The sequence below is a fragment of the Eptesicus fuscus genome, chromosome 14 (genome assembly GCF_027574615.1).
Source record: "Eptesicus fuscus isolate TK198812 chromosome 14, DD_ASM_mEF_20220401, whole genome shotgun sequence".
NCBI classification, from domain to species: Eukaryota; Metazoa; Chordata; class Mammalia; order Chiroptera; family Vespertilionidae; genus Eptesicus; species Eptesicus fuscus.
This window is the reverse complement of record NC_072486.1, coordinates 50,399,130-50,543,308: the sequence shown is the minus strand read 5'-3', so window position 1 is coordinate 50,543,308 and position 144,179 is coordinate 50,399,130. Positions and strand designations below refer to the sequence as shown.

The window sequence follows — 144,179 nt, the reverse complement described above, 5'->3', positions numbered from 1 at the left end:
GATATTTTAATGTTTTTGTTGTCAAGAATGGATTTAGTTATAACCCTCTAAGTAATATTTAGTTTTAGGAGGTAATCAAACACAGGTAAGTTTATATTGTGAGTTATTTCTCTCATTCTGTATGTGGTGTTCAAGCCTCAGTTAAGCTTTCACTTTTCTGATTTGAGTCTATTACATATGTGTGTAGTTCAAGTTAGACTAATACTTATTCAAGTTGTGTATAAAATTAGGGGATATTTCCTTCTCTCTTTCCTGCTCTCAGTGGTTTTCCCTGATTTCACTAACAAGAATGATGGAATTTCTATTGGAGTATTAGCTGACTGGGCTGAACTCTCTATAACTGTGACCTGCCCTTGTGGAAAAGTCATACAAAATTCATCCCCGTGCACGTTGGTTCTCCAATTTCTGATTCCCATGAAAAATTTGATTACTTTTCAGAGCCTTTGGTAGTTTATTTTGGATTTAATCTAGAATTTATACATGAAATCCGGAGAGGAATGAACCATTCCACTACAGAAAAAACAAAACTCTGTCTTATCTCCTTAATATCTGACATAGCTGTAGTTTTATCTCCCATTGAACTAGAGATTTTATATATTTATGCTTTTTTTCCAAAATGAATCTTGCAAGGTATATTCTACTTTAGTAATTGTTTAAGAAAGCTAAGTTTACTTTATTTCTCAATTAAAATTTTATTTTCTATTTCTTTAATTCCTGATCTTATATTTATTATTCCCCCCTCTATTCTTTTTCACTTTTCCCTAAATTAAAAAAAAAAATCAGAAGTTAGCTAATGATTTTTAAGCTTGGCTTATGTTAAAATATAAGCACTTAAAGTATAAATTTCTCTATTTAAAAATTATTGAGATATAATTTACACACAATAATGGCAAATATTTAATGTGTACAATTTGAAATGTTTGGACATATAAATACTGATAATACTATCACCACAATTAGAGCTATAGTTATATCCAACACATCTCAGAGTTTCCTCCTGTCCTCCTCTTCTCCTTTGTTTTTTAGTAAGGACACAAAAGAAAGAAAATTGCTGCACAAGCTTACTTATATGTGGAGTCTAAGAAGTTAAATTCATAGAAGCAGAGTAGGAAGGTAGTTGCTGGGTAGGGAGATGAAAGAAATGGAGAGATGTTGGTCAAAGGGTAAAAAATTGCATTTATATAGAATGAATAAGTTCTAGAAATATAATGTACAGCATGATGACTATGGTTAATAATAGTGTACTGTACACTGGAAATTAGCTAAGAGAGTAGATCTGAGGTGCTCTCACCACACACATGTATGTAACCATATGAGAGATGGATATGTTAATTGGCTGACTATAGTAATCATTTCACTGTGCATGTGTCTATCAGAACATCATGTTGTATACCTTAACACATCTAATTTAAAAAATGAATAATGGAGAAAAAATCCCTTTCTTGCATTCATATTGAGGGATGTTTTTAATACCATAGACCACAACTAAGCCTTGACCCCATACAGGGGTAGGATTGAGAAAAGAGTAAATATTTTTCTGATACTACCTCTCTGTCCACTTTTGTTCAAAGAGCAGGGTGAAACCAAATGTCTGGGAGAACAGACTTTCTAAACTCTGAGCCAGCTGCTTGAAATGTTATCCTCAATAATACACTGGGAAGAGCCTCTTCTGCTTCATGTAGCTGCTGTGCCCCAGTCAGCTGGGCTCCCTGCCAACATTAGCTTGACTTAAATGAACAGGTTAGCCTTGGCACCTGAGAATCTCATTGAACATATGTGCAGTTGGCAAGGCAAGTTACTTACTAAATAAATAATACCTAGAGATGGAAAGTTTGTGGTAACCACAGAATTAAGCAATAAGTAGAGAATAAAACTACCAGGATTCACTGAAACATATAAATGCATATTATATGTATATCTATATATCTGTAGCAGTATCTACATATATTTGTGAGTAAGAAAGAAGAAACCATTTTTCTCTTTTCCTCTTGGAAGCAAGGAAAGTGGCCGAGATATATGCATTCACCTCTAATCTGAATGAAAGATGTGAATATGTTTTCAGGGATAAAGCATATTTTATCTCAAAGAGCAGTACCTTATCATTCATACATTTATACTTGATAAAATGAATCTAACTTTCAGTTAAAATTCAGTGTAAGTGGTAGAAATTTTAGAATTGATGATCATCATAGTTTTCTGCAAATTGTAAATCTTTCCTTGGAGTTGGCCTGCTATTTCTGGCCATTGCAGTCACCTTCTTTTCTTCCCTACTTTAAAAAAACACACACAAAAAACAAACAAACAAAAAAACTAGGAAAAGGTTTGTGGAGACATATCTGACTCAAATACTTGTCCTAAAACTATGTCTATTGGACAGACATTCTCTATTATGAGCATATCTTGTAAAAGGTCACATTATACGACATAGATCAATCTCCCATATGCAAAAACATCCATGATGAAGAATGTGAATATCTTTAAAAGTCCTGATTGTATAAAACCATTGTTTTATTTATTGACAGTTCACGTTATCACTGACAATTTTGGCGATCGTCTGAGTGATGAGAAACTTCATTTCTTTTGCCATCTCAACACAGAACTAAGCACATAATAGATGTTCAATATAATATTGAATTAGAAATATTCTTATAAGAAAATACTTGTTTTCATTAATGATGAGTATATAAAATTCAGCCACATAAATTGTGTAAGTGCCCATACTCTGCGTTCCGAAAGCAAAACCCACTACAGTTCCCCGTCTTCCTTATATTCAGAGGTACCATGTGGTATAGTTCTGTCCAAGAACACACAAATAGAAGATGTTTGAGTGAAATTTGCAGGGAAATTTTTTTCTGGTTAAAGGTGTGAATATGACTAGAAGCTAAGCCATCATCTTGTGATTGTGATGAAAAGGCTGAATAATCAGAGTAGCCAGGCTCGTTCCTTGAGCTGCTGAACCAAAGTGACAGACCCCTAACTCCTGACAGTCTGAAATGTGAGAAAAATAAACCTTATATTCTAAACCAACTAGTAGGTTTTTTTTTTTCTTGCTTGTAGTGTAATGTATTTTTGATTGCTAACAGTGACATATGGAGTAGACAAAAGTTGCCAATTCAATGAAATACAACTGAAAATATATTAATAAGGGAAGAGATTTTAAACTAAGCAGCATCTTATAAAGACCAAAAAGAGAATAACTAAATACATTTTTTAAGAACAGAAGGAATTAAAAGGATAATGAAATCGATATCCCTGGCTCTTTGGGTTTCTAAGCTTTAACTTTCTTGGCTTTAGGTACATCAACTGCAAAATGAAAATATTTCTATTAAATGACCTCTATATGAATATGAATATGAATAAAAAGCATCAGAAATATCTACAAATAGTGTTTAAAGTTTTAAAAAAGCAAATTACTTGACACTTGCGAACAGTATCAAAAATAAGAAAAGTTTATTATGAAAGAGTTTATAGCCTTTTAATGCATTAAGATAAATGAAGAAAGGGCAGGCTGCATAGTATTTATGGGTATATTTTATTTATTTAACCCAAGTATAGATAGTGCTTAACGAAAGCTCAGAGCTATTGATAAAAAAAATGGAAAAGTAATCAATTCTCTTTCCTCCACCAAAGAAAGTGATTTTCAAAAAAGTTTAAATTCTACATCAATAAAAAGTAATCAAATAGTAAGACCACAGAAAATATACTGATTGTATTTAAATACTTTTAATTATTCCTTTTTCTAAGCATAGGCATATATATATATATATATATATATATATATATATTCCAAGATTTTAATTATATAGGAGTCATCCAAGATTTTAATTATATAGGAGTTCATCCAAGATTTTATATATATAGGAGTCATCCAAGATTTTAATCATGTGTTCTAAAAAATGCTGGCAAATGGAAATATTGTTTTAATACTGGAAATACTTAAAATTACAACTCAAATTGGAAAGCCTATCAAACTCAATTTGGAAAATTCAAATTAGGAAAGCTTGAGGTCAATAACAACCAAAATTGCATAATCAGTTATGCTGTAAATGCTATGAAAGCAGATGGAAATGAAGATGTGCAGATTAGGAATCACCATGTGCTTGCTCAGAACAAGTAATGTCAAACTCACCTACTTATTTTTATAATGATAAAAATTCGAATAGATTGGTAAATTAGTATTAATTCATAAATTTTTCTAAAGATTTATTGAGGGCATACTGTGTGAGAACATAATGCTAGTTTTGGAAAATAATATCACTAATTTTGCCTTGAATATTAGACTATGCTGTAATCATAATTACATGCAGAAAAGGTCCAAATACTGTGAGAGCAATTGCTGAAGAAGTAATACAGTACTTCAAAGGAAGGGCAGGTTAAATTTGACTGGGGAGATTATGGAAGGCTATATTGTATGTGGTCAGTAGTACAGAGAACTGAATTTTGAAGAAAAGGACCTATCACCATCTACTACTGCTACTGCTACCACCATCTACTGCTGCTCTTGGTATCAGGCGCACTGACCTCTTGTCCCCCACCCATAAATATCATGTCTGAGGCATGTGATGTGTGCTCTTGAAATGGCATGGTGAGCTGAATGTCAGTCCTGTTACCTGCTAAGGATTCCTGGATGAGCTTATGAAAAGCCCACATGAGACAGTGTTAGTCAACTTCAAAGACTAGGATGCCTCCAATGTTCTGAGAAATAGCAGACTTGGGGTGGGAGGAAGCCTACCCAGAACAGAATTCCTTGCTTTTTATGAACAGCTTTGAAGACAGTCTCTCAGGAAAGGGTAGGATCTATTGCAGAGAAGACTGAGTTCCTGATGAAATTAAAATGTGTAAAGTCTGGCAGGGGATTCCTAAACACGTGCTCCTTATTTAAAGACGATCACATAACTTAATTCAAATGGCCCAAAGAGGCAGGACAATTCCCCGCTGACTGAGTCAACCCACTGCCAGAATATTCCATGTGTTTGTTCAATGGAAGCCACAGGGGTGGCCAGAGGTCATGGCCCATGTAACTCTCCCCCCATCCCATCTCAGTGAGGAAGAGTTTTAAAACTGACAGAACCCTTAGTAGGTCACCCCAGGAAGGTCTCCCCTTCTCCATTGGAAGGCTGTATGGTGGGTGGGTCAAGTTTGATTTTTATGTGGAGAAAGAAAGTGTGATTATACTAACTGTGTCACTGTCCCTTAAATTTAGACTGGCACTTTCACAAGCACTTCACAAGAAGACTGCTAAAGTGAATTTGCATAATTCTGAGCCCAGCCAGATCCCACCTTGCTCTCTTACAATCACAGCTTCTCCTGCATTCTTCAAGTTTGATATATTTGTATAAGCATTCTGTTAAAAATACTATCTAATTTCCATCCTGGTTTTTGCTATAACTAATGAGTTATTTAGAAACATGCTTGTTAATTTATAAATACACTAGTGGCCCGGTGCATGAAATTAATTTATAAATACGCTAGTGGCCCGGTGCATGGGGGTGTGTCCCTCAGCCCGGCCTGCACCCTCTCCAATCTGGGACCACTTGAAGGATGTCCTACTGCCAGTTTAGAGGGATCGGGCCTAAACCAGCAGTCGGACATCGCTCTCGCAATCTGGGACTGCTGGCTCCTAACCGCTCACCTGCCTGCCTGCCTGATTGCCCCTAACCACTCTGCCTGCTGGCCTGCTTGCCTCCAACTTCCCTCCGCCGCCAGCCTGCTTGCCCCCAAATGCCCCCCCTACCAGCCTGATCACCCCCAACTGCCCCCCGTGCCAGCGTACTGACCCCTAAATGCCCCCCCCGTAGCCTGCTTGCCCACACTGCCCCCCCCCCTGCTGGCCTGATCGTCCCTACCTGCCCTCCCCACTGGCTTGCTTGCCCCAAATTGCCCCCCTGCTGTCCTGATCACCCCCAACTGACCCCCACTGATGGCCTGCTTGCCCCCAACTGACTCCCCTGCTGGTCTGCCCCCCCTGCCCCCGCCAGCCTGATCACCCCCAATGGGTCCCCCACCAGCCTGATCACCCAAAACTGCCATCCCATCCTGGCCTGATCACCCACAACTGCTCTCCCCTCTTGGCCTCAAACCACCTCTACCTCGGCCCCACCACCATGGCTTTGTCCGAAAGAACATCCGGAAGGTCTCCTGAAAGGTCTCCCAGTCTAATTAGCATTTTACCCTTTTATTAGTATAGATAGAGGCCTGGTGCACAGGTGAGGGCCGGCTGATTTGCCCTGAAGGGTGTCCCAGATCAGGGTGGGGGTTCCCTTGGGATGTGGGGCAGCCTGGGTGAGGGGCTAATGGCTGTTTGCAGGCTGGCCACTCCCCATAGTGGGGTCTCTTATTCCATGGGGGCATGCCCAGCCTGGGTAAGGGGCTGAGGGCCATTTTCAGGCTGGCCACACCCCCTTCAGGGTGAGGGTCCCCACTGGGGTGCCTGGCCAACCTGGATGAGGGGCTGATGGCTGTTTGCAGGCTGGCCAACCCCCCCAGCAGGGACCCTCACCCCATGGGGGTGTGGCCAGCCTGGGTAAGGGGCTGAGGGCCGTTTTCAGGCTGGCCACACCCCCAGGTGACCCAGGCCCCCAGCCCCTCCTTGAGCAGAGGCCAGGGCAGGCTGGAAGCTTGGCTTCCTCCATCACTGGGGGCAACCCAAGCCTCCTGCTTGCTGCAGCTCCACGGCCACCGTGATCTTTGTTGGGTTAATTTTCATACTCACTCCTGATTGGCTTGTGGGCATAGCAGAGGTATGGTCAATTTGCATGTTTCTCTTTTATTAGTGTAGATGAATTCTGCAGTTATTTGTTGTTGATTTCTAACCTATTTCTCTGCAATCAGAGGACACTATGTCATTAAAATTCTTTGTTTAATATCCCATAATGTGTTGATTATGATTAATGTTCTTTCTGATTTGGAAAGAAACCACTTTTGGAAACTTATAAATAGATTACTATATATAATTTATTTGAATTTTGTCAGTCATGCTATTCAAATCTTTTATATCCTTACCGAAATTTTGTTTCATTGGAAAGTCTGTTGGTTTAATGATTTTTTCTCAATTTTTTGCTCATATTTGCCAAATCTTATTAGGTAGTGCAAATTTTGGACTATTTCCTTTTCCTGTTAATGAAAATTTATCTTTAGGAAGTGTCCACTTTATCTTCAGTAATGCCTTTTGCATTCCCTTCAGAATGACCTCACTGAGATTGGCTCATCCACGGTGGGCAGTGAGGAAATCCATGTTCCATCCATCTGATTCAATCTCACCCCTGCTCATGTTTCCCATGTATTCCTGCCTCATCTTACCAATATTTGCTGATCAAACTCTTGACAGTTCTCTTTCGGACTTCTAAAGGTATTTTGAAAAGAAAACTTTCTTACATAAAAAATCACATCATGAAGAGATTAACCACAGAACTTATATGCATATGAATAGCCCATGGACACAGACAAAAGTGTGGTTCAAGTCTGGGGTTGGATGGGGGCTGGGTGGAGTGGGGTAAAGAGAGGGAGAAGTGGGGGACATCTGTAATATTTTTTTGTCAACAATAAAAAAATCACATTATGTATTTTGTTTGTGAATGAAAACACTTTTAGTTGCCCCTTAATAGATCATTCTCCTTCAAATTATGTTTAAATGACTTTTTCTTTTTACACGTGGAAGAGGCAATCTTCTACCTATTCTTTCCAGATAACCATCTGTTTTGAATGAAAGTATTATCATATTAAGCATATGCCTTCCTAGAGGAATTAACTAAAACTGAAACTATGGACCAACCCACAATTTGAAACAGCAACAAACCATGTGTACTTGGTGAATTAAGTATGAAGCCCAGTTATTGCTTTTATACAATTAAATTATAAATAGAATCATTATCTAAAATGAAAAATAAAACTCAAAAAACTCCAATACTCCTGACGAGCATAAAATTGTGCAATTACAATATGGCATTAATTTCACCCGGGGTCAAGGCATCCTGAATTTATTAGATCTTGAATATACTATACACATCGTCTATTTTTTAAAAAATATTCTCTAATTCCATAAATTCTGGAATTTGAAACATATTTGTATATTTGTATAGCATTTCAGAGAACTTTTTACATTTTGAAGATATGTGAGCTGAGATACTTGAAATAGGCAATTGTATATCTTTAGCTTTATTTTATTTTCCTCACCATAAATATCAGGTGCAATAATTAAAGTAAGCCATGAAATGGGTGTACAAAATGGGTGGTCCCAAAAGTACAACCTCAGCCTCGAAAGAGAAAAAAAATCCTTGAAAAGCAAGGGCACGTGCTCTGCGATTATGCTCTGGGGCAGTGACACGTAGGCATGATGGGGATTACCAATTTGCTTGCTCTGGCAGGAAGGATGTGCCTATTAACAGAAACCAGCCGTTTGGAAAAAATGTTCTGCCCAAAGTAGTGAAAGGACGTCTTAATTTATTACTCCAAAAAACTTACAGAAACTATCAACTCTTTTCAATTAATAACATTCTTGTGAATTTAAGCAACACAGGGGAAATATTAAGAATAGTTCATTGAAAGATAAATATCACATGATCTCACTCATTTGTGAAATATAATGAACAACATAAATTGATGAACAAAAACAGATCCAGAGACAGAGAAGCATGGATCAGACCAACAAACCTCAGAGGGAAGATAAGGGAGGGTGGGGGTAAGGGAGAGAGATCAACCAAAGGATTTGTATGCATGCATATAAGCCTAACCCAATGGACACAGACACCAGGTGAGGGCATGAGTGGGGAGTGGGGTGGGGGGATATGGGGGGATAAGGGCATATATGTAATACCTTAATCAATAAAAAAAAGAATAGTTCATTGAAAGTAAATCAATCTCCGTGGTTTAATGACCCCTTGCTTTCACCCACCATACAATGTCTCTAGGTTTTAGAAGCTATTATTTTTAATCCAGGACTAAGAGGGAATTTAATCAACTTAGTGGTCTGTTTGTGCTTTCATTTCAGAGTGATCAACAGACTGGACAGGTCACTTAGAACCCTCACTTAGAGAAATGGAGCACCAAGGAGAGAAGAGAATTTCTGTTAACATTTACCAAGCAGCAAATCTCTATTTTCTTACTCTGACTTTTGTGCAAATATCTGGTCTCTTCCTAGATATGAGTGAAATTATGTTGCTACTTTTAAAAAAATTATGGTTTATGGAAATATTTAACAGGAAGGTGCAAAATGTAAAAAAAAAAAAATAGAGAAACATCTAATTGGAGTATGTAGGTTCCAGAATATAAAGGTTTAATTTGAAGCTTTGAATCTTTGTTTTCAGAGCAATATCTTTTAACTTCGGCATCTATTATAAGGTAAGGATTTTTACTGAGAATCTACTAATGGCCAGATGAACTAGTGACTGCTCTGTAGGATGTTCAATAAGATTGATTTCCTCTTGAAATTTGGTTGAGGCAAAAGAGTCAATGATTACAAACCTAAGTGATAAGCACTATGAAGATACTCAGAGAATTATAAAGGTACAGAGAAAAGGCACTAAAAAGAAGCACTGAGTAAGGCTTGGGCATGGTGTGTGCATTTGTGCATGTGCCTGTGCGTGTGCATGTGTGTGTGTGTGTGTGTTTTGTGTGTGTGTGTGTGTGTGTGTGTGTGTGTGTTTGTACACATGCACACTTCCACTGGAAGGAGACATTGAAATCAAGAAGTGAAATATTGATTGAACTTACTCAATTTGATCTGGTGGATAACACAGGGCAAGGCATTCCAGACAAAGGGAATGGCACGGGCAGAAGCTTTTGAGGAACTCAATAAATTGTGTTGCTCCTTCAAAGAGTGCAAAAGGACTGGGGGATAATAGAGACCAGGTGTGCAGAGGGTGAGTCAGGAGGGCTTTACCAGCAACACCAAGAAGTTTGTATTTTATCCTTTAAAAGGGGAAAACCTTGAGGCTTTTAAGTAAAAGAATGACATTAGCTTTTTAGGGTTAGAAAAGCTAACTCCTGCTCTCTCAGGAAGCCCCTCAGTTTAGGTCAGAGCACAGGTGAAGCTTTGAGCTCCTAAGAGCCTTGAGGTCAAGGACAAAACCATGAAACACTATTAAATATCCAGAACTGAGGACATTTTCTGGAACACTGGGTGAGTTTGGTAAATATTTCTGTTTGAATGGCTGAATAGATAAATGAGTAAAATACCTATGGTTATCTATAACCACCTCTCTTCTCTGGACTTATTATGGAGGTTGATATATTGCTTGACCTCCACTTACAATCTTTAATTTACAACATTTCTCAGCACTGTGCCTGAGTAAGCTCTCAAATGTCTCAACTGTTGGTTTTTATCAACACAAATTTGGTTTATTACAAGGAATACTTATTGAAATTCCACCATGCAGGTTATCGTGCCTGGTGCCAGTGACATAAAGACAACAATGTGAGGGCCTTTTCATGGAGCAGATTATACTCTCACCTTCTTCCTCTATAAGCATAGTTCTCCTAAATCTTATGTCTAACTTTTTCTAACTGAATGGAATCTTCATTTCATTGGGTAATTAGGAAACTAACATCTTTATTTAATATTTCATTGTATCAATTATCTAACCACTCAAGACGCTTGATGTTATTTTATTCTCAGAAATGTTTGCCAAATCTGTTTTAATTAAAGAAATATTTCCTTTAAGTTTACTTTATGAATGAATCAATTACTTAAAACTTGATCATGCTTTGCTATTCATAGCTCAGCACTGCACACTCAATATTAGTTCCATTATTTGTACCATATTAAAATTTTATTTTAACAGATGGCAATTGACAACTTTAAAATTGCAGAGAGAAAAGCCTATTTGTTTTTGCCATTTTAAAATACACAGACTTGGTTTGCTTTATGCATGAATAAGCTGAAGTTCTTCCATAATTTTAAGTTCTATTCTGGTAATTTTGGGTTTCTTTTCCACATACAATTTCTTAACTGCTCTGTAGACTCGTAAGTTTGAAAGTGACTGAGATCCTTATGACATAGTATTTTGGAGAAATTATTTGATACCTTTTTGATACAGTTTCCTCATGTTTATTGTATCAGCTACAATAAAAAATAGTGTTAAGTGCATAGATATGGAAATTGTGAAAAAAAAAACAAAAACACCCCACAATTAAATGTTAGAATAGAGGATTCCTTTTAGTTAATTGTTTTGACTTTTCCATTTTGGATGCTTGAGGTCAAACAGCATGTAAATTTGTAGTTTTACATGTAACTTAAAAAGTAAGATTTTTAGTGTATGACACTTAGAAAATTCAAAATTTCCACTTTCTAGACTGGTACAAAATTATCTTTATTTTAGAAATTTACATTTAATATGACTAGACTGTATATTGTAAGATTACTGCCACATCACTGTAAATTTTTGAATGTTGGATGCTTAAGTTTTGCCCATTTCATTATTTCTTTTCACATTCACTTTTTTTTTCAAGTAAGAGAAAAGAAAAGAAACATTTAAATCTGTAAGAAAATTACAGGGTGCATTCATCGTTCTCATTTTTCTGAGCCAATTTGAAGTGTTTTTCAGCTATGCCATCAGATAAGCATCAAATATATTTTATGAATTGAAAAAGAGACAGTTCAAAACTTTCTATGCTTTGATGATATCCAGAGATTTTTTTTTTCTTGGTGATAAATCCTGCCAGTTTTTCACATGAATACAAAGAGGACTAGAGCATTTAAGAGTCCGTGGTTCCCCAAGCTCTTGCTCTGAGCTAGTGCACAGGCATTTTCTTGCTAAAGCTGAGTCATTTGATGTCCCTAGAGAGGACTAGCAATATCTCAGGGCTGGAGAGGAGGAGCATCCCTTTTGCCAGGGTTAGACCCTGCTTCTCCAGGGAGTGCTTCCCTTTCCCCCTAACAATAGTAACAATAACAAAAGCAAGTAATTAACATGAACGAATGGCTCATTATGTACCACTCTCTGTGCTAACTGCTTTTCAAGCATCACTTCAATTACCTATGTGAAGTAGGTTTAATGTCCACATTGTAGAGATGAGGAAAATGTAGTTGACAGAAAGTAGGCAATTTACCAAAAGTCACTAAAGGAGTCAGTACAAAATGTGGTAGATTTAAACCCACAGCCCATGGCTTCAACCACGAGGCATCCACAGTTTCTCTCTGGTTCCAACCTGCCTGGAGGAACCCCTGTTTGAAGCAGTCACAGGCTTTCCATCCTGATATTCCTGGGGATCTATGTCCTCACTGCTTTCTGTTTCTCCCTATCACAATCTGCTTTCAGCGGATTCCATAATATAGTGATTAATGATCTCAATGTCAAAGACTGAGATGCCACACTTCTCTCAGAGGGAATCTGCACCTCTATTCTTGGCCATCATCGTCATCATCTCTCTGGAGGTCTCTGAGCTAATGTCATGGGAATTATTGGCAGAGGGTGGCATATTACCCCTACTTCACCAATTTTTAAGGTTTTGTATGCTTCTCAAAGCTCAGTCTGCATCACCTCTGTCCTAAATTTCTGATGCAATTCACCACCTGAGGGAGGAGAGCCACCATGGAGGGTCTCCAAGTGGTCTGTCACTGTTGCTCTGTGCATCTCTCAGGGTATTATAGCCAAAGAAATAAAAGAATGCTCTTAAAAACACTTTCCTCACCCGGAAATATTTGAACACTGGGCAAGTATTCTTAATTCGGGTGCATTAGGAAGCTCAACTGACAGGTAATGACATACCCCACCTCTCAAACAGTAGCCAGATAGCTTGCTAACATGTACTAATTCCCAGGCAGCTCCAGCCTTTAAATTGACCTCATTCATAGCCATTGCTCAATTCATCCAGGGGCTGCATGTATAACGTTCCTGTGTTTACTTGTCTGCTAACACTCCCCTTGTGGAAGCCAAACATTATAAGTCCTTTGTTTGATGCAGGAAAATAGAAAATCAGAAATATGATTCTTCCTTTAAAAAAATCAGCTTTAATTAAAAAGAACCTAGGCAATATCCTAGGGGTGGGGGAAATGTTGTATATTCAGTTTCTATATTATAATCCTTTCTGAGTGCATATAAGAAACTGAAATCTTGACCCAACTAAACTAGAAAAAAAAAGTATGGGTTGGATAACCACATTTGAAGTGAATTTTTCACACAAGCTTAAACTTGACTATATTCTGCTGTGGGATGGTGATGTGCTCTGTGATTGTGTTTACCTGCCAGTCAAGTAAGAGCACACCTGTTGTCACTTTCCTCAGTGGAAATGCAACATGTTAAATGTAAACCTGGGCATCTGTGTTGCAAGTCTGTGAAGACATTTCAGATAATTGAGGAAAGGCTTAGAACATGACAGTGGAGGAAGTTGTGCTGTTTACAATTTGCATTTTTTATGGTTAAAAAACAAAGACAGAATCAACTTAAGTAAACTTATTGGTGTGTTTTTTTCCATTATCACCCCACTTCAAAGCTAAGTTCCCTATTTTGAATACATACAAAAAGCTTAGAATTTCCAATATTTGAAAGCAGCCCAATTTTCTATCTCTTATCTGCAGATGTTTTAAAATAAACTTGAAATGCTTCTGACAGTTTCAAATTCAAATCATAACATACCAACTTTATTCATATTTTAACACATACCTCTGACCTCCCACAGTATTTCACATTGTAAAAAATGTATAAATTTCAATCCTCTCCAAAACCTAAGCTAAGTGTGTCTTCCCTCATGTATGTTGCTCAGTTATTCCATAGAACAAGCTATTGCCCACCACCCACAAGTAATCTTGGATTTGAGCACTTTGTTACAGTCTAACTTCATCGAGTGTGAAAGGGAGTATTTTACTTGTATATGGACCTCCTTGATACTTCTGAAGTCATGTTACCCAAGTAGTTAACTTCCAGTATTGTGAAGGAAATTATGATAGTGATGAAGCTCACATCCAAACACAACATTAAAACAATACAGTGGTGAAGGCCTGGGAAGGGCCAGTGTGGAGTGGAGTGGTTCAATGAGAAAAGCAAACAAACAAACAGGCATCTATAATACTTTCAACAATAAAGAATAAATAAAATTTAAAAAACCAGCATGCTTGTCAGCAATTATTATGTAACAGGCACTCTGCTAAGATTTTTTTTGCCTATTGTGTCATTGGAGTTACAAAAACCTATTGAAGAAATGTAATCTGATGGTATCATTAGCCAAATTATAAGGTCCTAAGAGTAGGAGGCATTTTTTTTTTCTGTTGTTGAGTTTCCCTTCTCCAGTGTCTGACAAGACTGTGCTCAATTAACATCTACTTAATTATTAGATGACTGCTGTCATCCCATGCTTTACTGATATGAAGACAGAGCAACTAAGAGGTTACCTAATATCCAGAGTCATAAGCCTGGAGCCAGGATATCTGATTTCAAAGCCCAGGCTTCTATTGTTATACTCTACTAGAGGCCTGGTGCACAAAATTCGTGCATGGGGAGGGGCTGTCTCTCAGCCCAGTCTGTACCCTCTCCAATCTGGGACCCCTCAAGGGATGTCCAACAGCCCGTTTAGGCCCGATCCCCTAAACAGGCAGTGGGACATCCCTCTCACAATCCAGGACTGCTGGCTCCCAACCGCTTGCTTGCCTGCCTGCCTGATTGCTCCAAACCGCTTCTGCCTGTCAGCCTGATCACCCCTCACCACTACCCTGCCAGCCTGATTGCCCCTAACTGCCCTCCCCTGCTGGCCTGGTCACCCCTAACTGCCCTCCCCTGCCGGCCTGGTCACCCCTAACTGCCCTCCCCTGCAGGCCTGATTGCCCCCAACTGCCCTCCCTTGCAGGCCTGGTCCCTCCCAACTGCCCTTCCCTGCAGGCCTGATTGCCCATAACTGCCCTCCCCTGTCACCCATCTTGTGTCCACATGCGGGTGACCATCTTTGACCACATGGGGGTGGCCATCTTGTGTGTTGGAGTGATGGTCAATTTGAATATTACCTCTTTATTATATAGGATTGCCTTGTGACACTAATGTGTAAATGTAATTCTGGTTCTATGTTAACAGCATATACAATCAGAGGAATGGAGACCCTTAGGTGTTTGCAATATAGAGACAGGAAATTGATCTCAAATATGGAGCTGACACAAAGTTTTCTTTTACACAGATAGTCTACACTCATTCTCACAGGACATAAAACACTAGATGGTGACAGTATTTAGTTAATAACCATGGCCTGAATTCATTGGGAAATGAACTGATTCAACCCATGTCAAGGGGATCTGACTATGCTGTTGCCAAAATTCTCTAAATCAAAGTGGTGGCTATTATTAATCATGTAAGATGTCTGCCATGGAAAGTTTAAAACTATTTGTAGAACAAATTTTCACAATGGCCTCTCCTATCCTGCCCACAGTCCTAAAGTGTATCAATAAGTATAACATTTTATTTCAGTGATTTAATTTGTTAGTTTTATATTCATCATCCACTTCCTTAGACTGCACTCTTCTTTGTGAGAATTCAAACTCCTAAAAGCCCCAGAGTTTCCCTCTGACATCCCTCTGGCACCTGTCCATCTTCTATCACAGAGTCAGTAACTCTGAAGTCTCCTGCCTTCTTGTTCTGATGAACACAAAAACATCCTGGGAAAAATGTTGTTTAAAAATTCTACTCAGCCATAAGAAAATGTGAAATACTGCCATTTGTGACAACATGGATGAATCTTGAAAATACCATGCTAAGGGAAATAAGTCAGAAAAGTCAAGACCCATATGACTTCACTCATATGTGGGATATAAAATTGAAATAACAAATGAACAAACAAACAAACATAAACTCATAGACACAACAACAGTATGGCTAGTGGTTACCAGGGGGAAGGGTGATAGTAAAGGTTCCAAATCCTACCTAATAATAGACAAATATGCAAATTGACTGTACCTTCGCTATGCCCACGATTGGCCAGGAGGTGCGGGGGGGCGGGACTCGGGGTGGCTGGGGTGGCCGATTGGGCTGGCAGGACGCTGAGCTCGCGTTGCCAGCGGCGGCTCGAGCTCAGCGTCTGCGCCATTGCTGTGAGGGGGCACAGAAGGGGCCTCTGGGGCAGTGAGCTCATGTCCCACCACGGACCATCAAAAGCGGGGGAGCTGGGTGCCTGTCCGCTCAGGCACCAGGCCTTTCAGAAGCCTTCACCGCGCCGAAGGCTTCTGAATGGCCTGGTGCACCAGCGGACAGGCACCCAGCTCCCCTGTGATCGAAAGCAAAAGCGTGGAAGCTGGGTGCCTGTCCACTCAGGCACCAGGCCTTTCAGAAGCCTCCGCCATGCTGGAGGCTTCTGAAAGGCCTGGTGCACCAGCGATCAAAAGCAAAAGCGTGGGAGCTGGGTGCCTATCTGCTCAGGCACCAGGCCTTTCAGAAGCCTTCGCTGCGACGGAGGCTTCTGAAAGGCCTTGTGCACCAGCGGACAGATACCCAGCTCCCCTGCGATCGAAAGCAAAAGTGTGGGAGCTGGGTGCCTGTCCGCTCAGGCACCAGGCCTTTAAGAAGCCTCCGCCGCGCCAGAGGCTTCTGAAAGGCCTGGTGCACCAGCGGACAGGCACCCAGCTCCCCTGTGATCGAAAGCGAAAGTGTGTAGGGGGCCCTACACGTGCATGATTCAATCATGCACTGGGCCTCTAGAACTAGTATATGCTGACAGAGAAGATTTGACTTTGGGTGGTAAATACACAATGTGATGTATTGTCGAATTGTACACTTGACATCTATATAAATTTTATTAACCAATGTTACCCCAATACATTTAATTTAAAAAGTTATGTGCCTTCGACTGAAATCCAAATTGATTCTGAACCCAACAACTTTTAAAACTGCTTCTCCATTTAGAATTCAGAATTAGTGTGAGATTCTTATCAGTGTGCATTAGGAATCCTGCCATGGTTATATTATGACTAAAATATACTTCATAAATTTGAGAAAGAATAAAATATTGTAAGTATACCTTTTTGTTTTAAATCCCACTCTTCTTAAAGAAGCACTAAATCCCCTAACTTGTAATGGAAGTTGTGAGAAGGTTGAAAAGTGGAAATATTCTCTTATGAGTTAACTAGCTCTCCTAAGACACCAAAAAAAGAGATTAAATGTCTTTGGAGGCTTTCTGTAAAACAAGAAAGACATTGTGTGTCTTGAATCTAGGTGCTGATGCTACTGTACTGAGTAGGATCCTTGGGGACTGAGAAGACATAACTGGCAGAGAAATACAGGCACCCAGTTTTCTGTTTCCAGCAATGCTCCAGAAAGCCCTGAGCAAATGTGCAATGTGAGAACCACAGGTCCTCTCTAGCATACTCATCCATAGGACTGCCATTTCCATGAACTCATGGGATAGCTTTTAAATAGTTTTCTCATGTAGGCTGAGCAGCGCATGCGTGAGTGAGTGAGTGAGTGAGTGTGTGTGTGTGTGTGTGTGTGTGTGTGTGTGTGTGTGTGTGTTCTCCTAGCATTTGGAATATTCATCTAATTCATCAAATCGATTGCTGGGTAGTGGACCTCAAATCAGCCTTGTATAAGTTTTGTTGTCTTGATTCATTTTGTCTAGGACCTAGTGAAATTAGGAGAAGCTAATTGTTAGGGTATCAGGCCTATAGAATTTAGCAAATTAATAGGGTGCAGTGGTGTATAGAAAGGTAACAGAAGCTTGAGGATTCCTAGAGGGGTGTGTGTGTGTGTGTGTGTGTGTGTGTGTGTGTGTGTTTATCACAACAACAGATTAAGATATAGAACATTCATTTTGAAGCATTTACTTTCTTTTATAAGTGAGCATTTTACAAAATGGTAGGCAAATTCCAAAAGCAGCTTATTGTTAGACTGAAGTGAGGAATAAATATAGATTAAATGAAAATCTTTGAGTACACAAATTATTTATTATAAACCGGAGAGTTTTTTTTTTAAATTACTCCTCTTCCTGGGATCTAAAACCATTTCAGATATCTCTGGCAAAATATAAAGTTTGTAGAGAATATGAGACATTTAAATTAACTTTCTTAGTGTTTATGGCCAAAATTCTTTATTATCCCCAACATCAGTTTTTTTCCATCTTTTAATAATACAAACTCTAAAGTTTTAGCTGGAAATATGGCTTACTGGCTAGGAATGGCCCCCAAGGACATGACCTTAGAAAGCACTAATGTGTATTCTCCTTTTTTATAGTATCTTAGCCTATAAAGTATTAGAGTACTATTTATATAGGGAATTATTATTTTATCTATTTTTGATTCTTAGCCTTTGATTCAGTTCAATCCAATTTTTAGGAAGAAAATAATAGACTTCTGCTTATAGCTAAAATGGAGTACTAGAGACTAGATTTACCCTCCCTCCAGAAATCACAAAGAAAACCAGACCCAATATGTAAACAGTGGACACTAGGTGATCCCTGAAAGATGAGAAATAAATGAGGTGACCCCTAGGACTGTCCCAGATGGTTGCTTGAGGCAAATTCCAGGTCTGAGTGTAGAAGGGATCCCAGGGATGGATGGGTCCCTATGTTGAGGAAACCTATCTAAGAGTCCAGAAAGATCAAGGAGGCTAGAGTTGGCAAGACAGATTACCAACGAGGAAACAGAGAGAAAGACCCTCAGATTTGCAGAAGCTCCCCCTTGAGTGTTCCAGATGAATATTATCGGTGTATTCTTATGAGGAAACTACCAAGGCTAAAGAAAGAACCCCCAAAAGGATTACAAGTAGTGCCCTACACTAATAGCCAAGAATAGTACCTGGTTCCATTAGCCAAAATAGAAAACCTTATGGTTCACAAGGTACTGAATAGAGGCTCAGAATCATCTTGCCAGTGGTAGGGTATTTTAAGCCATGACTATAAACATTGCTTTATTCCCACTAACAAATCTACAAAGCAATGCCCAAAAGATCAAACTGTTTCCAACCAAGGTACCTGTATCCCAGAGCAAAGTTCACAAATATTTATAGGAATAAAAAAATCTTCAGCACCCAACAAGGGAAAATTCATTCTGGCATTCAAATAGGCAGGGAAATATGAGTAAGGAGAAGAAGCCATCGAAATTGACCTAGATGTTAGAATTAGAAGAGAATGGCATAAAAACAGTTATTGTGCATGTGCTTCATATGTTGAAAAAGTTGAATAAGACAGAAAGGATATAAAAAAAGACCAAATATTTAGTCAGTTGCTGAATAAATTAATTGCTGGCCTGCCCAGAAGGCTAGAGACAGCAGGAATAAACCAGACTGAAGATTTATCTGGGTAACAGAGGCAGATTGTGTGAGGTAGAAAACAGAATTTCAAGGGAATGTAAATCAAGATCTTAAACTGGAACAGAGATTCTCAACTTGAGTTCATAAGACTCCTAGTAGACTGTTCTTGTATTCTCAGACCCTCAAGTTATCTACTTTATTTTTTATATGTATATCTCTTTATATACTTGTGATTTTTATGTAGATGACAATAAAAACAGTTGATAACATGCTCTAAATAATCTTAATAACTAAGATATAATCAGGCAATGGCATAAATCTTTGGTATCATTGGTTACATATGTGTCTGTAATTACTTTGTCCTCAAATAATTCTCTGAAGTAATAATTTTAACTGAAACATAGTGTTTCTTAACTGGGATCTAGATATACATGTGTTCTTCCATATGAATTTTGATTATCTTCAAGTTCTCTGGTTCTAAATTAGTGGTCTAAAATATATTGTCTGTGTTGAATGAATAAATAAATGAAAGAGTTATGGGGGAAATGCCACTTATGTGTTAGGAATATAACATTTTCAAAGTTCATAATTTTTTATGTTTGTGATGTTAACATAATTTTTTAGTTTTGCACAACTTCTTGAACATGTTCAAGGAAGAACAATTTCAGTTTCACAAATGGGATGGAGAAATTCAGAGAGAAACCACAAGAACACTTCGAATCTTGGTGTTTCAGTGTAGAGGAGGATTCTTCTAATTAGAGTTGCAAAATGACACTTTTCAGCTGCAGAATAAAAGCAGTTTTGATGCTCAAAGCATAAATGGGACAGAGCAAAGTATTTACTCTTAAAACAAAACAAAAAAACAGGGAGAAACCTGATGTAGGGTAGAGAGTTCAAAGACAATAATTGAATTTAGAGGAAGAAGATAGATAACATTTATCTTCTATCTCATTTCATATAATTTCTATTTATACTGGACAAATATAGTGAACGAGAGAATTTGTTGCCATTATTTAACAGTCTTTCATTTTAAGTGCAGCTAATATAATATCTGGATCACCTATACTAATAAAAGGGTAATATGCTAATTAGACCAGATAGACCAGACGTCATTCCTGACGTCCTTTCTGACAAAACCGGGGGCATGGCCGGCCTGCAAACCACCCATGGCCCCTTGCCCAGGTCGGCACTACCCCCCAGCAGGGACCCCCACCCAGATCTGGGGCCCCCTTCAGGGCAGGCCAGCTGGCCCCCACCCATGCACCAGGCCTCTATCCTATATAATAAAAAGGTAATATGCAAATTGACCCTAATGGCAGAATGACCAAAACAACCACTGGACCAGTCACTATGAGGCGCACTGACCACCTGTTGGTCCTTGTCCCCAGCTGGCAGGCTCTGATCGCCTGATGGCCACCTGCAGTGGGGGTGGGGCCAGTGAGCAGGAGTGAACAGCCAACTTCTTAGTCCCTTCCCCCAGCCGTCAGGCCTTGATCAATCAATGATGAATGGGGAACCAGGGGTGGGTGGTGGTAGGGGGTGGGGCCAGCTGCGGGTAGCTGGGGAAGACGGCGCTGAGCATAGCCCAGGCCTAGGGACCATACCTGCACATGAATTTCATGTGCTGGGCCTCTAGTCTATAATAATAAAAGCATAATATACTAATTAGACTGGATGTCCTTCCAGACATCCTTCCGGATGACCTTCCAGATGAAGCCAGGGAAGCCCAGCTCCCGGGTGACTGCTGGTGGCCGGAGGGAAGACCGGATCCCAGGTGCCAGGTGCCAGAGGAAGCCAGTGACGGCAGCTGAGGGAAGGAAGGCCTACTCTTGCATGCATTTCGTTCATCGGGCCTCTAGTATATTATAATTGGGGTCTTGGTTTTCTGTGTGTAGATACCTTCTCTTGACTGACTTGCCTGTTAGCCTATTAGTAAACTTTACTACTATGATTAAATTGCATGCCCAGGACTAGCAAGAAGGAGTCAGCATTTCTAGGCCTTATCTAGAAAACAAATTTATGAAGCCACAGTGAATGGCATAGAGCTCCAAATTAAGATGCCCATGAATAAAACAAAACAATAAAAAGATGCTTATGAATAGAGCATTTTATGTTCAATACAAAGAAAATGTTGAGTTTTAGTATGTGTGTGTTTCTTTTACAAAATAAGACTTTGGTACAGAAATTATTCATATTTGGAGAAATTACCCAAGATTATTATATCATTCAATTATTAAACTGCAGACAAAATAAGATGTTACAAATATTTACTTCTAATATTTTATTTTTATTTTTGCATCCAAATTAAGCTCATTTCTTAGGTTATATGGTTTTAGGAATTTCTGGCTATGTTTGTCTTTTAAAAAAATCTAAATCTAATATTCATTTTGGCTTCTTTGCTCAGTGCCTAGTAATTCTACAGAAGAACAGAAATGAACATTTTTATAGCTTTTCATATTTGCCACCTCTTATAATTTTGTCAATTGAAATCTTTAAAGTCTATAAATTTACATTTCACATCTGCACATCAAAGTGCTCATTTCATCATCCTGTTCCTTAGACAGGATTAGAATAGCCATGAAAATCATCATTGAGCAATAGCTTTAGGACAGATTTCTGCAGGATGAATAAATACCTCATGTCAAGAATGCTGCTGCAGGGCGAGAACGCCTCTATAGAGATGGCCCCAGACACCGGGGCCGTGAAGCGGGTTGTTTTTCCTTCTGTAAGCATTAACCCATGACTTTAATCTGATGAGTATTTTGGACAGATTATCTGTATACCTTGTGATTTGTATGCTATGATCTACCAACACACATACACTTGCCCTTAGATGGTAAAAATCATCCTTTGTCAATGAGTGAATCCCCTCATATAACCAAGCTGAGATCTCTCTCTTGCTCTCTTTTCTCATAGTAGCAGGTAAACAAGAATTCCCTTCCTCCTCAAGGGAAATCAAATGGGGAGATCCAATTATCCAATAGAAACCCAGAAATGTAGGTTGGAGGGAGGAGGTCACTTGCAGAAGAGAAGATATTTTCAGTTCTGAAAAAACTGGGACCAAAAAAGAAAGATTCTGAGATAGCCAGGGGAGGTAGGACAGTCCAGATGGGACTGAAAACAAACCAACCAACCAACCAACCAACAAAAAACAAGAACAAGGCTGGCCCTTCCATGGTGGCTGCCAAGCCAGATAGCCTGCTGGGCCACCCCCACTTACTGATGTAAATACTAACTTTGTTCTCACCTGTATTTCCTTCATTTCATCTCTCTGCTATCTTGGCTTCAGCTGAGCAGGTTTACTATCCTTTCTTCCATAATTCCCTGTATTCCTATAATCTTGTATACTACAATAACATTTTTTCTAGGTTACAATAAGGTGACTACTGTTTAAAAGAGGAGTAATCATTATATAGTACAGCTCTAATGAGTTTTTACCTTTTTGAAACAGTTTTATACCTATTAGTTATTAGCACATTTAAATTCTACAACAACCCAGGGACTATATTGGACAGTTATTAGAATTTTTACTTGATAAATACAAAAAATAAACATTGAAAATTATACTAAAACAGAACAGAGATAAGTGAAAATACAGCCGATAGCAAGTAAGTTTACCTAATAAGGCAAGGATATTAGATGTGTAAAAAAATAAAAAATATATGAAAAAAGAAATGTTTTCATGTAAGCTTCTTTGGTATATGGGTGGGGATATTCAAATTTCTAGAGAATTTCTGCTCATTGATTTTTCTATGCCTTTGAGCTGTGTTCTTTTATGTATTTTGTGTGGCTATGTTTGATCTTATATTCTCAAACAATAATGCAAGATTTCTGGAGGCACTGTCAGCTTGGGGTAGGGTTCTGAGGTGGTAAAAAAGTAGAAGGTATCTCACAAGTAAATTAATAACTTTAGTCTCATTTAGCCAATCAGAAAGTAACGATAAAAATTATAATGATTATGCATTTGAGTTATATTGCCCTGTATCATGCATTCATGTCTAACTGTGAATTTATTTTGGGAGACTGCTTCACACTGAATTATCTTACCCAAAAAATCATGCTTGGGGTTATACAATCATTTGTAATTCCTTTTAAATCTAATGATCTATGAATATCTAACATTGTTCTCAGAATTGTGGATTATGTTTGTAGAAAAGATAAGCAAGATGAAACTATATAATTTAAATAATTTTTAAAATTGAAATACAGTTTGGTACACTGTTAAATAATTAAATAAGGCCCCGATACTAACTTTTGAATAGAAATAACCACGGATATTTTATGTAGTCAACCTTAAATTATGAAATTGAATATTATGACATAATTATATATTTAATTATGCATTTAATTATATAAGTTATTTTGTATAATACATATATGTATAGTTCCTTCTCCTGTAATGCAAATTTGCTGCCTAAAGGTGGTGATAGAGGGGAGCTAATGTCCCAAATAAAAGTCAATAAATTAAGATTCACTATGCAAATATGTTTCTTTCAAATAACATCATTGAAAATTGATTTTATTCACTTAACAAATATCCATTGAATGATTAATATATTAATAACACTGTCTGTTTCTTTTTAATTTGCTAAAGGGAAGACTAAAGAAACACCAGGAGTGTTTACTATCCTTCTCAAGCATTTTGAAAATAATTTGGAAGAGAAAACTTATTTATTCCAAATAATTATTAATCAAAGTATAACACTATTTTGTCCCAATGTACAATATAAGCAAGAATTAAATTAGAGATTAATTACTGCTTGGAAAGCAATAGAATGTTGCTCTGGAAAAATGAAATGAGCTTCAACTGACTTGAAATAAATGGATGGATTGAGACTAGGGATTAAAAAAGCATCAATTTAAGTGTAGTGAGCATCATAAGCCAATGTTTATAGCCTATAAAGAGCTGGTACAGAAGATAATGGTACTAGAGTGAGAGGCGTGGAGATCTGTGTTGAGATGTGGTGGGAAATAATGGTAGGTAATGTAAGGCCCCATAATGGTCAGCCTTAAATAACAGAAAATTTGGACTGTATTTTCAGACAAAAGAGAGACACAGGCAGCTTTTGAGGAGTTGGAGTTAGTGTTTGAAGAAGATAAAACTGGAAGCAGAATAATATCTAGGTTGGGTGTGATAGAAAAGTTATTGTATTGTCAGAGAGATTTCCTTAGTTATAATTTTTACTTTAGAACTTACTAGCTACATGATGTTAGGTAGTTCACTTAACTTTTCTGGGCTTCAACAGAATCATCTATAATATCTGTATGAAAGTAGGTGGGAGTGTGTTTATTAGATAAATTTTTTCAGGTAATTTTTCCAGCTTAGCTGGACTAGAAAGACCAAATATAAAATTATACTATTTGTCTAAATGAGAGTTAATGAGTTGGGGAAATATGTGAACATACAGAAAATAAAAATACGTAAGGGTCAGAGAGGGCCTAGTTTTTGAGTGGTGTAATTGTTAAGTACCATGAATAATTTCCAGGTCCATCCATGCTGTTGCAAAAGGAAGTGAAATTAGCTAGTCAGAGAAGAACAAATACTGTATCATCTCACTTATATGTGGAATCTAATGAACAAAATAAACTGACAAACAAAATAGTAACAGAGGCACGGATACATGGACCAGACTGACGGCTGTCAGAGAGGAGCGGGGAAGGGGACTGGATGAAAGAAGGTGAAGGGATTAGCCAAATAACATATATGAATAACCCATGGACACAGACAGCAGTGTGGTGATAGCCTGAGAGAAAGTGGGGTGGGGATGGGTAGAGGTGAACAAAGGGGATGAAAATGGAAATGGAAAGAGACTTTGCTTGGGGCAAGAGGTGCACAATGCAGTGTGTACATGCTGTTTTATTGAGCTGTACACTTGATACCTGTATGGTTTTGTGAACCAATGTCATCCCAATAAATTTAATTAATAAAAAAAGGACCATGAATAGAATATGGTTATTTAATAGAGGTAAGGTGTGAAATGACGAGAGGAGAAATCCCTAACTCAAACATGCAATGACTATGATGTAATGTTAGAACATCTAATTCTATATTACCTAATGTGGATAAATAAATAATATTTATTAAGCCCCTAAACAATTCCAATAGAATATTTTTTCTATTTTCTCTACTTACTCTCATCCCAATATCCAATCTATTACCCAACTGTTTTACCTATTTTAGTTAATACTTGTGCTCATTAGTTCTCTCCACCCCACTTTGCCTCTAGCTTCCTGGATTACTGCTTTAGACTTTGTGATAGATTGGCAAGGAAACTAGGTATATCAAAGGGTTATAGTGGCAATATAAGAAAATTAAGCTAATTTTACGGAAGTTGTTTTTAATAGTTTTAAACAATTTATAGGAACCAGGGGCCTGTTAAGAGACTAGAGCCAGGCATTTTGCTATAGCATTCATGTACCTGTATGATTTACCTGCAACAGACTGGGAATGTGGTTTTACCAGTGATTAGATAAGGTAGTTTAAGAAATGGGAAGGAAAATTAATTTATGCAGCTATGTCACACAAAAATGGCTGATGAAATATAATCTTTGGACAAAGTTTGGAGAATTCGATTGTTAAGAAGCATGAATAATGGATGGGTGGACCTGCTGACCTTTCATCTATACCAGTGGTCGGCAAACTCATTCATCAACAGAGCCAAATATCAACAGTACAACGATTGAAATTTCTTTTGAGAGCCAAATTTTTTAAACTTAAACTTCTCCTAATGCTACTTCTTCAAAATAGACTCGCCCAGGCCGTGGTACTTTGTGGAAGAGCCACACTCAAGAGGCCAAAGAGCCGCATGTGGCTCGCGAGCCGCAGTTTGCCGACCATGGATCTATACCACTCATCCTTGAGAACCAAATTGTCATCATTATACTTATCAGTGAAGGGCAACCTGTGTGGGTGAACCCAAACTTAAACTTAGTTCGCCTCCCAAATACCAGCAGTGCTCACTTTTAGTCCACTCCATCTATATTAATTTTTAAAATGTAAATATGATTATGTCATTTCAATCCTATCTCTTTACATCATGAACCAAACCTGTTTGTCATCAAGATTAATTCCAGATGAGCATCTTTCCTATTATTATTGTTACTTCTCTAAGATTTTTTTTTTAGCATCTGAAAGTCAAAATAACCAGTTTCTATCTTTAGAAGAATATATTTCCAGTTTCTTTATATTCTAGGTTCTTCTGTAAACTGATTTTATCTTTTATATATGCTTCCTTGGAAAGGTGGTTTTTAAAAACTATGGGTAAATATTGAAATTGCTATATCCATCTTTCAGAAAATGTTACCTTGTTTTACATTATTGTAGACTGATATATAAACTACTTCCAGTAGTACTCTGAACTTACACTTTATGCATTATCTGAAAATCAAGAATTCTAAGCTATATTGGCACTGCTCAACAGCCAACAATTCTATTTCGTCAAGACTGGCAATTTGCACAGTAGTTTTTCTTCATTATTTGAATATTTTATTGCATTTGACATCACTCATTTACCAAACAATGAAGTGATAAATAGAAAAAGTGATAAGCTTAAGGTCTCATGAACTTAATAAAATTGAGACAAAGTTTGAAATAATAGGCCATGTAAAAAAAGGGTGAATTTTTAGCTTCTGCTGAGTACTCAGTTAATTGTGTGCTCAATTATAAGGGGAAAAAAATAAAATTAAAGAACAATGTACAAAATGCTAGGAGTAGGTTGCCAAGATTGAGTCTTGGAATTTTATTATAATTTTTAAATTATATGAGGCTAGATCTCTACTTACAAGACCTAGAATTTCCACTTTATTTTTACAATTTGAATTTTTGTAGAAAGAAATCATTAGCAGCAGAAAGCTGTCTCTACTGAGGCACTATTTTACCACATTAACGAATCAAACTTGTTTGGGGTTTTTGCAGTTAGGAAGGAATTAATACTCCTTTCAGATCACAGAAACAGTACAAGTTTTCTATCCTTACATATTAGAAATATACACTGAGTGGCCAGATTATTATGATCTCTGAATGCATAATAATCTAGCCACTCAGTGTATGTGTAAATACACACACACACACACACACACACATACACACACACACATACACATATATATATATATATATATATATATATATATATGTATGTATATATATATATGAGGCCTGGTGCATGAATTTGTGCATGGGTGGGGTACAGCCAGCCTGGCCAGGGGGAGGGGATATGGGCAGTTGGCTGGCCTGCCTGCTGGTCGAACTCCTGGTCAAGGGGACAATTTACATATTAGCCTTTTATTATATAGGATATACACTGAGTGGCCAATTATGCATTCAGAGATCATAATAATCTGGCGTCTCAGTGTATATATGTCTCTAGTATTCTGCAATATTCTGCTTTTAATTATTTGTTTGTTGGCATACTTATTTAACCTGCTAATGTGGAGAGTTGTTTTAAGTGAACTAAGTTCTGGTAACCAAAACATGTTCTATTACTGGAACACAGTTTATTAGATTTTTGTTATAAGGATGCCCTGTTGGTGCTCACTTAATTTTCCTGCATTAGAGCCATGGCTGGTCCCATTTGATCCAAGATAGACCAATTGTTCTTCCCTCCCTCAAATATTTTCATATAACTTGCTCATTTAAGGGAAACTGAAATGAGTCTTTTACTCTATGCTGAGTCTGGTTCACTTTTTGTACATTTGCCAGAAAAAAATATTTCTCAAATATTGTTTACAACATGCAAAAAAATGAAACTAGACCACCAACTTACACCATACACAAAAATAAACTCAAAATGGATAAAGGACTTAAACATAAGATGGGAAACCTTAAAAATATTAGAGGAATCCACAGGTAGCAAAATCTCAGACATATGCCGAAGCATTATCTTCACTGATACAGCTCCTAGGGAAATGGAAACTAAAGAGAAAACAAACAAATGGCACTATATCAAAATAAAAAGCTTCTGTACAGCAAAAGAAATCATCAACAAAATAACAAGAAAGCCCACTGCATGGGAGAACATATTTGCCAATATTATCACCAATAAGGGTTTAATCATCTCCAACAGTTATAGGTGACTCTTACAACTTAACAAAAGGAAGATAAACAACACTATCAAAAAATGGGCAACAGACCTAAATAGATACTTTTGAAGGAGGACATAAGGAAGTCCAGAGACATATGAAAACATGCTCAAAGTCCCTAATCATCTGAGAGATGCAAATCAAAACAACAAGGTGGTACCATCTCATACCTGTCAGAGTGCTATCATCAACAAATCAACAAATGACAAGTGCTGGCGAGGATGTGGAGAAAAAGGAACCCTAGTGCACTGCTGGTGGGAATGCAGACTGATGCAGCCACTGTGGAGAACAGTATGGAGTTTCCTCAAAAAACTAAAAATGGAACTCCCATTTGACCCAGTGATCCCACTTCTAGGAATATATCCCAAGATACTAGAAACACCAATCAGAAAGAATATATGCACCCCTATGTTCATAGCAGCACAATTTACCATAGCTAAGATTTGGAAACAGCCTGAGTGCCCATCAGCAGATGAATGGATTAAAAACCTATGGTACATCTACACAATGGAATACTACACTACGGTAAAAATGAAAGAACTTTTACCATTTGCAACAGCATGGATGGAACTGGAAAGCATTATGCTAAGTGAAATAAGCCAGTCAGAGAAAGATAAATATCACATGATCTCACTTATTTGTGGAATATAATGAACAACATAAATTGTTGAACAAACCCGATCCAGAGACAGAGAAGCATCGATCAGACCATCAAACCTCAGAGGGAAGGTAGGGGAGGGCTGGGGTAAGGGGATCAACCAAAGGACTTGTATGCATGCATATAAGCTTAACCATTGGACACAGACACCAGCGGGGTGAGGCAGGTTGGGCAATGGGGGGATAAGGACACATATATAATACCTTAATCAATAAAGAAAAAACATAAAAGTATGAAACATAAGAAAATATTGTTTATGTCATTACCTTAGTTTACTCAAAACATTCCCATCCATTCCAAGTCTTCAGATCTGGATATGAATGCATTATGTCAATTCCTCCCTCCACAATCTCTTCCTCACAAGTCTGGGTTCTCAATATTCTTTTCTTTTGAGTAATTAATGAAGTCAAATGCATCTTCTTGGCATATCCATATAATGGTCCTGTTAGTATTCAGAGGGAGGACAGTGAAGGAAAGGGGGGTTGAGAAAGGGACAGGTTAAGGCAAAAGTAGAAGAGAGATGAAAATAGAAGAAAAGGGGATTGAAAGGAGAGGAGAGGGCAGGCCTCTGCTATGACATGTGGTAGTTCTGTCTGAATTTGCAGCCACCCTCTCCTTAAGATGGAGACTGCCCCAGACTGCATACGCAACTTCATGGACTAGACACACACACACACACACACACACACACACACACACACACACACACACACCTTTAGCTATATAGGGAGCTTTTTCGCAGGCATGATTTTGGGTAGCTGCCCAGTTCATACATCCTGATATTCTTAGAAAGCATATTGATCCTTAGGGTGCTGATTCCCCTTCCCCCACATAGCGAGTTAATATTGCCTTCCTTGGAACCTATAAATACCTTCTTCTTTTTCCTTCTACATGTGCCTAGACCTTACAGGCTTGGGTCCCCAGCATTTACTCCTCCCTCTCAATGCAAAGCAAGGTGTCCCTTCTCACTGAGCTCTGTCAAAAAACAAACTTTCCTTACAGATGTGCAAATTGAGCATGGTGGTAAGGAGCTAAAGTAAGCCATACAAAATATTTATTTTTATAATACTGCTGTGGATCAGCTAGAAATAATCAGTGCCTTTTTCTCCTTATTTTAAACTCAGATGGCATCCCATTTTTTATAGTTAAGGAAAATATTAAAACAACATCCTTATATAAAAGATAAATTAGAAATCACAACACTCCTCTAAATCTGTATCATAGAGCTACAATTAATTGCATGATCATTTATAAAATTATAAAAGTGCCAAAATAAGTTTTAAAAAGGAAGGGACTAAGCAAAAACAAAATAAACCCCAAACAACAACCCATATGTGAACACCACATCCATCTGTTACTAGGGTTCAAGGTCTGGAGAAGGGGCTGTGCACAAAAGGATACACCAGACAAGAAATATAAATTTAGAAGGCATGGGGGAGCCTGGCGGATAACTTTCCTCTAGCAGAGAAGTTCTCTGAACCCCCAGACCCATTAGCTTTTATTTACTAAAATACACATTTTCCCTTTAGCAAAGCAAACAGGAATATCAAAGGTAAAGTCTGGTAAACAATAAAGGATTATCAGGTTCGGGCAGTGGTCGGCAAACCGTGGCTCACGAGCCACATGTGGCTCTTTGGCCCCTTGAGTGTGGCTCGGCATTAGAACCACTTCTTCAAAATAGACTCGCCCAGGCCGAAAACCGACTTCTACGCATGGGCCACGAAGTTTCAATCACACTGTACATGCGCGCCAACACGTGGTATTTTGTGGAAGAGCCACACTCAAGGGGCCAAAGAGCTGCATGTGGCTCTCGAGCCGCTGTTTGCCAACCACTGGGTTAGGGAATTGCCTTCAGCCATTTGGCCAAAAGCAGGGCAATATTATGCTGATTTTCAGGGGAGTGGGGAAGGGTAGAAGAGGATAGAGAGGGGGATAAATGGTGAGAGAAGAAGACTTGACTTTGGGTGGTGAACACACAATACAATATACAGTTGATATATTATAGAATTCTACACCTGAAACCTGTCTGTTTTTATTAACCAATGTCTCCCCAATAAATTCAATAGAATTATTTTTAAAAAGGAGACTGAGTTATCTTTATTGCAGAGAAAATACAGTGGTGTATATAATTATAATTCTTCATGCTTCCCTCCTGAATCTTAAGGACTGATTTCATCCAGAGGACAGACAGGGTCACTTAAGGGAGAACGCCAGTCCTGTGATGTCAGGCTCAGAGCGAGTTTCATCAGTCTCAAGTGAATGTTTTTTACTGTCAGAAGAGGAACTACTAATAACCCAAAAGATTTTCCTCTGATAGCTTGTGGAGCTTAAAAGTCTTGTCAGAGATATATTTCTAGTAAATCAGTAAGTCCATTCTTATGACATGATCCATTCTCACACAGGCATTTCCAGAAAAAAATTGTTTGCAGATATAATGACTACATCAGAGTGGTGCATATTAGCTCTTGCATCTTTCTACATATGTTTGTCTCCAACTGCAAAGTTGGAAAAGGACAATGAAATTATTCAGTCAATATGTCCTCATACAATCTATTTAAGCTTCTTAAGGGAATGCATTAAAAAGACAATTCAACAAATAGACTTTATCATAATACAAAACACATTTACTAAATGTTATTTTCCTTGTTCTTTTATTCAGGTACACGGTAAATGTGTATGGGTTTTCTGGAGGGTAATTTTAGGTATTTCAGCTTTCACGATGGGGAAAATACATAATATCTCCCGCTTTCAGAGAGAAGAAATAGTCTTCTGCTCCGTGACATACAAAAGAATTTTGACACTGATACAAAGAAAAAAGAAACACAAGTCAAAGGAGAAAATAATTAAGAGAAATGTGAGTACTGGTCTTTTGGGGGTGAGAGTAGATAAAATGTGGATGTCTATGATAGGACTCATAATATGTCTGTAGGGAATCTGAGAGTTTGGATAGCTTATATAATGGAAGCAGTGATCTGACAGATGAAGCAAAGCCAGTGTGGAACTCAATAAAAGAAAAACATAACTGGAAGAGAAAAGGTTGCTTTAGAACAGCTTAAAAATCTAACTCTAATTACAACATGTGATCTACAGAGATCTTCTCATGAATTTAAACTGAAATCACCTCTGTGTATACCCATCACTTAGTTATCCACACAAAGAAAACTGTGTATAGTTTGCCCAGAATGATATTTGCCTTACTCAGTTATTTCATTTTCTCCAAAGTCATACTTAAGAACTTGATCTATTATTCCATTAGAAATACTAGACCTAGGAGATGTTAGTGACCAAGTTTATGCCTGACTTGAACCTACCATTTTAAGCTTGTTTAAAATAGCCAAATGACTTTGCATGTCTGCTTCAGCTATGATAGTAGAGCCAACACCAAACTTATCCTCCTGCTTCCAACAACTATAAAAATGAACACAATGTATGAGCAAACTGTTTTCACTCATTGACCCTTAGGCATCCAAGGACTGTGGATCCTTGTAAAAGGAAACACCCAAGGTGAGTTTCCTATTGATGCATAACAAATTGTCAACAACGGAGAGGTTTAAAATGGTGCCCTGGTCAGTGTGGCTCAGTTTATTGGGCATAATCCCTTGTACCAAAATGTTGTCAGTTTGATTCCTGTTGAAGGCATATGCCCGGGGTTGCAGGTTTGAACCCCAGTAGGAGGCATGCAGGAGGCAGCCAACTGATGTTTCTCTCTTCCTCTCCCTTACTCGCTAAAAAAATCAATAAAATATCTTAAAAGCAACAACAACAAACCACCCATGGCTTGCAGTTCTGTAGATCAGAAGTCTGGCCTGGCTCATGGCATCACAAGGCTGAAATCAGGGTCAGTGAGGCTAAATTCTTATCAGGAGGCTCTGGAGGAAAAGCGGCTTCCAGGCTCATTCTTACTATTAGCAAGATTCAGTCCTTGCTGTTGTAACAAAGCTTCCAGTTACCTTGCTGGCTGTCAACCATGGATATGTCCCAACTCCTATAGGCCACCTGAATTACTTGCCTATGGCCCTCTTCATCTTCAAGTCATCAAATTCTTCCTGTGTTTTAAAACTCTGATCTCCCCTTTGAGAAAATTATCTGCTTTTAAGTCATGTGATTAGGCAGGCCACCTGGAACAATCTTGGCATCTTATGGTTAACCACGCCATATAATGTAAAAAAAGCACAGGTGTGAACCCTTCATACACACAGTCCTATACAGGTAGAGTGTATAGTGGGGTGGCCAACTTAGAATTCTGCCTCCCAGACACCCTTCGGTTCCTGAGCCCATATATTCTCCCTATCAAAGATACAGCACCACATAAAAGTAGTTGATTTATAATGTACACTGCATCCTGCAGAATAGTCCTTATTATTGCAATTTAGGGCATCCAAATGGACACTTCAGCTATACTTTTAACAGGCAGGTCCATTGCTCTTTCATGCTGGAAGCTTCTGGATGGTATAGAATGTAATATGGCTGAAACTGGTTTGGCTCAGTGGATAGAGCATCAGTCTGCAGACTGAAGGGTCCCAGGTTCGATTCTGGTCAAGGGCATGTACCTTGGTTGCGGGCACATCCCCAGTAGGGGGTGTGCAGGAGGCAGCTGATGGATGTTTCTCTCTCATCGATGTTTCTAACTCTATCTCTCTCCCTTCCTCTCTGTAAAAAATCAATAAAATATATTTTAAAAAAAGAAAAAAAAAGAATGTAATATGATAAGAAGAATCCCATGGTTTTATGTCCACTTGGCCCCCCTTTATATAACATAGGTTATAATTAGTGGGTCTTTGGACATGTCTGGAAGGAATCTTAGTGATGCTGCTGAGGTTCTGTGGGCAGAAAAAGAAAATAAACTCATATCTTCAAATATGTGTTCATTCCTGAGGTACGATATTCTATCAGGGACTCAGTTCAGTATGGTCTCTATTGCTGACAATTTGGACGTTGGATGGTGGAAGTAGCTAGTTCTTAGTATCCTTAATATGTGTCAACCCATGCTATTGGAACATGTGTAATCTCCATCTCTGCCCCTAGGGCTACTCTCATCACATGTCCCTTATAAGTGTCAGGGCTTGATTATCTGATGACAGAGGCTGACAGATGGCACTGGCTGAGTCATTTAGTCAATCTTATTAAATTAAAAAAAAATACTTATTTTTTATGACAGTTTATATGGAGTATTTCCCTCACCAATGTGTTTCAAGGCTACCCTGGAGGAGGTGTGCCCTAGATGATGCATCTGGTATTTTACCTGATTTTGAAACCATTATTTTACACATGAAAAGATGGAGGCATAGTGAGGTCCCATGTCCATGGTCAGACCAGAGGGGCACTAGCAGAGCTGAGATGAGAGCTGGAATCTCAAGTTCATCTTAACATTCAAGACTTTGAGGCCATCAACCTTGATGTGTCCACCTCATGTGTGGGAGGTCATTCTTTCCGAACCAGGGCTCTGACCTTGCCATGAAAGACTTACCTTATACTTGGGGACAATAACATCTAATTTCAGAGACAGTATAACAGAAGAAATTAACAAATTCAATTGTTCTTGTCTTTTCTAACCAAGTCCTATATAGTAAAAGCTTAATATGCTAAGTGTCCAACTGTTCGACCAGTCGCTGTGATGTGCACTGACCACCACGGGCAGATGCTCCAACCGGTAAATTAGCTTGCTGCTGAGGTCCAACCAATCGGGACTGGGTGAGACAGGCCAGACACGCCCTGGAGCCCACCCAAGGTCCCTTCCCGGCCCTGATCGTGCACTGGTGGGGTCCCTTGGCCTGGCCTTCACCCTCTTGCAATCTGGGACCTCTCAGGGGATGTCAGATAGCTGGTTTCAGCCTGATCACCACAGGCCAAGGGATGCACTCTGGCATTTTATACTGAAACAGAAATTTATGAAAAATCAAGTGGAAAATATTGTGATGTAGCTGAAAAAAGTTAAGTTTGCTTCAGAGGTGTTGATTGTATATGACTAAACCTAAATTACCACAGAGCTTTGCTCACACAAAATGTACATATTTCCAGTAACAAATTCATGTTTATTTATGTGTTGGTATGGCAAAATCAAGAAAATAATTATATTAAGAAAAGAGAGACTCCAACTTTATACTTAAGCAACTTAGTTTGGATATTTTGGCAGTCTCAAATAGTAGCATCATTGAATGCTGAAACATGGTCATTAAAATATTTTTTTCTGCTCCTGAACTGGGCAGGAGCCAGAGCTGAAATAGCATGCTATTGAGAATAAAGGTATTAAGTTCATTGTGGCAGACTTGTAAGAAGGTCTTGTTATAGGAGTGAAACTCTCTGAAATCTCCTAAGAATGGGAGAATGTAGCCTTTTCCATAAGAGAAATAAGGGATGAGGGTAGGAAACACACTGCAGGAATCAGCTTTTCGGAGATTTCTGTGTTCATACAGAGAGACTATCCCAAGTTTGACGCTGATATCTACTACAAATAACCTGACAGGTATGAAGGCCCAGATATGCTTAGGTTAGTTGTAGCAGCATTTTGCAGTTACCATCATTAAACTAGGCTTCATTCTAAGGTTCGCCTGATAGTGATATTGTGGCAAAGGAGGCCTATAGCCTTCATCTCTGTCTACTCCATGCACAGCCCTTGCTGGTAATCAGGACCTAAAAATGAACATAGACTGGAGTAATTTGGAAGAAGGGGAGACTGACTCCTGTTTGCAGTGAGTTGGTTTATGGGCCATTGGACTCAAGGACTTGGCACTACCAGAAGAGGTTAGTTAGCACTGGGCAGAAATCACAAGAGTCAGCTGATCTTATAGATGGATCTTGTGGTAGAGTCCCCACAGACAAGTGCCGAACTGGAGCTCTGACCCAAGGGCAATCCATGATGTGAACAGGCTGCCTGGATGCAGGATCAGATTTTTATACTCCTTTACATGGCAGGACAGAAGGGCCAGCTCACTGTAACCAATCCATGTTCCTCCAACACTAATTTCAAAGGCTACTGATGGAATCCTCTGGTGCTCCTCAGATAGTGATGGTTGATGTCTGTAGAGGCCACCTCTGGCACCTGGACTCCTGATTAGGGTCCTTTACATAATTAATAACTGCAGGACCTACTTATTTTGAGGGTACTTCAAATGGTAACTGCTCCAGGTAGAATATAATTTCTCAACCTGTGAGCATTTTGGACTGAATACTTCTTTGTTGTGTGGGGGGCACTGTCCTGTGTACTGGAGGGTGTTTGGAAGCATCTCTAGCCATTACTCACTAGATGCCAGGAGCACCATCCCTAACACTGACAACTAACAATGTGTCCAGACATCACGGAATGTCCCATGGGAGCAAAATGTCCCTGTTGAGAACCATTGGTATAGGCACCTGCACACATATAGCACATTGTGCAAGTATTTTAAAAACATTTACAGATACTAACACAAAACAACAAAATATCTACAAGCAGTTATGTAAGATGGTTTCTCCTTTTTTCTTTCCCACCCAAACCTCAACTCTAGAAGATTCAGCTTAAAGAAGGTGTACCAGGCCTGAGAGAAAGTCACTCTTGATTGCAGAGGGTTTTGGTATTTGGCACTCCCTTTGATTTTCTGCTGAAGTTAGTATCTCACTAGTCTTCTACCCTAGACCCAGGCTCTGCATACACTACAACCAAAATGACCCTCTGGCTTTCACACCTGAGTTTCAATTGGTTTTTACTCCTCTCAGCTTGCCATTAACTTTCTGAAGCCTGTCAGCACATCAGTGGCTCCTAACAATAGCCATCCAATATTGCTTCCTTCTATGTTTCAAATGCTTGCCACATCACACCTGCTACATGGATTCTCTCCCATTCCTACACTGTTCCAAGTCAGCACCAGAGAGTGTTAACAGCTAAATCACTACCCAGTCCTGGGGTCTGTCTGGCTCCACTTACCTCACTGCTGTCTTGGAAGTGAGGTAACCTCTCTCATACTCCATGGCACTTTCTCAGGTTATCTCCAATAACAAAGGTCACAGGTTGGGTTTTCTGGAAGCAGATTTTGAAAGATAATTTGTGATAGAAGATGTTTATTGGGGAGTAGCAGTGATGAAAGGAAGGGGAAGGAGCAGAGTTGAGCAGCATGGAAGCTGAGCTGTGATGATGCATGGCAAAGCCTCGAGCCCAGTGGGGATTCTAGTCTTAGTGCCTTTCTCTCTCTCTCTCTCTCTCCTTCTTCTTGGTGACAACTCAGATCTGCCTTCTTAACAAATTTCAAGTATGATATATTGTTAACTATAATTACATTGCTGCACATGAGATCTCCAGAACTTATTCATCTAATAAACAAAACTGTACACTTTGACCTACATCTCCTCATTTCCTCCTCTCCCCAGTTCCTAATAACCATGATTCTAGTTTCTTCTTCTATGCATTTGATGATTTTTTCATTCAATATATAAGTGAGATCATGCAGTATTTGTCTTTCTATGTTTGGTTTATTTCACTTAGCATGATGTCATCCAGGTTTATCCATGGTATTACCAATGGCAGAATTTACTTCTTTTTTAAAGGATGAATAATATTCCATTGTGTGTGTGTGTGTGTGTGTGTGTGTGTGTGTGTGTGTGTACACATTTTCTTATCCAGTCATTCATTCACAGACATTTAAGTTGTTACCTTACCTTGGCTATTTTGAATGATGTTGCTAGGAACATGGTAATGCAGAGATCTCTTCTTTATGCCTACTTAATTTCCTTTACCCAGAAGTGGAATTGCTTGATCATATGGTAGTTCTATTTTTTTTTTTTTTAAGAACTTCCATACTGTTTTCCATAGTGGCTTCACCAATTGACATGCCCACCAACAGTGAAAAAAGAATCCCTTTTCTCCATATCCCTGCCAATGATGGTTATCTTTTTGATGATGGACTACTGACATTATTGTCCACATGTAGGCAGAAAGTCCTTATAGGCATCTCCTATTTACTACATTACAATATGTTTCTTTTTTACTCTTGTAAAATCTGAGACCAGGAGGGCAGAGACAAGAGGTCTGTTCTCTCCAATTCTACTCAATGTTTCAGAATATAAGAATGGTCATCTTAAAACTTAAAGTAGGAATGCATTAGAATAAAGAATATATAGCAACATCCAGGTAGATTCTCTAAGCAGGTACACTGTTTCTTGTAGAAAGATAGTCTTTTCCTTTCTCCCCTTTCATCTAATGTACCTGCCCTTGAAATCCATTTTTCTACTCCTGGTTCTCTGGCTTGTGAGTCACATTTGGCTCATCTTCATGCTTATAATCCACTTTCTGGTTTACTTTATTTCTTAGTTAAAATCAATTTATGGCCACTGGCGATTTTGACCCACCTGGTTCCAGACCAGTTATTCACCTGGACCACCTATCTCCCTGGCCAAACTAACTGAATGGGTCTCTGGCTGTGTTTTTGGCTCTATTCTGGTCCACGAACTCTGGCTTAGCTACACTGTGGTTCAGTTTCTCTTCTGGGATGTGCCATTTCCTTTTAACCCCCTCATATTCTAAAAATAAGTTGGAAAAGAAAAGGATTAGATGAGTCCATCTTGTCCATATGTTTTTTTAATGTATCCTTTCCTCTCAGTAATTCTTCATTGGCATCCAGGAAATTATGTTCTCTAACAGCCCTGTTAAAAGCGTATTCTTAGCCATGGGAAAAACATCTAGGCACTATATATGGTTGCTGTCAGTGAGTCTCCCTGACTTTTTCATATTGTATTAGTAATAACTTAATATACAGATTTATAAGGTGGGCTCTGATCACATTATCTAAATGAGAAATGGGAATAAAATCAGGGGAGGGAATATTATTCTGATAAATTAGTTTAGGGCCTCTCTTGGATTATTTTGTATTATCTCAAGAATTGTATATGTTCAGTTTTACTTTTTTTTTTTTTTTTTTTACAATCTCATGCTAAGAAACAAGAGACAAGGGCATTACAAAGAACACTTATTTTATTTCTGAAATCATTTGAGAGTAAGTTGCTGGATTGATGACCCATTACTCCTAAAAATTTTAGAGTACCATATTTTCCGGCGTATAAGACGACTGGGCATATAAGATTTTCCTGGGTTAAAAAGTCGTCTTATACACTGGAAAATACGGTAGTCCAATATATCTAAGCCATTATATCTAATCCCAACAATATAGTCCAATATACCGTATTTTCCGGCGTATAAAACGACTTTTTAACCCAGGAAAATCTTATACGCCCAGTCGTCTTATACGCCGGAAAGTACGGTATTTTTCCTACGAAGCAAAGATTTTTCTGCATCACTGCATAAATTGTATTAAGGAGCATACGATTTTGATGTGTCCCATTACCAGTGGAAAATTTGATCACTTGATCAAGGTGGTATCTGCCAAGCTTCTCTGGAAAAATACTCTCCTTCATTTATATTTTGTGGGAAGTTACTTTGAGACTATGAAGATATCATGTTCCCCATTAAACTTTCCATTTATTTATTTCTATCAGTATAAATTCATAGTTTCCAATTTGGGGAATGGGTTATAATTCAATATTATCATATATTTTGATGTCCAAACCCCCAGGTTTGTCTATAAATAGCCTCTTCAGCAGGCTTCTGTATCCATCTTTCTTTGAGCAGTTCCTTACTTTTCAGCACAGCAAGAATTGCAAGACTCCTTTTACATTCCCCCTACACAAGCTCTGGCATCAGTCATTTCTCCAAGTCTAGTTACTGTAAGTGTACGGTGGGAAAATGGTATTCAGAGACTGAGATCTGGGCACCAGGTATATTCATTGCTATTGGGGTGCTGCTGGGTAGAGCTAAGGAATGTGTGTATGAATATATATATATATATATATATATATATATATATATATGCGCACATACAGATACATTTATATCTATATTCATTTCTATATGTTTCACTCTATATATTGAAAATTATATACTCACAGAAATACCTTCAATTTTAACCCAATACCACAGGGTGTATTTGAGTTTCTTTCTCTTTCTATATGCGTATTCGACTCTGACAGCAATAAAACTACGTCCCATTATACTTAACTAGAGGCCCGATGCACTGATTCGTGCACGTTGAAAGGAAATTAACTAGAAGAAATATTTTAATATCGCTATTCTCCCTTTCTCTATAATAGAAGTGTCAACCAAATTCATGATTGACAATGACAGATGGAAACACACACGTGCGATTGGCGCCAGCGAGCGTTTTATATGTATCACCCATGTGCAATCCTTTCATATATATAGAATAAATTTGCTTAGACCTGATTTCTGATGTAGCTAAACATTTTCCAGCCCAGTGAAGCACCCCAACTTCTCTTTCAGGTAACTGTCAGCAACATAGCAGTAAATATCAACATGAAGCAGATTATTATTGTAGATCACGTAGGAAGAACAAAGGGTAAAATATTTAACTGCAGCAGTGTTTGACTATATTCTGCGCAGTGAGAAAACCTGAAGTCATTTTCAAGGCCCACCATTTCTTACTTCTTTTCAGTCAGGTCAAGTTTCTAAACTTTCTAAATCTCAGTTTCCCAGCTAATGAAAAGAAAATAAGATTCCACTGAGTCTCCTATCTACCTACTCCAGGACTTCTGTGAGGATCAAATGAGATGAGGCATGGGAAAATGCTTCACAGACATTTGGTTGAACTGTAAAATGTTTGCACCTGGCCATAAAGCAAGTCATGTTCCTGGGCTGAAGAAACTTCAAGGAGGCTAGTCGCTAGGGAGAGGAAGCCGGCATTGCTATGTGACATCATTACCCCACACTCATAGCAACTGTTTCAGGATGGGCTGGGCTGTGGGCTGCATTTTGTGCCATGGGGTCTTGGCAGCATTGGCTGCGATTTGGTGGGCTGTTGCTCCTGGGTGGTGGCAGGGCCTGTGTCCCACTTGGGAGAAGCCCAGTGTTGGTTTGTTGGCGCCAAGTCCATGGTGCCATTTCTTTGTAAATGGCCAGTGTGCGTCACGGCAGCTCCTGCATTGAGTATCTGCCCTCTGGCAGTCAGTGCACATCATAGTGACTGGTTGGATAGTCGGAGGGACACTTAGCATATTAGCCTTTTATAGATATAGATATAGATATAGATAGATATATAGATAGATATATAGATAGATATATAGATATAGATATAGATATAGATATAGATATAGATATAGATATAGATATAGATATGTTCTCTTCTTCTCCCCTTCATCCCATAACCAATCTTCTGCTATGATGCTGCCTCTTCCCCCTTATGACTTCCCTCACCACCCTACTTGGGCTCTGACACCCTGTGCAAGGATCTCTCTGCTGTCCCCTCCCCTGGGCACACTCCCTATGTCACCTGTGCTCAGACACCCAGAGGTATACCAGGACTTACCCTATATATATTCACTTGCCACCCTACTCAGGTCACACCACATCTATGCCTTGGGCTATGACAGTTTACACTGGCCTGCCCCTTGTGTGTAAACACTCCTTTAGCCTAACTGGGCTTGAATGCACCTCTTTAGAATGCCCCTCCTCATTAATGTTGGCCTCTGACATTCCCTTTCATCACTGTAACTCCCTATTCATCCCCTCTCTCACTCCTGCACAAATGCCTGTCTTATTTGGCCTCATCTAATGACCTTTGTATTAAAAAAAAAAAAAATGGAAGTACAGGAAAGAGAAAGTGGAAGAAAAGGAGTAGCTCAGTGTTTAATCTTGTATTACTGTAATTCACAATTTCTGGTAATTGGTATCTAACCTGAATCCTTAACCTTAATCTTTTTTTTCCTCTTTATTTATTAAGGTATTAACCCTTTGCACGCAGATGTCGAGTGTGACTCGACACGGTTAGCAGTAGAATAAAGGAATCAAAAAAAAAGCGAGTGCAAAGGGTTAAATATGTGTCCTTATCCTCCCATTGCCTTCCACCGCTCCAGTCATACCCTCACCCCCCTGGTGTCTGTTTCCATTGATTAGGCTTATATGCATGCATATAAGTCCTTTGGTTGATCATCTTACCCCAGCCCTCCCCTACCTTCCTTCTGAGGTTTGACAGTCTGATCAATGCTTCTCTGTCTCTGGATCTGTTTTTGTTCATCAGTTTATGTTGTTCATTATATTCCACAAATGAGTGAGATCATGTGATATTTATCTTTCTCTGACTGGCTTATTTCACTTAGCATAATGCTTTCCAGTTCCATCCATGCTGTTGCAAATGGTAAGAACTCCTTTTTTACCGTAGCATAGTATTCCACTGTGTAGATGTACCACAGGTTTTTAATCCATTCATCTGCTGATGGGCACTCAGGCTGTTTCCAAATCTTAGCTATGGTAAATTGTGCTGCTATGAACATAGAGGTGCATATGTTCTTTCTGATTGGTGTTTCTAGTATCTTGGGATATATTCCTAGAAGTGGGATCACTGGGTCAAATGGGAGTTCCATTTTTAGTTTTTTGAGGAAACTCCATGCTATTCTCCACAGTGGCTGCACCAGTCTGCATTCCCACCAGCCGTGCATGAGGGTTCCTTTTTCTCCACATCCTCGCCAGCACTTGACATTTGTTGATTTGTTGATGATAGCACTCTGACAGGTGTGAGATGGTAACATATTGTTGTTTTGATTTGCATTTCTCAGATGATTAGTGACTTTGCACATGTTTTCATATGTCTCTTCAAAACTTCCTTATGTCCTCCTTCAAAAAGTATCTATTTAGGTCTGTTGCCCATTTTTTGATTGGGTTGTTTATGTTCCTTTTGTTAAGTTGTATGAGCTCCCTGTAAATGTTGGAGATTAAACCCTTATGATGATAACATTGGCAAATATGTTCTCCCATGCAGTGGGCTTTCTTGTTGTTTTGTTGGTGTTTCTTTTGCTGTACAGAAGCTTTTTATTTTGATACTAGTGGCCTGGTACCTGAAATTCTTGCACAGACGGGGGGGAGGCAGTGTCCCTCACCGGGCATGCACACTCTCCAATCTGGGACCCCTCAGGGGATATCTGTGGGATCGGGCCTAAACTGGCAGTTGGACATCCCTCTCTCAATCCGGGACTGCTGGCTCCTAACTACTCACCTGCGTGCCTGCCTGATTGCCCCTAACTACTCTGCCTGCTGGCCTGATCGCCCCCAACTGCCCCCCCACCAGCCTGCTCACTCCAACTGCCCCCCCTGCTGGCCTGTTCACCCCCAACTACTCCTCCCAACTGCCCTCTCTCCTGGCCTGATTGCCCCTAACCACCTGTGCCTCTGCCCCACCACCATGGCTTTGTCCGGAAGGTCTCCCGAAAGGTTTCCTGGTCTAATTAGCATATTACCCTTTTATTAGTATAGATAATCCCATTTATTTGTTTTTAGTTTCCATTGCCCTAGTATCTGTATCAGTGAAGATATTGCTTCGGCATATGTCTGAGATTTTGCTGCCTAGTGATTCTTCTAATATTTTTATGGTTTCCTGTCTTATGTTTAAGTCTTTATCCATTTTGAGTTTATTTTTGTGTATGGTGTAAGTTGGTAGTCTAGTTTCATTATTTTGTATGTATCTGTCCAATTTCCCCAAAATCATTTACTGAAGAGACTGTCTTAACTCCATTGTATGTTTCTGCCTCCTTTGTCAAATATTAATTGAGCATAGTGGTTTGGGTCGATTTCTGGGTTCTCTATTCTATTCCATTTATCCATATGTCTGTTCTTGTGCCAGTACTAGGCAGTTTTGAGAACAGTGGCTTTGTAATACAGCTTGATATCTGGTATTGAGATCCCTCCTACATTGTTCTTCTTTTTCAGGATTGCTACAGCTATTCGGGATCTTTTTTTATTCCAGATGAATTTTTGGAAAGTTTGTTCTAGGTCTGTGAAATATGCCATTGGTATTTTAATGGGAAGTGCATTGAATCTATAGATTGCTTTGGGTAGTATGGACATTTTGATGATGTTGATTCTACCAACCCATGAACACAGTATGTTCTTCCATCTGTTTATGTGTTCCTCTATCTCTTTTTCAGTGTCTTATAGTTTTCCAAGTACAGGTCTTTTACTTCCTTAGTTAAGTTTATTTCTAGATATCTTACTTTTTTTGGCGCAATGGTAAATGGGATTGTGTGTTTTTTTTTTAATCTGTCTTTCTGTAAGCTCATTATTAGTGTATAAAAATGCCATAGATTTCTTGGCGTTAATTTTGTATCTTGTTACATTGCCAAATTCATTTATTAAGTCTAATATTTTTTGATGGAGTCTTTAGGGTTTTCTATGTAGAGTATCATGTCATCTGGGAATAATGACAGTTTTACATCTTCTTTTTCAATTTGGATACCTTTTATTTCTTCTTCTTTTCTAACTGCTATGGCTAGTACTTCCAGTACTGTATCGAACAGGAGTGGTGAAAGTTGGCATCCCTGTCTCATTCCTGTTCTTAGTTTAAATGGTTTTAGTTTTTCCCCATTGAGTATGATGTTGGCTGTAGGTTTGTCATATAAGGCTTTTATTATGTTGAGGTATGATCTCTCTATTCCCATTTTCCTGAGGGTTTTTAATCAAGAAAGGGTGTTGGATTTTATCAAATGCTTTTCTGCATCAAATGATATAACCATGTGATTTTTATCTCTCAATTTATTTATGTGATGTATCACACTTATTGATTTGCAGATATTGTACCATCCTTGCATCCCAGGATAAATCCTACTTGGTCATGGTGTATGATCTTTCTGATGTAATGCTGGATCTGATTTGCTAGAATTTTGTTGAGGATTTTGGCATCTATGTTCATAAGGGATATTGGCCTATAGTTCTCTTTCATTGTTTTGATATTAGGGTAATCCTGGCTTCAATAAGCTTGCAAGTGTTCCTTCTTGAATGTTTTGAAATAGTCTGAGGAGGATAGGTTTTATTTCTTCTTTGAATTTAATCCTAATATTTTATAAATTTTATCTCACTATAATTTAACTTGAACATATCATATATATGTTAAAATCTAAATAAGCTTCTACCAGACAGAACATCCTATCCAACAGCAGCAGAATACTTCATTCTCAAAGGCACAAAGAACTTTTTTTAGGATCGGTCATATGTTAGGCCACAAAACAAATCTTCTCAAATTCAAGAAGACTGAAATCAGCCCTGGCCAATGTGGCTTAGTTGGTTGGAGGGTAAGATGTTCCATATACCAGAAGGTGGCAGGTTCAAAATGAGATATCAACAACAAGAGGAAAGTGAGAAGATCTTCAAGTATGTGAAGACTAAACAACATACTTCTAAGCAAGCATTAGGTCAAACAACAACAACAAAAAAATCAAGAAATTATCTCAAAACAAATGAAAACGGAAACACACCATATCAAATATTTTGGAAACCATTTTGAAGGGAAAGATTATAACAATAAACACACACATGTATTAAGAAATTACAGATGCCTGGCTTATTTGGCTCAGTGGATAGAAAGTCAGCATACGGACTGAAAGGTCCCAGGTGTGATTCCAGTCAAGGGCACATGCCCGGATTGCAGGCTGTATCCCTAATAAGGGATGTGCAGGAGACAGCCAATCAATGATTCTCTCTCATTGATATTTCTATCTCTCTCTCCCTCTCCCTTAAAAATATATTTAAAAAAAGAAATTATAGAGATTGCAAGTGAACACCTAACTTTACACCTCAAGGAACTAGAAAAAAATAAATTATGACCAAAGTTAACAGGAAGAAAAAATAGTAATGATCAGCTCAGAAATAAGTGTAATAGAGACCAGTTGAACAATAGGATCAACAAAATTTAGAGCTGCTTTTTTTTTTGAAAATATAAATAAAATCGACAAAAGCTAAGCTAGATTAAGAAAGAAAAAAAGAGAAGACAAAATTAGAAATGAAAGAGGAGACATAACAATTGATATTATAAAAATACAAAGAAATTATAAAAGACTACTATGAACAATTATATGCCAACAAATTACATAACCCAGAAGAAATGCATACATTTCTAGAAACACACAATCTACAAAGGCTGATCCAGAAAAAAAGTAGAAAATGTGAATAGATCAATAATGAGGAAAGAGAAGAGTTAGTTCCAATTCTCCTCAAACTCTTCCAAAATATTGAGGAGGAGGGAACACTTTGAAACTTATTCTATAAGATCAGCATTATTTTGATTCCAAAACCAGAGAAGGATGCCACAAGAAAAGTATAGAATGTATAAAAAAATTATAGACCAAGATCCTTAATGAATATGGATGCAAAAATTTCAACAAATTATTATCAAGGTGAATTAAAAAATCCATTAACATGATCAAGTGGGATTAATCCTTGGGATACAGAGATGGTTCAATATATACATATCAATACATGTAATACATCTCACCAATAAATTAAAGATAAAAATAATATTACCTCAGTTGATACAAAAAAGATCATTTGAAAAAATACATATTTTCATTATTAAAACACTGAACAAATAGGGTATAGAAGGAACATACTACAACATAATAAAGGGCATATATGGCAAACTCCTAACATTCTATTCTATGGAAAAAAAATTGGAAGTGTTTCCTTAAGATTAGGAACAAGCCACTTACCACTCCTATTCAATGTAGTACTGAAAGTCCTAACTAGAGCAATTATGCATGACAAAGAAATAAAAGGCACCTAAATTGAAAAGGAAGAAGTAAAATTGCCATTATTTGCTGATGATTTGATCCTATATAAAAATCCCAAAACATTTCTGTTGGAATTAATCAATGATTTCAATAAAGTGGCAGGGTACAAAATCAACATACAGAAATCAATTGCATTCCTTTACTTAATAATGAAGCATCTGGAAAAAAAATAAAACCATTCTATTTATAATAGCATCAAAAAAAACCCACACAACTTAGGAATAAATTTAACCAAGGAAGGGAAAGATCTGTACTACAGAAATGCAAAACTTTGCTGAAAAAAATCAAAGAGACAAAGAAGTGGAAAACTTTGCATGTTAATGGATTATAAGAAATAATGTTGTTACAATGGCCATATTATCCAAAGCCATCTACAGGTTTAACACAATCTTGATCAAAATACCAAAGGCATTCCTCACAGAAATAAATGAAATAATCCTAAAATTTGTGTGGAAGCACAAAAAACCTGAATAGCCAAAGCAATCTTGAGCAAGAACAAAGCCAGAGTTCTCACACTTTCAGATTCAAACTATACTACAAAGCCATTAGTAATAAAAACAGTACGGTACTGGCACAAAAATAGACGCCAACCAATGGAGTAGAATAGAAAGCCCAGAATTAAACCTTAGCATTTATGGTCAACTGATATTTGACAATGGGACCAAGAATACCCAATAAGAAAAGGACAGTGTCTTCAACAAATGGTGCTAAGAAAACTGGAGGGACACCTTCAGAACAATAAAACCTCATACAATTTACAAAAATTAACTCAGAATGAATCAAAGCCTTTAAATATAAGATTTGATACAAAAAAAACTTCTTAGAAAAAAACATAGAGAAGAAGCTCATTGAAAGTGGTTTTAGAAATAATTTTTTTGGACATGATGCTAAAAGCACAAATAACAAAAGAAAAAATCAACAAATTGGACTACATCAAACTCAAAAGCTTCTGCACAGCACAAGAAACAAATAACAACATTAAGAGACAACCTACAGAATGTGATAAAATGTTTTGCAAACCATGTATGGGATAAGGGGTTAATATGAAAAATATATAAAAAGCTCAATAATGCAATAATACAAAAGCAAAAAAAAATTGATTAAAAATAGGGAAGGGAACTAAATAGGCATTTCTCCAAAGAGGACATAAAAATGGCCAAAAGTCAAATGAAAAGATACATCATTAATAATCAGGGAAGTACAAATCAGAACCACAAGGAGACACTGCCTTATAATGAGTTATCATATTAGAATTGTTATCATCAAGAAGATAAGAGACAACAGCTGCTGATGAGAACTTGATGAAAAGGGAACTCTTATACATTGTTGGTGGGAATGTAAATTGGTTCAACCACTATGGAAAACAATATGGAGGTTCCTTAAATAAATAAAAATAGATCTATCATATAACCCAGCAATTCCACTTCTGGGTATATATCAAAAGGAATTTGAAAACAGGATTTCAATGATATATAAGCACTCCCGTGTTTATCACAGCATTATTCACGATAGTCAAGATATGAAACCACCCAAACAGACATCAACAAATGAATGGATAAAAAAGATGTAGTACATATACACTATGAAATATCATTCAGCCATGAAATACGAAGATATTCTCCCATTTGGGACAACATGGATGGACCTTGAGCACATGATGCTAAGTGAGTTAAGTCAGAGAAAGAAAAGTTCTATATAATATCACTTATATGTGGAATCTAAAAAAGTTAAACCTATATAAAACAGAATATGTTGGTTACCAGTAGATGGGGGAAGAGGGAACAAAAGTGATGGTGTTAAAGGTACCAATTAGTAATTAGTAGTAAATAAGCCATAGAGACCTAATGCACTATACAATAACAATAATCCTACCTAATAAAACTGTAATATGCAAATTGACCGCATCTTCACTATGCCCAAACCACGCCCACCACCCAAGCCACGCCCAGCATGCAATCACAGCAAGTATGCAAATAAACCCAACCAAGATGGCGGTTAATTTGCATAGTTAGGCGCCCTGAGCTGACCCCCTGCGTTGGATTGCAGGGAGCTGGGTGTCCGCTCCCCGCTTTAGATGGATGGTGGGCATGGCAGACACCCAGCTCCTCGCTCTGATTGGATGGTGGGTGTGGCAAACGGACCCCCTGCCATTGAAAGCGGGGAGCTGGGTGTCCGCTCGTGCACCAGGCCAAAAGCCTCCGCCGGAGGCTTTTGGCCTGGAGCCGGAGCAGACACCCAGATCTCCTGCCATCGAAAGCGGGGAGCTGGGTGTCCGCTCTGCTGGAGGCTTTTGGCCTGGTGCACAAGCGGATACCCAGCTCCCCTGCCATCGAAAGAGGCTTTTGGCCTGGTGCACGAGTGGACCCCCTGCCATCGATTGCAGGGAGCTGGGGGTCCACTCCTGCCCAAGAGGCTTTTGGTCTGGGCAGGCCTGGGCAGGGGCTAACCAGTGATCAGAGGGAGCTGGAGAGGCCTGCCCAGGCCTAAAGCTTCGGCCAGAGGCTTTAGGCCTGGGCAGGGCCCAGCCCTCCATTGGTGTGAACTATAGAGGAAACACCTTTTCTGACTGCACATTGGCTAAGCTTCCTGTATGCCACTGGTAATATTCTTAGTAACTTGGGTAATAAGAATCCAAAAAGGTGACCTAGGGTTTTTCCACCACACTTCTGGAGAAAAAAATGAAGGTCCGCTGCTGGAAGGCTAAGAAATGTCATATCCTGCCCTAGCCAGTTTGACTAAGTGGATAATGCCTCAGCCTGCAGACAGCAGGGTCTGGGTTTGATTCTGATCAAAGGCATGTACCTAGGTTGCAGGCTCCTCCCTGGCCGAGGCCCAGATCAGGGCTCATGCAGGAGGCAACCAATCAAAGTGTTTCTCTCTGTCTTTCCCTTTCTCTTCCACATTCTCTAAAAGTCAATGGAAACATACCCTCAGGTGAGGATAAAAAATAAAGAAATCCATATCCTATGAAAGACACATCTTGAAAATACCTAAAGAAAGTTGTCATTTTTTCTTGGTGAAGGGACTGGAGTCCGTGTTGATGAAAACACCTTGGTGGCTGTGGTGATTGACAGTGGCTGCAGCAGTGGGTGATGGGGCTGGTGCCTTCCCCTGACCAGCCCGGTTGCCTCCCACAAAGGGAGGCCAGACTGTGGCTTAGGTACGCTCCCTGTGGGGTGTGGGCCTAAGCCATCAGTAGGACATCCCCTGAGGGCTCCCTGTATGTGAGAGGGGGCAGGTTGGGCTGAGGGACCCCCGACCCCCAGTGCACGAATTTCGTGCACCAGGTCCCTAGTGTACTATAATTATGTAATATTATAACTGTCACTGCTTTAGCAATCATATTACAATATCCTATATAATAAAAGGCTAATATGCAAATTGTCCCTACAGGCATGATTTTGACCGACTGGAAGTTAGATGTGCGCTGACCACCAGGGGGCAGCGTGGAACATGGCGTGCTTCAGTGACGAGGCACTGGCCCTGGCAGCGGGTGGCAGTGAAGGTGCTGCCGGCCCCAATGGCCCCGAAAAGAGTGGGACCGTGGTGGGATGGTGGAGCAGGTGAGCAGGCAGCACCAGGCCAAGGCGTGTGCAAAGTGAGACCCCGTCCAGCAGCCAGCAGCCGCTAGGGACTCTACCCGTGCACAAATTTCATATACTGGGCCTTTAGTATAAGTGTATAAAATCAATACATTGTACACCTTACACAATGTTGCACATCAAATTTATTCAATAAAAAATTAAGCCCAGCTGAGTGTGGCTCAGCGGTTGAATGTGTCCACCAGGAGGTCACAGTTTGATTCCCAGTCAGGGCACATGTCCAGGTTGTAGGCTTGATCTCCAGTGGGGGGCATGCAGGAGGGAGCCAATCAGTGATTCTCTCTCATCACTGATGTTTCTATCTCTCTCTCCTTCTCCCTTCCTCTATGAAATTAATAAAAATAAGTAAGCTTTATTTAAATTCATTGACTTGAATTATAAGAAAATAAGAAAAATGATGTGAAATAGAGCTTATTCATAAAGTATAAGAATATGTTTTCTGCAAAGATCTTGATTTTCACATAACTCCTTTTTGAATTCACTGTTTGTGTATATATAAAAACTAGTGTTCCCGTTGCAGGAAAAATCCTGCAATAGGATTTCCTGCTGCACTCTACCCCGCCTCCGCTCCTCCCTTGTCACCCGCCCCGCCTTCTCCTCCAGCCCGCCTGCTTTCCCCTTCACCCCCGGCCCCGCCTCCACTCCTCCCTTGTCGCCCGCCCAGCCTTCTCTGCCAGCCTGCCCACGTTTCCCTTCACCCCCGGCCCCACCTCCGCTCCTCCCTTGTCGCCCGCCCCGCCTTCTCCTCCAGCCCGCCTGCTTTTCCCTTCGCCACCGGCCCCGCCTCCGCTCCGCCCTTGTCACCCGCCCCGCCTTCTCCACCAGCCCGCCTGCTTTTCCCTTCGCCCATGGCCCTGACTTCGCTCCTCCCTTCTCCTCCCCCCTGGCTTGCTTGCTTCTTCGAAGCTTTACTCCCTTCTGCAGCTCTTGGCTTCTTTCGACACTGTCTTGGTATGCAAATTAGCCGTCATCTTTGTTGGGGTAATTTGCATACTCGTCCTGATTGGCTGGTGGGCGTGGCTTGGCTGGTGGGCGTGGCTTAGGTGTAGCGAAGGTGCAGTCAATTTGCATATTTGTCTATTATTAGATTAGATAGAAGTATTTTGGAATGGGTAATGAGTAATGAGAATACATTAAATCTGGAAAATCACATTGACCACTGAGGAATATTATAAATTTTATTTTCCAAGTAAAACTACTTTGAGAATGATCTTACTTAAAAGTATTTACTAAAAGCCTAAAACTAGAGCAATAGGCAGTTTTCCTTTAGGAATTTTGCAATACATATTTTGCAATGGTTGGCTTTCCACACACATGATATCTTGTTAACTGAACTATTTTGCAGCTAACAATAGCTTTCAAACCAGCTAAATCAAAATGTCTTTGTAAAGAAATGATTTCAGTATTTGCTTAATTTTTTTAAAGAAAGCTACTACTGCCCTGGCCAGTGTGGCTTGGTTGAGCCTCGTCCTGTGCACTGAGAGGTTGCCAGTTCCATTCCAGGGAACATGCTTGGGTTGTGAGGATCCCAGGAAAGGGGTGTGTAGGAGCAGCCGACTGATATTTCTCTTTCTCTCCCTCTCCCTTCCTATCTAAAAATCAATAAAAACATATTTTAAAAAAAGAAAAGCTATTACTTAATAGTAAACTGGCAGTAATTAAATGTCAGTTTAACGTTACATATCATGTCCTTTCTCTTCAGTGAGAGTAGTTGGGAGACAGTTTTTTATTTCTGCTCACACAAAAATTGATCCTGAGCAAACTCACTGAAGGTCTGGAAATGAATGGGTTTGACATGGCTGCAAAATAGAGCAACAAAAAAGATTGACTGGAGAATTGCTTTCTAAGAACAAACTTCTTATTCCCATCATTTTAAAATTAAACAGCATTGAGCATTGTTGTGCAGCTATAAAACACTGCTTTTCCATAAGGAAGACCTTGCTCACCAGCTTTCTGTCATGCAGAAACCACATAAAGCTGCACTAAAGTAGCCTCCTGTTGCTCCTCAGGCTGTTCGTATGCCCCTAAGGGAAGCTGTCATCTTCAAGACTAAATATAACCTCCCTACCACCCATCAACCTACACCCAACACTCAACTTGGAAACACTGGTTATTTGTAATTTCCTAATTATTTTTTCTCATCTTTTTCTAATCAATTGGCAGCTACTTAAGGACCAGCATGTTGTTCACAATAGTGATGGGGACCAGGAGAAATAGATAAGAAATGAAAGGCATGGTCCCTGCCATGTAATTCACTTTTTACTGGGGAAAGAGAGCAGCACACACACCTCAAGGGGAAACAATAATAGGAAAGGAAATAGTATTGGATTTCAGTTTGAGTTCATGGTTTTATGGCCAGGTATAATAATTGTAAACTCTGAGGCAGGAATTAGAAATGAAGTTCTACTTATCATAGGTTAACATTTTTTAAATATACAGAAAAAAGCAAACAATTAAATAAGAAATATTTTTCCTCCTTCACTGGCAAAATGTATTTTTTTTTATATTGATGGAATAAAAACATTTTTGTAAAGCTTTTGCTTTCCAAATAGTGAATGTTGACAAAATACCAACTATGATTAGTTTAAACTATTATTGAGTGTGCCTAAGTGTTCTTTTGATAGTCTGGTTAATGTTTACATGATAATAAAATAAATATACCTATAATTCATAATCCTTTATGTACATATTTTATAAGATTTATCTTTGTTTCTTTCATTCCAGCAAAATAAGTAAGAAACTACTAAAATTCATAATCAATATTTTCACATAATCTTTCTTGTTTAAAATAATGACTTTAAACACATAAATATAATTGTATCACTGTAATGAATTTGAAAATTTTTATTAAAGTATAAATCAATTTTAACAAATATATTTTATCTTAATATATTCAAAATTATCTATTCTAATAGTACAAATTTTATAAATTATAATTAATATAAAAATCAGCATTTAAATATAAAATTTTAATATATATCTTAGAAACTTAATTATCTTATTAAATACTTTTAATTATAGTATACAGTATCCATCTAGTTGCCCATGTAAAGAATTTGTCTCATACTTTTTATATTCTATACCTATAAAGATATAATTTTTTATAAAGAAATATATTTAAGAATAAAAAGCAAACTTTCTAACATTGCAAAAAAGTTTCTAGTCACTTTTGTAACGGTTGCAAATGCTATGCTAAATTATGATTACTTCCACAACTACATGTCAGATCAGTAACTGAAGCAAGAAAATGGACACGTGGTAGTTCTGGGAAATGATCTTTGCTATGCAAGACTCCACTGCAAGCATGCAAATCGAAAGTAAGATTTTGACATGTTCATTTGTGCTGTCTTTTATCAAAGTACATCTTGCCCCTGTGCTCTAAAGCAGTGTTCATAACAGAAACTGGCTGCACCAAAACTCAAATCCTTTAAAATATTCATCAATAGTCAAATGCATTATAAAGAAAAAATGGTGGAGAAAATGTCTCTAGGGCCTGAATAGTATTAGTCATAAAAGTAGATGCTTAGGTTATGGGTTATCCTGCCTCACTTTTTACCAGCTTTCCTAAATCATTCGTGTTGTTATTTGGTCTTCAAGACAAAGGCAAAGGTTACAGAAAGCAAATGTGAAGAAGATTGTGTGAGCACGTGCGTGTGTGTGCATGTGCGTGTGCGAGTGCATGTGTTTGAGAAAGAGGGAGAGCGGGAGAGCGAGAGCGAGAGAGCATAGAGCATCTAAAGCTTAAGGTCCCAGGCAAGGATCCTTCTTGCCTGAGTCTTAGTAGTCTGGCAATTTAGGAACTTGAATTATCAATAAAAATAAGAATAGACCATTATATAGAGAGCATGAGAAGTGAACCTAGCCTTGGAGAATATGTAGGATTTGCACAGGAAAAGTAAAGAGAAAAATAACATTGTGGGCAGAGGTTTCAACATAAACACCTGAGCAAATTTATTGTGACAACCAATAGGACCTCCAGGAATAGTTAAGAGATTTTCTGCTATAGGAAAGAAATGTCATAAGCTCATGGAAATAGAGTCTACGTGGGAAAAAAATAGGAATGTGACTTTATGTATTTTAAATATATATTTTTTTATTGATTCCAGAGATGAAGGGAGAGGAAGAAAGAGAAACATCAATGATGAGAGAGAACCATTGTTGGCTGCCTTCTGCATACCACACACTGGGGATTGAGCCTGCAACCTAGGCATATGCCCTGACTGGGAATCGAACCATGACTTTCTGGCTCATAGGTTGATACTCAAGCACTGAGCCACATCAGCTGGGCTGATTTTATGTATTAAGTAATTAGTTCATGTCCTGGCAGTAATAGGCTAATTGTGATGTTTTGGGGAAGACCAGAGCTACAAGTGCAACAGATATTGACCATAAAATCTTGAAAAAGAGGGGAGTTAGCAACCTACTACAATAAATCTAAGTAGGATTGATTAAAGGTGAAGATAGGATGCTGGCTAGCAATGGGGCTGGAGAACATAGGATACATATTTAAAAAGGAATAATCAGAATTAAGTCCGTTTTTATTTTCTTCCAAATTCTAATATTGAATTTCTTAAATTAGCAAAGTTCCTTTAATTGAAGACCTACTAATTTCCATGTTTAAACTGAGTACACAGGAGATGTGTGCGTGGGTGCAGAGGAGAGGGTATCCGGGTTGACTAAAGCCAGAGATGATGGACAAAACTTCTATTTTATATCATACTGTTGCTGGAAAATTCAGTGGGTTCAATTTCCCCAACACTAGAGGAAGTGGGGTGGCTGTTACCATATCTTCAGAAATGAATTTTCTAAGACTTGCATGGGAGAATGAATGGTTTTTATTGGCATAGAATTATATTTATAGGTTGCAAATAACCTTAAAACAGTCATGGAAAATGTGCAACTGGAGCTCCAGCAGATCCAAAAGTAGGGCCAGTGTCCAGAGTTTCATTCCATAGTGAAGTGGGCTAGTAAGCATTTAGCATCAGGCAGGATTCAGTCCATTAGTTCATTGTGTGGGTCCCACATGGCTCTAGCCATGTAGGAAAATGCAGGGGAGCATGCTCCCTGCAATGAGAGCCAGGAGTGCAGGCAAGCAGAAAGAGGCAAGAGATAGAGAGGCTCCTTTGTTCAGGCGCTCAAATATCAAATCTTCCTGCGCTTGCAGTGGCCATGCCTATTCTGGCCACTGACTTGTTCCCAGGTGTGATTGACAAGTAAGCATCTTTTTACATCACCCGGATCTTACTGGGTATGGTTCTATTGTCCAGTCCCTTCCCCCATATCTGTGGGAACAGACTTGGAGAATGTTAATTACAGCTTCCTGGCAAAGCTGTATAAATGGCATACTTATATCATTTAGTCTTCCCTTTACTCCTTTCCTGTTAATAACAACCAGGTTATTAATGGTATTGATACTATATCTAAATAATTCTAATGCCTCACTTTTTTGCCAGCTTCTCTAAATCTTTGTGTATGTTGTTATGTCCTTCATGTTATTTGGTCTTCGATACAAAGCTAAAAGTTACGGAAAGCAAATGTGAAGAGGATTGTTTAATAGGTTTGAGAATAAATGCTAGTGTAAACCATTTATTTGGGCCATGAGTATAAAAGGAGAAAATGCTTCACTATTAAAGTAAAATAATTAGATGTAGCTCAATTTAGCTGGCTATCTTTCTAATTTGTTAACAAGCATGTCAAGTTCTCCCCAGAGGCCTAACTCAGGCTGTATGACATTTTAGCCCTTTGATGGGGTAGGAAGCCTTGCTACTGTTTTAGGAATAGTAGAATATGCTGTCAGTGGCATGGGCTTAGTCTCTCTCATGCTATCCAAAGGGGTTTCCTTTTCGGAGGTCCAACTGTTCTGTCTATCCTGGGCTGTGAATGAACATCTGTTTAGGCAGCTGTAGTATTTCAGTTTGTGAGAAACTTCTACCTGTATGCTCCCCCTTCCCCACTCTTAGAGTGCTTTTATCATTCCACAAACTCACTAAATGTGGTGGAAGATTTATTTAAATTTGTCTCTAACTTGAAATTTGCATATGTATGTATTCTTGATATTTGAGCTCCAAAAGATATACTTTCTTATTTTGGAGTAAAGGATGTTTCAGAATTACTACTTGAAATCTCAGAAGACTTCTAGGGCATTAAAATGAATAACATGGATACTGAATACAAAATAAATTTGTTAAAGGTAAATTAGGGAGGTGAGTGTTATATAAGGGTAGAAAAGAAATGTTATATATATTTGTGTGTATATATATGTAAATTAAATATGTAAACATGCAAAGGAACATCATATATATTTGTGTATGTTTTGTATATGTATATATACATATGTATATACACAAATATAAATATAAAACTTTGTAAATAAGTTATATGATTCTTAAGAAACATTATTCTTATGCTATTATTTCAATAATACATTATCTCCTCCAGGGGAGCTCAAATCAAACCTACAAATATTTCTTCAGTTTTATGTGCTAGGCATGAGATCACTGTATATAATCTTATTCAACATGGAAATAACTAGAGACACCTACATTATGTGAGAGCTCTTCATATTTGCAGAATGTATGGTGACTCGTGTTGCAACTTAGTGTTGTGAACTCCTGCTGACACTTGTTCATGATTGTTAAATAGATCATTTTTGAGGAGGCAATATTTTTTTCAATTTTTTTTATTAAGGTATTATATGTGTACATATCTTACCATTACCACCCCCCCACCCCACTCCCATATATGCCCTCACCCCCCAGAGTTTTGCATCCGTTGGTTATGCTTATATGCATGCATACAAGTCCTTTGATTGATCTCTTATCTCCCCCACCTCTCCCTAACTTTCCCCCTGTAATTTGACAGTCTGTTTGATGCTTTACTGTCTCTGTATCTATCTTTTTGTTCAAGTTTATAATGTTCTTTATTATCCATAAATGAGTGAGATCATGTGGTATTTTTCTTTCATTGACTGGCTTATTTCACTTAACATAATGTTTGAGGAGGCAATTTTTAATGGGTGAACTAAGTATAACTTACTGTCTTCTCTTAGATGAAAAGGTTGCCTACAGGTTAAGAAGGAATAGAGCCCTTTAAGAGATTCATGAAAAATCAAGACTAGAAGAGATGTCCTTGGCTAGTCCAAGGAGAGTGAGTTTAACAGTGGCATCCTAACAGTGGGACCCAGGAATGACAGGAGCTAAGAGAGAACTCATCCTGTATTGGGAAGCAGTTGGAATTGGAAAGTGAAAGATGATTTACTGAGGATTTACAGATGATCTAGAATAGGCTGATTAGTATTACAGAGTATTCCTATCAGGTCTGAGGGATTACATCAAAGCCTGTGTAGCAGGCTCCTCTCTTGGTGACTTCCTGGATCATAAGTCACCCCCCCTCAACCTTTTTGGACTACACTGGATATGTAGGAGGCAGTCCCAACAACTGTGGTTGTCCTATGAGACTTTTCCTCCTGACTATAGCTCACTGATACAGGTGTGAAAGTCAACCAGATTTTCATCCCTAGGAATTTGAAGTAGGACCTGAGTGACATGAGGAGAGAAATCAATCACTTTCTGGCTGTGTCTTGAAAAGTACTCTTGTCTTGAGTTCAAATACTAACTCTGGCATATGCTGGGAAAGATACTCTACCAATATGAGTCTTACTTTTCCTATTTATAAATGGTGATAACAATATCCCTTATACTCTTGTCATAAGAAATGAACACCAATGAATGTAAATTCTTGGCTGAATAAATGACAGTGGTAGTTGCTCAATATATTCTCTTATTATAAAAGCAGTGGATGAAGAGGTTTCTGAAATCACTCATAAAAACCTAAGAAGAATTCATAGGCAGCAAAATAGCAGACATATGTCATAGCAATATCTTTACTGATACAGCTCTTGGACAATGAAAACTAAGGAGAAAATAAACAAATGGGACTACATCAAAATAAAGAGCTTCTGCACAGCAAAAGAAATCATCAACAAAACAACAAGAAAGCCCATTGCATGGAAGGAACATATTTGCCAATGTTATCTCTGATAAGGATTTAACCTCCAAAATTTATAGGGAACTCATACCACTTAACTAAAGGAAAATAAACAATTCAATCAAAAAATGGGCAAAGGACCTAAATAGACACTTTTCCAAAGAGGACATACAGAAGGCCAAGAAAACATGCTCAAAATCACTAATCATCTGAGAGATGCAAATCAAAACAACAGTGTGGTACCATCTCACACCTGTCAGAATGGTTATCGTCAACAAATCAACAAACAACAAGCGCTGGCGAGGATGTGGAGAAAAAGGAACTCTCTTTCACTACTGGTAGGAATGTAGACTGGTGCAACCATTGTGGAAGACAGTATGGAGTTTCCTCAAAAATTAAAAATGGAACTCCCATTTGACCCAGTGATCCCACTTCTAGGAATATATCCCAAGAAACCAGAAACATCAATCAGAAAGGATAGATACACCCCTATGTTCATAAAAGCACAATTTACAATAGCTAAGATTTGGAAACAGCCAGAGTGCCCATCAGCAGATGAGTGGATTAGAAGATTGTGGTACATCTACACAATGGGATACTATCCTGTTGCAAAAAAGAAGGAATTCTTACCATTTGCAACAGCATGGATGGAACTGGACAGCATTATGCTAAGCGAGATAAGCCAATCAGAGAAAGATAAACATCACATGATCTCACTCATTTGTGGAATATAATGAACAACATAAACTGATGAACAAAAATAGAACCAGTGTCATAGAAGCATCGAACAGACTGCCCAATCTATGAGGGAAGGCAGGGGGCAAGAGAGTAAGAGATCAACCAAAGGACTTGTATGCATGCATATGAGCATAACCAATGGACACAGACAATAGGGGAGTGAGGGAATGTGCTGTGGGGTGGGAGCAGCCGGGAAGAGGTCAATTGGGGAAAAAGGAGACTCATATAATACTTTAAACAATAAAGAATTTAAATTAAAAAAATAAACTCAGGAATTTGGGATCCTGATTAGCACCAAACCCAACAAGAAGCTTTTTCTATGATAAAAGAAATGTAAGATACTGCAGAGTTTTAGCAGCTGCATCAACTTGGTTTTGCAATTCAAGATAGGTCTTGGAAAGGAGAAAGAACTATTCTGGAATATGAAAGATGTGGTGGACTCTGTCTGTTGGGTGCTTTATAACAGCACAATGATTGAAGTAGTAGGGTCTAGAGAGTCCTTTGTATTGGCTTTAGAATCTAGTAGGAAATAACCATTTCTTTAATTTATTTCACTTAAAAATAAAAATCTGAGCATCATGCCCTAGATTTTAGGACCTTGAAAACCTATACCTGGATTAATAAAGTGTTGCTCTGATGTCTTCTAGTAATTCCTGAAAGCAGAGCCAGCCTTACTTAAGATAAAAAAGCTATGTGGCACCAAATTACAGCAAAAATATTAAAAGGGAAGGAAATAAAAACTAGCCACAACTGCAACTTGTATTGAATAGAAGGAAAAACAAGTTAATGTAAATTGAAAACAGAGCTCAGAACTTTTAGGGTAATAGGCACTGTAATCCTTTTCATCAAAATTCTGACCTTGGAGAAACCAAGATGGCGGCATAGGTAAGCACCTCAACTGCTGCCTCGCACAACAATTTCAAAACTACAACTAAAAGAAAGAATGGACATCATCCAGAACCAAAGGAAACCTGGCTGAGTGGAAATTCTACAACTAGAAGGAAAGAGAAAATCTCACAGAGAATCAGAGGAGCTGGAAAGGGCTGAGGTACGGAGACACACACACACAGAGGAAGGGTGGCTGAGTGCCTGGCTGGCTTTCTCTGGTGGGAGGAGGAAGGAAGCCCCCGACTGCACTGAACCCCAGTTCTGATTGCACTGAACCCCAGTTCCGGGCGAAACTGCGTGGACCCAGGCTCACGGAGATTCGGAGACTCAGGGAAGCTGCAGCGGGCAGGGGTCTGGAAGCGCGTGCGCTCATGAGTGCACGCAGAGAAGACTGACTGCAGAGGTTGCCACTAGCTCTCCCTAGTAGAAGGGAGTAGAAAGCTCCTGACTATACTGAACCCCAGTTCCAACTGCACTGAACCCCAGTTCCGGGTGAACCCCTGGGGACCCACACTCTTACGGGGGGAATCTGGACTGTCAGGTGGAAACTCAGGGGAGCCGCGGAAGGCAGAGGTCTGGAGGCATGTGCACAAGGGCAGGGCTGACGGGAAGCCATGACTGTCTGCTCAGCCCTGAGACTCCACCCCATACAAGCTGAGCACAGAGGCTTTTGCAAGTTTGCAAGTCTGGTCCTATAAGGCTATCTCCAGCACAGGTCTCCTGGCGTAGACACAGCTGATATTCACAGCCAATTGGCCTGAAGGTCAATTCCTCCCAGTGATACCAACAACAATCAAGACTTAACTACAACAAGGCTGTACACACAGACCACAAAGGGGTGCCCCAAGAATGTACACCTCAGGTAACTGGGGAGGCCGATATACTGGGCCATATAGGAAACCTAGCACACAAAGCTACCCTACCAACTCAGGGAAGCAGCGAAAATGCGGAGACACAGTAACAGCACAAACGAAAGAAATGGAGGAAAACAAACAACTGGATATAGAATTCAAAACCACGGTTATAATGTTTTTCAAGAATTTCCTAGAAAAGGCTGATAAATTTAGTGAGACCCTCGAGGATATGAAAAAGGACCAAATAGAAATTAAACATACATTGACTGAAATAAAAAATATTATACAGAGACCCAACAGCAGACTAGAGGAACGCAAGAATCAAGTCAAAGATTTGAAATACAAAGAAGCAAAAAACACTCAACCAGAAAAGAAAAAAGGAAAAATAATCCAAAAAGTTGAAGATAGTGTAAGAAGCCTTTGGGGCAACTTTAAGAGTACCAACATCAGAATTATGGGGGTGCCAGAAGAAGAGAGAGAGCAAGATACTGAAAACTATTTGAAGAAATAATGACAGAAAACTTCCCCCAACTGGTGAAAGAAATAGATTTACAAGTCCAGGAAGCACACAGAACCCCAAACAAAAGGAATCCAAAGAGCACCACACCAAGACACTTCATAATTAAAATGCCAAGAGCAAAAGACAAAGAGAGAATATTAAAATCAGCAAGAGAAAAACAGTTAATTACCTTCAAGGGAGCACCCATACGATTGTCAGCTGATTTCTCAACAGAAACTATGCAGGCCAGACGGGAGTGGCAAGAAATATTCAAAGTGATGAATAGCAAGAACCTACAACCAAGATTACTCTACCCAGCAAAGCTATCATTCAGAATGGAAGGTCAGATAAAGAGCTTCACAGATAAGAAAAAGCTAAAGGAGTTCATCACCACCAAACCAGTATAATATGAAATGCTGAAAGGTATTCTTTAGGAAGAGGAAGAATAAAGAAGGATAAAATATAGGGAACTTAAATCCTTATGAATTTTTACTCATAAGGATAAAAATATGAGCAACAAATACATATCTATCAACAAGTGAATCTAAAAATCAAGTGAATTAAAAATCTGAGGAACAGAATAAGCTGGTGAATATAATAGAATCAGGGGCATAGAAAGGGAGTGGACTGATAATTCTCAGTGGGAAAGGGGTATGGGGGGTACAGGAAGAGACTGGACAAAAGCGTACACCTATGGATAAGGACAGTGGCGGGGAGGTAAGGGCAGAGGGTGGGGTGGGAACCGGGTGGAGGGGAGCTATGGGGGGAAAAAAGAGAAACAATTGTAATAATCTGAACAATAAAGATTTATTAAATAAATAAAAAATTCTGACCTCAATTTACATACAATATTTTAATTGTCAAATTCCTGCATCAGTAAGAAAACCCCCATTGCATATAGACCATACAAACTCAAATATATGGTAATCCTCCTATCTTCCCAATGACATTATCCAGCCAAAGTTCTCTAGTTAACATGAGCACTGAAGACAGGCAAAACTTTGGTTTTTAAGATAGGGCCTGTAAAGTCTCCCCAGTTTCCTTTTCGTGATCTGACTCAAAACCATGGGTTGATATTTCAACAAAAATAAGCTCATTCTTTAAGTGGTCTCAGGAGGTAACCCCGTCTGGAGATTCCTCCCTTATATTGTTTCAAAGAAGTCTAGATACTCCCCTTCTCTGGCTAGCCTATAAATATATGAAGCTCTGCGGAGCCAGTATTTGAAGAGCTTTGAATAGACACCCAGCTCTGTGCATGGAGGCACATTAGCAGTTTGGGGATCCTGTCCTCCCTCCTATTCCTTCACTTGTACGTGTTGCCATCAAATATGTCTCTTTGCTGAACCATGTGACATTTTCCGTGAGAACAATTATGTACCTTGCATGACAAATAGGTAGTTTTGGGCATGTAGATGGCATAGTCTAATGTCTACTTATATATAATTTTTAAATTTAATTGAACTTTTAAGGTACATGAGATATGTTCACATGGAAGTGTTGTGCTTTTACACTTATGTTTATAAAATACTTTTTGTTAATCCTCACCTAAGGATATTTTTCCATAGATTTTTTTAGAGGGGGGAAGGGGAGAGAAAGAGAGAGAGAGAGAGAGAGAGAGAGAGAGAGAGAGAGAGAGAGAGAGAGAGAGAGATGGACTGGTTGTCTCCTGCATATGTCCCAATCGGGACTGGGGATAGAACCTGCAACCCAGGTACATGCCCTTGGCCTTAGACTGGGCATCGAACCAGCAACCCTTCCCAGCACAGGCCGAGTCTCTAATCACTGAGCAACTGGCTAGGGCTGTAAAATATTTTTTTAATATATTTTATGAGTTTTTACAGAGAGGAAGGGAGAGGGATAGAGTTAGAAACATCAATGAGAGAGAAACATTGATCAGCTGCCTCCTGTACACCCCCTACTGGGGATATGCCCACAACCAAGGTACATGCCCTTGACGGGAATCGAACCTGGGACCCCTCAGTCCGCAGGCCAACGCTCTATCCACTGAGCCAAACTGGTTAGGGCTGTGAAATATTTTTAATCAAATTCTGCACATGTACTTTTATATCAGTACCTTTGCTGGAACTAAAACATTTTGTACAATCTAATCCAGTCTTTTTTTTTTTCATTTCATCTTACTGTCCAGTGTGAGATATTGCAATTTTTATATCTGGGTATGGTGCTGTCACCTGGAATTTTATCTCAAGTCCCAGCTTTAGGGTATTTGGTTTTTTATTCATCCTGAGGTTGCATACGTGTGATTTCTATTGCTTTTTCAAAAGAGTTTTAAAAGGCTTGTTTAAAGTGACAACTGCAGCAAAAACAGCTAGATACCCACCCACGAGCTGTACTTTACCTTGCACTGTTTAGAACTATCACTAGAAAGTAGCTTCCTAGCCAAAATCAAGTTTTCCATGCCCCTTCCAGGTCTTGCCAGCCACAGGCCAGCAGGGGCCGCCTGTATCAGTGATGGCAGTCATGATGGGAAGTGCCTTGACCATATCCTCCTTCCCAGAATGTGGTCTAGTACAGTGGTCGGCAAACCGCGGCTCGTGAGCCACATGCAGCTCTTTGGCCCCTTGAGTGTGGCCAAAGATCTTCCACAAAATACCACGGCCTGGGCGAGTGTTATAGTAATAGTAATAAGGATAATATAGAACAAGTATCAAAGTGTGGAATTACAGTGTGATATTAAAGTGTGATATTAAAAAGTATTGAATATAATGTAAACAGGTTGATAAACACCCGAGTGGCATGTATGTAGAAAATAAAGTGATCTGTTCCCCATATGTAAAACCAGATATGCAAGGCTCCTGGGACCCGCTGATAAGACACACTGAAGACGCCCATCTAGGCACATAAAAAAGAGGAAGCACCAGAGGAAGATGAGAGAGGCCTGCTCTGCTCCTCCACAGACGGTCACTCTCCACCCCGCTTCCTGCATCTGCCCAAGTTCTGCCGTGGACTGTGAGTGTAAACAGTGAGCCGGAAAGTGAGGCCTCAAACAAGACGCCGAGCCGCAGCTGCAACGTCCAACGTCCAGTGTGTGTGTCTGTCGGCGCGGATCCCTGGGTGGCCTGCAGAGGTCTGGAAACCACCAGGACTCTGGTAAATAAACCGTGAGTGATTCGTGCATTGCATGTCTGTCTCCTGTGTAACTTATGCTCAATCAATATTAAGTAAGTACCTTGGGTCGTACGTGTCAGTGTCTGTTTAGAAACTGGCTGAGGCACCCTTGGTCACCTGTGCTTACGTCCCTAAAAGAGAAATTGGGACAGCGAGTCTATTTTGAAGAAGTGGTGTTTAAGTTTAAAAAATTTGGCTCTTAAAGAAATTTCAATCGTACTGTTGATATTTGGCTCTGTTGACTAATGAGTTTGCCGACCACTGGTCTAGTAGGTAAACATCTATGTAAGGGGCCATATAGTAATATTTTGGGCATTTTGACGATGGGGATTTCTGTTGCATGTTCTCAGTCTTGCTGCTGGGTTAGAAAGAAGACAGATAACACATCACAAGACATGTTCCAAAGACTGGGTTCTGCTGCCCCCTGCTCCAGAGGTTCCTGGAGGCATCAAACAGAAGAATGTGGGTACCTGAACCACAGCTAAGGGGAGACTCTGCATATCTGGGAATGTTGTCAGTTTGTTATTAATCTAACACTAAATTTTCATTGTGTTAAACAATGAGAATTTGAGGATTTGTGAAGTTATTTGTCACAGTATCTAGCATTGCCCCAATACAAAATCCAAAATGAGATATGGAGACATCCCCACAGAAATGATTACTAAATGAGCATTGTATTTCTTTGCTAGGTCCCCCCCCACCGCCCCACCCTTAAATCACAGATTCTACCAGATTGTCATTATAAACACTCAGAACTAGAAGCTTGTTTCAGTCTAATATGCTTTCTCCAAACAGTGCTTCTACTATTCAAAATAATGGGTAGTGTACTCTGTAATGTAGTAGATTTTGTTAAAACCCAAGTATAAGGGGACTCTTTTTCTGAGTAATAATTTTAGGGAAAAAATTCACTCTATATTTCAATAGATGAGGCTGATTGGCAGTTTTAATATAGATTTGGGGAACTAAAGAATGCAATGTCAGGGAGAATTGTATCAAAGCCTGGGTGAAATTAAATCACTTCTATTTCTCAATGAGAATCTATGTGTTATCATGGAAAAAAACATTACCCTCAATTTGAGTAGGCTTTGCTTAAATATTTGGTTCATCTTTAGACAACTTATTTGACTTCTATCATTATTCTTTCCTAAAAAGTCATTTCAGACATTTTCCCCCCAATCTGGGTTCCTTTCTAAGGCCAATCTCTCCACTTCTACCCTATACCCCACTCTTCTTGCTCATGAACACTTTCTATTCTCACCTCTCTTTCTCACATTATTCATTTTTCTGTTTACTGGAACATTCAAATCAACATATAAAGATGAGGTTAATTTTCTATCTTAAAACTCCTTCCCTTTATCCTAGATTACCCCTGCAAATACCTTATTCCATTATTTGTGACAATTTTTAACAAAAATTCTCCAAAGAGTTCTTATTCTCTCTCCATTTTCTCCTCTCTCCTGTGTTCAAATTAGCCTTTGGCCCCACTTCTTCAATAAAATTTCTCTTTCTTTTCATTGAAAAATATCTTTGCAATGTTTCTAATTTCTCTCTTATTGCTAAATTCAATTGCCAGTGATCAGTTCCTACCTCACTTGACTTATCAATAGCATTTGACACTGTTAATTACTCCTCTTTCATGATTTATTTTTTTGTTCATTTGGTTTCCAGGATTCCACAATCTCTTGGTTTTCTTTCCACCTCACTGGTTGATCCTTATCAGGTTATTTTTGTTGTATCTTCCATTTCTACCTGACCTCTCAATAGTGAAATGCCTTAGGGCACAATCTCTAATTTTCTCTATGATCACCTCTCTGGTAATTTCATCCAGTCTCATTACTTAAATGCCATGTATATGACATTAATTCTCCAAGTTACATTTTAAACCCAGATCTCTGTAATTAACTCAGTTCTTATATATCCAAACTTGAACAAATGAGCTTAATGTTTCAATTAGATGAAATCTACACCTGCTGTTCACCATCTTATCTTATAGCAACTCTATTCTGCCAGTTGCTCAAGTCAAAATCCTGGCATTAGCCCATGACTCTTCTCTGTCTCTTACACACAACATGCTATCTTATAGGAAATTCTGTTTTTTTATCTCCAACATATATGCAGAATCTCCACTGCTGCCCTCCTAGTTGGAGACATCATTATCTTTTATTTTTTTTGCAATGGTCTCCCACACCCAGCCACTCTTAAACAATACAGCCTATTCTCAATACACCAGACTGATTATTTAAAAGTAGTGGCCTGGTGCAGGAATTCATGCACACTGAAATTAAATTAATTAGAAGAAATATTTTAATATTGCTATTCGCCTTTTCTCTATAATAGAAGTGTCAACCAAATTCATGATTGACAATGACAGATCTAAACACATGTGTACGACTGACACCAGCAAGAGCTTTACGGTATATGTATCATGCTTGCATAAGTCATCTTTGCCATATATATATAATGAACTTGCTTAATTAGACCTGCTTTCTGATTTAGCTAAACTTTTTCCAGCCCAGTGAAACACCCCAACTTCTCTTTCAGGTAATTGTCAGCAACACAGCAGTAAATACCAACACAAAGCAGATTATTATTGTAGATCATGCAGGGAGAACAAAGGGTAATATATTTAACTGCAGCAGTGTTCAGTGTTTGACTATATTCTGCGCAGTGAGAAAATCTGAAGTCATTTTCAAGATCCACCATTTCTTACTTCTTTTCAGTCAGGTCAAGTTTCTAAGCTTTCTAAATCTGTTTTCCAGCTAGTGAAAAGAAAATAGGATTCCACTGAGTCTCCTATCTACCTACTCCAGGACTTCTGTGAGGATCAAATGAGATGAGGCATGGGAAAATGCTTCACAGACATTTGGTTGAACTGTAAAATGTTTGCACCTGGCTATAAAGCAAGTCATGTTCCTGGGCTGAAGAAACTTCAAGGAGGCTAGTCGCGAGGGAGAGGAAGCCGGGCAATGCTACATGACGTCATTACCTAGCGCCCACAGCCACTGTTTCTGGGCTGGGCTGGACTTTGGGCCGCATTTTGTGCCATGGGGTCTCAGCAGTGTCAGCTGCGATTTGGTGGGGCATTGCTCCGGAGTGGTGGCAGGGCCTGTGTCCCACTTGGGGGAAGCTGAGTATTTTTTTGTAGGTGCCAGGTCCGCAGTTGAGGGATAGAGTTAGAAACATCAATGAGAGAGAACATCATGGCAGTGCCATTTCTCTAAAAATGGCCAGTGTGCATCACAGCAGCTCCTGTGTTGAGCATCTGCCCCTTGGTGGTCAGTGCGTGTCATAGCAACCAGTCCGATGGTAGGACTTAACATATTAGCCTTTTATATATATATAGATGTAAATCATATTACTCATTGTTTAGTGTGCTGCAAAAGTTTCTCATTTGAGTAAAATCTAAAATTCTTAGAGTGGACTACAAGCTTCTCCATAACCTGGTCTCCCTCTCCCCTCCTCTCACTCAGTCTGTTCTGACCGCAGTGACCTCTTGGATGATCCTTTAATAAGCCAAATACACTCTTGCATTTTAACAGTTGCTTTGACCATTCCCTCTTCCTAAGAATATCTTTTCTCAAAAAGCTAAAAGGATAATTCCCTCACTTTCAAAAAATTTCCCCCTAAGTCACCTGCTGATTGAAGTCTTTCCTAACCATTCTAATTAAAATTTCAATGTATTCACTATTCAGTACTCCCACACTCTTAATGCCCTCTTTCAGTATTCCTTATTTTTTCCATTACATTTTTTACCTTCTAATATATTCTGGCAGAAAACCACCTGTAGTTTTCATCAAATAGATCTGTGATACTCTATATTCCCCAGCTTCCAAAGCAATTAGTGTAAGGACACGACAAATTTGGCCAATCAAATGTAAGTAGAGTAATATGTGCCATCTCTTAGTCAATGTAGTCTTTGCCTCCCCTCTATTTTTCTTTTTTTTTCTCTTGGTACAGTGACTTTAAATATCACTTTTCCATTTGGAATGGCCATCCTTCACATAACAGAATGTGATAAGAGGGAAAGTCAACTTTTTTTCTGGTTAAGCCATTGAGATATTGATGTATTTATTTTGCAACTGCTAGTATTAATTATATACCATATTAATACAATTCTATAACATACTTCCTGTTTATTATTTATCTTTTCTTCACAGGTAGTATGTAAATACCATTTGGATGAGCATGTATATCTCTTTTGTTTACTGATTTATCCTGAGTGCTTAGATCAGTTCCTGGCATTTAGCAGATACTCAATATGTATTTGTAGAATGAATGGATGAGCTAGAAAAATCTGATTTTTTTGCATATTTTGTCCATGCTCTGAACAAGCTCTAAGTATCTTTTCCCCCTCCTAGCTCATGTAGTTTCATTTCATGTAGTCATTTGATTAAGTGGAGTCTTTTGGAGGTGATTAGGATATTTGCAATGGAACATAGGGAATGAAGGGATTCACAGGTAATTTTGGCTTTCTTTTCCTTTCATAAAGTTTAAAAAAAACTATCATCACATTATAGGCGGAATGGTGTAGAGTTGGCCATAGACCTTACTTTTGTGCACCAACCACAGGTAAACATCAAAGGAAATTTCATACTCCAAATTAGATGATCTCTTGCAGCAACCCCCAATTCTCCACTTGTAGTATTTATAACATAGGTGACATCCAAATAATGCCTATGAAATTCTATCAAAACAGCAGTACAAGGTTTTATTGGAAGGGTTACCCTGAAGTCACTGTAAATAGGTTGACCCCCGTGAGGGGCACTACCTTCTGCATCAGCTATCCTTCCAGCTGAGACACAGCTGCACCTTCCACACTTTGGCATCTGTCAGCCTTCAGTGGTGGGAAGTTGACTTGAGTCTGAGACTGTTAGGCTCTAGTGAACTTTTCAACTCTAAAAATTAAGGTCTTTGTGGTGCCATTATAGAACAAAATGCCCCTATCCTTCTGTCTCCTTAATAATAAGCCTCTACAACAAAAGAACATATACTCTCATGGTTATTACTGTAATGTTAACATCACAAGATTTGGCCCAAGATGGAGTTACTCACACTAAGCCCCACAGCAGCAAATCAAAACTTCACTAAGTTTCTAGGCTGAGTTCTCTCAGAAAAAGAAGACCTGTATCAACAAATCAGTGCTTGCCTGCTCAGCACAAGTTACCTGCCCTGCTCCAAAAGTCTTCCCTTTGGTGCATATAATGTAAGTAACCCTGCTCTAATCAATCAGCACATGCCCAGTATGACTTCCTTGTTCCTGTACACATTGGGCTGTAAAAATCTCTCAGCTTCTACAGCTCTTTGGAGCTCATTTCTATCTGCTATATTGGCTGCTGCCTGATTCATGAGCTGCTGAATAAAACCATTAAGATCTTTACAGTTTACTCCATTGAATTTTGTTCTTTTTTTTAAAAAAAAAGGTTATTGTTTTTTGTTTTTTAAAAAAATATATATTTTATTGATTTTTTACAGAGAGGAAGAGAGAGGGAGAGTTAGAAACATCGATGAGAGAGAAACATCGATCAGCTGCCTCTTACACACCCCCTACTGGGGATGTGCCCGCAACCAAGGTACATGCCCTTGACCGGAATCGAACCTGGGACCCTTGAGTCCACAGGCCAACGCTCTATCCACTGAGCCAAACCGGTTTCAGCTATTCTTTAACCCTTTGCACTCGCTTGCTTTTTTCTCGATTCCTTTATTCTACTCGGGATTTAATTTTTTAAATACCCCAGATTTTACAAAGCGTGGCAGTAGAATAAAAAACTGGACTTTCTTTTCATACAAACTTATTTGTTTGGATTTTTTTATATTTCAAATTATTGATACATTCAAAGAGTATAAAAAGAGCTGCTACCGATGCTAACAGTGTCGAGTCACACTCGACATCTGAGTGCAAAAGGTTAACCATATTAACAATGACTCTATGCTATCTAATAAAGAGGAAATATGCAAATTGACCATCACTCCAACACACAAGATGGCCACCCCCATGTGGTCAAGATGGCTGCCCCCATGTGGACACAAGATGGCTGCCACAAGATGGCTAGCAGGGGAGGGCAGTTGGGAGGGAATAGCCCTGCAGGGGAGGGCAGTTGGGAGCAACCAGGCCTGCAGCGGAGGAGAGTTGGGGGGACCCAGGCCTCCAGGGAGGGCAGTTGGGGGGACCAAGCCTGCAGAAGAGGGCAGTTGGGGGGGACCAGGCCTGCAGGGGAGGACAGCTGGGGGGTGGGTACCAGGCCTGCAGGGGAGGGCAGTTCGGGGCAATCGGGTCGGCAGGGGAGCAGTTAGGCATCGAACAGGCTGGCAGGGGAGTAGTTACGGGGTGAGCAGGCTGGCAGGAAGAAGCAGTTAGGGGCAATCAGGCAGGCAGGCAGGTGAGCAGTTGCGAGCCAGCAGTCCTGGATTTTGAGAGGGATGTCTGACTGCCCATTTAGGCCTGATCCTTGAGGGGTCCCAGATTGGAGAGGGTGCAGGCTGGGCTGAGGGACACCCTCCCCCCCATGCACGAAATTCATGTACTGGGCCTCTAGTAAATAAATAAGAGGCTTTTAAAAATAAACTTTAAACAAACTGCAAAGAGGAAAGGGACAACTTTTCCCTTGGATCTTATATCTTATCATCTGGAATCATCTTGGCATTTTCATTCTTAACACAATATATGCACATCTTCCCCCCCCCCCCCCCAAAATTATTTATCTATCTACTTATTTATAAATAGGTCACCTTTAATATCTTTAATCCAATGACCCCTAGATAAACTATTAGGAAAGATTACGGGTTTGCATAGTGTGTTAGACAGAACTTAAATTCACTTTTACTTTATTGACACTATTATTTCTTCTGTTAGGAAGCAGGAGTCATTTGGGAGTAGAATTTCTCTGTTCTGAGAAGAATCCCTTGAATGGCCCCTTATTTATGTAGATGTCAGGAGAGAACAACTAATCATTCTAACAGTGATGTGATTACCTCTTTGTTTTGACTTGAACACTACTGCCTTTCCCAGTAGCCTTATGTACAGTAAATTAAAGATTTTTCAGTCCAGGACAGAGCACATATATGAGTGTGGGCCCATAAGACTACAATGGATTATAAGCAACAAGTTTGTTTGTGATATTGAAAGAAAGGGCTGCACCTGACTAAGATGATGCTGAATTTACTGCCATTTCAGGGTGGTTTAAATAGATGGTGAGGCTCAGTATGCTGTGCACCAAGGGCTCCCACTGGAGGTTGTGAAGAAGGAATTTTGGGGGAACATAGGCAGGCTTAGGGATTTTTTAGAATTGGGGTCCATGGAAAAACCATGGGGCTGCAGATTGGGAGAAGCTACATTTCCATAACACAAGGAAGCCAGGTGCAGTCACATTTCCATAACACAAGGAGGCAGCAACAGTTGCATTTACATAAGACAAGGGAACTGGAAGTAGCCAATAAAAGTCTATATTTACAAAATAAAGAGAAGGAAGCCCTTCTTCCAGAAGAAGTAGAAAGCCCAAAGGGAATAGGAAAACAATAAGGAAGGAGGGGGTGGGGGGAGTAGAACATTACTTGTCTCATGTGAGGTTCAACCTTTGAGCCCAGGAGTTACTATAGTAACCAGTCTAAGGGAAGAGTGACCAATCAGAGGGGATATCAAGGCACCAGGATCTGCAGCCTATATAAGCCATAGGGAAAGGGAACCCAGTGGGATCCTTTTCCCCCTCCCTACTTGGGAGTCCATTCTGTGGGACTCTTCCCTCTCCCCATGTGGGAGTCTGTACTTGTTCTTCAATAAATCTCCACCTTTGCTATACCACTTTCTGTCCCTAGATTCATTCTTCGATTCTGGCAGACAAAGAATCTGGGTTCCAGTCCAAAAATTCGGTATCAGTTGGGCCTAGAGTTGGCAGGGGGCTGAGGATGAGGGGAGTCTTGGAGGCTCTCACCACATGGCCTACACACACACACACACACACACACACACACACACACACACACACGAGCACAAACACTCCTCATTCCTTTATTTCTCTTTATCTCCCTTTCTTCCTAATCCATTCCTTTAGAATTCTTTCTTTCCCTCTGTCTTCTCACTCTCTCTCTGTATCTTTCCATGTCTCTTTTGATCTCTGATTTTCCTTGCTTTCCTGTTCCCTTCCTTCTCTCTCTCTCTTCCTCCCTCCCTGCTCCTGACCACAACTCTCTCCAACTCATCTGCCCTTCACTGCCTTCTCCCTGGACCTCTGATATGTGCAAGTACATGCACATGCACACACACACACACACACTTTATCTTTATATCGCATATTTACTGTAACTGTGATGTGTTTAGATACACAAATATTTATCAATGTGTTTCACTTGTCTGCAGTATTCAGTACAGTATCATGCAGTGCAGGTCTGTAGCCTAGGAACAACAGGCTACACCATATAGCCTAGGTGTGTAGTAGGCCAGTATACCATCTAGGTTTGTGCAAGTGCATATTTTTATGTTCACACAAGGACTTACTTAAAGATGCATTTCTCAGAATGCATCCCTGTCAAATGACATATGTCTGTATTTAAAGATTCTCCGTTGAAACAAAGTAAAGCCAACTTACTCTTAAAAGAAATAGAATTGAGCCCTCCAGTCTTCCTTTTTAGAGATTCACTGCATTTAGCACTAATGAATAGGTTTGGCCTGAGGCTGATTCAGAGCAAAGTACACTGAGACCCTCCAGAGGGAACTCAATGTGGAAGCAGAACGCTCTTCTGCACCAGCCTGCTGCCCCAGGATACCAAAGCCTGGCCTGTCATGAGGGCAGGAAGCCCCACCAGACGCAGCCTCCTGGCCTAGAGGTAGGGCTTCCGAAACGAGGTGAATTTAAATAAAACTAGTGTCATCTTGGGAAATGTGAGGATAAATAACATCAGCAAGCCTGGTAGTCTAACACACATAGGTCTTTACACTCTGTTCCTATTTGCTCCAGTTAACGAAAGGCTAACATCAGTTCTGACTAGAAGTTTGGCTGAAACTGCAGAGAAAATATCATTACATATGAGCAGAGGGAACCTGCCCAGCACAGTACATGTCACAGTGTCCAGATGAGTTGCATGGGACTTCGGTCATAGGCACAGGCTGTGGGGAAGTCTTTGTGCCTCCTAGCAAATAAATGTTCAAGGTAGAAGACCTTATTGTAGATCTGTTTTAATGTTCGCATACCTTCTACTAGTGAGCATTTATAAGAGGAGAAGTTATATTAAAGAATTTAATAGTAATAATTGTATAAATAATGAGAAAAATATGGGTTGCTGTGGAATCTAACCTTTTGTATAAATCAAGGAACATTTTTCTAAGTAAGTGAGGTTATGGAATTAGTTTGGTAAAGATATGAAAACACCACTCCATGCTGAAGATCCTGAGGGTTTAAGCGAAGTTAACAGATTTCTGGAGTAAGAAGAGCAAGACAGTGAGCTATGGCTAGAGAGCCACATTAAAGATTTTTGGCTATAACCAAAGAGAAATGGAAAGCCAGAGGAATGAAGCTCGTTAATTTACATTTTAAGGAATTATTATTCACTAAAAATATACTAGGTGTACCATATAATAATGTGGATTTTGTAATCAAAGAAAACACGATAATTTCAAGAAAAATATCTAAAATGTTTTATTCAAAGTAATGTCCATCGCTAGCTACACATTTCCCCACCTTTCAGGTAATTTGTGGATACCATCCCAATAGAACTTTTCTTGTTTTGAGGCAAACCATTCAGAGACCCAATTTTCCACTTCATACGTTTTGAAGTGCTGCTCAGAAAGTACATGTGCCATCGATCGGAACAAGTGGTAATCTGAAGGATCAAGTTCTGGTGAATAAGGCAGGTGGGCTGATACTTCCCAGGCAAGATCCTGTAACATGTCTTTAACCGGTTTTGAAGTGTGTGATGGTGCATTATGATGAAGCAAAATTACTTTGCCTTGTCTTCTGGCACATTCTGGTCATTTCACGATCAAAACGTGGTTGAAATTGATAATTTGTTGTCAGTAGCGATCAGTATTAATGGTTTCATCTGGTTTTAGAAGCTCATAATACACCATACCTTCCTGATCCCACCAAACACAGAGCATTGTCTTCTTTAGAAAGCGATTTGGCCTTGCAGTTGATGTTGTTGGTTGACCTGGATTAACCCATGATTTTGGGCGTTTGTGATTCTCAAAATAAATCCACTTTTCATCGCCAGTCACAATTCGATGTGAAAAAGACTTTCTTTCGCGCTGTTGAAGCAACATTTTACTGATGACTTTTCGTTTTTCCATTTGTCTTTTTCATTCAGTTGATGTGGCACCCATTTTCCTTCCTTTAAAATCTTTCCCATTGCTTGTAAATGATTGGAAATTGATTGCTGAGCAATGTTTAATCTTTCTGCAGGTTGTTTTGAGTTTGGCATGTGTCTTCATCCAATAATGCTTGTAATTGTTGGTCTTCAAACTTTTTTGATTGACCTGGACGTTCTTTGTCTTTCACATGGAAATCATCACTTTTAAAGCATTTAAACCAGTGTTCACAAGTATCTTGACATGGATCGTGTTCACCATAAGCTTCACAAATTATACAATTACTTTCAGTTGCACTTTTCTTCAAAATAAAGTAATAAATTAAAACTTCCCAAAAATGCTCTTTTTGGGCATGAAATTTGACATTTTTAAGCGTAAAAATTTCTATGATGTTAACACTTTCAGATAAATTTTTAAAAAATATATTTTATTGATTTTTTACAGAGAGGAAGGGAGAGGGATAGAGAGTTAGAAACATCGATGAGAGAGAAACATCGGTCAGTTGCCTCCTGCACACCCCCTACTGGGGATGTGCCCGCAACCAAGGTACATGCCCTTGACCGGAATCGAACCTGGGACCTTTCAGTCTGCAGGCTGACGCTCTATCCACTGAGCCAAACCGGTTTTGGCACCTTCAGAAAAATTTGACATATGAAGTTTTGAAGCTTGCTGTCAATACAACAAAATAGCATACATATCAAATCGCATACATATCAACATATGTTTAACTTCATCTATTGAAAAAAAATCTGCATTATTAACTGGTACACTGTATCAAAGAATACACTTCCTATAATCATCAATATTGGTTGTAAACACAGACCAGATTAAAATAATTTTACATAATACCTCTTTATTGTAAGCTATCCTAAAATGCCCAAAAGATGATTAGTTAGTAGCAGATTATCCAGTGGACTGAAATAATCAGCAATGAATTACCAAGAATTAATGTGACATAGTTCCTTATAAGACATATTAAAATCTACAATCCATGGTCTACTCATTTCATTGACAATATTCATAATTACACATACAGTATCTTAATTGGTTTAAATTTATTATTCATTTTGCACAAAGGACTGTTGTCAGGCACAAGTGGATGTGGCAAATAGGCACTCATTCAGGATTTATAAGGCACTCATGCCTTAATAAACAGGCCTTATATCCAATGAGTAGTAAACTCATTTAAATTTCAATAAAATTAAATGTCCATGTTTATGTAGTCCTTTATCTGAATGTTGCCATTTGAATAGCAACATCTATTTCATTTTTCCCTTGGTTTTCCTTTATTAATTTTGTAGTAGATTGTGTTGAGGCTGAATTATCCAAAAAAGAGTTATAATGTCAAGTTCTTGGCATTTACTCAGTGTAGCAGGATGGAAATACTAAAGTTTTAGTGGTAATGACATCTGAGCTTCTGCAATGCTGTTGATCTTCCCAAAGATGGAAAATAGGATCAATTAGACTAAGCTCTGTTAACAAGCTAACATCAAACCAAACATTTAAATGATATCTTTGTCAAATTGCATGAACTTTTTAGATTATAGATACTAGATTTAAGCTATGCCCAGTAAGTGGAAGACTGGCTTTTAAGTGGAGCATTTAATTCATGTACCTCATTAGTATGGATCATTGTAAACTAATGGTTTAGTGGTCAGATGGATTATCATTTTGGTAAACACACAACATTTTTAGAAGAAACAAAGAAGAAAATGTTAGGACGTTATTTGTGAAAAGTATTGCAGTGTATTTTTGCATATGCATGGTTAGAAAATGATTTAGCATTCATAACTGAATATTAGCATATAAGAAAGTGAAGACACTACTCTATCGAGTAAAGGAAATGTAATGACAAAAGCAGATGATGTTGGATTGAGTCTAAGTTCTGTCCTTAACTAACCATGTGCGTGGGGAGGAACAACATCCTTTATTTCTCTAAGAGACACCAACTCCTCTATAATTAAAAAGAAATTTACAGCAGATATTTCTTTATATCTTTTCATAATCAATCTCCATTTAGGTAGGACCAATGAAAAATACTTAGGGGGCATTTTTTTAAAAAATCCACCCTGCCCCCAACCTCCATCAAGCCAGTAATGTCTGAGAATTTTCCTATCTAGATCATTTAAAAATTTTTTCATTTATTTATTTTTATTGCCTAAGTTTTACATATGTCTCTTTTTTTCCCCACTTGACCCCAACCCCCAGCCAATCCCACCCTGGGAAAGCCCCCACCGCCCCAGTGTCTGTGTCCATTGGTTATGCTAATATGCATGCATACAAGTCCTTTGGTTGCTCTCTAACCCCCCCACCAAAAAAAAAAACAAACAAACAAAAAAAAACCCCGCCATTTGTCTCTGGATCTATTCTTTTTCATCAAATTATGTTGATCATTATATCCCACATATGAGTGAGATCATGTGATACTTATCTTTCTCTGACTGGCTTATTTTGCTTAGAATAATGCTCTCCAGTTCCATCCTTGCTGTTGCAAATGGTAAAAGTTCCTTCTTTACCACAGCGTAGTATTCCATTGTATAGATGTACCACAGTCTTCTAATCCACTCATCTGCTGATGGGCACTCTGGCTGTTTCCAAATCTTAGCTATTGTAAATTGTGCTGCTGTGAACATAGGGGTGTATATATCCTTTCTGATGGATGTTTCTGGTTTCTTGGGATATAGTCTTAGAATTGGGATTACTGGGTCAAATGGGAGTTCCATTTTTAATTTTTGAGGAAACTCCATACTGTACTCCACAGTGGCTGCACCAGTCTGCATTCCCACCAGCAGTGCATCATGGTTCCTTTTTCTCCACATCCTCGCCAGCACTTGTCGTTTGTTGATTTGTGGATGATAGCCATTCAAAGGGTGTGAGATGCTATCTCATTGTTGTTTTGATTTGCATCTCTCAGATAATTAGTGACTTTTAGTATCTCTCAGCCTTCTGTATGTCCTCTTTCAAAAAGTATCTATTTAGGTTCTTTGTCCATTTTTTTGATTGGATTGTTTATCTTCCTTTTGTTAAGTTGTATGAGTTCTCTGTAAATTTTGGAGATTAAACCCTTATTTGAAATAGCATTTGCAAATATGTTCTCCCATGCAGTGGGCTTTCTTGTTGTTTTGTTGATGTGCAGAAGCTTTTTATTTTGATGTAGTCCCATTTGTTTATTTTCTCCTTAGTCTCCATTGCCCAAGGAGCTGTGTCTGTAAAGATACTGATACGACATATGTCTGCTATTTTGCTGCCTATGGAGACTTGTAGGATTTTTATGGTTTCCTGTCTTACATTTAAGTCCTTTAGCCATTTTCAGTTTGTTTTTGTGTATGGTGTAAGTTAGTGATCTAGTTTCATTTTTTTTTGCATGTATCTGACCAGATTTCCCAGCACCATTTGTTAAATAGGCTGTTTTGACTCCATTGTATGCTCTTGTCTCCTTTGTCAAATATTGAGTATAAAGGCTTGGGTCCATTTCTGGGTCCTCTATTCTGTTCCATTGGTCTATATGTCTGTTCTTGTGCCAGTACCAGGCAGTTTTGAGAACCGTGGCTTGGTAATATAGCTTGATATATGGTATTGTGATCCCTACAACTTTGTTCTTCTTTCTCAGGATTGCAGTGGCTATTTGGGGTCTTATTTTATTAACAATGAATTTTTGGAGAGTTTGTTCAAAATCTTTGAAGTAAGCCATTGGTATTTTAATGGGGATTGCATTGAATCTGTAGATTGCTTTGGGTAGTATGGACATTTTAATGATGTTGATTCTACTAATCTATGAACATGGTATGTTCTTCCATTTGTTTATGTCTTCCTCTAGCTCTTTTTTTTCAATGTCCTGTATTTTTCTAATACAGGTCTTTTACCTCCTTAGTTAAGTTTATTCCTAGGTATCTAAAATTTTTTGGTGCAGTGGTAAATGGGTTTGTTTTTTCGTTTCTCTGTGAGTTCATTATTGGTGTATAAAAAGGCCATAGATTTCTGGGTGTTTATTTTGTATCCTGCTACATTGCCAAATTCATTTATTAGGTCTAGTAGTTTTTTGGTGGAGTCTTTGGGGTTTTCTATGTATAGTATCATGCCATCTGTGAATAAGGACAGTTTTACATATTCTTTTCCAATTTGGATGCCTTTTATTTCTTCTTGTTGTCTGATCACTATGGCTAGCACTTCCAGTACTATATTGAACAGGAATAGTGAAAGTGGTCATCCCAGTCTTGTTCCTAGTCTCAGGGAAAATGAATTTGGGTTTTGCCCATTGAGTATGATGTTGGCTGTAGGTCTGTCATATAGGCCTTTTATTATGTTGAGGTATAATCCCTCTATTCCCACTTTTCTGTAAGTTTTTATCAAGAAATGGTGTTGGATTTTGTTAAATGCTTTTTCTGCTTCGATTGATATGATTTGGGCCGTGCCAGCACAGCCAAGGGTTCGGCGAGCCTGAGGGAGGGCCGGTAAAGGATGAAGAAAAAGACAGAGAATAAGCTGGGTCTAGGTGGATCTTCTGTGCCTTGCTGAGGCCACAGAACAGATCCAGACTGCAAAGCTGATGCTTTATTTATAGTCAGGGGTAAACAAGGTAATTTACAATGTTCTTGTAAGTTTCACTTGTTTTGGCAGCACTTGATGCCCCTCCCACAGCCCATTAGCTACCCAGGAAAGATCTAGGGAGCAGTCACAAGATCAAGCTTAATTATGTTTAGAGGACTGTGCCCTCTAAGCTGGGACTTGTTTGCGACTTTGCCAGCAGGTCAGTCCGAGGCTTAACCCTATAACTACTCCCTACAATGATTATGTGATTTTTGTCTCTCAATTTGTTTATGTGATGTATCACATTTATTGACTTGCAGATATTGTACCATCCTTACATCCCCGGAATAAATCCCACTTGGTCATGGTGTATGATTTTTCTGCTGTAATGCTAGAATCCAATTGGCTAGAATTTTGTTGAGGATTTTAGCATTTATGTTCATCAAGGATATTGGCCTGTAGTTCTTTTTTTTTTTTTGTTTTTTTGTGGTGTCTTTATCTGGTTTTAGAATTAGGGTAATGCTGGCTTCATAGAATGATCTTGAAAGTGTGCCTTCCTCTTGAATTTTTTGGAATAGTCTGAGGAGGATAGGTTTTAGTTCTTCTTTGAATACTTACAGGTAGAACTCCCCTGTAAAGCCGCCGTCCGGACCAGGGCTTTTGTTTGCTGGAAGCTTTTTGATGACTGCTTCAATTTATTCGGTAGTTATCGTCATATTCAGGTTTTTTGTTTCTTCGTGATTGAGTTTTGGGAGCTTGTATTTTTCTAACAATATGTTCATTTCATCTAGGTTGTCCATTTTGTTGGAATAAAGTTGTTCATAGTATTTTTTTCATAATCCTTTGTATTCCTATGGGGTTGGTTGTTACTTCACCTCTTTCATTTCTGATTTTGTTTATTTTGGTCCTCTCTCTTTGCTTCTTGGTGAGCCTGACTAGAGATTAATCAATCTTGTTTATCCTTTCAAAGAACCAGCTCTTGGTTTTGATGATATTTTGTATTTTTTTATTTTTATATTTTGGTCTCTATGTCATTTATTTCAGCTCTGATCTTTATTATTTCCTTCCTTCTGCTTACACTGGGCTTTTGTTCTTGCTCTCTTTCTAACTCTTTGAGTTGTAGGGATATATAATTAATTACCATGTTTTTCTTGTTTTTGAGGAAGGCCTGGAGAGCTATGAACTTCCCTCTCAAGACTGTTTTACTGTGTCCCATAGATTTTGGATAGTTGTGTTTTCATTGTCGTTTGTTGCCATGATGCTTCTTATTTATTCTTTGATCTCTTTGGAAACCCAATAATTGTTTAATAGCATGCTATTTAACCTCCAGGTGTTTTATTTTCTTTTATTGTTTTTATTGTAGTTTGTAGGGAGCAGTTATAGGGTTAAGCCTCGGACTGACCTGCTGGCAAAGTCGCAAACAAGTCCCAGCTTAGAGGGCACAGTCCTCTTAAGCATAAAGCTTGATCTTGTGACTGCTCCCTAGATCTTTTCTGGGTAGCTAATGAGCTATGGGAGGGGCATCAAGTGCTGCCAAAATAAGTGAAACTTATAAGAACATTGTAAATTACCTTGTTTGCCCCTTACTATAAATAAAGCATCAGCTTTGCAGTCTGGATCTGTTCTGTGGCCTCAGCAAGGCACAGAAGATCCACCTAGACCCAGCTTATTCTCTCTGTCTGTCTTTTCTTCATCCTTCGCCGGCCCTCCCTCAGGCTCTCTGAACCCTTGGCTGTGCTGGCGTGGCACAGTAGTTGATTTCTAATTTTATTCCATTGTGATCTGAGAAGATGCTTGATATGATTTCTATCTTCTTGAATTTGAATAGACTTTGCCTGTGTCCCAATATGTGGTCTATATTTGAAAATGACCCATGTGCACTTGAGAAGAATGTATATTCTGTGGCTTTGGGGTGAAATGTTCTGAAGATGTCAGTTCCATCTGATCTAGTGAGTCATTTAGGATTGATGTTTCTTTGCTGAGTTTTTGTTTAGAGGATTTATCCAGTGGTATTAGTGGGGTATTAAAGTCCTCTACTATGACTGTATTGCTATCAATCTCTCCCTTGATATCTTCCAGAAGATTTTTGTTTGTTTGTTTTTGTTAATGTATTTGGGTGCTTCTGTATTGTGTGCATGTGTGTTTACCTTCTTGTTGAATTGCTCCCTTTAGTATTATGAAGTGGCCTTCCTTATCTCTTGTTATATCCTTCACTTTGAGGTCTAATTTGTCAGATACAAGTATTGCTACCCCAGCTTTTTTTTTTTTTCATTTCCGTTTGCCTGAAAAACCTTTTTCCATCACTTCACCATCAGTCTGTGTGAGTCCTTTGTTCTGAGGTGAGTCTTCTATAGAAAGCAAGATATATGGGTCATGTTTTCTTATCCACTCACTACCCTATGTCTTTTGATTGGGGCATTTAATCCATTTACAATTAAAGTTATTATTGATAGGTATTTGTCACCATTTTTAATATTTATGCCTGTGTTCCTTCTTTCTTTCATATTTTTTTCTTTTTACAGTAGTGCCTTTAGCATTTCTTGCATTGCTGGTTTGGTGATAATAAACTCCCTTAGTCCTTTTTTGTATGTGAAGTTCCTGATTTCACCCGCAACTTTGATTGACAGCCTTGCTGGGTACAGTATTCTTGGATTCAGACCCTTGCTTTGCATGACTTTGTATATTTCATTCCATTCCCTTTGGGTCTGATGTGTTTCTGTTGAGAAGTCGATCAATAGTCTGATGTGAGATCCCTTGTAGGTAACTTTCTGTCTCTCTCTATGGCAGCCTTTAAGATTCTTACTTTGTCATTGGTGTTTGCTAATTTAATTATAATGTGTCTTGCTGTCGGTCTTTTGGGGTTCATTTTAGTGATAAATGTTTGGGACTCTGTGAGCTTCTTGGACTTGTGTGAGTTTTTCTTCTTCCCAATATCAGGGAAGTTTTCTGTCATTATTTCTTCAAACAGGTTTTCTATTCCTTTCTCAATTTCCTCTCCTTCTGGCACCCCCACTATGTGATGTTGTTTAGTTTCGTATTGTCCCAAAGTTCCCTTAGGCTCTCCTCCTGCTTTTTAAGCTTTTGTTTTTTTCTAGTTGCCGCTCTGCTTGGGTATTTTTTCGTACCTTGTCTTGTAGCTCACTGATGCAATCCTCCACTTCTTCTAGTCCACTGTTGTGTTCTTTATTGCAGCGATGTCATTTTTAATTTCTTCTTGGTTCTTCATTTCATCTTGGTTCTTACACATATTGTTGAATTTGTTTTCTATCCTTGTCAGTGACCTTATGACCATTGCTCTGAATTCTTTCTCTGACATATTGCTTGCCTCAATTTTGTTTACTTCTTTTTCTGGTGATTCCTCTCTTTCTTTCAAATGGGGACTGTTTTTTTGTCTCCCCATGTTCACTCCTCTCAGGGTGCCTGGTTATTAGCTCTCTCTCTCTCTCTTGTGATGATCTGCTCTAGGTGATCTCTGACCTTTCCATCTATGGACTGCCTCACCAGCTGTGTTTAATTCGCCAATTCTGAGTGGATGTTGTTCAATTCAGCTGCTCCTTCTATCTGTTTTGTGAGAAGGTGCAGGGCCTGTCCATGTTTTCGGTGCAGCTTTGTCTCCCTCTGGACAAACATTTTAGGTGCCCGCAGCTAAATCCAACCAGGGAGGCTGGATTTTCATTGTTCATGGGTTCAAAGATGATGCAGCTGGTTCCTGGGTGATGTGGTTGTAGTATCCCAGGAGATATCTGAGGTCTCCCTGGTTGAAGGTAAGGATGGGCTTCTGATCACAACCACTCTCCCCTTCAAGATGGTGCAATCTCTGTGGCAGAGTCACCTCTCCAGGCGAGATTACAGCAGTAGTAGAAGCTGCCCGGCCAGGGGAGCCTGGTCCATAGTCTCCAACAGTCCTGTGGAATATAGCTGTTCCTCACTCACAAATACAGACATGCCTGCATGCCCACGCATTCTCCTTTCACTCTTTCACTCACACACTATCTTGCAGCCTGCGCTCCCATCGGCCACCATCTTGGATCCCTCTTTCTGGATCTTTACTTCAAATCCATTCACTCTTCTCCAACCTATACCCTCCTTATTGGTTCAAGCTACAATGGATTGCTGTGTTGATTTTAGTAACAACCCCTACTTAGACTCATTCATTCACCCTTTGCCTAGCACGTGCTCGCGCGCTCGCTCTCTCTCTCTCTCTCTCTCTCTCTCTCTCTCTCTCACACACACACACACACACACACACACACACACACACACTTTTTTTGCCTGACTATAGCACATTACTAGGTGACCCAGTTAATAATGTGGATTTTTTTCAATAAACGGATTACACATATGTTGATATATATACGATTTGATATGTATGCTATTTTGTTGTATTGACAACAAGCTTCAAAAATTCATATGTCAAATTTTTCTGAAGGTGTTAACATCATAGATATTTTTATGTTTAAAAATGTCGAATTTCATTCCAAAATTTCATGTGGGACGTTTTAATTCATTATTTTGAAGAAAAAGTTATATACTTCCAGAAACTTATGGTGAACACGCTCCATTTCAAGATACTTGTGAACACTGGTTTAAATGCTTTAAAAGTGATGATTTCCATGTGAAAGACAAAGAACGTCCAGGTCAATCAAAAAAGTTTGAAGACCAACAATTACAAGCATTATTGGATGAAGACACATGCCAAACTCAAAACAACCTGCAGAAAGATTAAACGTTGCTCAGCAATCAATTTCCAATCATTTACAAGCAATGGGAAAGATTTTAAAGGAAGGAAAATGGGTGCCACATCAACTGAATGAAAAAGACAAATGGAAAAACGAAAAGTCATCAGTAAAATGTTGCTTCAACAGCGCGAAAGAAAGTCTTTTTCACATCGAATTGTGACTGGCGATGAAAAGTGGATTTATTTTGAGAATCACAAACGCCCAAAATCATGGGTTGATCCAGGTCAACCAACAACATCGACTGCAAGGCCAAATCGCTTTGTAAAGAAGACAATGCTCTGTGTTTGGTGGGATCAGGAAGGTGTGGTGTATTATGAGCTTCTGAAACCAGATGAAACCATTAATACTGATCGCTACTGACAACAAATAATCAATTTCAACCACGCTTTGATCGTGAAATGACCAGAATGTGCCAGAAGACAAGGCAAAGTAATTTTGCTTCATCATAATGCACCATCACACACTTCAAAACCGGTTAAAGACATGTTACAGGATCTTGCCTGGGAAGTATCAGCCCACCTGCCTTATTCACCAGAACTTGATCCTTCAGATTACCACTTGTTCCGATCGATGGCACATGTACTTTCTGAGCAGCACTTCAAAACATATGAAGTGGGAAATTGGGTCTCTGAATGGTTTGCCTCAAAACAAGAAAAGTTCTATTGGAATGGTATCCACAAATTACCTGAAAGGTGGGGAAATGTGTAGCTAGCGATGGACATTACTTTGAATAAAACATTTTAGATATTTTTCTTGAAATTATCGTGTTTTCTTTGATTACAAAATCCGTATTATTAACCTGAACACCTGGTATAAGAGGAGTTTTTGGGATGCTAAAATTGTCAAGATGCAATCTTTGAATCAGAAAACTCACAATCTTGTGGGGAGGCAGACAAGGAAATGAGTTATGATCACAACTCTTATAATCAAAAAGTGTGGAGAGCACAAAGTGGGTAGCAATTCATTCTGATATGAGGGCTTCTTGGGATTCTTGAACTGGGTTTTCAAAGATGGAAGGCATATCTCAGAGGCATTTAAATAATTACTCCTTTCTTAAATCACCAGTAAGGAAGAGCAAAAGAACATCTCTTGAGAGGAAATCCAAATTACCTAGAGAACTTAGATACTATTAAAATTTATCTTGAAAATAAGGCAAAAGAATAACTGTTTTATCAATGTTGTAACAGGACATTATCTTAATTTTTATTTAATTCTTTTGGGGATGTACTTTTGTTTTGATTTACTATTCACTCTTTATTAGGGTCAAATGAGTGTGAAATCACATGTTGCTAACATTCAGATTTTATCCAGAAGATATGCACAGAATTTCTCTTCCGTAGAAAGATGCCTCTAAAACTCATGGCTTTTTTACAGGGAAGAACATTAAACAGTGTTCCATGTAACCTAGAAAATTTATTTGCTTTTTTGTTTTGGCCTGTATACACTTAAACTTTCAAATTCTGCTTGGAACCACCATCTTGCTGGTTTTCCTCTTCAATGAGTTCAAGGATCTATTTTCCTTGACATGTCTTTATACTATATTTGAAGGATAGTTATATTTTAACTTATTAAAATTATAGTTTGCTAAAACTTATAGTGGAATTCATAACTCTGAAATCATGACTCATCCCAATAGAGCAAAAAGAGATTGGCATTTCTCTTATTTCTTCTCTTCATTCTCTTTACTCTTTAGACCTCTGAAAAAACCTCAGAGAAATGATCCCTAGACTTATAGGAACCTTCAATTTATAAAAGGATCCCAGAGAAATAGGCAATGTAAATCTCGGCACTGTATTAGTCATTGATGAAGGTGAGAGAGGGAAGTGGAACTTTTAATTTTTCTTTGCAAAGTATGGCCCATTTGTTAATTCTAGATATCAGAATGGAGAAATATTTAAAAGACACATTCAGTTGCTTAAGCTCTATTTTTCCATAAAATATTTGAATGTGAGACAAACATATACACTTTTTAACTCACTTTAAAATGCTTTTTGGATTAAGATTACAATCCACTTCTTAGGGGAAAACAGAGGAAGCCAGAAAACCCCTTATGGACCAACAAAGAACAAAAATGGTGTTCAAGTCTTCTTCCCTCTTGTCTGAGACCTGAAAACTTACTAGGATTTCTGTTTACTGCTGCTTTTTGTTCCTTGTAAAGCAAACAAAACATGCATTGATCGAATGCTTACTCTGAGCCTGTACCATATTGAGCATTTGTAGTATAGAATGTGTTTGCAGTACACACACAATTTTATCTTCAAACATGGCTTGAGATGTCCATATCATTTTTGGGAAATGATATAATACCTGTCTAAATTTAGGATGATGCATTTCTTTATGAAATAGTTTTTCAGGAAAAAGCCCTGTGGGGTGGTTCACAGTCAGCACATTTTCTACCTTCTGCTCTGGCCTCAGATGTAAGATAGCCAGTCTAAAGTTTAGATATATACATCTATTTCTTATTTTAAAAAAATCCTGAGCAAGGTAAACTTATTATTTTAATGGGAAAACATGCAAAATTTTTATTCCATGCTACCACTTTCTGTTTTTTTTTCTTTTTGTTGTTTGTGTGTGTGTGTGTGTGTGTGTGTGTGTGTGTGTGTGTGTGTTTCCCCACAGACTTTATTTGGCTATTCAAAGCTATCATTTGCTAAGGGCACATTTTATTAACATGTGGGTTGATAATGTACAGTATGCAAATTGGTTAGGAGAGCTGCAGTTGCAAAAAAAAAAAAGTCAATCTAATTTGGGAATCTGATCTCACTTTGTAGTTACTTACCCATGTCACTGCTCTCCAACACGCTTCCTCGGGCCAGATGCATGGTGCTCTGCAGAGTATCATAACACTCAGTTGTTAATTTTATAGTTTGCTGTAGCACCAAAGTCTGGTAGAGGCAGCCCACAGCAGAAGACAGCCAGCTGTGAAGCTGGTAAATGTCTTCCCCTGTGAGTGGAAACAGAAGACTTTTTGAGGCAACTACACTGACTTCAGAACTTGAAAATTTATGTTATGGAGGAAATCAGTCATAAATTTACATTTTTCTTTTCTTTTTAAAATTTTTATTGAATTTATTGGGGTTACATTGGTTAATAAAATTATATAGCTTTCAGGTATACAATTCTATAATATGTAATCTGTGTATTATATTGTGTGTTCACCACCCCAATTCAAGTATCTTTCCATCACCATTTTTCCCCCTTTTACCTTATTCTACCTGCTCCCACCTCCCTTTCCCTCTGGAAATCACCATACCATTGTCTGTGTCTATGAGGTTTTTTTTTCTTAATCCCTTCACCTTTTTCACCCAGCCCTCTAACCTCCCATGCCTCTGACAACTGTCAGTCTGTTTTATGTATCTATGAGTCTTTTTCTATTTTGTTTATTTATCTTGTTTATTAGATTGCACATGTAAATGAAATCAGATGGTATTTATCTTTCTCTGACTTATTTACTTAGCATAATATTCCCCAGGTCCATCCATGCTGTCACAAAAGGTAGATTTTCTTCCTTTTTTTCAGCCAAGTAGTATTTCATTGTGTAAATGTACCACTGATTTTTTTTATCCTTTCATCTACTGGGCACTGAGCTACTTCCAAATCTTGGCTATTGTAAATAATGCTGCACTGAACACAGGGGTGCATATATTCTTTTGGATTAGTGTTTCAAGTTTCTTTGATATATTCCCTGAAGTGGAATCCCCTGGGTCTAAAGGCAGTTCTATTTTTAATTTTTTGAGGTAACTCCATTCTGCTTTCCACAGTGTCTGCAACAATCTGCACTCCCACCAACAGTGCACAAGGCAAGATACATCCTTGCCAATACTTTTTTGTTGATTTATTAAAGATAGATATTCTGACAGGTGTGAGGTGATATCTCATTATGATATTAATTTTAATTTTTCTGATGATTAGTGACATTGAGCTTCTTTTCATATGTCTATTGGCCATCTGTATGTCCTCTTTGGAGAAGTGTCTATTCAGGTTTTTTGCCCATTTTTTAATTGGACTGTTTGTTGTTTTTGGTGTTGCATTTTATAAGTTCTTTATAAATTTTGGATATTCACCCCATTATCAGATGTATCATTGGCAAATATGTTCTTCCATTAAGTGGGTTGTCTTTTTATTTTATTGATGATTTCCTTTGCTGCGCAAATATTTTTTAGTTTGATATAGTACCATTTGTTTATTTTTTCTTGTTTCCCTTGCCTGAGGAGATATATCAGAAAAAATATTTCAATAAGAAATATCCGAGATTTTACTACCTATGATTCCTTTTAGGATTTTATTGTTTCAAGTCTTCAATTAATTTTGAATTTATTTTGTGTATGGTAGTTTCATTTTTTTGTACATAACTGTCCACTTTTACCAACACTATTTATTGAATAGATTATCTTTACCCCTTTGAATGTTCTTGCCTCCTTTGTCAAATATTAACTGACCATAAAGTCTTGGGTTTATTTCTGGGCTCACTATTCTGTTCCATTGATCTATATATCTGTTTTTATGCCAGTACCATGCTGTTTTGATTACATTGGACTTGTAGTATAGTTTGATATCAGATGGAATGATTCTTCCAACTTTGTTTTTCTTTTTCAAGATTGCTGAGGCTATTCATGGTCTTTCATGATTCCATATACATTTTTGGAATATTTGTTTTAGTTCCTGAACTACTCCACCGGTATTCTGATAGGAATTGTACTAAGTCTATAGATTGCTTTGGGTAGTATGGACATCTTAGTGATGTTAATTCTTCCTTTCCATGAACATAGTATATGCTTCCGCTTATTTGAATCTTTTTCAGGTTTTTCTTCAGTGTCTTATAATTTTCCAAGAACAGGTCTTTTACATCTTTGGTTAAATTTATTCCTATGTTGATGTTTTTTATGCAATAGTAAGTGGTGTTGTTTTCTCAGTTTCCCTTTCTGATAATTATTAGTATTTAAAAATGCAACTGATTTCTGGATATTTATTTTGTATCCTGCTACTTTACTGAATGCATTTATCAGTTCTAGTAGTTCTTTTTGGTGGAATCTTTAGGGTTCTTTATATACAGTATCATGACATCTGGGAATAATGACAGTTTTACTTCCTCCTTTCCAATTTGGATATGTTTTATCTCTTCTTCTTATCTGATTGCTGTAACTAGGATTTCCAGTACTATCTATAATAATAAAACCGTAATATGATAATTAGACGAGACGGCCTTCTGGACGAAGCTGGGGCTACGAGGGAAGCCCAGGTTCCGGGTGCCAGAGGGAAGCCAGTGCCAGCAGCCAGGGGAAGGAAGGCCTACTCTTGCATGAATTTCATGCATCAGGCCTCTAGTGACAAATAAGAATGGTGAAAATGGACATCCTTATCTTGTTCTGATTTTAAGAGAAACTCTTTTAGTTTTTTCCCACTGAGTATGATGTTGGTGTGGGTTTGCCATATATAGCCTTTATTACATGAAGGTACATACATTTACATTTTAAACATCTAGTTTATAGGAGAAATGTAAAGGAAGAGTGTTAATGTTGAAAAAGCATTGGACAATATAATCAATCCTTTAAAAATTCTAGCCCATCCTTAACAAGTAATTATTGAAAATAGAAGTACTTTAGCTCCCAATTAAACCAAGAGTTGTTTTTAATACAGGTGTTTTAAATCCATCTTGAATTGAATTTTCCCTGTTATTATAACAATGCCTTATTTACCTGACTGTCAGGGAATGGACTATTTCACATAAATGAATTTCATAGACAACAAGCATACAACCTCAAGTGCAGAAACGTACAAAGAAAAAGAAAATGAACCATTGTGATAAAAACACTGCTAAAACGTATTTTGTAACACCTGCTATCTTAAATAGTGTATGCCAAATGATTAACACTTTTTCTTAATGTAGTCAATATTTCCACAGAACTACCATATGGGACCAGGAGTAGGACAGTGAATAAAAATAGTTATAGTAACAGCAATAAACACTCTTTTTTACTTTAACTCCAATTTGTTATTGAAGGATTTTTCTTCTTTAATGATTTCTAAAAGAACCCAAAGAGTATATACTATAAGAGTAAAGAGATGATTATTTTCAAATACTCCATGGTGTCTTTTTCTGCTCCTGATCTCTTAGGTGACGTGGATACATGAAGGCTCCTCAACTCAGCCACTGCTGCTGGTCCTTTTATTATAGCAACAGTTAAGGCATCACTCAAGTGACTATTGCTCATTGATGCTTCATGACCAACCACTATTTCTGCCACCTATGAAGAAGTGAAGGCCATCATACCTGTTCCCTGGGATGACATGCTGAATCTGGTACACCTTCCTGTGATATCTGCAAGCTCCTTATATGGCAAGGTCACATCTCTGAGGCTGCTCTTTAGACATGAGGAGGATGTTTATCCACACTTTTGCATATTTTTTCACTCCTAAGAACTTGGAGATTTTACGTGGAAACAGTCTTTCACTTCTTATATATCAGCTTATTAGTCCTTAGGAATAGACTAGTGGTGACTTGCCTAAAGGGTAATATGACTAATAGACACTATGGAGTTCCCCAAACAATCTTTACTCTAGAGTTTTCTAAGATTGTTATTTAAAATAGATCATCTAGGTGTGCCTCCCCAGCACTTCTGATATGCCCACACATGGCTAAATCTCAGTGGGAACACAATTTAGGCTCAAGGTGCTACAGACACACCTGAGAGTTGCTATTATTATGACAAATTAGCTTTTTACTGGGTAGTTAAAGAGTGGTTAGATGCCTACTTCCCTATTGCCAGGCTGTCAACTGTAAGTGTGGCTGCCCCTTTTAGTCCTCCCACCTCTAATTGCATGTTTTCAATCAGTTGCGATTTGACAGCACAGCTAACCAAGGTTGGTGGTACTTTACATGAAACATGAGTCTATAAATGTGTTCAAAGATCTTATTGTACTAGTTCTCAACATTTTTGAAATCATACAATTTTTAGCAGCATATGCAGTCTCCTAAAACAGTTTTAAAGATTAGATTTAATTACAACACAAATAGTACTTCAATAGTACTTTTGCCTCTGTCTGCCACCTTCTTTTGTCAGTTGTCATTAAATAGACCATCTTACATAACATCAATTATCTCTCTGTCATTCGGACCCATTGAAACACATTGTCACTGTATTGTTTTCTTTAGAGGTGTTCATTTCCCCTAGCAAGCTCTCTTATATATATTTTTTTATATTCTGGTAAACATAAAACTTTTCTTTGAACATACAGTTTTAGATAACTCTAATTCATGGCACAAGACCTACTCAGGTCAGTTTTTCATATGAAAGATGTCTCTGAAGCAGCATGATTATGATCCAATAACACCAAAATGTGGTTGCCTATATTGAAAAAGTCACACCATTGTGCTGTAGCACACTGACTGAGAACTCTGCTGCTTCCACCGAGCTGTCCTCCAGCTTGGTGGACATGGCCATCAGGGGTATACGTCTGCCCCGTGGCTTCTACTCTTCAGGGGCCTGATCTACATCTGGTCATTTACTGGGCATGCTGAAATGTTGCCCTTCATTGTGCATCTGGATAAATACCATGTCTCTAGATTACATGATATCCAAAATATCTTTCAATTCAGTTTGGGTTAACGGAGTCAGAGACTGGTAGCTCACATTAGATCTTTGGGACTGCTCTTGGAACTCTAAGGTCACTTCAAAGTCATCTATATATAAAGAGGTAATATGCAAATTAGCCAGGATGCCATAATAGTCACGACCAGCTCAGGAGGAGGTTGTGCACACAGATGGGTGGGAGGGGACTGCTTGTGCAGTGAGGCAAGCCATGGATGGCGCAACCCCTGGAGTAGAGAGGCTGGGCGGCGTGCCCAAGCCGCCTGGCTCCAGCAGCCCCAGGAGTGGAGAGGCAAAGGGGCTGAGGGATTAATTTTGTGCACCGGGCCTCTAGTTTATAATAAATTTCCTTCCTCACCTTCTTTCTAACCTTTCCTCAAACTTTTATCTGTGTTCTGTCTATTTCCTTAGTGATAATTAAAATAGGAATACTATCTGGGTCAAGAGAAAGAAAAGCTTTCTTTTCAAACCATATTTATATAGATCAATATTTTAATACACCAGGCTTCACTCCGAGTCTTATAAACTTTGAGAAAATGTGAGTAAAGTGTAACATATTTTTTGAACCACATACCCTTTAAATTCCTGAACATTCCAAAAGGAAAAGAAGATACACAATTTCTGTGTGTCTCAATACTTCCCCTCCCCCATCCCCCAATGGGGAGGATTGTACAAATAATTTACTGGATGGCTATGGTTACTATTCTGATTTCCTTAGGCAGCTCTAAATAAAATATCATAAACTGGATTAAAATAATAGAAATGTATTCTCTCATAGTTATGGAGGCTCAAAGTCTGAAATCAAGGAGTCAGCAGTGGCGTGCTCTCTCTGAAGGCTCTAGGGAAGAATCCTTGCTATCAGCATTCCTTGGTGTTCCCTGACTTGTAGCTGTATCACTCCAATCTCCTGCTCTGTTGTCATATGTTCTCTTCCCTATGTGTCTTCTCTGTGTGGGTACTTTTAATCCAGGCTGGCAGTGTTTCTGATGAAATGAAATTCTCAAAAACCTTGTCAGTTTTTCATGCAATTAACAGGGATATAAGCCATCCAGATGAGAGCCTTCCACAAATCTTTCCTGGATAAGACTGTTTTTATTCTTGGCTTCTGTTAAGATGGTTCATTGAATTCACTGAATACAAACTTATTAAAAAAAAAAAAAAAAAAGGTGGTTCAGCTATGCCCTGTGAGATTGGGAGTTCAATTTGTGTTGTTTTAGCCAATTGTAGGATGAGTTTCTGGGTTTGGTTTTCAGAAATCTCAGCTCTTCAGCTACAGGAGGTAAGAATTTCTTTCAGGACAGACATTGAACTTTTTAGGTCATTTGTGCTGTAGATGAGCTGGGAATTCGAAGCTCTGAAGGCATCCTTTTCTTTTCCCATTTCCTCCAGTGCAGTTTGGAGCAATGAGTCACATTCATTATTACATCCATTAGATAACAATATTCTAAGGTATCAAATACATGGTCACCCAGAACCTCACCTTTTATAGCTATTTGATGAGTGGTATGCAATGGTGACATTTTGTGTTACCTTTATGTCCACATCATGCCATGGACTATCAGCACCCTCTTTAACACTAGTGCCTTTAAATCTAATTAGCTTAGAGGACCCATTCCAGAATCCCCAGACCCAACTCAGAAAACTCATCCTTAAGATTCTGTTCCTCTAGCCCAGCCAGTGTGGGTCAGTGGTTGAACATTGACCTCAAGCACCAGGAGGTTGGAGTTCAATTCCCGGTCAGGGCACATGCCCAGGTTGCAGGCTCAATCTCCAGTGGGGATTGTGCAGGAGGTAGCCCATCAATGATTCTTTCTCAACATTGATGTTTCTATCTCTCTCTCTTCCTCTATGAAATCAATAAAAAATAATATATATTAATATTTAAAGAAAAAAATATTCTGTTCCTCTAAAACCATTCCCCAATACCAAGACCTATATTAGTCAGGGTTCTCCAGAGAAACAAAATCAGTAGGATACGGATATTAAGAAATTTATTTCAAGGAATTGGCTCACACAATTGTAGGAATGGCAAGTTTGAACATTGTAGGGCAGGCCTACAGGTTGGAAAGTCTTAGGGAGTATTTGGTGTTTTAGTTTTGAGGCAGAATTTCTTCTTTCTCAGGGAAAGTTCTTTTGTTTTTGTTTTGTTTTTTTTTTGGTTTTATGACCCTCCAGCTGATTGGTGGAAGCCCACTATTCTTCATTTATAGTCAATTGGTTGTGGGTGTTAACCACATATGGAAAGTGTTAGATTGAAGTGTTAGATTGGGTATTATGGCCTGGCCCAGTGGACTTATAAGACTACATAACCACAGTCGCAGGGTAGAGGTGTCAAGAGAACAAAGGGCCCCCACCACAGCCAGCATGCCTCCTGCTGTGCTCACAGAGTGTCACCCTGTTCCAGGTAAGACAGAGCATAAAAAGGTACTCTCTCAACAGAGCGCAGAGGTTACTAAACTCTCTTGGGAGAGAAGGAGGGAGTGGTTGTGAGCATACCTTGAGTTTTTTCTTATAAACCATTTTGGAATTTTTTCACATGACATCGCAGAGAACTTTCAGAAAGGACTAGGAAAACAACACCTGCCTCCCCTCCTCACACCATACTAGTATGTAGCTTCTTCAGCAAATAGACATGTGATGCCAGTTAAAAATGCCTGCCAGCTTCCCACTAACCCATCCCTCTGCAGAAAATTTGGATCTAATAAGCCCCACGTATGCTCCTTTTTAAAGCTCCATCCTAACACAACTATTGAAATGATGGTCCTATTAATTTCTTCTTAAGGATTATGGGTGATCATTAGATTTTTTAATGCATTGACTCCAGGCTCCCAACAAAATTTTCTCCTGGGTTCCTATTATGCTTCCTATGTTTGTCCAGCACATTTACCTTTCCAAGAGTTTGCACATCCATTTTCTGCTCCATTATCCCTTTGCTTCCATGTGTGTCTGTCCTCCTCTCGTTCCACTGTCCTACCTCCAGTCCTCCTTCAGTTCTTTTTCACCCCTTGGCATCTTTCTCAGCCTCTTTATTTCTTTTCCCTTCTGTCACTTATTAGCAAATATTGGTTTAGGTTTCTTTTTTAAAAAATATATTTTTTTATTGATTTCAGAGAGGAAGGGAGAGGGAGAGAGAGATAGAAATATCAATGAGAGAGAATCATTGATCGGCTGCATCCTGCATGCCCCCTACTGGGGATCAAGCCCACAACCTGGGCATATGCCCTTGACCAGAATCAAACCTGGGACCCTTCAGTCTGCAGGCCGATGCTCTATCCACTGAGCCAAACCTGCTGGGGCTGGTTTAGGTTTCTTGATATATATCTTTTTAAAGTGTCTGAGTGGATGTTATGTTTTAGCTTTATTTAAATACTAAACTAATGATTACATTATTGATTTTTTTTCCCTCTGTCTGCCACCTTCTTTTGTCAGTTGTCATGTAACTGCGTCCTACTTTATCTGACTAACCTCTGTTTTCTTTTGGTAAGACCAGGGCTGCCTTGTGGATTGGGCACAGCAGGCACAGGGCCCATGGGACATGAGAATTTTAGGGGCCCATGAGAATTTTAGGACATGAGAAAATGCTTTGATATCAGAGAGGAAAAAAAAATAGTTCAATTTAGATTGTATTCATCTTTGTGCCAACACAGTGACTATATATATATTCATATATATTAAAGAGCTAACATGCTAATTAGACCAAACAGCAGAACAACTGTCTGGACGACCTTCTGGATGAAGCCGGGGCTGCCAGGACTGAGGCAGTTGGGGCTGCGAGGCCCGAGCCCCTTGCACGAATTTTGTGCATTGGGCCTCTAGTATATACAATAAAATAAATATTCGTGCATATATTACTAGAGGCCCAATGCACGAAGATTCATGCAAGAATAGGTCTTCCTGCCCCTGGCTGCCGGCACCAGCTTCCCTTTGGCACTCAGGACCTGGGCTGCTTTGCTCTGGCTGCTGCCAGGCACCTGGGACCCAGGCTGCTTCGCTCCAGCTGCCACTGCCACCCACCAGGACCCAGGATGTTTTTCTCCTGCCACTACCAGGCACCCGGGACCTGGGCTGCTTTGCTCCAGCTGCTGCTAGGCATCCAGGAACTGGGCTGCTTTGCTCCAGCTGCTGCCAGGCATCTGGGACCAGGGCTGCTTCACTCTGGCTGCTGCAACCACCCACCAGGGGTGTGCTTCAAGCCATGCCCCCACCCCTGGTGTGTGTCTGCTGGAGTGGGGGGCAGCACACAGTCCCCTCCCACCCATCTGCACACACAGCTCCTCCTGAGTAGTCGTGGTACAGCCTCCTCCTGAGCCGGTCATGACACCTGACTAATTAGCATGTTACCTGTTTATAGATATACACACACACAAATATAATCCAGACTGGACTTCACAAAATATAAAATAATATATAGTCCAGTCTAAATTATATTCATATGTATGCCAACCACAAGAATATAAATCATATATATATATATATATATTTACTTATATAAATAAAATAAAGTATATATACATGGAGCAAGGGACCCACAAAAGCAAAAAGCAAAGATGACTGCAGCCCATGGAAGACAATACACACCAAATAAAGCAACATTAAGTTTTAAAACACACAAATTAATGTGGTCTGTAAAATCTTAGATTTTTAAAAATATATGTGTAATTGATTTTAGAGAGGAAGGGAGAGGTGATGAGAGAGAATCATTGATTGGCTGTCACCTGCATGCTACCTCCCCGCTGCATTCTGCTGGGGTCAAGCCCACAAACCATGGGGCATGAGCCTGAATGAGAACTGAATAATACCTTCCGTAACCTCCTGGTTCATAGTTCTTTGCTCAACCCTGAGCCATGCCGGCTGGGCTCTTCTATGACTTTTTGCATTCAGGATAAAGACCAAAATCCATCCATGCGATAGAAGCCTTTTATACTTACCTTCATTTTACATCTTTCCCCCTTAAATTCACTCTTTGGTTAAATCTGTGCTTTCAGTTTTGGGACACACCTAATCGTTTCCACCTCAGGGCCCCTCTGCGTGGAACATTCTCCCCCTGCTAGTCTCTTGGTCTTCTGTCCATCCTTTTGACTTCAGTATAAATGTTACTGGCTAAGGGGATACTTTCATAGCACTTCATCTAGATTGGAGCCTTTTTTCATTTTCTCAGAACTGTATTTTGAATAGTGTAGTATTGATCACCTGCTTATGTGATTATTATTAATTTAATACTCTCTCATTGCACTGTATGGTTCATGAAGGAAAGGCTATTTTCCATTCTGACCCCCACTGCAATCTCAGAGCCCAGGACACTATTAGGTATAAACATTCAGACAATATTTGTAGAACAAATGAATAACCCTGAGTTGATTAACTATATGAACACTTTTGAGAATTTTTAAGAAAAATTACATTAAAATGTTTAATCATATGTAAATTTTTGCACAATGACCTCTAATCCCCCCCCACACTTTTTCCCCCCACTCATTCTATAGTTAGAAATGCTATTAAATGCTATACAACTGTGAGATAAACATTTAATGGCAGGCATGAGAACTCAAAATTGAAAACTCAAAATCCATGAAAATATATTTAAAAATCTTATTAATTTTAATTGAATTTTTAGTATAATTGAATTAGAAGTTTTCTTTTTACTTTTTTAGGAAAAAAAAAGAAGTCATTCGGGTCACCCCTCTGAAACATCCTCAATACTAATAAACATTTTCCAAATAAAACCTCTTATGTAAAAGTTTTCTTTGAAATTTATCTTTCACTGAAAGTGACCACAACTCCAGATAGAGGCTGACTTGACCAACCAAATGATTGTGACTCAGTCTCCTGGTTGTTCCATGTCAGGTAAGCAAACTCAGGTCATTCCAGGTAAACCAAATGCATCTTATTTGGCTTTGGTTCAATTACTTAAGCACGTCTCCCTTTTTAAAAAAAGGTATAATCTACTTTTTCTTCTGGATTACTGTGGGTGAGTCTGTGTCCTTAGTTGAGAAAGGTGGATTGAACTTGGCAGATCTAAATAAAGTGCAACTGCTAGAACCTCGATTTTAAGGAATATGCTAATGAGTATTCCGTGAAAAAAAGTCTTAATTGCTTATGGGCAGGCATCTCAAACTTTCTTCCTGCCTTTGAGACAAAGATTTTCTAAGCATAGAAGCTAGAGGAAATGTTAGGAAGCAACGCAGTTTGCAATACATTAGAAACAGCTCCAGTAAGAGAGGAAGGGGAAATGCTAAAGGGTTTACATTTGATATATGCTGTTAACTTATTGGAGCGATTTTAAAGAATGTTTCTTTTTTCCTTCATTTAAATTTTATTTTATTGTGGAACACGTAACATGAGATCTACTCTCTTAACAAATATTTAATTGTACAGTACATTATTGTTGACTATAGACACCATGTTGTACAGTGGATTTCCACAATTTATATATTGTGCTTTTGAATGTTACTATGATTTTTCTTTGAAATTATTTCTCTGTCCTCTAAAAGAAAATTTTATTTCTAAAACAAAAGACCAGAATTCATCTCTGTTATGTTAATACAAGCTAGTAAAGTCTGTTTTATCTATAGGAAAACACACAGCAAATCATGCTATATGATGAAGTTCAGTGTAGGGGATCTGAAACTTTTAGGAATTAGGCTAATAAATGCTGTGATAGTTCTCAAGGGCCACTGTCAGGGATAATAAATCCTGAAGCTACAGAAAGAATCAGTTTGTTTAAGAATGACATAGATATAACATTTTTTTTGCAAGGAGTGAGCTAGGAGTTAGGGTGTTTCTCTTCTCAAAAAAAGAGGTAAGTTACCATAAGAACTTTGCCCTGCCTTTGATTTGCCTCTGGGGTTCAAGGTTGATGGGTCTTCTCTTTGGTTGTGAAGGCTCCTATGTATTTTTGGCATAATGTAAATTTATATAAAAACATTATTCCACTCAAGTGTCAATTATTTATGAAAAAGCTACTCAGCAATATCAATCAATTAATAGTAATTTAAAAACATTGGTCTCATTTCTATTATAAATACCTTTGAGGAACTCAATAATATAAATTACTTCATTTATTATCTATTTTATCTACAAAGAATGCTATAATCATAAAACCTTAGCAAATAGTACTTCTTAAACACTAGATATATGCTGAGTATTCACATCTTTTATAGAGTTTGAAAATAAACTATGCTTTTGTAGCCCCTAAGCATATACAAACAATCTAAGGCAATATACATTATGGGCTTCTTTTTTAAAAAAAAAAGAAAAGTAAATTCTTACCCCTGCTGACCAGCTCTGTGGAATTAAACAATCCACTGGGACTTAGTTTCCTCATCTATGATCAATAAAACGAGGCATCAGAATGAGCATTTGATTATATTTTCTCTAAATTGCCTTTTAGTGCAATCATTCTGTAATTATTAGTAATATAGCTTCATTTCAACTTAAAATGTTCTCAGCAGTAAAACACTTACTGCTATTTTATAAATATGACTTAGGCTTTTCAAGCTAGTGCTGCTAAAAAGGCAATGAGAACCCAATTTGGTGAAAGTGAACAAAAGTATTCAAATTTGACATACTGCCTTTATAAGTATTAATAAAGAATCAAATATTGTACAATTCCCCACTCTGCAAAGATTTTCAAATATTAAAGTACAATTACTGTTTTTCATGCATGCTACTTTTGTCTTTCCAATTACTGTATGAATCATTAGCACAAAAAAAGAAGTCCCCTTTGAAAGAGCAACTTAGCAACTTCCCTCTGTTTTATTCAAATAGCTTTAATGACTTATTTTGAAGGAAAGACCTAAGATAAATATTACTCAGGGCACTTCAGCATTAGTGCTAAAAGTCAAAATTTTAAAGACAGATAATTTCTATAAAATCCATCAGTCAAAACTATATTTGGGACAGCATAGATTATAATTGAAAAAATATGTAAATGGCCATTAAACTGATCCAAACATTATAAATGCATATCACTGTAAGCTTCAGGAGTCTAATTCTTTGTGGGTGGAGAAAAAGGTAAGTGACATTCTGACTGTAGTGATCTGGGAAAAATGACAATTACAGTATAGCAGTGATGGCGAACCTATGACACGCGTGTCGGCATTGACACGCGTAGCCGTTTCTGATGACACACGGCTGCTGAGGCGGCCGCATGCCGAGGATGAAACATTTGCGAAATAATGTTTTTTCCTCAAAGTGACACACTACCCGAGTTATGCTCAGTTTTTTGGCAAAGTTTGACACACCAAGCTCAAAAGGTTGCCCATCACTGGTATAGGTAAAGAAGGACTATTTCCATGCTATATAGGTTAATTTTTTGGCAGAGAGATTCTCTCTGAAGTAGTTAAGTTAAAGAGGCTTCTCCTGAATTAAAACAAGTTGATGAGCTCTGCTAAGGCTTTGGAGACTGCCAAAATTCTGCCAACAATGCATACTTGACGTATTTGAAGAGGAAAGAGTAAGAATCTCTTGAATAATCAAGCTCTGCTTTAAGAAATTCTCAATACCTAAATGAAAGGTGTTCTCAGGCATTCTTGGGTTTCTGGTTACCTCACAATTTCTTCCCTGAGGTTTGACGTTCTGATTGATATTTCTCTGTTTCTGGATCTATTGTTTTCCCCATCAGTTTATGTTGTTCATTATATTCCACAAATGAGTAAGATCATGTGATATTTATCTTTCTCTGCCTGGCTTATTTCACTAAGCATAATGTTCTCCAACTCCATCCATATTGTTGCAAATGGAAAGAGCTCCTTCTTTTTTACTGCAGCGTAGTATTCCATTGTGTAGATGTACCACAGTTTAATCCACTCATCTGCTGCTGGGCACTTAGGCTGTTTCCAAATCTTAGATATGGTGAATTGTGCTGCTATGAACATAGGGGTGCATATGTCCTTTCTGATTGATGTTTCCAGTTTCTTGGGATATATTCCTAGAAGTGGGATCACTGGGTCAAATGGAAGTTCTATTTTTAGTTTTTTAAGGAAACTCCATACTGTTCTCCACAGTGGCTGCACCAGTCTGCATTCCCACCAGCAGTGCACAAGGGTTCATTTTTCTCCACATCCTCGCCAGCACTTGTCATTTGTTGACTTGTTGATAATGGCAATTCTGACAGGTGTGAGATGGTACCGCATTGTTGTTTTGATTTGCATCTCTCTAATGATTAGTGATTTAGAGGTTTTCATACGTCTCTTGGCCTTCCGTCTTCTTTCGAAAAGTGTCTATTTAGATCAGTTGCCCATTTTTTGATTGGGTTGTTTATCTTTTGTTAAGCTGCATGAGTTCCCTGTAAATGTTGGAGATTAAACCCTTATCGTTGACATCATTGGCAAATATGTCCTCCCGTGAGTGGGCTTTCTTGTTGTTTTATTGATGGTTTCCGTTGCTGTGCAAAAGCTTTTTATTTTGATGTAGTCCCATTTGTTTATTTTCTCTTTAGCTTCCATTGCCCCTAGGAGCAGTATCAGCGAAGAAGTTCTTTTGGCATATGTCAGAGATTTTTCTGCCTGTAGATTCCTCTAGTATTTTTATGGTTTCCTGTCTTATGTTTAAGTCCTTGATCCATTTTGGGTTTATTTTTGTGTATGGTATAAGTTGGTGGTCTAGTTTCATTTTTTTGCATGTATCTGTCCAATTTTCCCACCATTTATTGAATATACTGTCTTGACTCCATTGTATGTTCATGCCTCCTTTGTCAAATATTAATTGAGCATAGTGATTTGGATCAATTTCTGGGTTCTCTATTCTATTCCATTGATCTATATGTCTGTTCTTGTGCCAATACCAGGCAGTTTTGAGAACAGTGGCATTGTAATATAGCTTGAAATCTGGTATTGAGATCCCTCCTACTTTGTTCTTCTTTCTCAGGATTGCTATAGCTATTCGGGGGTCTTTTTTTATTCCAGATGAATTTTTGGAAAGTTCGTTCTAGGTCTGTGAAGTATGCCGTTGGTATTTTAATGGGAAGTGCATTGAAATTATAGATTGCTTTGGGTAGTATGGACATTTTGATGATGTTGATTCTACCAACCCATGAACATGGTATGTTCTTCCATCTGTTTATGTCTTCCTCTATCCTTTTTTCAGTGTTGTGTAGTTTTCCGCGTATAGGTCTTTTACCTCCTTAGTTAAGTTTATTCCTAGGTATCTTACTTTTTTTGGTGTGATGGTAAAGAGAGGTTTCTGGCTTGTGAGGACACCAAAGAAAGGGTGTCACTACTATCATAATAAAAGCCATATATGACATTTACCATCACACCAAAAAAATTAAGATACCTAGGAATAAACTTAACTGAGTATGATGTTGGCTGTGGGTTTGTCATATATGGCTTTTATTATGTTGAGGTATGATCCTTCTATTCCCATCTTGCTGAGAGTTTTTATCAAGAAAGGGTGTTGGAAAGAAACTAGACCACCAACTTACACCATACACAAAAATAAACCAAAAATGGATCAAGGACTTAAACATAAGAAACTGGAATAGTCTGAGGATGATAGGTTTTAGCTCTTCCTCGAATGTTTTGTAAAACTAGACCACCAACTTACACCATACACAAAAATAAACCCAAAATGGATCAAGGACTTAAACATAAGACAGGAAACCATAAAAATACTAGAGGAATGTTATGTAAATGCTTTTTTAGTCTCTCTTTCTGTAAGTTCATTATTGGTGTATAGAAATGCCATAGATTTCTTAGCATTTATTTTGTATCCTGATACTCTGCCAAATTCATTTAATAAGTCTAATAATTTTTTGATGGAATCTTTAGGGTTTTCTATGTACAGTATCATGTCATCTGCAAATAAGGACAGTTTTATTTCTTCTTTTCCAATTTGGATGCCTTTTATTTCTTCTTCTTGTCTGATTGCAATGGCTAGTATTTCCAACACTATGTTGAACAGGAGTGGGGAGAGTGGGCATCCCTGTCTTGTTCCTGTTCTTAGGGGAAATGGTTCTAGTTTTTGCCCACTGAGTATGATGTTGGCTGTGGGTTTGTCATATATGGCTTTTATTATGTTGAGGTATGATCCTTCTATTCCCATCTTGCTGAGAGTTTTTATCAAGAAAGGGTGTTGGATTTTGTCAAATGCTTTTTCTGCATCAATTGATATGACTATATGGTTTTTATCTCTCAATTTGTTTATGTGATGTATCACGTTTATTGATTTGCGAATATTGTACCATCCTTGCATCCCAGGGATAAATCCTACTTGGTCATGGTGTATGATCTTTCTGATGTACTGCTGGATTCAATTTGCTAGAATTTTGTTGAGAATTTTGCCATCTATGTTCATGAGGGATATTGGCCTATAATTCTCTTTCATTGTGTTATCTTTATCTGGTTTTGGTATTAGGGTAATGCTGGCTTCATAGAAGGAGCTTGGAAGTGTTCCTTCTCCTTGAATTTTCTGGAATAGTCTGAGGATGATAGGTTTTAGCTCTTCCTCGAAGTTTTGTAAAACTCCCCTGTGAAGCCGTCTGGCCCCAGGCTTTCGTTTGCTGCAAGATTTTTGATGACTGCTTCAATTTCTTCCATAGTTATCAGCCTATTGAGATTTTTAGTCTCTTCTTGAGTAAGTTTTATAAGGTTGTATTTTTCTAGGAATGTGTCCATTTCCTCCAGGTTGTCTAGTTTGTTGGAATAGAGTTGTTCATAGTATTTTTTGACAATCCTTTGTATTTCTGTGGGGTCTGTTGTTATTTCACCTCTTTCATTTCTGATTTTGTTTATTTGGGTCCTCTCTCTTTGCTTCTTGGTGAGTCTGGCTAGAGGTTCATCAATCTTGTTTATCCTTTCAAAGAACCAGCTCTTGGTTTTGTTGATCTTGTGTATTGTTTTTTTGGTCTCCGTGTCATTCATTTCTGCTCTGATCTTTATTATTTCCTTTCTTCTGCTCACTGTGGGCTTTTCTTGTTGCTCCCTTTCTAATTCTTTGAGTTGTTGAGTTACATGATCTATTACCATTTTTTCTTGTTTTTTGAGGTAGGCCTGTAGAGCTATACACTTCCCTCTCAGGACTGCTTTCATTGTGTCCCATAGGATTTACAACGTTGTGTTTTTATTTTCATTAGTCTCCAGGATGTTTTTAATTTCTTCTTTGATCTCATTGATAACCCAATCATTGTTTAGTAGCATGCTATTCTTTTTCCAAGTGTTTGAATTTTTTGGAATGTTTTTATTGTAGTTTATTTATAATATTATGCCATTGTGGTCTGAGAAAATGCTTGATATGATTTCAATCTTTTTGAATTTGGGGAGATTTTGCTTGTTACCCAATATGTGGTCTATTTTTGAGAATGTCTCATGTGCACTTGAGAAGAACGTATATTCCATGGCTTTGGGGTGAAATACTCTGAAGATGTCAATTAGGTCAATCTGATCTAGTGTGTCATTTAGAATTGCTGTTTCTTTGCTGATTTTTTGTCCAGAGGATTTATCCATTGATGTCAGTGGTGTATTAAAGTCCCCCCAGGAGGTCCATGGGTGGGGCAAGAAAGTATAAATACACAGGGGTCTCCACCCAGCTTCCCTTTTGTATGACACAAAATCAAAACAATGCCCCTTTGGGTGTACAATGAAAGAGAGGTTTCTGGCCAAAACCAGTTTGGCTCAGTGGATGGAGCGTTGGCCTGCGGACTGAAGGGTCCCCGGTTCAGTTCCGGTCAAGGGCACGTGCCTTGGTTGCAGGCACATCCCCAGTGGGGGGCGTGCAGGAGGCAGCTGATTGATGTTTCTCTCTCGTCAATGTTTCTGACTATCTCTCTTCCCTTCCTTTCTGTAAAAAATCAATAAAATATATATTTATTTTTTTTAAAAAAAGAGAGGTTTCTGGCTTGTGAGGACACCAAAGAAAGGGTGTCACTACTATCACTACTTGCCCTCAGTAGAGGTGCAGAAAATGTAACTAAGACCTTGTCTATATAAAAAGAAATGGACAGCCAGTTTGAAAGGGAATGCCATGGACTAGAACAAAGAATATCCTTACATGATATTGTTCTACACTGTCATTAAAATTTTTCCCAGATTTGGATCACCCCCAGTACTTATAATAGTTCCTCGCACCCTTGGGGATAAAAATAAAAAATAAATAAATAAATAAATAAATAAAATAAAAAATAAAAATAATAAAATTAAAAAAATCATCTGTTTGGTGCTTGGAGACAAATGTAACACATCTCTTGATATTTTAGAATTACAACAGCATAATATACAATTATCCCAAGCAAACTTACAAACTGATTCTTTGAATGTCTGGCAGCAATTTAAAAAGGACATGTAAGGATTTAATCCCTTTCATTGTGTAGAGGGCCTCCTGGGAAGGCACCTGAGCATTCTATATTGGTCCCTCTTACCCTTTAGGCCAAGAGGGACCCTCTTCTCACAATTCAATTGCTCACAGCTGTTGCATGAGCTCTCTGTTCATGTCGAGGCTGAAGTCTCGTGATGACTGATGCTGTGGATCTGTCTCTCGCCCAGTGGGGCAAACTGAGCCCTCCCTGGAGAAGAAACCCGGGTTCCCCAAGATATGTGATCAGTGCTTGGGCCCCGCCAGCAGGCAAGGGAATCCCAAGGCAGGTGCTGGGCATGGAGGCCTCGGGGACACAGGCTACCAAGGAGACAGAACTGAATCTCACATCACCCTGCTTGGCCCCAGGGGATGGCTGGTTAGCCAGAGACGGGTAAGATTCCTCAGGGAAGGAACAACCTAAGACAGGCACAGTCGCAGTGGGGCCATCAGGAGAAACTTGGGGGTCAACAGAGGTGGGGTACAGAACCTCACCCCCCCAACATTGCAGGGGCCTGAACCCTATCCCCTTCTGAGAGAGGTCTCCGGCCCTCATGGCTGCTTCATGCTTCCCATGTCCAGCTCAGATCAGGACCCAGGTGACCAGAAGAGACTTGGCCGACAGCAGCTGCCCTCTCACTCCAACAAGAATTGTTTGAGTTGTCTTGTACCCATGGTGTGGGGAAGTGGGTTTATGATATCTAAATCCAGCCTACCACCAGGAATGCTCAGGACCTACTCAAGAAGGCAAATAATCCTTTCCACTAATATTTACAGGGTAAAATAAGATTGTTGTTAGAGTAATAAATTTGACAGTAAAATAGTAGTCAAGTTTTCAGGCAAATTTAAATTGGCTAGTTGAAACAAGCGAATATGCTAGAAAAATTAATTGTATTGGACAAAAAGGTGTTCCTAAAGTGTTAACTAAAATTTTTATTGGTAGTTCATCTCATGATAAAATTGCGCACCATGTAATGAACCTAAAACAGTAATATTATAGTGCAAAAAATTAAAATTTAAAAGGCATCAAGACTACATTATAAAATTTTCAAAAGCCTCCTAATATTTAAATCAAGAAAGTGGGGGATAGTAGAAGAATATCATGTAAGGAAAAATAACCTGTAAGTAAATTACATCTAGAAAATTAATACTTTAGAAAATTAATTGTAAGGCTAAAAGCAAGACACCCATGAAAAATACACAAGGTGTCAAAACAAGCCAGAGGAAAATCATTTGGGCAAAAAATGATATAGGATCCCAAGTCAAATTTATAGAAAATATTCCTTTATTAACTTTTGGTTGAGAATATGATTACATATTTTCAGAATACAACTCTGAGACCATGTGGATTCCAGCAACAGAGAGGAATCGACAGGACTACTCCAGCCATGAAGACAGAAGAGAAGCAGTCCAGAGATAGAAGACGCCGACGTTGCCTTGCCATACTAGCAGTTAGCAGCTGTGCGTCACTGCAGGTTGCCCAGGACCAAACCAGAGAGAGTCGGACCTGCATTACCACCATTTGTCCACCATCCAGAACTGAAATGTCATTGCTGACATGTAAACATAAGGAACTGTTTGACATTGAAATTGGGTCTCAAAAGAACTGTTGGCCCAGAAAGAAACTCACTACAGACTAATTCATTTGCCTACCAGCATAGCCATTATTGCTTTTCTCATTTTCGGTTCTTATAAGTGTATTTCTAATAGCACATGATCTCACTCATCTAGGGGAAATAATGAACATAGACTGATGAACAAGAACAGACCCAGAAACAAGGAGGCATGGATCAGACTGTCGGGCCTCAGAGGGAGGGTTGGGAAGGGTGGGGGTAAAGGGGAGAGATCAACCAAAGGACTTGTGTGCATGCATATGAGCCTAACCAGTGGTTAAGGACAACAGGGCGGTGGGGGCATGCGTGGGGAGGGTGTGGGATGGGAATGGGGGATGAGGACAAATATGTGATACCTTAATCAATAAAGAAATTAAAAAAAAAAACCTAACTGAATAGAATTAAGAACTTGAATATAGTATGTTTTAATGGCTAGGCAAGTTTTTAGAGTTAGAGAAAATGTTTTTCTTATTTTTCCCCCTAAAACCTTTATCATATTGATTAAATAAAAGTATAAACTTTGTAAAGTATAAGATTGTCTAACCACTATGCTGTACACCTGAAACTAATACAAAATTATATTGAATGTAAACTGTAACTAAAAATAAAAAGTCATGGGGATATAAAGTACAGCACAAGGAATATAGTCAATATTTTAATTACTATGCATAGTGTCAGATGGGTATTAGACACACAGATGACCACTTCTTAAATTATATAAATGTCTAATCACTATGTTGTATACCTCAAACTAATGTCATTTGCAATCTTATCTAATAAAAGAGTAATATGCAAATTGACCATCACTCCAATGCACAAGATGGCTGCCCCCACGTGGTCAAAGTTGGCTGCCCCCATGTGGACACAAGATGGCTTCCACAAGATGGCCAGCAGGGGAGGGCAGTTGGGAGGGACCAGGCCTTCAAGAGAGGGCAGTTGGGGGTGATCAGGCCTGCAGGGGAGGGCAGTTAGGGATGACCAGGCTTGCAGGGGAGGGCAGTTGGGGGTGACCAGGCCTGCAGGGAGGGCAGTTAGGGGCGATCAGGCTGACAGGGGAGGGCAGTTATGGGTGACTGGGCCAGCAGGGGAGGGCAGTTGGGTGCGACCAGGCCAGCAGGGGAGGGCAGTTAGGGGTGACCAGGCTGGCAAGGTAGGGCCGTTAGAGGTTACTGGGCCAGCAGGGGAGGGCAGTTGGGGGCAAGATCAGGCTGGCAGGGGAGGGCAGTTGGGGGCGAGATCAGGCTGGCAGGGAAGGGAAGCTGGGGGTGAGATCAGGCTGGCAGGGGAGGGCAGTTAAGGTCGATCAGACAGGCAGAGGCAGTTAGGGGTGATCAGGCCAGCAGGGGAGAGCAGTTAGGGGCGAGATCAGGCTGGCAGGGGAGGGTCATTGGGGAGAGATCAGGCTGGGAGGGGAGGGCAGTTGGGGGTGAGATCAGGCTGGCAGCGGTGGGCAGTTGGGGGCAAGATCAGGTTGGCAGGAGAGGGCAGTTAAGGGCGATCAGGCAGGCAGAGGCAGTTAGGAGCGATCAGGCAGGCAGGCAGGTGAGTGGTTAGGAGCCAGCAGTACCAGATTGCAAGAGGGATGTCCCTGATTAGAGAGGGTGCAGGATGGGCTGAGAGACCCCCCACCCCTGTGCATAAATTTTGTGCACTGAGTCGCTAATTTTGTAATAAAAGGCCAGGTACAGCCCTATTTCAAAGTAAAATCATGAACCAGGCTCAGCCTTGATCTTCCATTTCAGCTTCTCTTTACAAGTTCAAGTAATGTTACCTCCCCAGTCTTTATATGAACCTATTTCCCTTACCACCCCGTTCCCCAAACTGGCTTTTCACCAGGATCTACTGGCCTATCATTTATGTTTCATAATTGACAGATTATGCTTGTTTTAGTAAGAGACCAAAGGGAGTAAGACTGTAAAATAGCTCAATCCTTTTATATCCTGCTATTCATCACTATATATCCATGGTTCCTAGACTTGTGGATTTTACAGTTCAGTAAAATTTCAACAACAAAAATGGGAATGTGTGTTGGGGCAATAAAATGGAGCTTTTAGTTTGGTGTTTAATAGGAATTAATAGGAAGAGAATATGAGGACACACACACACACACACACACACATGCATATATTTGTCCAATGGTACAGAAATTAATGGATATAAGGCAGCTACAGAGAGCCGGAGCAGATGCATCATGTTTCAGGGTAGCTTTTTTCTGGCCCCTTGTTTTTCTATGAAGCATCTATGTCTATCTCTGTAAACATAGAGTATCTCATGAGACTTTTTGGCTGGTAGAAACCTACCAGAATTAAGAAAGAGGTCCAATTCTTACTTTACTATAAGTCTTTTGTGGCATTTTTACCACCATTCAAGAAGCAGCTACATTAATTTTCTATGATTTCCATTAAAGGCATGACTACTGATATACTGATGTCCACATTTTGAACCAATTCAGCATGAGTCCAAGTCCCCTCCTCTTGATGAGGAGAGAAGAAAGTAAGAGACAGTGTCCAAGTGTTTCTGAATATCTCTCTTAGCCTCTCCAGAAAGGCTGATCACCTGTCCTTTTTTTTCTTTTTTCCATGCAAGGTAATCATTAATAATCCTATATAACAAAAGGCTAATATGCAAATAGACCAAACGGCAGACCTACTGGAACTGAACAACCGGTCACTATGATGTGCGCTGACCACCAGGATGCATGTGTGGAACACGGTGAGCGTTGGCCACGGCGGGATGGTAGAACAGGTGAGTGGGGGTGCCAGACCAAGGCAGGGTGCTGGTCACTGTCATCAGTGTGAGCCTCTGATGGTTACTGAAAATTCTTTGCTCCCACACACCAAAATTCTTTGGTCCCACCCAGCACTTGCACCTGCTGCTGGCGCCAGCCCTGCTTGCACTCACAGCCGGCGGCGGAGCCGCCACTCGCACCCACTTCTGGTGCCCGGCACTGGTCCCAATCACTTGGAGCCATCAGCAGGTGTGAGCAGCAGCTGCCAGCCCTGATCACCCCTGAGGGCTTCTCCACCGCCCCTTGCTCCTGAGGGGCAATCAGAGCAGCAGCCAGTGCTTGCACCCACTGATGGTGCCGGTCCTGCTTGCATCCGCTGCTGGTGCTGGCCCCAATCACTCCATGCCATAGCAGTTTCAAGTGATGCTGATGCCGTTAGCTTGTGGGGCGGCGGTGGTGACAGCGGGAGCGGGGCTGCAGGCAGACAGGGGATCTGGGGCTGCAGCGGGAGGGGCTGGGTGGGAGCACGAAGGATGGGCCAAGACCTGCCCCTGTCCCTACTGCAACCTCATGGCCCACAGTTCCTTTCAAGATGCATGAATTTGTGCACTGGGCCCCTAGTAATAAAACAAAACACTGCCACTTCTTAGTGGCAATCTTTTATTAAAGCATATTTTAACATTATATAAAAATCATCTCAAAACAAAATGAAACCCTTTTACCCAGTTTTTGAAAACTAGAGAAAGCCATACTAATGAATGTAGATACTCTCACATTTTATTTTCAAATCACTGAGCTACATCAAAGCTATTTGTTAATAAACTGATGAGCTACCAATTTGATCTTAACATTAGGAAGTTCATTGTACCCTGTTGCCTTTCTCATGCAGTATATTAACATGCACCAGGTGGCAGTCAGAAAGCATATAAAAGCTAGTAATTCATGAATTAGAAAAACAAAAAACAAAAACAACAGACCCTCTTGTGTCTCAAAATTCAATTAGGTTGATTATTAAGAAAAATTAATCACTATAATAAAATCAAGTCTACAGAGCAAGAAGCAAAAGCATCATAACCCTTCAAAACATTTGTTAAACATTTTCATTTAAATATTTTTTGTATATGTTCCCTCATCTCCATATTATCTCTTTGATTTTTTTAATGTCTGATTTACCCAAAAGTTACTCTTTGTTATGTTAAAGTTAAAATGAAACTTCTAACTCCCTTTAGTCTCTTAGGTCTGTCATTATTTTTGTTTGATTGTTTGTATTCCAAAGTCCCTATGTTTTTAGCCCACCTTTCACAGGCTTACCTGAGTGGTGAGACATGCTTGTTACTCCTACTCCTTCCCCACTTTCAGCTATCAAGTCTTCAAAATGACACACCCACAAGATGTTTACAACTATACCCCACCAATTGACAGAACTGGATCAACTGTTTAGAGAGTTATCCTTCTCATATACCATTTGTAATCAGAAACTATATCAGATTACAGGTCTCAACTATGGGTTATGAAGATGATAAGGGATAAGATTAAGTACCATGAGCTTACAGGAGTGTTTTAATGAGCTTGGTCTGCCATAATAAAATACCGTAGACCAGCGGCTTGAACCACAGAAATTTAATCCTCATAGTTCTGGAGGCTGGAAGTCTGATATCAGGTTGGGGTCTGGTGAGAGCTCTTGTCCTGGCTTGCAGCTAGCCACCTACTCAAGCTCCAGTCTCACCCTCTTCTTCTAAGGGCACTAACCTGATCATGGGGCCTCCACCCTCAGGATATTATCTAAACCTAATTATCTCCCAAAAGCCTCACCTCCAAAAACCATCACATTGGAGGTTAGGGCTTCAACATATAAATGTGGAGGGAATTACATTCAGTCCAGAACAGGGAGAAATGTAGAGGCAAGGGATTAAGAGTGTAAAATCAGTGGTTGTAATTGGCCTAGTTATTTTCTGTCTTTGACTAAAGATACCCAAAGGATGGCGACTTTCATGTTGTATCAACTAGTTTAATTGTTCTCAGTCTTCACCTATTGCCAACTCAATTCTACACACACACACACACACACACACACACACACACACGTGTGTGTGTGTGTGTGTGTGTGTATACACTGAGTGGCCAGATTATTATGATCTCTGAATGCATAATAATCTGGCCACTCAGTGTATATCCTATATAATAAAAGGCTAATATACAAATTGTCCCCTCGACCAGGAGTTCGACCAGCAGGCAGGACAGCTAACCGCCCATGTCCCCTCCCCCTGGCCAGACTGGCTGTACCCCACCCATGCACAAATTCATGCACTGGGCTTCTAATACACACACACACACACACACACACACACACACACACACACTCTGAGTGGCTAGATTATTATGAGTTCAGAGATCATAATAATCTGGCCACTCAGTGTGTGTGTGTGTGTGTGTGTGTGTGTGTGTGTGTATGTGTGTGTGTGTATTTCATTTTTATTTATTTATTTTTATTTTATTTAAAAGTATATTGTTGAAAGTATTACAGATAATATGTCTAGAATGGGGGCAGAATATTGTTTGTTTGTTTTACTTCTTTAGGTATGCTAAAGTCAAGTCAGGGTTGAAAACCAGTGATTTTACCATGATATGAAGGGACATCATTTCAATTATGGCATCTCTTCCTCAAACATGGTAAGAATATTAGAGATGTAATTTGTTATTGTCTCAGTGGGAAAAATGAGAAAAGAATTACAAATTCATTTCTATTGGCTTGTATTATCATTAAACTTTTAATGTATATATTATTTGTAGGTCATATTAAGTAAAAGACTTCAGGTTTCAGAAGGTAAAAATATAGAAAAGATAAAATTAAAATCTATAATTCTAAGGTAAGCATACTACATTCTGTTACTTTTTGTAGTCATTTGATCATTTTCCGCACTGTGTTTTTTCTCATTCTCCTTGAATCTTCTATCAGAATCAGAATCCATCTATATTAAACAGAAATCATTGTTTTGGGAATATGACATTAGATTAAAGTAATAGATTAGGATAGAAATGGGATTGGAACAAAAAAACCCCACAAATATGTGGCTATTGGGATCCAATAGACAGGTAATGAAGTCCAATTCAGTCAGTGAAAATGATCCATGAGACTCTAGATATAAAATAGACTGGACTGGGGAAAAGGCTGACTATAGCATGGTGTTTCTCAAAGTAAATTTCCTCATTTGCATCTTAATCACTTGAGATCTTTGATAAAATTCATATTTTATTTTCATCTAGAGGCCTGGTGCACAAAATTCATGCACAGGTAGGGTCCCTAGGCCTGGCCTGCAATCAGGGCCAATCAGGTTCCCTGCCTCCCCTCTCCTCCTTCCCTCACTGCCATCACCGCGCAATTCCCCCAGCCTCGCCACCTTCCCACCTCCTCCTTCCCTTACTCCCTTAGCGCCCCACAGGCGCCTCTGCTTGCCCACCATATTCCACACTGCCCCCTGGTGGTCAGTGCACGTCATAGCAAGCGATTGAACTCCTGTTTTCCCATTCGAACTCCTGAGGGGACACTTTGCATATTAGCCTTTTAGATATGTGGTAAAATATGCATAACATAAAACATCTTAACCATTTTAAATGTACAGTTCAATAGTGATAAATATACTTAGTGTTGTGTAACCAATCTATAGAACTTTTTCAATTTTTGAAACTGAAACTCTAAACCCATTAAAAAACAACTTTCAATTTCTTTCTAACCCCTGCCCTTGGCAACACCATTCTACTTTCTGTGTCTGAATTTGCCTACTCTAGAGACCTCAAATAAATGTTAATTGAATCATATAGTGTTTGCCATTTTGCAACTGGCTTATTAGCATAATGTTCTCAAGGTCTTTCTCCATGTTGTAGTTTATGTCATAATTTCCTTCCTTTTTAAGACTAAATAATATCCTATTGTATGTATATACCACATTTTGTTTATCTATTCATCTGTTAATGGACATTTGAGTTTCTTCCATCTTTTGGCTTTTGTGAATAATGCTGCTATTTACATAGGGGTACACATATGTTTTCAAGATTCTGCCTTCAATTCTTTTGAATATTCCTCTTAAAGTGGGGTTGCTGCATTATATTAAATTTTATATTGTTGGGTTCCACTTTGGCTGTCCTAAAATGGATAAGATCTAGGAATTTGCATTTTAACATATGTGGCCCAGGTGATTCTTAGATTCTGTAAAGTTTGAGAAGCACTGGATTTATATGTGAACAATTTCAGGTGTCAATAATAACCAAAATATTTCTAAGCTGATACTGTTAATATGTTTGTTAGAGAGATACAGTGCCAAAAGATTACGGAGTGGGAGGAGTAGCATATTTGGTAGATGGTTGTGGTTGATTTAGGAAACAGATGTCTTTTTTACTTAACAGAAGCCCCAAATTGCCTCCTGTCTCTTTAATTTGCCTCTATACACTTAATCACTTGACACTGAAAGTTTCCTATATATGTCTGACTCTATTAAGCTCTGGGAATGTAAAGGTGAATGGAGGATTATATTAGACACATAAGTCGATTTGCTGTCTTACTCAACTTTTCTTCTACATAACAGGCTCTCTCTTAGTCCAGGAAAACTCCAGGCTCTGTGACACTAGCATTCCCTGGTCCACAACAGACTGGATGAGAGCTGGACACCTGCCCTAAGGACAATCAAGAGACCAGAGGCTCCCTCTCCAGAATTTGAAGGACACATAATGGCTCTAGTCAGTAACTTGTGGTAATGAGTGTATGAATTATGACTACATCCCAGTGATGGTCATGGCATCTTTCCAGCTAATTCCTTCAGATCTTAGTTTACATGTCACTTTCAAAAGAAGGCTTTGCTGACATCTTGGACGATGTCAGATCCTCCTGATATTTTATTTTCCTGGTGCTATGCATTTCCCAAGTTAAAATGCATTGTGACAAGCCTTAGATTTCAAACATTTACTAATAATTATCTTTCATTTTACAACCTGAAGATATAGCAGTTGTCTTTAATCCTACAATGCCCATATTTCCCATATCTATTAGCAAATCCTATCAATATTATCATAAAAACCTACATAAATCCATCCAATTAAATCCTCATCTCCACTGTTACCATCCTAGTTCAGATCACCTTCATCTGTCATGGGAACCACTGCAATAGCCTGCTACCTGGCTTCCCTTCCTTTGCTCTTTCCCCCCAAAATAACAGCCAAAGTAATGTTTTGCAAATATGAATAAGGTTTTGTCACATCAACACTTCAAACTTTCCAGTGGTTTCCCAAGGCACCTAGAATAAACTCCAGACACATTGAATTTCTCTCAGGTCCCTGGTCATGCCTAGTTCATTTCTACTTTCAGGCTTTTCCTTTAGCTTGTATTTCCTTCTGGAATGTTCTGTGGTTTTCTCTTCCCATGGCTATCTCCTTCTTGCCATTCACTCTCAATGCCACCTTCTCAGAGACGCCTTTTCTGATGACCCCATCTAGAAATGACGGAGGCACAGTTCCAACTGTGCAAATTCTCCTCCTGCTCTTATCTCTATTTGCCATTATTCTTGGTTCTTTAATGCTTTTATTGCCAGTCTCACCAGACTAGAAAGTAAGTTTCATGAGAATAGGACCTAGGCTCTCAAATTCACTTCAGTATCCCTGGGGCCTACTACATTCCTCAGGCGGCATAATGGGATCTCAATAAATACTGAGAGAAGGAGCAAATTGTTGCATGAAGATGTAGTAACTCTGATAATGCACCACTGGCCACAGACTAGAAAATGTATCCAAGTGTATTCATTCTAATTGAACAGAGACTCTCACCAGGATAATATTTCATTTTTTACCAATAAGTATGTATGATTTCCAGTACTTTTCTGACATTACTTATGTTAGGGAAGACAAAGCCTTTTCAGTGTTACATAGGAACCGCTTTAGACAGAAGAACTGTAGCAATGAGATCTTGTCCTTCACTGATCTCCTTGGAGGAAAGGATGAATCACTTAACCTTGGGCGCTCTGGCTCTGGCTCTGAGGTTAATCAGACTAACCTTTCTGGCAGGGATCATACAGTTAACTAATCAATGTCTATAAAGCATTTGGATAATGAACAAGGCCACAGAAATAATGACAATAATAATCTTTCTTTCTCTGATACATTGTGTAAGCAAGAAAAAAAGTGAAAAATATTTATTTATGCTATGGATATTTTTATGGTTATGTGCGATTATTTTACAACCTTTACATTATATAGCTTATATTTTGTTCTTTGGGACACTGCTTCCTTTAAGGTGGCTATCCTAATATTATTTTCAACAAAACTATTCATCCAGGTTGGAATAATTTTCTACCTTTCCCTTGTGTTCAGGTGACAAGTGCACTTAAAATTACTATAGACTGAAACCAGCCAGGTGGGTGTTCCATTCAGATTTAATTTGGATGAAAATGGCTAGAATGTTGGCACTCTGTATTTCTAAAGGAGAGGAGCCCATTCCTAGATGCCTGATTGCCTCCTCCCATCCTCTGTGGTTGCACTAATATTGTGGAATGGCAACAATTTTAACCATTTTCTATCAAATGTAGGGCTGCCTCTAGGAAAACATTAAAGAAATGGATTTAGTGTGGTTTAGCCATCCTTTTCCTGCTTTGTAACTATCTTTTCCTACTATTTCCTTTCTATTCCCACATACTTATTACTCTAGTACCCAAGAGAGAAGTGCCACATAAACTCAAGTCAAAAGAATACATGTTTTACATGTGTACCTGTCCATGATGGTGCTTTAAGAATAAGGATAAAGAAACATTTAACCCCAAAGCCATGGATTACTAATGGAGCATCTGTGAAAAGGTATTTTAAGGAGGGAGGTTTCTCGGTCTTGTGGATGATGTCATATGATACCTTATTCTACCAATACTGTCATGGTTTAAAGCTGGCCCCATTTCAAGTTCAATAAGTGGGTCAAAGTTGAATTCAAGACCACATTTCTCCTCTTTGATAGCACCATTTTTATATCTTCCAGAATGTTACTTTATCAGAGGCAAGAAAGAATGCTGTGCCTCACAGTACTTGCTGCTAGATTTCCCTTGCCCTTTGTTTTTAGGAGCGTTGTAAATTGTGAAGTGTGACTGTTGGATGGAAGTTAGATTGAATAGAGTAGCAAGAGAGAAAAGACAGTAAGACCTACAATGACATGATGATAAAAAAAAATCAAATTTATAATATCCCTGATTTGAAAAGACACAAATAAACCTGAAACTCTTGTTAGCTTCACAGAAGCTATAACCAAGATACAATTTCCTGAGGTGTTTTGTGCCCTTTAAAATATCTAGAAAGTGCTTCTATTGTTAACAAAAATGCTGAGAAAATAAAAGTGTGCAAAAATGACAAATTTGTCAGAATGTCATTGTGTTACAGAATTTCTAAGGAACTATGACTCAGAAAGAAGCAGATTATACTTTTTAATGAATTAAACGTATCAGAGAAGTGTTCATCACAGCTGTCTGCATCTTTGATCGGGCTGTGTCCAGGTTCCCTTTCATAATTAGAAGAGCAAAAAAGAAAGCTCAGCCTTCCTGAATTGCAGTGACTGGTTTCTTAAAACAATAAAGGGCTGCTCCCATATATCCTCAGTCAACAGACAATAAAAGAGAAAATTGGTCTACTAAAAAATGATAGTAGGGCTTAGGAGACAGGGACAGTGTGGTAGATTTGCTAAACAGTTATTTTGGCTCTAATTTTTTTAGAGGAAAAAGAGGCTAGAGAACATTTTTGTGTTTTTTTCTTTTTTCTTCCAAGACCCTATGTTGTGAAAAATTGCTTCTATCCAAAACAATATACACACACAAAAAATCCTGTATGAATAATGTAGACATTTATGTAAGGAAAATGGGTAGGCAGCAGAATCACAAAATGAGGGAAATAAGGGTTTGGTTCTGTTCTTTCTGTTCTAGGAAACTCCATTTCTAGAGAAGCCATCTGTATAAAATAGTACCATATACAACAGGACACCTCCTCCTTACCTCATCTTCTCTCCTCATCTTACTTCATATTTCTTTATAGCATTTATCACCACCAGATGTATAAATTTAATGTGATTTACTTTCAATCTCCCTCTATTAAGAGTTTAAGCTCCATGATAGCAAGTACTTTGCCACTTTTCTTGACCTAGAGCCCACAACAGGGTCTGGCACATTGCAAGCATATCAAACTCATGGCCAGCTTGTTAAGGGGCTTATGCAGTATTTGTGGAAGGGAGTGGATGAGTTGTTAAAAAATCATTGATGCTGGGCATTACCAACCTCCCCATTGTTTACCAAATGTAGTTTTAACTCTTTTCCTTGAGACGCCAAACCATTTTCCCAGCATTCTTTCTCATTTATTTCCAAATAATTAGACAAACTGGACTACGATAGTTATTGTTTCCAAATATGTACTATCATAGAGTGAGAAAATACTGGTTTTAGATTTAGATAAATTTCTAACCTAGTTCTGCCTAGTTGAGCCTTGTTTTTTTTTTTCCCTACTAATGATAGATCAAGGCATAGTTACTAGTACATAAAGCTGCCTAAAGAACAGTGGTCTTTGTAAATTAATGATTTTCCATTAAGTTGACAGTATGTGAGCCAGAGGTATGGAGCACTCCTTGTGACATAACAGGGAAGTCTCTGACCTCCGAAGCAGGTCCTGCCACAGAGAGCCTGTAATCTCATGTATGTGTATAAGATGGCAGGAAGTAAAGAGGAAGTCCTCTTTCTGCTATTATGCTCAGCTCAGATGGGTTCATGTCATATTGGGTCTTCTTGGCATCGTGCTTTTAAAAAAAAACAGTTCTGTCATTTCCTGTGGGCCATCTAATGGTCCAGGTCAAAAAAGGCTGTAAGAATAGCTATTTTATTCACTTTGAAGTGAACAAGTCACTTCAAATGTGAGGCATGTGATTTGTTATTCTCATATCCAAAGAGCTAGTCATCATTCTTCTACCTTTTGCCCATGAGCCCAGGGATTAAATGCACTATTTAGAAGCTGGAAGCCCCATCCCCACTGCAGTTACCAGCTTGGTGGTGCTTTTAGAATTTTCAGTTTTCAGAGCGGAGTGGGGAGGGAGTGCGGGGGGGGGGGGGAGTACCATGGGGGGATAAGGACACACATGTAATACCTTAATCCAGTGGTCGGCAAACTGCGGCTCGCGAGCCACATGCGGCTTGTGAGCCGCGGTTTGCGCTCTGTTGACTAATGAGTTTGCCGACCACTGGATAGGGGCTTAATCACAAGGAACAACAACAGCCTGTAATTATTGGAATCGAGAGTCTAGGTCAGTGGTCAGCAAACTCAGTCAACAGAGCGGCAAAGCGCGGCTCGCGAGCCGCATGTGGCTCGAGAGCCGCAGTTTGCCGACCACTGCCTTAATCAATAAAGAAAATTTAAAAAAAGAATTTTCAATTTTCTACCACATGTCCTGGAGTGGTTCACCCTCAACAAAATAATCATACCCTGAATCTTACGCAGTTTCCCAGGGTTCTCAAAGCCTGCTTGAATTCTGCCTTGGCATGATTGACAGCATGACTGATAGTCACTGTTTCCCTACAACATTTCCCTGCACCCCATGATGCATAACAGGTAAGACAAAACAATAGCCCCAAGTATCTTTACAATTTTCTATGATACTGTGGTTCACATTGATCCACAGTCCCAGTATAAGAAGTAAAATTACAAAATCTGGAGCTGGTCATGTTAGAGCAATGATGAATTTGGGTGGGAAACTTGAATGTTAAGGCCTCTTCTCATTCTTTCTAGTCATTTAGGGGGACCTCATCCAACATGTGATTCCATCTACTCCCTCTATCTGCCTGTGCTCTCACTGTTGTCCGTTTATGGGAACCACCAGGGGTAGGGCTTGGCGAGGACATTCAGGCTCCTGGATGATTCTGGATCGCAATCAAGGTTGAGAAACATTGTTTAATGTAATTTTTAAAAAATCCTCAACCGAGGATATTTTTCCATTGATTTTGAGGGAGAGTAGAAGAGAGAGGGAAAGACAGAGAGAAACATCGATGTGAGAGAAACACATTGATTGGTTGTCTCCTGCAGAAGCCCTGACCAGGGCCAGGGCCCGAGAAGCTTGCAACCAAGGTATGTGCCCTTGACCGGAGTCGAACCTGGGACCCTTTGGTCTGCAGGCCGTCGTTCATCGCTAAGTCAAACTCGCTAGGGCTTGTTCAAAGTAATTTGATAACCATTTCAAACTGCTTGGGTGCCTCCAGTTGGATATAAATTATAACTGAAAAATATTACTAAATAACATTTACATTATCAGGCCCTATTTTAGGAACTTTTATGTGTTAACTCATGTACGACTCACAATAACACAATAGGAAAGGCACTATTATAATCACCCCCTTTGATAAAAAGTCTCCACTTGTTACTGTCCTGTGCTGCCCCTTCTTTCAAAATAATCCAAAAATGTAACCAAACGCACCACATTCATATTTCATCAATTTTTTTCTCTTCCATAACCCACTAAGTGCACTCTTCTCTCATACCCTTTGTCCTGGCGAATGGCACCAGGATCCACACAGTTGCAAGATCAGAACCCTAGGAGATGTAACTAGCCCTTCCATTCTCTAGTGATGGCTCATCATTTGATATCTTATTTATTCCATCTCCATAATCCCCCTAGGAATGATTTTTTCCCCTTTTTTGCTGCCACTGTTTTAATTTAGGCCAGTGTTGCTTTTTTTTTTTTCCTGAGTCACTGCAACATTTTTCAACTGCCTTCCTTCTATACACTGTGGTTCTTTGTAAAACCCCATTAACCCTTCACTACTTAATAACTTTCAGCTGTTTCCCAGTCTTCCTGCTAAAATCCAAACTCTTCAGCTGTGTTCAACATTGTCCTGGGTCTGCCCCTCCGGCCACCATTCCTCCTAGAAGCCCATCTCCACTCCTGCCACTCCCGTCCACTCTATCCTCGCTTGTGAAACTCCTGGGAACCTGCCCGTCCTTCGGTCATGCTTCATCCAGTGACCGCGCCCATGCTACTCTCTTCCTCGTGCTACTGCCCGGCTCGTGCAAACACTTAGGGTACCGACGGCCTTCTCTTCCACGGGAGGTGGAGGTGCCTTCTCTGCGCTCCCGCCGGGCCTCACGCAGACCAGGGCATAAAACCTATGACAGTAGTTCCCCCCCTTGCCCTCCGTTTCACTGACCACAGATTCGGTTACCCTCGGTCAGCTGCGGTCCCAAAATACCAAATGGAAAATTCCAGAAATGAACAACTCACCGGTTTTACACCGCAGGCTTCTGACTCGTGGTGAAATCTCGCGAGTCCCGCCGTCCTGCACGCGAATCGGGCCGCCCTCAGTCCCGCGTCTGCACGTTGTGGACGCTCCTCACGTTGGTCACGGAGCCGGCGGTCGTCAGGGCGGCGCTCGTGCTCAAGTCGCCCTTCCTTTCCTTGATAATGGCCCCAAAGGACAGAGGCAGGGATGCTGGCAATTCGGATATGCAGAAGAAAAGCCCTGAAGTGCTTCCTTTAAGGGAAAAGGTGAGTACAGACAATACGGTATTTTGAGAGAGAGAATCACGTTCACCTCTTACTACCACGTATTGTTATAATTGTCCTGTTTTCTTATTAGTTATTGCTATTAATCTTTTACTGTGCCTAATTTATAAACTAAACTTTATCACAGGTATGTATATGCCAGGGGAAAAACATGGTGTATATATATATGTTTTATATATATAGGGTTCGGTCCTGTCTGAGGTTTCAGGCATCCACTGGGGGGACTACCATACATTATGCTAATATCCTCTGTTTGTTTGTAAGCTTTTGGGAGACAGGGCCATTTTTATTTTTATTTTTGTCGTCTTATTTTTATAAAGCAGGTCAGGTGTAGAGCACACAATTAATAAACGCTGGGTTGAACAAGCACATCTGTATTAGGAGACTACTGTACGCCGAGCATTCTGGCAGGGACTGTGAGGGAACGGATGAGACACAGAAAAGCTTGCTTTCAGAGAGATCACCTTCTCCACGATCAGTGCTCAAAGGAAGTAGTATGGATGAGTAACCCGCAAGGTTCACGAGGGCAGGCCTGTTTAATGATGATCTAAATAATTCTTGATGGTCACGAATATTTCATTAAAATTAAATATACAATTTAAAATTCTCTCTTCAGATGTATTTGAGTTAAGTTCACGTGTGAGTTTTGTCATATTTTATGGAATTTACTAACTTTGTGTTAGAATTATTTGGAAAGCTTACAATGCTGACTCAATTGTGAGTTTGTTCCACTATTTTGAAGCCCTTATTCATAGGAAAACAAATTGTCTGGTCTTTTCTGTGTAACCCAAGAAGCCACCAACCATGTGGTGGCAATTACAGGAATTACAGGAGAGGCATTTAAGAGGTGCCAATGGGCCTCTATACAGGCAGCAGGACTGGCAGGGGGGTTCAGCCTTCCACATCAGTCACAAGGCCACTTTGCAAGACATAGTCCATAAAGAACTGAAGGAGTTAATTTGACTCTTTAAAATTTATTTGATAGAGCTACATATGTGCCTAGTTTACCTACCTTTGTTTATTTAGCCAAAAAGCTGGCTACAAGAAATGTAATGTAAATAAAAGCCACATTGTTCTCTCTTTTCAATTTGTATAAACATGATAAGCTATATCACAGTGTTTTAAGTGAATATATTAGGATTTGTTTTGTCTATTTTAAATATACATGTTGAATTATATTCTACCGACTTGTTTCCCTCCACTTATTATGAATCAAATTATGTAAGCGGTGGCCTTGCTTACATTTTACAGAATGACCTGAGCTCCTGGACATTGGTATAGGGCAGTGGTCAGCAAACTGTGGCTCACAAGCCGCGGTTTGCCGCTCTGTTGACTAATGAGTTTGCCGACCACTGCCTTATGGAAAAACACTTAAAAAACATTTTAATAATGTACTAATGTCTTTAACCTGAAGTCAAAACTTCTGGGTAAGGTTAATGCCTTAGCAGTGGTTGGCAAACTCATTAGTCAACAGAGCCGCAGTTTGCCGACCACTGGCATAGGGGGAAAAATAATGGTTTAAGAATCAGAAAAAATGTCCAAAATTGAAACATTGTCCCTAATATTGATTTGAATTTGTATATACACTGAGTGGCCAGATTATTATGATCTCTGAATGCATAATAATCTGGCCTGTGTGTGTGTGTGTGTGTGTGTGTGTGTATGTATATATTAGAGGCCCGGTGCATGAATTCATGTGTGGGTGGGGTCCGGCCAGCCTGGCTAGGGGGAGGGGACATGGGCGGTTGGCCAGCCTGCCTGCTGGTCAAACTCCTGGTCGAGGGGACAATTTGTATATTAGCCTTTTATTATATAGAATATACACTGAGTGGCCAGATTATTATGTGTTCAGAGATCATAATAATCTGGCCACTCAGTGTATGTCACCATTAAGAACATATATATATATATATATATATATATATATATATATATATATATAAAGAGCCAGGGTCCGTAATATCCAAAATGACCAAATGGATGACCGAACACTCGAAGTCAGTCCTGCAGTCAGTGCTGGGTTGCCGTGGCAACCCAGCACTGACTGCTCCTGCTGCAGGTGTGGCGACCCAGCACTGACTACCAAGGGGGCTGCGGATCAGTCTGGGATCGAGGCTTGTTGAGAGGCCCGGAGAGAGAAGCAGGGTCTGATCTGCAGCCTCCGTGGCAGCTGTTGATCAGCCCTTGCCTCTCTTTCTCTCTGGGACTCACAAGCAACCATGGGGGCTGCTGATCAGCTCTGCCTCTCTGATCAGGCCCAGAGAGAGGCCCGGAGATGCTGACTGGCATAGAACCGACCAATCTGAACCAAATCTGAGTGAACTGCGAGGAGCCAATGGCTGCCTAGGAGGTGGAGCTTTTGAGCTGACTGGCATAGAAACTGACCAATCAGAACCAAATCTGGGTGAACTGTGAGGAGCCAATGGCTGCCTAGGAGGCGGAGCTATTTACACTGACTGGCATAGAAACCAACCAATCAGAACCTAATCTGGGTGAACTGCAAAGGCAGAACCTAAGGTGGGGGCTGAGGAGGGGTTTTAAAGGCAACAGCTGTTTGGTGTAAGGTGTAAGAAATTAGTTCTATTTTTTAATGACCGGTTTGTCAGTATAGTGCATATGGCTGGCTATCAGTCCAGATATAGGGATTATGTATTTTTGTCTGCCAAGAGCATCTCCTCCTGCTGAAAAAGGCTCCCCTCGCCCATTTAAGCAATCCTATCCTATATAACCTACCTATACTATTAAAAGGGTAATATGCTAACTAGACCAGGTTGACCAGCCATCTTCTGGATGTCTGACTTCCTTCTGGACAAAGCCATGGTGGTGGGGGCTGAGGCAGAGGCAGTTAGGGGCCATTAGATGGCAGTTGGGGGCAACCAGGCCATCAGGGGAGGGACGTTGGGAACGATATCAGGCCAGCAGGGGAGGGCCGTTGGGGGCGATCAGGCAGGCAGAGGAGTTAGGGGCAATCAGGCAGGCAGAGGAGTTAGGGGCAATCAGGCAGGCAGGCAGGTGTGTGGTTAGGAGCCAGCAGTCCTAGATTGCTAGAGGGATGTGGCAATGGGCCTAAACCAGCAGTCAGACATCCCCCATGGGGTCCCTGATTGGGGAGGGTGCAGGCTTGGCTGAGGGAACTCCCCCACCCCCGTGCATGAATTTTGTGCACCGGGCCACTAGTACTATATAATAAAGAGTTAATATGCTAATTAGACCAAATAGCCGAACGACCATCCAGAAGACCTTCCAGACAAAGCCGGGGCTGCAAGGGCCGAGCCCCTTGCACAAATTTTGTGCATCAGGCCTCTAGTGTTAGAATAATTGCCTTCATGTGAATGCCCTTGTGTGGACATCTTTCACAGACCAAATACACCTGATGTTAACAAAAATATACCCCCAGTGCATTTAAAATCACATGTTCTGGCTAGGAACATTTTACGAAGTGATACAGGTTTCTTTGTGAATTGTTAATGCATGTTTTCTGCATTTCATTTTCTTTTTAGGACAAAATTTCTATTTGTCTTTTTAGAACCCTTCACTACATTTCAATTCTAGTGCTATGTCCTGAGCCACTTCTAAATAATCTTCTCACCTTTGAATATTACCTTGATCTTGTTGAAGGTAAATTTAATACAGAAGTATATCTTTCAGGAACTAACTTCTGACAGATACTTGGACAGCAGGGAAACCATTTCTCCTTTGCCTAATAGAAGGAAGGAGACTATGCAGGTATAATTTGCATATAGGTTTTGAAATTTTTATAGTGATTCTCTATATATCTGAAAATTCATATAAAATAAACTATCTTGAAATATCCCAAGAAATACAGCATGTGCCATTTTAGTTTGATTGAAATCAGATTAACAAATGTGATTGGCATTATGATTAAGCATGTGCACTCTACAGCCAGACAGCCTGGGTTTGGATCCCAGCTGGAATACTTTTGGCTATATGATCTTAGGTAATGTACCTCTTGGAGCATCAGTTTTTTAATCTCTTAAAATGAGCCCTATTCCATTTTATAGGTTTTATAGACATCTACTTTATAGGCTCATTTTGAGGATGAAATAAATTAATATTTATAAAATACTTAGCAGAGTGCCTAGATGTAGTAAACACTTGGTAAAAATTTGAAGAAAACTATAAAATTCTGTTCATTGCAGCTACAATTTGTATGTTTAAAAGAACTTTTAAGTATGTTTGTTGGGGACAAGTTCCTCAGCCAGGGACTTTTAAACATACAAATTGTAGCTGCAATGAACAGAACTCTTTCTTTACAAAATTAATTCACAAACTTGTTCTCCCATGAACCAAACTTCATATTTTATTGGGGTGTGTGTTTTTTTGTCTACAGGGAGTTGGTCTACAGTACAAAAATCAAGGTTATTTTAACTTCTCCCAGTTACATTCTTCAGATGATAATTGAATTTAAGAAATGATAATGAGAAGATTTACAGATGATTTTCAGGTTTGAAGCTTAAGTTATTGTGTTAATGATGGAAACATTTAATAAGAATAGGAAGCAGGAAGAAGAAGCAGAATATTGGAAAATGTAATGTGTTTAGAATGAGATACACAGCCTTTGAGGTGCTTGTACTATATTTGATTTGAGATATCGCATAGAGCTGAATCATAAGGTACAAATCTGAGCTGGATATGTTGACTAGAAGTTGTCAACATATAGATGGCTTTGAAACCATATGTGTGGACAAAACTGTTCAGGTGGGTTGTATAGGGTAATAAAATTTAGGGCAGAGCCCTATAGTATTTAAGAGAAGCTAGACGAGGAGCTAGAAGAGAGCTAAAAAGGAGTGGTTAGATATGTAGCATAAATGTGGAAATCCAAGGAGTGCTAAAGAATGAAATGGCCACCATTGTCAAAAACATTTTTATATTACCTGGCTTGTATGCCTCAGTTGGCTGGCTTCATCCCATGCACCAAGAAGTCACCAGTTCCATTCCTGGTCAGGGCACATGGTTGTGTTGTGGGTTCGATCACCAGTGTAGGAGGCAGCTGATGTTTCTCTCTCATCAATATTTCTTTCTCTCGGCCCCTTTCCCATCCTCTGTCTGAAATCAATAAAATTATTTTTTAAATCACTATATCATTTAAAAAACAGAATACAATGCAAAGTCTAAATGAAATATCTTCAAGTAAGAAAAAATATGATAGTGATTAATCACAATTTATACACTTTTCATTTTTTAGACAGACAAGTTAAACTTTGTAGGAAAGAGCAAGTGGTTTAATACCACTGAAGGGATTTCATAAATTTAGAATGTTGTAGTTGAGTATTTATAACAATTTATTCCTTTTATTGATGGAAAGCTAAGTCCAGGAAGGGGACGTAATTTGCCTAAAGTCACATGAACATTAAATGGAAGAGCAGACATTAGACATCTGTAATACTATCAACAATAAAAAAATATATATACGTTGAAAAATAAAAAAAAGTAAGTGGAAGAGCAGGACAAGAGTTAAGGATTCCTGATTCTCAATATTTGTTGGGGGAAAATTATTAAAGTAAAAATAAAATAGTTTATAGTAACGAGGGTGCATTAACATTACTCAGACAGTAATGATGACATGGAATGCATAAGAAAAATCAATGGCCTATAAAAGAGAAGTAATAAGACTCACAACATCCTAGCATAAATGGGGAAAGGAATCTGTTACCTGTCTGGGAATGATTGAAGTGTTATAAGGTCTGTCTAGAAGTAGAATGATGACCTTGTGCTCCCCTTTCGTCATGTTGAGAGGTCCCTGTCACAGAAAATCACAATCATCTAGACCCGTGCTGCTAATCTTCCTGAGCATTGTTCTAAGTATCAGTTGTATTCAGTGCAAGAAAACCAGATGTGAGCTTCAGGTATGATCTACACCCTTAATTCAAGATGTGCAATACAATTGACTAAATACATATCACACTGTGATTATTTAATCATTAACATTATATGTGAAGAAATCTTTCACTTGGAGGACAGGGCAAGAAGGTTGATAGAAATTGCTTGCTGAGATATGAGAAAATGAAGAAGAATCATTACTTCTTTTCCATCAAATTTCAGTGTCATCCAAAACAAACTTCATTAAGAAATTTCCACCTAGACATAAAGCCGGATGCATTGAAATTTTGAGGTGTCTTGAAAGGGCATTATTCAATAGTGTGTGCACATATACATGCCCCCATTCTATGTAAACATTATACTAGTACATTAAAAATATTAAGATATAATACTCTATATTCATATAATATTAACTACTAAAATGTGGTCTCTAAATTTTTTGATAGTGTACTCAATTAGTAAAACATTTAGGTGAGACCAGGGAGGCAGATCTCAGCACTACATTACCTAGCCTGCTGTTCACTTGGCTTTGATTTCTTCCAATGGAAGGAGCTGGCTAATTTAAACTATAATTCTATAGTCGCAACTTTGGGATGCTGGAACTTCCTGGCATATCATAAGACAGAGAGCACCAAACTATGCCCCACCCCAAGGCCCAATAAAGCATGTTACCTACAAATAAGATTTTATTGGGACACAGCTATGCCCATTCATTATTTATCTATGGTGGCTTCATGTTATAATAATGGCAGAGTTGAGTACCATAGTTGCAAAAGAGAGAATATGGTGCACAAATATAAAATATTTACTATCTAATCTTTTAAAGAAAAAGTTTCTGACCTCTGCCATAAAGGAAGATATTAAAAAGTTTTGTGGGATAGGAAATTTGAAGTGAATATTTTATGTGCAACTTGCTTAGCCACACTAAAAAAGCTGTCTCTACTTTTCTCTCACTCTACAGGGGATTTTTTGACCTGGTCAAGAACACTGCACCCTAGCAAGTTTATTGATGACAGGTCCCTGATTTTTCATAGGGTTTGTCTATCACCTGGCAACATAAATGTGTCTTCCGAAGTTTTACTAATCATATCTAATAATAGACAAATATGCAAATTGACCATACCTCCAACACACCCACAAGCCACGCCCACCATCCAATCAGAGCAAGCATGCAAATTAACCCAAACCAAGATGGCTACAGCCACAGAGAGCAAGGTTTCCTAGGTAACAGAGGAAGCCAAGCTTTCTGCCTGCCCTTGCCAAGCCTAAGCCTCCACTCAAGCTACAAAGTTTCAATTATAGAAGGTAAACAAATTCAAACAAATGGCGGCAGAATGGAGCTTGAGAGAGCAGGCCAGGGTTGCCGCTGGCAACAGGGGAAGCAAAGCTTTCCGCACACCCTGGCCGGGCCCACCCGCTTAAGGCAACAAAGTTTCAATTATAACCCCAACACAAATGGCTACCGGCCTCGGAGGGAGCCCCAGGCTTGGCTCCGCTCCAGGCTACACAGTTTCAATTATAGAAGGAAAATAAATTCCAGATACCAGGGCCTCCACTTGCATTGCCAGGGGGTGTGGCCCTCCTGCAAACCACCACAGGCCCCTCGCTCAGGCCGCCCCACACCCCAAGGGAACCCCCACCTGATCTGGGACGCCCTTCAGGGCAAACCAGCTGGCCCTCACCCCTGTACCAGGCCTCTATCCTATCTAATAAAAGAGTACTATGAAAATTGATCATCACTGCAACACACAATATAGCTGCCTCCATGTGGTCAAAGATCCTGCCCCCATGTGGACACAAGATGGCCAGCAGGAGAGGGCAGTTGGGAGGCACCTGGCCTGCAAGGGAGGGCAGTTGAGAAGGACCAGGCCTGCAAGGGAGGGCAGTTGGAGGTGATCAACCCTGCAGGAGAGGGCAGTTAGAGGTAACCAGGCCGGCAGAGGAGGGAAGTTGGGGGCAAACAGGCTGGCAGCAGAGTGGTTAGGGGGTGATCAGGCTGGCAGGCAGAAGCGGTTAGGGGCAATCAGGAAGGCAGGCAGGCAAGCAGTTGGGAGCCAGCAGTCCTGGATTGTGAGAGGGATGTCCGACTACCCGTTTAGGCCCGATCCCACCGGGCCTAAACGGGCAGTCGGACATCCCTTGAGGGTTCCCAGATTGGAGAGGGTACAGGCTGGGCTGAGGGACAACACCCCTCCGTGCACGAATTTCGTGCACCGGGCCTCTAGTAGAATACTATTTTACCAGGTCTAATTAGTATAATGCAAGCATGTTAAATACTAGCATGATGTTTTCTGGGATACAACAAGGTCTCTGCAGACTATATTATAACACAGATGAAGAGAATCTAAACAATCCTGAGTTAATATAAAAAGCATGTTCTGCTGCACCTATCAGATATAGGCAATCTCATCCTGATAGTCTTAATTGATTAGGATTGAGAAAAATTTCACTCACTCAATAGGTGCATAAATGCTTAGCAGGTACAAGGGGCTCTGATGATTTGCACGAGTAAAAATACCACATTTGCAAATGAGAGCTGTGATTGACATCACACTTGATTAAGTTGATGATAATTCTATTGTATCATCCAAGATCCATTAGACCACTGTATTAGAATTGAATTATTCAGGGTCACAACAGGAATTCATACCTTTGCATCTTTTAGGTCTTTTTTACTCAGGGCATGAGTCTTTGTAATTCCTACAGAAATGCATATTACTTTCATTTATTTGTTCTGAAAAAAGCAGTTGTCCTTGTTTTTTTTCTGCTACAATAGCTCTCTTTCTCTCTCACACAACTATTGAGATTTTGGAAATTATGAAGTATGCTTTTTGCAATGTAAAAGAAAATCATAATGGTCTGTCAGAAGCACTGGCTCATTGTAAGATGGACTACTGGCAAGACTCCCAATATCTCTGGTTTCCACAATTTGCCATGCTGACAGATGGCCCAGTGTAGCCGTTTTGAGTCCCTGGAGATTAGTGTCAACTCAGAGCCAGCAGTGAATGACTCCTCATGCAGGTGACATGCAGGACATTGGGGTGTCCTGTAGTGACCCATTTACCAGTATTAACTGATGAAGTCCCCAGTTTTTGAATGAGGTCTGGAGAAATAAAAAGCTCTGGGGCACCAGGGCCAGGCTGCTCCTCTTTTTCCTCCTCCCATTTTTAAACTCATGGTCTTTCTACTTCGTCAAAATACACTGTTTGTTAATTGACATAGATTTTTGGAGAATCGGTGCAGAACTGTGATTTGTGTGGCTGAAAGTTTCCTTGAGTTGCTATATTGTCTCATGCAGACTTTTAAGGGTCACTACTTTTAAAATACATTATTTCCTTATTTAAAAAATACCAGTTATTCCTTAAAGCATAACATAATGCCCATAATGTCTATAGTCCTCGTCCTGGCATTCTTTGTTGTCCATGGCTTTTTAAAGAAAATTCCACTTCATCCAAAGAGTCTTGCCAGAAAACAAAGCAGCAGCATGGTTATTTTAGCTTTGTTCTGGAATAACCTAGCTGTTGCCATTGCTTAGTATAGCCCATCTTGTGGTGGACATCCATTTTACATATTTAGTTCCTAGTCTTTCCTTACAGACCAGTTTAGTTTCCACTTTTTCTATACATTCTTCTTTTAGTATCTGGGCAGAGAATAGTCTAGGTTAATTTGTGTGTGATCTATCATCCATTTATACATTCACACACAATACAATATGTTTCTCTTTAACTCCCCTTCTCTAGATAGATAGATCTCTATATAAACATGAATATGTGTCTAATTAGAATATTCTAGTATACTTACTTTTTTCTTAACCCAAGTTCTAGAGCCTGTGCTTTAAATAATTATGCACACTACTTATTCATGTGATGTCTATATTCTCTACTGTGCCAGTGGCAACCTTTGAAAAATAAAATGGTTTATTTTCTTGTGCAGCATTGGCATTATATCAGATTCTTTTATTATATAGCACATTAGGAAGCCATTATAAATTAATTGTCTCATAATCCTGATTGCTAAACTAAGCTCAATAAGGACAAGGTGCATTTCTTAAAACTCATTTTATCCTTGTGCTTAGTATAATGCTTGCACATGATAGTTGCCTCATTTATATTTGTTATTAGAATGTTGATAAGTATTTAAATTTGCTCAAAGCTAAACGTTATTGTACAATTCCATCAAAGTTCTTCCTGCAAATTAGTCTCCAAATAATTTTTTGAGTAAGTTTTAGCTCTTGATTTAAATTCCACAGAAATGCGTTATATACTAACTGCTTTACTTCTTCATATCTGCCCTTTCTAACACAATATTCCATAGTGGAAACAACAACTTTCTTTTCTTTACTTAGCTCCTTGTCCTAAAATCATAACACATTGTTTGATTCCCATGAAAGACTAATGTTTTCTGAGTTGATATTTTCATATAATGAATCATTAATTTCTTAACAAATTGAGATGTATTTTACAGCTAATATCTGTTGTTAGAAAAATGTGTGTTGTTTGACCTCACTAGTTACTACGTGAGAGTTTGTTTAAAGAGGTTAACTTTAGAAAAATCCCCAAGTCATTTAATTCTTTTTATAAAATGATGTTAGGACAAGGTTCATTTTTTTACACTGGTTAGTGTTCTGTTTCTTCCTCTGAATGGTACATGAGTGGTTTTCACTAGTTCTTTATTTTCTTTTTTTTTTTTTTTTGAGGAAGAAATAGAGCTTCTTCTTGTATCTTAGCCAAAAGAAAGACTATTTAAGCCTCTTTAGGAAACAAATAACCCAAAAATATTTACCTAGTTTCAGTAACACACCCAATATTTATAACAGTTGTTAATTATCTGGTTGGAAAAACATTTACTTTTTTTTACTATTTTTTTATCTTAATTATTTATCTTTTGGCCACAAAGGAGAAAAAAAGTACAAATCATACAGGCATGGGCAAAAGTAGGTTTACAGTTGTGAGTATTCAAAAGTTTATTCTTACAATATTATTTATTAATTATTGTATTATTTATCTGTATTACAACTATAAACCTACTTTTTCCTACCCCTATATAGATGTTATACATGTAAAATTTACTGTTCTGATTCCTTTTATTAAGTTGACACCAATAGTACTATAGTATATCCATATTCCCTTAATGTATGGTATATAGATGTTACCCTAAAATTTGAAATGGTATTATAAGTTATATGACATAGTGAGGTCAAGAGACAAGTGACTAACATGTATTGTAGAAAATGGTTTTTATGGCATTGTTACTAATCAGAATTTTTCAAATAAATCGAATCAGGTATAAATCCATTTGTTGGAATTTACTGCACAAGATTTTGAATTTTGAATTTAGTTTTCCACAGTAAGTTTTTCTGGACATATTCCATGAAGGAAATATATCATTGTAGGAAATACAATACATGCATTGTTTTTCAGGATATATGAACGTTGTGAAAACCCACAATGACATTCTATCCAATTAAATTGTTTATCTTAAAGCAAAATGGTCTCTCTGTTTCACAAGAAAGAAGTGGAAGAAATTTTAGAAATTATTTGGATCAACAAATTTTATGCACTGCTTTGAAAAATTGCCTTATGGAAGAGAAAACTCACCATACTCTGAGAGAGAGCACTCATCTTTTGAAATTGGTGTAGTTGTTACAAAGTTCTTCTATAAGTAAATTCGTAAGGTGCTTCCTTCTAATTTTCTTTCACCTTCCTTTCCTAGGCATCAGAGAGCAAACCTACTATCTTTTTGACATCATAGACCTTAGTGAATGTCTTATGCCTTATGTTAGCCTTTGTTTCTTAGGATTAAATAATTCTAGTGCTTTCATTTAGTTTTCATAGAGTACAATTACCAGTGTATTCAATTTGCTTTAATCTGGATAATTGCAAGTGTATGTGTCATTTTATTAAATGTTTGTTTGACTGTTGTGTTTTTAATGTGGTGCTTAGATTGAATGTAGTATACTGTGGATGTGGCCTGACCAGGTCTGAATGTAGCTGGGTATTCCTTTTATACACCTCATCATTGTGTGTCTATTAACCCAGCATAAATTTGACTGAGATAATCTTGATAACAGCATTATGCTGTTAGATTTTTCATAATATATAATCAGCCCACTACCTTGAGCAGTTATCATCATGCAATTCCTTTTTTTTGAAAGCAAATATAGCATTTATAGTATTAAATGTTATATTGTAGCAGAAAATAAAAAAAATATTTGAATAATCTTTATGGCTTAGGTGTATGGTAGAGAATTTAGTACATAGTGACTGCTCAACCAATGTTTTCTGAATAAATATTTCTAAATAAGGTATCTTCAAGTTTTGTTTTTTTTTTTAAATTTCTTTATTGATTAAGGTGTCACATATTTGTCCTCATCCCCCCATTCCCATCCCACCCCTCTCCCCACGCATACCCCAATCCCCTGTTGAACTTAACCGTTGGATAGGCTTATATGCATGCATACAGGTCCTTTGGTTGAACTCTCCCCCTCCCCCCACCATCCCCCTACCCTCCCCTAACCTCCCTCTGAGGCCCGATAGTCCGATCGATGCCTCCTTGCTTCTGGTTCTGTTCTTGTTCCTCAGTCTATGTTGTTCATCATTTCCCCTAGATGAGCGAGATCATATGTCACTAGATATATACTAATAAGAACTGAATGTGAGACGAGCAATAATAGTTATGCTGACAGGCAAATGAATCAATCTGTAGCGAGCTTCCCCCTGGACCAACAGTTCTTTTGAGACCCAATTTCAATGTCCAGTAGTTCCTTATGTTTACATGTCAGCACTGACCCCTCAGCTCTGGATGGTGGACAAATGGTGGTAATGGAGGTCCGACTCCCTCTGGTTTGGTCTCGGCCGAACCCAGGGGCACGGCGTCACCCGGACTAAGGGGCACGTGGCCTCACCCATACCCAAGGGGTGCGTGGTCTCACCCGGGCCTGGGACCCAGCCTCACCCGGATGGATCCAGGGGCACACGGCCTCACCCGGACCCAGGATCTGGCTTCACCCGTACCCAGGGACGCTTGGCCTCTCCCAGACCCAGGGGCACGTGGCCTCACCCGGGCCTAGGTGCACGAGGCCTCATCCGGATCCAGGGACACATGGTCGCACCCGGACCCAGGGACGCTTGGCCTCTCCCAGACCCAGGGCCACTTGGGCTCACCCGGGCCTAGGTGCACGAGGCCTCATCCGGATCCAGGGACGCATGGTCTCACCCGGACCCAGGGACGCTTGGCCTCTCCCAGACCCAGGGGCATGTGGCCTCACCCGGGCCTAGGTGCACGAGGCCTCACCCGTACCCAGGGACGCTTGGCCTCTCCCAGACCCAGGGGCACGTGGCCTCACCCGGGCCTAGGTGCACGAGGCCTCATCCGGATCCAGGGACACATGGTCGCACCCGGACCCAGGGACGCTTGGCCTCTCCCAGACCCAGGGCCACTTGGGCTCACCCGGGCCTAGGTGCACGAGGCCTCATCCGGATCCAGGGACGCATGGTCTCACCCGGACCCAGGGACGCTTGGCCTCTCCCAGACCCAGGGGCATGTGGCCTCACCCGGGCCTAGGTGCACGAGGCCTCACCCGGATCCAGGGACACATGGTCTCACCCGGACCCAGGGATGCTTGGCCTCTCCCAGACCCAGGGCCACTTGGGCTCACCCGGGCCTAGGTGCACAAGGCCTCACCCGGATCCAGGGACACATGGTCTCACCCGGACCGAGGGATGCTTGGCCTCTCCCAGACCCAGGGCCACTTGGGCTCACCCGGGCCTAGGTGCACGAGGCCTCACCCGGATCCTGGGACACATGGTCTCTCCCGGACCCAGGGACGCTTGGCCTCTCCCAGACCCAGGGCCACTTGGGCTCACCCGGGCCTAGGTGCACGAGGCCTCACCCGGATCCAGGGACACATGGTCTCACCCGGATCCAGGGACGCTTGGCCTCTCCCAGACCCAGGGCCACTTGGGCTCACCCGGGCCTAGGTGCACGAGGCCTCACCCGGATCCTGGGACGCATGGTCTCACCCGGACCCAGGGACGCTTGGCCTCTCCCAGACCCAGGGGCACATGGCCTCACCCGGGCCTAGGTGCACGAGGCCTCACCCGGATCCAGGGACACATGGTCTCACCCGGACCCAGGGACGCTTGGCCTCTTCCAGACCCAGGGCCACTTGGGCTCACCCGGGCCTAGGTGCACGAGGCCTCACCCGGATCCAGGGACACATGGTCTCACCCGGACCCAGGGACGCTTGGCCTCTCCCAGACCCAGGGGCACGTGGCCTCACCCGGGCCTAGGTGCACGAGGCCTCATCCGGCTCCAGGGACACATGGTCGCACCCGGACCCAGGGACGCTTGGCCTCTCCCAGACCCAGGGCCACTTGGGCTCACCCAGGTCTAGGTGCACGCGGCCTCACCCGGATCCAGGGACACATGGTCTCACCTGGACCCAGGGACGCTTGGCCTCTCAGACCCTGGGGCACGTGATCTCACCCATGCCTAGGTGCACGAGGTCTCACCCGGATCCAGGGACACACGGTCTCACCCGGACCCAGGGACGCCTGGCCTCCCCCAGACCCAGGGGCACGTGGCCTTACCCGGGCCTAGGTGCACGAGGCCTCACCCGGATCCAGGGACACACGGTCTCACCCGAACCCAGGGACGCCTGGCCTCCCCCAGACCCAGGGACATGCGGCCCCACCCGGGCCTAGGTGCACGAGGCCCCACCCGGATCCAGGGACACATGGTCTCGCCCAGACCTAGGGGTGCGTGGCCTCTCTCAGACCCAGGGGCACGTGGCCTCACCTGGACCTAGGTGCACGAAGCCACCCGGACCCAGGGGCGCGTTACCTCTCTCAGACCCCTGGTCGCGTGGTCTCACCTGGATCCAGGGGCTCACGGCCTCACCCGTACTCGGGACCCAGCCTTACCCGGATCCAGGGGCCCACGGCCTCACCCGGACCCAGGGTTCAGATTCACCCGGACCCAGGGGCACATGGCCTCACCCGAACCCGGAATCCAGCTTCACCTGGACCCAGGGGCGCGTGGCCTCACCCAAACCCAGGGGCGTGAGGCCTCACCTAGACCCAGAGGCGTGTGACCACATCTGAGCCCAGAGGCTCGCAGGCTCGCCTGGAGTCGGGTCTTAGCGGGGTTTCGTCTTCTTGATCCCAATTCCTGTTGGTCAATTCCCTCTCAGCAATTCCTTCGGTCATTTTCTCAGAGCTCCAGGGCGGCTGCCGCAGAACTCGTTGGGTGGCGGGCTCGGCAAGGCTCCGGTGTGCCCGGTGCCCGGCGGTGGGCTGGTCCGGTGTCGCTGCGTCGGCCCTTGGGTCTGCAACGGTGGCCAGTCGCTGAGCGTGCGCACCTGGCCACTTCGGGGCATTGAGATTCTTGAAGGACTCGGAGGTCAGCAAGCACGGAGTCTCCCACCCCATGTCTCCCAGGGGCTCGTCTGTCCGTGCTCGGCAGCGAGTGGAGCCGTCCCCTCAGCCGGAGACCGCCGGGGGAACTGCGCCGAGCACGTTCCAGGCCACCATTGTGTCGCCTGAGCCATAGTTCTTAAAGTGTGGACTTTGGGTCACCGGCATCAGCATCATCCTGCGTACCCCTCTCTTTTATTCTAGTTGTAGAGCATCTGCTCAGCCAGCCCCCCGGTCTTTCTGGCTGGTGTCTGCTCTGCTCTCCCGTTGTAGTCTCAATATTGTTGTGGTAGGCAACGATCAGGCTGCCGCCCTATGTCTCCATCTTGGTCCTCCTTTGTACAGCTAAGTCTTGATTGTTGTTGGTGTCACTGGGAGGAATTGTCCTCCAGGCCAATTGGCCGTGAGGACCCTCTTTGTCTATATAGGAAGAGTTGCTGTGCAGGAGACATGTTTGTGGGCCGGGTCTTGATGCAGCAATGCCTTGGCGCTCACTGAGTCTGCCTCTAGAATGCCTCCCTTATGCAAGTGATTGAAATCTGGTGTCATCTCCCACCAACCACTAGATGCCCTCGTTTCTGGGTCTCCAATGTAGTGTGGGTCAGCCACTACCTGAGGCACTCAGCAGGAAAAAGCTTCTGCTCAGCTTGGCTGGGGCGGAGCTACAGGGTGGAGCCTACAACCTTGGCTTCCTGTCAGCCCCGCCCTATGAGGCTCCTGTGTCTGTGTCCCTCTGTATTCCTTGCAAACACCTCTGAGAGAAACGCGCCCTGGAGTTTCGCCCACTGCCAAACAGTCCAGTCCCTCCCCTAATGAATCTGGACTCCCAGATTCTCGCCTGGAACTGGGTTTCAGTGTAGTTGGAACTGGGTCTCAGCGCAGTCTGGCGTCCCTGTCTCCTTCCCAGCAGGGCCACCCAGTGGCGCAGGCAAAAGTCCGTCCTCTGCGCACCTGCACCTTCCAGTGCGCGCGTCTGGAGCCGCCGCTTCTCTGTGCCTCCGCCACCACAGCCCAAATTCATTCCCCCAGCGTGCGCCTGGCTTCCCAGGGTTTCGCCCGGAACTGGGGTTCAGTGCAGTCGGAACTGGGGTTCAGCACGGTCCTGAGCTTATGTCTCCTTCCCGCTAGGGCAGTTCAGTGGCGCAGGCAACAGTCCATCCTTTGCGCCCCTTCCCGTGCGCGCCTCTGGAGCTCTGCCTTCCCCCGCTCCTCTGTGCCTGCGCCCCACAGCCCAGATTCATTCCCCCAGCCTGCGCCTGGCTTCCCAGGGTTTCGCCCGGAACTGGCGCTCAGTGCAGTCGGAGCCGGCGCTTAGCGCAATCCGGAGCCTTTATCTCCTTCTTGCCAGTGAACGCCGGCCAGGCCGTCAGCCGCCCCCTCCTCTCCGGCTCCATCCTCCCCGCAGGCGCGCGCGCTCGTGTCTCCGCCAGTTTCTCCATACCTCAGGCTTTTACGGCTCCCCCGATTGTCCCCGTGGCCTTCTCCTTCCCCCCAGCTGTGGGCATTTCAGTCCGCCAGCTCTCCTGTGGTTCTGGACGATGTCCGTTCTGACCTCTAGTTGTGCCTTTGAAATTGTTGTGCCCAGCTGCAGGTTAGGTGTTTCACCTATGCCGCCATCTTGGTTTCTCCTATCTTCGAGTTTTAATGCATAATTTCTTAGCACTATTTTAATGGAATATTTATAGCAGATTTTTTTTTTTTTTTTAAATATATTTTATTGATTTATTACAGTGAGGAAGAGAGAGGGATAGAGAGTTAGAAACATCGATGAGAGAAAAACATCGACCAGCTGCCTCCTGCACACCCCCCTACTGGGGATGTGCCCGCAACCAAGGTACATGCCCTTGACCGGAATCGAACCTGGGACCTTTCAGTCCGCAGGCCGACGCTCTATCCACTGAGCCAAACCGGTTTCGGCTATAGCAGATTTTGTAAGTGTAATTACAGGCTCTCTTCAATGTACTGATATAAATAGCATAAAAGATAATATCAAGGATAGGGCTGGATGACAATCCATTAGGGGCTCCAAAGGGCTTCAATTAAATTCTATAATCATTTACCAATGCTAAATATCTGACAGGCCTATGTAGGCATTAACAATATGTTACCCTAAAAAAATACACAGGGTATTGGAAATAGCCCTACTAATCAACACTCATTGGGTTAGTTAGATGTTAATTCATCTCTCTATTCCATCATTTACATTTCATTTCACCATATAAAACTATTATTTGGAATACTTTGATAAATCAAGATAAACTATGCCTTCAGCATTTATACAATTGCTTAGAATTAGGTTTGATTTCAGTGCTTCACTCATGATAAAAACACCCTCAGAAGGCTGTATGGTTTAGCATTATGCAGGCCTTTGTTTTATCAGTTCCTCCATTATCCTAGTGATCTCAGACAAATTACTTAAAATTTCTAACTTTAGCTTTTCTCTCACTTGTAAAACCCAGGTACTAATAGAACATATCTTAGAGCAGGGGTCCTCAAACTTTTTAAACAGGAGGCCAGTTCACTGTCCCTCAGACCGTTGGAGGGCCGGACTATAGTTTTAAAAAAACTATGAACAAATTCCTATGCACACTGCACATATCTTATTTTGAAGTAAAAATACAAAACGGCAAAAACATCCGCATGTGGCCCGTGGGCCGTAGTTTGAGGTCACCTGTCTTAGAGAATTGTTTGGTTGGTTAAATAAGATAATCAACCATCCCAGATCTGTTTCCTTGGGAAATAGATTCTGAGGCTCTGGTAATTGCATAGAGAAGGATGTTTGGAAAAACTCCTGGGAATAACCCCTATTGGAGATGAGAAAATTGGACAGAGAAAGAAGTGAATTGCTCTTTAGTTGCAACAGACGAGTCAAATGATTCCTTGGGGAGCTCTAGAGCTGGGATGTCTGCAGAGGAAAGCCAGGGGGCAGGTCTTTGTACTACTACCTGGACCAATCATTGGATCAAGTAACCTTTGAGAAAGCAGGCAGAGCCTTGGGTGGTCAGCTTTCTTTGACAGAGAGCAATACCAGAGAGGCACCCAAGTGTGAATTGTTAACAGCTAACACTGCTGCCACCTCAGCCTACCCTACATGTACCAAGTGCGCTTTTGTCACAATAAATGTACCATATATGTGAAGGCTTATTTATAGACTATCTGTTTAGTTACATGTATTGTTTTTCTGTAAAATAATTTTTAAAATAGTCATGGCATTGTTCAGGTTACATGTTTCTTTTTTTAAAATCTTTAATGTTGAAAGTATTACATATGTCTCCTCTTTTTCCCCCATTGGCCCTCTCCAGCCCACCCTCACCCCCAAGTTACATGTTCCTTCTTGAATGAGCTTTTGATCATATATATCTTTTAAGGAACTTTTCATTTCATCCAAGTTTACAATTATTGGCATAACATTGTTCAAAATTAACATTTTAATTCCTCTTGTATATATAGAATTTGGAGCAACATAACCTTTTTCATTTTTGATATCAGTAATTTGTGTCTTCTCCCCTTTTTCCCCCAGACCATGGTGGCTATAAATTTATCTACTCTGTTGATTTTCTCAAAATAACAGCTTTTAGTTTCATTGATTTTCCTTATAATTTATTTTTTATTGTTTTATTCTCTGATCTATTTTATTTCTTATATTTTCTTTGGGATACATTGCTCAACTAGTTTCTTCTGGTGGAAGTTGAGATAATTGATTTGAGACTTTTTTTCTTATTTTTTGTTAATTCCCACCCAACGATATTTTTCCATTGATTTTTCATAGAGAGAGTGGAAGGGAGGAGGAGAGACAAAGAGAGAAACATTGATGTGAGAGGGACACACTGATTGGTTGCCTCCTTCATGTGCCTGACCAGGGCTGGGGATCAACCCTGCAACTGAGATAATATGCCCTTGACTGGAATCGAACTGGGACTCTTAGGGCTGATGCTCTATCCACTGAGCCAAACCAGCATAGCGAAACCCTTTTTTCTTTTTAACCCGTATAGGCATTTGATGCTTTAAAATTATTTTTTTTAAAATACTGCTTTAGATGTATCCCACAGATTTGGATATGTTGTCTTCTAATATTCATTAAATTCAAAGTATTTTCTAATTGTTTTGGACTTATTCTTAAATCTTTAGGTTTAGAAGAATATTTTCCAAATAATTGTGATTATTCAAATTCTTTCTGATATTAATTTCTAATTAAATTTCCCTGGGGTCAGAGGGCATACTTGGTACAATTAAAATTTTTAAATCAATGAATCTTGTTTGTGGCCCAGAAAACAGTCTATCTTGTTTAGTGAAAAGATTGAATATTCTGCTGCTGTTGAGTGTTCTGTAAACATCAATTAAATAAAGTTGCTCAATAGTAGCGTTTATGTCTCTATATCCTTATTGATTTTCTGCCCATTTGTTTTGGTCAGTTTTTGAGATAAGAGTTTTGACATCTCCAACGATAATTGTAGATTTGCTATTTCTCCTTGCAGTTTTATTTGGTTTTGCTTAATGTATTTTGAAGCTCTATTATTAGATACATAAATATTTGCAGTTATTATGTTTCCTTGATGTATTCATTAATTTATAATTATAAAATGATGTTCTCTATCCCTGTTAATGTTCTTTTTCTTAAATATACTCATCTGATATTAATATTACAACTCAAGTTTTCTTTTATTGTTGGCATGATATATTTTTTTCCATCTTATTTCTTTGACCTTATTTATGTTTTCATATTTAATATGTAGTTCTTTTAGGCAGCATATAATTTATTCTTGCTTTGTATCCAATCTGACAATATCTATTTTAAAAAATGTATTTAGATTATTTACATTTAATGTTAATAGCTATGCAGTTGGTTTCATATCTGACATCTTGCTGCTTGTTTCCCATTTGTCCCATCTGATATTAATTCCTTTTGCTTTCTTTTCCTGCTTCCTTTGGCATTTTTTTATGATTCCATTTAATTTTCTTTGAAGTCATTAGTTATAACCATTTATTGTGCTATGTAAGTGGCTGCTTTAAAATTTATAGTACACATTTTGAATTGTTACAGTCTACTCCCAAGTGATAATTATTCCACTTCACAGTTAGTTTATGAACTTTATATTAATTAACATAATTCTATTGTCTCCTGTTGTCTATTGCCTATGATTGTCATACACTGTAATTCTATGTTATAAAGATCTTTAAAAGATATATTACTATAAGTTAAAATAATAATATATCTTTTAAAGATCTTTAAGTAATAATAAAAATAATTTTTAAAATTACATATGATGTTATAATTCGCAGTGCCCTACATTCCTTTGTGTAGATCCATATTTGCAACTAATATTATTTTTCTGTTGTCTAAAGGAATTCCTTTACTATTTCTTATAGTGCAAGTCTATGGCTGATTAATCCTTTTGGAATTTTTATGACTGTATAAATTTTTATTTTGACTTTGAAAGCTGTCTTTTCTGGCTATGAAATTATAGGTTGAAAGATCTTTTTCCTTTTGGTATTCACTGCCTTCTGGACTACCATGGTTTATAATAAGTTTTTTTTCTTCATTCTTATGTTTGTTCCTCTCTGCACAAAGTATCTTTTTCATTTGAGTGTATGTAGGGCTTTCTCTTTATCACTGATTTTGAGCAATTGACTTGATTTTGTGGTGTATTTTTTCCTCCTTTTTTTTTTTTCGGGGGGCGGGGAGATTCATTATACTTTAAGCTTGTAGGTTTGAAGTGTTGCCAGGGCTGACCAGCAGACCCTGAGCGATGAATAAATGATTACTCTGACAGAACGTTTGCTGTGAAAGAGAGGGCTAAGGGGCCGCCTAGCTCCGTGGTTGGCAAACTGCGGCTCCCAAGCCACATGCAGCTCTTTGGCCCCTTGAGTGTGGCTCTTCCACAAAATACCACGACCTGGGTGAGTCTATTTTGAAGAAGTGGCATTAGAAGAAGTTTAAGTTTAAAAAATTTGGCTCTCCAAAGAAATTTCAATCGTTGTACTGTTGATATTTGGCTCTGTTGACGAGTTTGCCGACCACTGGCCTAGCTAAAGGAACCAGACAGCCTCAATTGCCTGCCTCATTAGGCTTTATCATAACAGCAGTTTGAGATTAAGTTTATCTTATAGATACAATCAGTAGGGTAAGTAATATTGGGAGGACACATGTGTCTGTAATGTCCTTTAAGCAAGGACACCTAATGATTAAGCATAAGGATTCCAGTAAACACTCGGGGGTCTGCACGTGCACAGACTTGTTTGGAAAGGTCAAGGAATAATTAGGGGCACCGCCTACGGCACTCACCTAAGTTGGAATTTCAATAAACAGGGCAGGCAACCTTCCACACACTTCCCTTTTCTCGGAATGTCCTCCTTATAAACTTTCCAACCAAGTCTCGTGTGCTCCCCAACAAAGTGTTGATTACATTTCAAAAAATTTGGGGCATTATTCTTTCAAATATTTTTTCTGTTCTCTTCTCTCCTTGATTTTTCACCTGTGATGACTGCTAATGTGTTTTTTCCCTCTCTGTTTCATTTTTAGTTCTACTGCTATGTGTTCACGTTCACTGTTCTGCAATGACTCATCTGTTGTTTATCTCATTCACTATATTTTTTTTGTTTGATATTTTTAATCTCCAAATGCTTGATTTTGGTCTTTTTTTATATCTTCTGTGTTTCTACTTATAATGTTTCCTTTAGTTTCTTGACTATATGGATTATAATTATAACTCTTTTATTAGTTTATCTACTAATTCCATCATCTCTTCCAAGGCTATTTTTTGATTGACTGGTTTTCTCCTCATTTTCATTTGTATATTTCTACTTTTTTGCATTTTGGGTAAATTTTTTATAAAATTCCAGATACTTTGGCTTTTATATTGTTCAGTTCTGGATTTTTTTCATTCCTTTAAATATTTGTCCACTCTGTCTGGGATGTAGTTAAGTTACTTAAAAACAGAGTGTTCCTTTCTGGCTTACTTTTTAAACATTGATAGACAGTTTCAGAGTTGTACTAAATTTTGTCTAGGACTAAATTTCTACTCTATTGAGGTAGAACCCTTCTGAGTATTCTCTGTGATGCCCTGTCAATTATGAGATTTTTCACATAGGATGTTGCTAATAGAAACTATTTTTGGTCTGTGCAAACTCTGGGAATTGTTCCCTTTCAACTTGCTGGTTAGTACTTTCCAGACTTTGTGTAGTTTCTTAACACTCATTAACTGATGAATTTTTAGCTAAAGTCTTAATGTGGACTCTGCATTTCCCTGGTGCTCCTCTGTATGCTGTCTTCTTCTCTTTGGGGAACTCTAGCTGACTTGTCCTCCCTAGAAACTGGTTTCTCCTCACATCAGGAATATCACCAGGCTTCATCTGAATTTCCTCCTTGCACCATGGCCCAGGAACTCTCTCTGGGCAATCAGTTATTGCTTTCCTAGAGTCAATCTCATTCTTTTTTTCATCTCCCATAAATCACTCTCCTTCATTGCCTGATGTCCAATGTCTTGAACTGCTATTTTATATGCTTTTCGAGTTTGTTAGTTCTTTCAGATAGGAATATAAATCCGGTTCCTATTATTCTATTTTGAACTGAAGTTGAAGCAACAATGTCTTCCTTTTTCTTTTTTTCTTAATTAATAGACTTTTTAAAGAGCCATTTTAAGTTTAAAGAAAAATTGAGCAGAAAATACAGGAAGTTCCATATACCAATTTTCACCACCATCCCCTCCACATAGTATCCATTATTATTATTCAAAATTTTTAAAAGTTATGTTTTTATTGATTTCAAAGAGAGGAAAGGAGAGGGAGAGGGAGAGAGAAACATCAGTGAGTGAGATGGCAGCCAAACATCTGTTGGCTGCCTCCTGCATGACCCCTACTGGGGATGGAGCCAGCAACCCCGGGGCATATGCCCTAACCTAATGGAACTGTTGACTTCCTGGGAAGACACTCAACCAACTGAGCCACACTGGCAGGCACCTTTTTATTATTATTATTATTGTTATTATTATATTTCAGTATAATGGTAAATTTCTTATAATTGATGAACCAATATTGATAGATCATTTTTAACTAAAGTCTATAGTTTATATCAGGGTTCACTCTTGTGTTCTACAGTTATATGGGTTTTCAAAAATGCATAATGTCATATATCCACCATTACATTATCATGCAGAATAGTTTCATTGCCTTAACAATCCCTTGTGCTTTGTCTATGCATCTCTCCCTCCCTCTCTCCAACCTCTGCTAACACTAATATTTTTACTGTCACCCTTAGTTTTGCCTTTTCCACAATGTCATATTGTTGGAATTATAGTATATATCCTTTTAATATTGGCTTATTTCACTTAATAATATGCTTTATAGTGCCTCCATGTCTTTATGTGGCTTGATAGCTCATTTCTTATTAATGATGAATCATATTCCATTCTGCAATTGTACCACAGTC

At 39.5% G+C, this 144,179-nt stretch overlaps 1 long non-coding RNA gene across 1 annotated transcript; it reads right to left on the bottom strand.

Moving 5' to 3' along the window:
• Positions 1-29,162: 29,162 nt before the first annotated feature.
• On the bottom strand, positions 29,163-120,233 carry LOC129151426 (uncharacterized). The gene is made up of 4 exons (XR_008558110.1): positions 120,216-120,233; positions 98,591-98,645; positions 36,791-36,883; positions 29,163-29,332 (listed from the first exon to the last, which is right to left on the bottom strand). It is a non-coding gene; the product is annotated as an uncharacterized LOC129151426 (long non-coding RNA).
• Between the last annotated feature and the right edge of the window lie 23,946 nt (positions 120,234-144,179).